Source organism: Notamacropus eugenii, chromosome 7 (genome assembly GCF_028372415.1).
Source record: "Notamacropus eugenii isolate mMacEug1 chromosome 7, mMacEug1.pri_v2, whole genome shotgun sequence".
In the NCBI taxonomy this organism is placed as follows: domain Eukaryota; kingdom Metazoa; phylum Chordata; class Mammalia; order Diprotodontia; family Macropodidae; genus Notamacropus; species Notamacropus eugenii.
The window spans coordinates 168,428,406-168,550,301 of record NC_092878.1 but is presented as its reverse complement, the minus strand read 5'-3'; the positions used below and the strand labels follow the sequence as shown (position 1 = coordinate 168,550,301).

Here is a 121,896-nt window from a genome sequence, read left to right as displayed (position 1 = left end):
CGACAACCCTTCTGCCCCAGGAAGCTTTCCTGCCACTGCTGCTCATCTTCTGGACCTCCTCCTTTCCCAGGCATTGATGCCCTGACCTCATCTTGGTCATGGCGGGTGACAGCAGGGATCAGCCCGCTCACACAACACACACTCCGCATCTCTCCATTGCCACTGGGTCTGTGGGAACCATGGCACTCTATCGTTGTTGCTCCGGGAAGGAGGGATGGTTTGGTTTCTATTTTGGTATCACGGTGCCCACACATAGTAAGTGCCTCCTCTCTGTCCCCAGCACCTGGCACAGTTCTGGTCCCATGAATAATCTGTAGCCCTAATCATCTGAAGCATGTAACAATGGTGTGGAATCCCAGGAAACCTCACTACAGAATTGGGGAGCTAGAGATTTAATTAGAAACCTAGGATGCCCAAACACCTTTGAAACCTGAGATGGAAGGGAATATGGCATCATTGGAATTCGTGCTGGTCCTCAGGCAAACTCTAGAACTGGGTTCCTGGACCCCTTGGCGCAGGCTGATGAAGAACACCAGGCACTCCTTTGCAGAATCAGACCATTAAATGCATAGAAAAAAATGCCCAGGATTGCAAAGGAAACCCATTATATTGGAATAGAGTTGTCAATATGGTTTTTCGAAACAAGTTCGCAGACCGTAGGTTAAAAACCTCAGTCTGAAAGATGGGACCTGTGGGAAATAACCACGACTTAACTTATTAAACCAGGGCCAAGCAAAGAAATATGTGCTTGAATGCAGAATGTGCCACACCACACCTCCCCAGCACTCTTCATACTTGGACCACCTGTCCTCCAGTTACCTTGTATTTGCTCATCTCCCGCCTGTCGTTTGGGGCCCAGTAGAATATAAGCTTCTTAGTGAAAGGGACCGTTTGACTTTGTATGCCTGGTGTCTAACCTAGTAAGCAGGCACTTTATTTGCTTGTTTTTTGAATTGAATTAAGTTGCTTCTGTGCCATAGGTAGGCCAGCTTGGGTAAATTCTTCCTCTCCAGATCTGAGCATGGTTTGTGACATTTCAAAGGGGAAAAGGTGCTAAGCCAGGAGTCAACCCTGCATTGGGTTCTGGTCTTTGTCTACCCCTCTGTGTCCTGAGCTCTTAACCAGGGGGGACCACGTTATCTCTCAGGGCCTTTCTACCTCTAAATCCAGTCTGTGGTGGGAAAAAGACAAGGCCAGTTTTGCAAACCAGGACAAAGCTGAGGGTCTCTGGGCCCATCTTGGAAGCTTCATAGGTCATTCACCAAGAGGTGAAGGATAGGTACTGGGAAAGAAAGCATAGGCCAGGAGCCCATGCCAATCTGCTCAGTCCTGGGCATCCCCAACCTCTGCTCCAAAGTCTGCCCGGGGCAGGTGTCTCCCCAACACTGGGCCTTGTGGACTTGGTTGGTCAGAAGAAGGGAGAGGCCCTTGACAGAAAGAGAGAGATTCAGAGAAGTGTGGGTTTGGGGAAACAGAGAGTTCTGTTTTTGACATGTTGAGTGTGAGATACTCTTGGGATATCCAGGTGGAAATGCCCAACAGGAAGGTAGAACTGGGGCTCAGGAGAGAGGTAAGGGCTGGCTGTGTAGATCTGGAATCATCTGCACAGAGGTGGTAGCTGAAATCATAGGAGAGCAGACCAGGAAGAAAGACTGTCTTAACAGGAAAGGGCCAAGTGGAACTTTGGACAGCTCCCATGCTCCAGGGAGTCCCTGAATTCTGTGGTCAGGATCAAATGAGATCGATCATCTTTGCAAAAGTGCTTTGTGAACCTTAAACACTTTAGAAATGCATGCCCTTACTATCATTGTTATCACAACTGTTGTGGACACTTTGCAAACCGTGATGCGCCCAAGAAATTAAGATTAAAGAACCGGAGCCCTCTTGGCCTCATCTTCACTCCCCTCACACCCTGGTTACTGAATGCGTCCATTCACCCTCCTGCTTCTGCATAACTTTCCTCGAAGGTGGCTCTGGAGGTGAGCATGGCACTGTGGCTGCGGTCTGGCAGGGCCCAAGGCAGAGGGATGGTCACCGCCCTGCTCCTTAGCCCCGGGGCTCTTGGCGCTGCTCAGGATTGCCTTCCCAGAGGCAGAGGGGGCATCTTCACTGTTACCTAGCTCTTGCACAAGGACCCAACTTTTCTTGGGTTACTGTTGGGTTGTGTCATGGACTTGACTGTCATCTCCCTGAAGGCAGGCCCCCACACTGCTTCCTACCTTTTTCTGTTTGATCACCGCTGTTTATTCACTTAGTTTCTCATTACATTTTCTTCACTGAAAGTGTGCTAAATGATAAATGGTGTCCATCCCTTGCCGGTAGCGTCACCCCATCAATGTTAAGTTTTTACAAGGAAGGATGGGGGAAGGGGGGCTCAGGATACATATTTAAATGATATTTGGCACAAAGTCACTGGGCCTGATCTTCATGACCACGGATTTCAAAGAATACCACCATCCATGCCAGGTGTACCAAACAATGCCATCGTCCGTGTTGCTGGTGTACGCCCCTCTGTAGTACAGACCGTTGAGGTTTGCAGAGTGACACCTGACCGGGAAAAGAAAAACACGTCATCGACAGAAGGGGTCCTTAAGGAAACTACCTCATGCGATGAAGAAAGCCTTCCTCGGCCCCTTCTGTGAATGGCACAGCGTGCCAGAACTTGGGACAGGAGTACAAGGTCCCTGCTTCTCCAGGGGAGGCCGTGAGTGTCTAGCTAGCTGATCCCATCAGGATAAGGAATGCCCAGAGAGGAAATTCTCTCCACAGTTCAAAAACTCAACTGTTCTGTAACTTGGGGCTCCTCAAGGGTGACTCCTCAAGCTCACATATTCACTATGTCAGAGGAGGATTTGAATCCAGCTCTGCCTGACGCCCCCTCAGCATCCCTCTCCTTTGGACCAGATTTACAAGTCTCAGGCATAGGTTTGGAATGGCCCTCATTAGGTGAACTCCCTTCGCTCTTCTATTCTATACTTTCAGCCCAAAGTCCTCTGTACCTTCTGAAGGCAGATAGGGCCTGGAGCCAAGAAGACCTGAGTTCAAATCTGGCCTCAGACACTGAATAGCCTTGTGACATTGGTCAGGTCACTTAACCTCCCTTTGCCTCAATTTCCTCATCTATAAAGTGGGGATAATAACGGCACCTCCCTCCCAGAGTTGTTATGAGGATCGAGGGAGCTAATATTAGCAAAGCCCTCAGCACACTGTTTGGCAGATAGTAGGTGCCATGTAAATGCTAGCTCTGCTATTATATTCATTTTATTATATTATTTATTATTGTTTTGGCCCTTGTGTGGAGGACTGACTAGAGAAGGGGCCTGGAAGCTACCACACCAGCCTAAATCAGCAGCATGGTTGCCTGGTTAAAGCCTGCTCTCCCTGCTCCCCAGATGGCTCAGGCCCCGCCTCTGGCTCCTTCACTCAAGGAAGCTCAGATTCCACCTCTGCACTTTTCCCTGTTCCAGAGGAGGAGGTAGAGGACAGTGCACCAGAGGCTTGGGAGTGACCCGAGGCTGTGCCTAGGACAGGCCTTGGAGCCTCCAATCCAGGTTTCCTGACTCCTGGTCTTGTCTGCTGCTGACCAGGTCCCTGTTGCTCTTAGGGCTGGGGCAGACTTGGCCTGAAATCCCAGCTTGGCTGGGTTATCCTAATTAGATTCAGCTTCCTGGCAGACTTTAGCCCCCTCCCAACCTCTCCTCCGATAAGAAATTGTTTGCAAAAGCCTCAGTAAGAGCCAGGGCAGGCCCTCAAATTCTCTTCTCCACTCTGGGCCTCCCCAGCCTAGCCAAAGCCCCACCTTCTACCAGAAACCTTCCCAGCTCCTTCTCCTGCTGACCTGGTTTGTTGGGGCCTACATGTTTGAAGGGTGCTTCCCCTGCTGAACCTGGAGCTCCGAGAGGACAGGAAGACTGCCTTCTATCTCCCTAAGCGTCCCCAGTGCATCCCCCAGGGCCTGCACACAGTAGGTGTTTAATCAATGCTTCCTGACCTGTTGTACCACCAGCCCCCTCTGTCCTCCTTGGCACAGTTCCCCGAATAATTGTCGTTATCTCTGTCCCGAGTGCTGAACTTCATCCGCAGGTGACTAGCCCACCACTGGACCTCAGGATGGAAGCTCCCAGCCAGGGAGTCTCCTGCCGTCCCAGAGTATTCCCCGAAGCTCAGCTGGTAGGCACTCTGAGGGGATAGAATTGGTGTCCTTAGGGTCTGCCTGAGCCCAGAGGAAAGAAGATGGTGTGCACGCCTCCCGACATCCCAGCTGGCTCCCACTGCCCCTTTCCCACCTTCTCATCGGCCACTCGAAAGTTTTCATATTGGGCAAAACGGTGTTCTCCTTCAAAGTCGGCCAGATCTATCTTCAGAGTGTAGTCTCCTAGACAAACAACAAGCTGATGCCCCAGCCCACTCCATGGCTGCCTGACCCTTCCTGTCTGTGTCCCATGCAGACGCCCCATCCTTGGCCGGCTCTGGTCTGATCCCAGAGCCCAAGACCAGGCCGACCTTGGCTCTCGGATCCTCAAGCCTGCATCCCAAGCAAACCTTCCCTTTCTGGAGAGCCAGAGGCCACCACGTGGGCTCCTCTCCCCGCTGCTGCTGCTCCAGCTACATCAGTAGGAGTTACAACAAGGCCTGGCTTCTGGGACTGCCCACCTGCGCCAGAAATCACAACCCACAGAAGCAGTGGAGTCGGAATGGGCCGTGTTCTTCATCTTATAAGTATGAAGAACACAAGGATCCAGGAAATACCTAAAGTACATAGAAGGAAAGAGCTCCCTCCCCAGCCCAAGAGCTAGCCTTGGAAGAAGGCCCTAAGGTTTGCAGAACACCTTGCCTGTGTCAATTCATTTGATCCTCAGAAACACCTTGGGAGGGAGGAGCTATTAATATCCCCACTTTACAGGTGAGGAAACTGAGGCTCAGAGTTTAAGTGACTTGACCAAGGTCATACTGCTCGTGTATCCAGCAGGATTTTAATTCAGGTCTTCCCAAAAGGAAGTCCAGCCCTCTGCTACACCCCACTTCTCCAGAGCACAGAACCTGACCAGAAATGCATGACCACAAAGGCAGCAGGACCCTGGGGTGGTCCACAAGAGATAAAGGAGGCTATTCCTGGGTGTCTGTGGGTAGGGACAAGGGAGTCAGTTGCAGGAACCGGGAAGCCAGGAGACCCTGGAGGATCAGAGCTGAAGGGCTGTCCCAGAGGGTGGAGCCAGGACCAGTGGAGCAGAAGGGGTCCTGCAGGTCAGCTGAGGCTGGATGTCAGGGAAAGCTTCCGAACCAGGAAAGCGGGATTCACACTCTTGGAACACCATGGACTTCCTTGAGAGCTGGTGCCCTGGAGATCTCCAAGCACTTATTGAATACCCTAAAATGGGATCCAGAAGCCCTGGGTTCAAGTCCTGCCTCAGACACTTCACAGCTGTGTGATGCTGAATCACTTTTCTCAGGCTCAGTTTTCTCATCTGTAAAATGGAGACAGCACCTGCAGTTGCTTTCTCCCTAGGGGGTTATGAGGCTCAAATAGATGCAGAGGGCTTTGTAAAGTTTGAAACACTAGAGAAATGGGAGCCCATAAAGCAGAGAAACTGCGTGTCAGGAACCAGCTGAGGAGAGGCTACGGCAGCACCTCACACCCCGCTTCCCAGGGCCAGGCCTCTGCTGCTCACATCCCAGGTCCCAGGGAGCATTCCGTTTCTACTGAGGGGTTCGTTTTGGCACAAATGTCTATGCAACATTTGTTTTACAGAAACTGGCCACAGCCAGTGCACTGATACATTAACACTGGCCTTCCTCTGTCTCTGTCTCTGTCTCCCCTCCCTCCCCTTTCTTTTTCACTTGTTTTGGATCTTTTCAACTAGCCATTCAGAAAGGTTTTCTTTCTAAAGTCAGATGTTTTGGAGTCAGTCCCCTTCCTTCAGAAATGCTTTCACGTCCAAAGAAACAAAAGAGTTGAGCCCAAGCAGAGAGGCTGAGGCCCTGCTGGGCTGGTTTCCAGGGGCCTCATTTCATGAGGAAGCCAGTAAATGGAAACATGGGCTGGAGAGAGAACCGTGAGGCTCAAAGGAGGGGCAGCCGGAGAGGACCAGAAGCAGAGGGAAAAAAATCAGGGGGAGGAGGGAAGGCAGGGCTGCTCTAGGCCTGGGACTCTGGCCTGCCTGCTCAGAGAAGAAGAAGGCTCAGCCCTTGGCAGGCTTTCAGGGCACCAGGGCTGGCCACCAGTCAGTGGTCAGCCACTTGTCTCAGGCATGGCCCTGGGCTTGGAAGCTATTGGACTTGGGCTAAGTCCAAGGTCAGTGCTTTGCTCTTTGCAGAAAGGCCTAATTTGGGTAAAGAAGCAGCATTAGGCCTCTCAGGGCCCCAGTGACCCCTTGGGTGGTTGCTGCCTGCCATTCTCCAAGAGGACCCAAATGACATGACTGCACTGGAGTCCAGTGTGTCCTGTCCCACTGGCTGAGCAGGGAGGACGGCCAGGCACCCAGACCAGTGGCCAGGGGAAGTCTGAAGGCGAATTCCCAGCCCGCCACATGTGGTCTCTGGGTGCCAACCTTAGAGAGGTCCTGCTCCCACATCAGCTGCCCCTGTGGCCTTCACCCCATGGAGAATCCGAGAAAACACGGACTTCTCCTGCCTACAGATGGAGGATCCACAGGGGACAAGAAGGGCTCCAGCGGAAGGGCCCTCCCTTCGCCTCCCCCCTCCCTCCCTTCGCCTCCCCCCTCCCTCCACCTCCCCCTTCCTCCCTCTCCCTCGGCCTCTCCCTCCCTCCCTCTTTCCCTCCTGCCTCCCTTCACTCCTGTTCTGTCTCTCCCCATTGCTCTGTCTAGTCAGCTCGGTCCCTCTGTTTTAGAATCTGAACTCTCCCTCTCTGCTCCTCTGTCTCTCTCTTTGACTCTCTCCTGTCTCCCTGCCCTGTCTGTGTCTCTCTCCTCCCCTTCTTTCTGCTAACACCCTCATCTCTACAGGGAGCAGAGCCGGGCATCCTCCAACACCTTAAAAGTTTCAGGAATTTTACTATTGAACAAGACAAGGTTTCCCCAGGTCCCTCTTACGTTGGGTGGTCAGGAAGTGAAGGTTCTTATTCCCCAGCCAGTATTCGCCATTTTTTTGGACAAAATTTCCAAAACCATTTTCGTAGTGCTCCCAGTCCCTGAAAATCCAAGGAAAAGTCAGACATGGCTGTCACCGGCCTCCTCAGCCAGCCCTCCCTCACCTTCTTTCCCCTTGCAGCTTATGCTTGCCATCCCAAAGTGCTTTCAAACACCCAGGAATGTTGTTACTTCCATTTCACAGATGAGAAGGCACTGACTGGCCCACCATCACTGAACCCCTCAGTGACAGGGGCAGGACGAGAACCCCATTGTCTGTGTCCCTAAACCGGACCCAGTCCATTCTCCTAGCTCACCAGGGCCCACCTCTGCCCTCTTGGTCATTTAAAAGAACAGGTAGCAGATCCTCAGGATTCGACTGAAACCAGAAGGAAAGGAGAAGCTTCGAAGCCATCCCTTGCCAAGAGAAGTCCAGTCCAATCACTGTGCTGAGCACCAAGCGCTGAGCTGAGCAGTGCCTACCTCTCTGTACCAGACCTTCTAGCCTCGGTACCTGTCAAAGTTCTCAGAGCCATCAGAGCGCCTCTGCACCACCGTCCAGCCTCCTCCATCTGTCATGTCACAGTAAGCAGAGAACTCTTCTGGGCTTTGTAGGGGCTTGATTTTGTAGAAACCACTTAGTTTGTGCCCATCATTGAACACTTCCGAACAGTCTGTCGACAAAACACCTGTCAGGAGACTCCTAGCCCCTCCCCTTTTAAACACAAGTTCCCAGACAGGTCCCAGGTTGCACAGCTAGAAAGTGTCCAAAGTGGGACTAGAATCCAAGTCTGCCAGACTCCATTGCCTGCCCCAGACTATCTCTTACCAACAGGTCTGCAAGCTGGGCATTTTTCTTGAGGGCTACCTCAGAGAGAGCATGGAATGGGACCTCGCTGGGGTGGGAGAAACAGATCAGGGATGGAGAACATGCTTCCTGGTGGGTTATTGTCTGAGCTGGGAAGGAAGGTTCTGCTGGGAGAGCATGTCAAGGATGGAACCCTCTGGTCAGGACCTCTCCCCGCTCCCCGCCACCAAGGTAGGCCAAGGAAAGGCTGCCGGCTCAGACTGACCTGCATACTGCCTCCGTCCCACAAGGTGGGGGAGGCCCTTTTCGTCTCCCCGGTCAAGCAGCTGAAGCTCTTTCTCCTTCAGGAGCTGCTCAATCCTCAGCTGCTGCTGCTTGACCTGGGCCTCCAGAACTCTCAGCTGGTCCCTGAGTCTCTGCTGCTCCTGGAGGCAACTCTCGAGAGCCTGGAGCGGAAGAATCAAGTTCTCCACCGGCCTCACCTGGAGGTCCAGCTCTGACCTCTTTCCTAGGCTGCTGAGCACTTTCAGTGAGACAGTGTCCTGCCCAGAGGGAGCCTGGGATGACTCCAACCAGTGTCAGGGCTGCCTACCTGTGCCCAGGAGCGTCCAGGCACCTGCCATCCCTCCAGTCCCCCATGTCCATGAACTCTGGGTCATCCTTGACCCCTGATGCTCCCTGACTCCTTGTCTCCAATGCATGGCTGAACCTCACCAAGGCATCTCATATTCAAACCAATCTGACCATGTAACTCCTCTACACTATAACCCACATGGGTTTATATCTGAGACCAAATCATAGGATCAATCTCAGAGCTAGAATGGTGTGACCTTAGAGGTCTTTAGTCCAACCCATAAATGAATAAGAATTCCCTCTCCAATCTACAAAAGGAGGTCATCCCACCTTGGCTTGAAAATTCCCACGAGGGGATACCTGGGACAGTCATCCCTCTGTGGGAAGGATTTGCTGACATTAAGCTTCAGTTTGCCTTTTTCTAACATTCTCCATCATGCTGGTCCTGCCCTCCGAGGCCAGCCCGCAGATTGAGCCTCATCTGTTCTTCACAGGACAACCTTTCCAGTAGTGGAAGACATTGACCACTCTTTTTGAATTTCCTTTCCCATATTCTACAGGAAGCCTCTCCCTATCTCTCTTGAGGCTGGTGCCTTCCCTCTGCTTATCTGGAATATAATTTGTCTACACCTAGTTGTTTGCATGCTATCTCCACAAAAAGAATGTAAGGTTCCTGAGGGCAGGAATCCTGTTTTTTGCCTCTCTTTACCTCCAGCACTTAGCATGATGCCTGGCACGCAGTAGGGACTTATTAATGCTTGTGGACAGCACACTTGGGCAGAGGAGCACCAGAACTCTTCTCTCCTTCCTCTGCCCCTTACAGGCTGCTGTCATGTGATCAGTTCTGTGGCTCTACTCTATCATCCTTTGGACAGCCAGCAGCTGCTTCCTCCTCTGTGGGAAGAGTCTCCAAGTTGGCTTTGGGGGTTGTTTAGGTCTGAGTGCTTGCTCATCCTTTTCCTTCCTCTTCTCTTTATGAGGACTTGTTTCTGTCCTTGGATCACCTTCTCTTCTGCCCTTTCCAACCCTGTTTTGTCCCATGGAAGTCACATTTTGGTTCCTTGGGGGAATGCTTTGTTGTCTCAGTAACCTCGAGTGTGAAGATTTATCCAGAGTGCCTTCACCTTCTCCAGGAGGGAGGGAGACCTGTCTACACTTGACAGTCTCTTGTGTATGATCCAAGAAAGGCAAATGTCACTGAGTGGATGTAAGACAGTGCACAAGCCCTCCCTGCTGACTGAGCTCTCAGCTTTGTTTCTGAAGTGCTTAAGACAGGGTGTGCAAGAGCTGGCTCATGCAGGTGGGAAAGCTGTTTGTTAAATATTCAGCGTGAGCACGGAAACCTCAGGAATGAGTGAATCCCACTAACTGGGGCTTGACTGGGGACATGTTAATGATGAGGAAGAAATTTTAAAGCGGTGCAGTGCCACTGTTTGGTTTTGTTTGAAAGCCTCTTAAACATTTCCCAGCACACTCTTGGCTTCAGGTTATTTGAACGTTACTTCCTAAGACTTGCTTAAGTCTTCTGTAGTCTTTGAGCCCTTCTGGGCACTCTGGGTCTGGAGCCAAGAGGGCCTGAGTTCAATTCCAATATCAGACACTTACTGGCTGTGTGACCCTGGGCAAGTCACTTCACCTGTTTGCCTCAGTTTCCTCAGCTGTAAAATGAGCTGGAGAAGGAAATGACAAACCACTCAAGCATCTCGCCAAGAAAACCCCAAAAGGGGTGACAGGAAATCAGAAATGACTAAATTACAATATCGAGGCCACACTCAGCTTTGTTTAACATTCTAATTGTTCTGCTGCCTTACCTCACCTTGCCAAAGACCTTTCCCTTTTCCTTCTCTTTGAATACCTTGTGGGGGGAGGTTGTTCAGTTGTTTCAACCTTGTCCTGCTTCCATTTGGGGTTTTCTTGGCAAAGACACTGGAGTGGTGTACAATTTCCTTCTCCAGCTCACTTTACAAACAGGGAGAAGTGACTTGCCCAAGGTCACACAGCTAGTCGGTGTCTGAGGCTGGATTTGAACTCAGGAGGATGAGTCTTCCTGACTCCAGGTCTGGCGCTTTGTGTACTGGGTCAAGGCTGCCCCCTCTCTCCAGGTCCCTTTAGTCGTGTTCCTTCTCTTTCAACCTTCTTTCACCTGAAGCCATAAAGGAAGTCTAGATCTGCCGGGAGAATGTTTTCCTCCCCATTTTCCTCAGTTTCTCTCAATTTCACCCTCTGTTCTTGTCACAAATCCAAATTCCTCTGCGTCACATTGGCACTTTCCTGCCCCTTCTTGTCCTGCTCAAGCAATCCCTCTTCTCCCACCCCTTCACTAGGGTCACCTCTGACAGTGAGCACCTCGTCTGAACCAAAGGAAGCCTTTGCAAAAATGAATGAGAAGAGCACCCATACACACCAAGGGCTCCCAAAATGCTTTGCTGAATTCAGCTAAATGGTCACAAAACACACGGCACCCTAATTTCACCTGACTCTCAGAGCCACTCTGAGGGGAATTGCTCAATAAAAAAGCACCCACTCAGCCCCTAAGACTCTACAGGCACTGAGCTAAGCAAAGGGGATCCAAACCCAAGCAAACGGGAGAGCTTACCTTCTAAAAGGGGAACAAAAGACAGACAGAGGAGAGAGAGTCAGAGGTAGGGGCAGAGAGGAGGAGGAGCTAGAACACCTGGCTTGGACATTCCCTGGAAATGGCCTGGTGCCCTTAGCAGTCAACCAAAGAGGCCAGAGTCCTAGAGGAAGCTGGTTTGGAGACTGCTGGGGAGGAAATGCCTAGAACAAAAGCCCTGTCAGTCCACTCTAGAAAGGAGGAAGCCCAGCTTGGAGTCACACTGTCAGGAAGTTCTAAGACAGACCAGGACTCATCTCCTGATGCTTCTCTATACTGGCCACAACGCTTCTGGAAGGGTGATGAGGAAACTCGGGCTTTTGGTTGTGCCCCCTGAGCCCAGAGACTCACGGTGCCTCATAGGAACTCTGCATCTCTCCCAGCACAAGCAGGAGGACTTGCTAAGGGGGAAAGGAAGGAAGGAAGGAAGGAAGGAAGGAAGGAAGGAAGGAAGGAAGGAAGGAAGGAAGGAAGGAAGGAGGAAGGAAGGAAGGAAGTTGTAAATAAATGAATGAATGATGTCAGAGACAGCAGCATTACACATTCACCCCCTAGACATGCCCAGTAGAAACCTCACCCAGCTTCTCCAGTCCATCAGGAAAGTCACCACAAGGATGGCACTAAACCACTTCACCATCTTCCTGCTGGAAAAAGAAATGCCACTGAAAGAAAGCGAATCCAAGATGCCCTTTTCTGAGCCCAGTGATAGGTCTATACTCAGCTGGGAGGAGGAAGTCCAGTCCAGTCTCGGGCCTCTCTTGGACCCATTGTGGCCGGCCTCCAGCTGGAAGAAGGGGTAGGGGACAAAAGAGAAAAAGTCAATCCTACCTAGGAGGTTATGGTGGCCTGCTGTTGGGAAATACTGTTTCCTTCTAATGTGTGTGTGTTTTCTTCACCATCAGCTTGTGGCAACAAATCACAGAGCCTTTAACGGTGACTTGCCATCATTCTATATGTTTGGGGGGTTGAGATTGAGGCAGAGGTGATTCCAAGAGAATGGGGGCTCGAGCTGAGTGAAGAGGGAGTCATTTCTGAACCTAATCCAGAATATATGACCCTAGACTATCAGTGAACCTGGAGTAAGAAGGAATGTGGAAACAAGCCAGAGGTGTGGGTATGCAGTGCCGCATGCAGCTTACTGACCCATCTCACGTATACACACTCTGTCTACAGGGCTTCAACTGTGGCAGTTTGGTAAGAGGGTATACCCTAGGAAGGGAAGATCCTTGAAGGAGGGAGAGCAGGGTAAAGTGGTGCTGCTGATCCTGAGACCCTGTCCCAGGGTGATGGCAGAGCTAGCGAGCTTAGATGAGTTATCTGTAAAATAAAACCCCAAAAATCCATCGGTGGTATTCTCACATGCACAAAACCCCCAGGAAAGAGACAAATGGTAAGACTTGCCTGGGGAGGTTCTCCAAGAGTCAGTAGAAGGGCTGAGACTTCAGGCAGGCCTCCTTCCTCCTGGGTCAGGGCTCCTACCCCAGGGTCTCCAGCCACTAGCCACACTATTAGACACAGATCCAGCGAGCAAAGGAGGTGCCTGAAGCCCTGCCCCGGAAGCAGGGAAGCTGAGGCCAAGGGCTGCCATCCAGGAGTCCTTTGGGTCCAAATCCCAGCATTCTGATGTCCACGTGCGAGACCTTTGTTTAGACTTTATAACAACGTGAACTTTGGTTATCTTTAAATCTTTTGTTGTTGCCATCGTTTTCAGGAATGCCTGGGATCACTTTTGATGACCGGACGTGGACATGAAAAGAATCGAAGCAACTGCCAACCCAGCTTCCCCTCCTCGTCTTTACAGATGAGGCCACTGAGTATTCTGGCCCTGGGGGAGGCTGGGTTGGAAGAGAGAAGCCTGAAGAACTGTGAAAGTGCCTTCCTGGGGTATAGATGTGGTCTGCCCATTGGACTGGGGGCTCCCTGAGGACAGGGGGGCTGCTTTTGTCCCTCTTTGAATCCCCAGGGCCACACACAGTGCCTGGTGTTAGCAGGAGCTTAAGCAGCACTTGGTGGCTGATTCTCCAGGTCGATGCTACAACTTAAATCACCGGCCCCAAAGGAAAGCCCTTCTCTCTGATGGCACTGGAATGCAGAAACCGTCCCCTGACATCCAGAGGGGTGCTGAGTTCAAGGATCACTTCATAACTCCTGCAGTCTTACCAGGGGGCTCCTGGTTCACAACAGTGAGACATGGGGGTTTAATGGTCTGGCCTAGCTAATCCATCAGCTTCCTGAATCATCTATTGAGACACCTCAATCCATCACAAAGTCCAGGTCGGTCATGTTTTCCTTTCTGACGCCTTTCCCACTATCTGCAGTTTGTTCTGGGACTGTCAGACATTGACTCCAATTCCGGGAAGGTTGGCAGGCTCTGTTTGCTTTTGAGTTCTCCTTTCCCAATTTCTGGAATTCAGCTGTCCCCATGTTTGTCTCCACTGTAGGCACACATTGTCCAACGGCTTCAGCACTCAGGGGTCAGGAGGCAGCTCCTGGAAAAGGTACACCTGGCCTTCCTCAAGTGGTTGGAGGAGTCAGTAGGACCCTACTGTAGACAACTGAAAATGGAGGGTGGGGGCAAACATGGGAGAATTCTGGCCCTGAATCAGGCTGGAGGGAGAAGCTGCCTAGTTCTGTCTTTTTATAACACTTCTTATAACAGCTCCCCACTGCCGCAGCTGAAGCCCCAGCTGGATTTCTTAGCTTAGCGAGCTAGATTTCACATGCTGGGAAGCCAGTTCCTATTGAATAAGAGAGAAAGGCTTGATGTGAGTTTGTGAGAGGACATGCCCTTGGGCCACACAGGATGAAAGGGAGTGGATGGGCTGTAATCTCTACCACTGGAGGGAGAATCCAACCCCATCCAGGAGGAGTCCTGGGCTACAGCATCTTCTGGTTGCAAGTCATCTAGCCTTTGACACTGGAAGCCCTTGTAACAAGAAATGAGGAATTCTGGTCAAAGCTTCAGATCAGCTCAATAAAGTTATTAAATGCCTACTGTGGGACTAGAGACTGGAAAGAGAGAGAAAAATCCAGAAGAGCTTGCATTTTCATGGAGGGAGTACACAGTGTACCCAGACAAGTAAAAGAGGAGTCTGGGAGGGCGCAAGCACGGTTGGGGGACCAGGAATGATGCTTCTGGAAGGCCTCACAATGCTTACATAATCATGACCAGTAGCATTTATGCAGCTTTTACAAAATATTTTACACGATTAACCCATCTGATCCTTAACAATAACCACGGGGGGTAGGGGCCGTTATTATCCCCACTTTATAGACATGGAAACTGAGGCTGAAAAATCACTTGTCCAAGGTCATGCAGCTAGTGTGTGTTTGCAGCAGGATTTGAACTCAGGTCTTCCTGACTCCAAGTACTGGAGCCACCTGACTACTTCCCATGCTACTGAACAGAGAACAAACAAGTCACCTGACCTTACTAACTGGGCCTACTGCAATTCAGGCTAGCCAGTCTCCGTGGGCCCTTGCTGGAGCACACCAGCCCTTCAGTCACTCCACACAAGAATGATCCAAAGCTCTTCTCTTGAGCCCTCCCCATCGCTCTATTCCGTCTCTCCCTGAGAAAACTTTGCCTCTTACTCTTTCTTCCCCCTTCTTTTCATTTTGAAATCCTTTGACATTCCCTCCCATTCCTCTTCTCCCACTCTCTGCCAACTACGCTGCATTTCTCTCCTTTCCGTGTGTCCATGATCTCAGCCCTTTCCAGGCTTTCCTCACCTTCATCTGGACAATTGCATAGCTCCCCAACCTCTCCCCAGCACCTTGCACCCACACTCCACCCAGTGGCCAAGGACACCTTCCCTAAAAGTGGGTCTGATCATGTCGCTCCCCCTCTCAACACACTAAGGTGGCTCTCCACGGCTGCTGGGAGCAGACACAAATCTCTCTGTCTGGCTTTTAAAGACCTTCACAAACCCACCTTTCCAGCCTCGTTGTATGTTGGTGCCTAGTGAGGTCCCCAGCATATAGTAGGTGCTTACTAAAGACTTGACTGATTGAATAATTAAGATATAATCATAGCTAACACTTATGCAGTGCCTCCTAGGTACCAGACCCTGCACTACACGCACTGTACTTGTCAACTCCCTCTATTCCTTTGAATTTTTGGCTGCCAGATCCGTTTTGCACCTGGCCAGCCTTTGTGCACGGGTGTGTGCGATGGTTTCTAGACCATGCTTTCTCCGAGGGGATCAGTAGCAAGGCTTCTCACCTGGATACCTCGGTCACCTGAAGGCTCTCTAGAAGACTGTTCTCGTGAAGTCACATCAGATAGTTCCATGTTCCCTGAAACATCCTTCTGTGGCTGATCTCAAGGCTAGGATGACAACCCCAACCCTTTTTGGGTCTCTGAGCAGCAACTGAGGAGTTTCTGCAAAGTTCCACATGAACGAGAGCGAGGGATAGAATCTTTATTTCTGAAGTTATAAAACCTCATAGAAGTGAGCCAAGCCTTGGGGACACCCTGGTCATTTATGCACTTTATGTTTATGGAATGTACATATATATATATATATATATATATATATATATATATATATATATATATTCTATCTATATACGTACATATATATTTGTATACTTACTCCATCGTATCCACCTTTAGAAGGTAAACCTTGTTCTTTGCATGCATATCTTTATTTCCACTAATTTCTGTCAGTCAATTCATTAAAATGCATTTATTAAGCACCTAGTAGACCAGCTAAGTGGTGCAGTGGATACAGTGCAGAAATACTCCTTTTCCTGAATTCAAATCTGGCTTCGGACACTTACTAGCTGTGACCCTAGGCAAGACCCTAGGCAAACCCTGTTTGCCTCAGTTTCCTCATCCATACAATAAGCTGTACAAGAGAATGGCAAACTACTCCAATATCTTTACCAAGAAAATTGGACATAGGAGAATGTATACACCAGAAAATACAGAGTGAAGGGGCTTTCCCATTGGTAACTCAGGACAATAGAGAAGGAGAGGGAGGGAGAGAGAGAGAGAGAGAGAGAGAGAGAGAGAGAGAGAGAGAGAGAGAGAGAAGACACAGACAGAGAAGGGGACAGGGAGGAGGAGAGGAGAAGGGGGAGAAGGGAGAGGAGAGGAGAGGAGAGTCCCAGATTTCCTCCAAGGGGGAGTTCCCCAAAGTAAAGCAAGCTAGAGACAGAGACTGCCGGGTTTCTCCCTGTCCCTCCATAACATGCAGTGAGGGTGGCATCATCCATCCTCTGGAAACCAGAAGCCCCCACAGTGATGGCAGCAAGTGAAGAGGCTGGAGCTCTCCTCTCTTCCCAACTCCACCCCCAGGGGTTCAGACTACTGAAGAGTGAAGACATAGACCATTTTCTGACAAAGAGCTGATCTTCCTAAGTGGCCTCTTGTCTGCTTTCTTTTTTACGCATCTCTCCTATGTCATTTAAAAAAAAAGAAAATGCAGGAATGTTGACATTTAGGTGTGACGAAGGTTCCCAGAGACGTCCTCTTTTGAAAACTCATCTCCTGGTCATTTAGAGGTAGCACAGAACAGGGAAGGAGAGAAAAGGGAAGGAGGGGAGGGAAGAAGAAGGGGGAAAAAAGGATGATAAGGGAGGGAAGAAAGGACAAGGGCAGGGGAGAGGAGAGAAGGAAAGAGAAAAAAGGAGGGGGAGGATGAGGAGGAGAGAGGAGGAGTCATTCTCAGACACTATCTGAAGCCCTCTTCTGCCCCAGGCATGATGGCAGGGACGCAAAGGAGTAAAAGATGTAGCACCTCTGCTTGACCTCCGGGCTAGCTGGGGAACCACAGGGAAGTCCACCTGGAAATGGGAAAACGCTGCAGACCCAGGCTGGACCGACGGTCTGGCTGACCGACCGTCTGGCTGACCGACCGTCTGGCTGACCGACCACCCAGACTTTCGGACCGAGTGCGCTCCAGCCTTAGCCCCCGAGCAGCGCAGCCCCGTGCCAGGGCTCCGTGTGCCGGGCAGCGATGAGGCCCCTTTGCGCTGGCTCCCTGCAGGGGCTCTGTTCGCAGGGAGGTGCAGGGGCACCGGGGAACCTCCGCCCGCCTCGGGGGCTTCCGTGTGTGCACCCACCTCGGTCACTCTTCTGGTTCGGTTCTGCCTCTTACTTGCCCCATTCTACGAGAACGAGAAAGGTTGGAGCGCGGCAGGAGCCGGCCGGGGGCTTCAGGGCGGGGGGCTACGTGCTGAGGGCATGATCTGTGCCCCCTCCCCAGGGCTCAGTGCTACCGAGAGCACCGTGCCCGTGCCCCTTGCAGAAGCCAATGAACCCTGGAGAGGTGCTGGGGACCAGTCCGGCCAGGGCCGCCCCCCAAACTAGGAGGGGCACCCCAGGATGGGCTGCGTGAGGGGCAATGACGGAGCGTGGCACACAGGGCACACAAGCGGGCACAGGCGGCGGGGCAGAAAGCAGAAAGGGGGGGCGCCCTCGGGTGTCAGCACGCAGGAGGAAACGGGGGGCTCCTAAAGCGGGGGAGACGCTGCAGCCCCGGGGGCCCCGGGCGCCCATCCAGGAGGGCCAGGAGCCCGCCAGGCAGGGCCGGGCGCTGGGAGCGGAGCCGGGGCAACTGCGGGGGCGCGTGCCAGGGTGGGGCTGGCAAACACGGGCAAGTCACGGGGCCAAGAGCGGGGCTCTCGGGCCGCCCCCTCTGGGCATCGCAGCCCCCGGGGGCGAGGGGAAAAGGGGGGGCAGGGGGGAAAGGGAGAGGGGCAGAGGAGGGGGGGGGGGAGGGGAGGAGAAGAGGGGGAGGGGAGGGAGGACAGGTGCGGCCCGGCCCGCCGGCAGCACCCCCCCCCCCCAGCGCCCCCAGGCGGTGAGTCAGGGCGCAGGCTCGACTCGGGCTAAGGGCCCGCAGCTGCCCCGGGCGGGGGCAGGGAGGCAGGTACCCAGGATGGGGGGGGGGGTGCCCACCCACTGTGAGGGGTTGAGGGGAGGCGGACGGGGTGGGTTCAGGGAGTCCGGCAGCAGAGCCGGGGGTCGGGGCGCAGGGGCTAGGGTCACCGTGGGGGGGAGGGGCCCCGGGACGGGCTGCGCCGTAGCTCGGTCCCTCCTCGGGGTCCCCCCCCCCCGGGTGCTCAGACGGTGGAACCCTAGTTGTGGGAGCCGCGTCGGCAGCCGGCCTCCCGCGGGCGGCCCACCGCGCGCTCTGCCTTCTGGGACTTGTAGTTCTCCCCCACGTGGCGGGCTCGGAGGCTCGTCTTGCGTCACGTCGCCTCACGTCGCCTCATGTGATCTCTCCCCTGCGTCGGCGGCGGGGCGTGCGCGCGTGCGTAGTGCGTGGGTTGCCGAGGCGACGGCGCATGCCTGGGCGCGCGCCCCCTCCCCTCCTCCCCGCCTCCCCCCTTTCCCACCACCATGAGCTCCTAAGATGGCGGTTGGGCCGCAGGCGCCGAGGTAGAGGAGGAGGCCGGGGGTCGGGGTGGGGCTCTGGGGCGCGGTGGAGATGCGGGGGGGGCCCGCGCGCTGGGGAGGGGACCCCGCGAGACCCGGAGAGGGGACGGGTGGGGGGCGGTGGCCGCGGCCCGAGCGAGCGAGGCGCTCCGGGCCTCAGTTTACCCCGCCGTCGTCGTCCGAGGGGGTGCCAGGGGCGCGTCCTGACTGGCTGTGCGGGAGCCCGCGGGGGGATCCCCGCTCTCCCGCCCCCCTTGGGGCGCCCCCATCCCGGCCCTGGGGCGGGGGCGCGGGGACGTGGGGGAGTGTGCGTGACCCCGCGGGGACCAGGACCGCCAGAGTGCCCCCCTGCTGTGGGGCCGCCCCCCTGCTGTGGGGCCGCCCCCCTGCTGTGGGGCCGCCCCCCTGCTGTGGGGCCGCCCCCCGGGAGGGACCGGCCCAGGCGTGTGCCCAGAGCGGGCGGCCGGAGGCCCGGGTCCGAGGCCTGCCGGGGAGCGCCTCGCGGTGTGCGGGGGAGGGGCGCTGCCTCGGGCCGCTCGGCAGTGCCCAGGCTGCGGAGGGCCCTGCGTGCCAGGCTCCGGTGCCCGTAGAAGGTCAGAGCCGGGGATGGGCGAGGGCGGGCAGTGCCCGGGGGCAGGGCGAGGCTGCGCGCTTGGGGTCTGTCCTGGGTCTGTCCCAGCTGCCCTTCGCTCTGCAGGTGAGTCTCGGCTCATGGGGCAGCATGGCCACGGGAGGACGTCCTTTTGAGGAAGGCAGGAATGGCCAGGACGTGCCAGGCTGGAGCAGTGAGAGTGCGGACGACCGGCTGAACAACATGGTACGGCCAGCGCGGGAGTCGCGCACGCTGGGCACATCGCTGCTCCCCGTGCCCCCGCAGCGTGCCCGCTCTGCCAGGAGAGCCGTGCCCTCAGGGCCGTGAGCGCCCCCCCGGGCTGCTGTGTCTCGCCCGAGGCTTGACGCCGGGTTCTGCACTTTGGGTTGAATGCAGCCTCCGGGGTCATGCTGGCAGGCAAGGGCTGGAGCCTGGGTCGGGGGGACCCTGGGCAGAAGCACGGGTACGCAGTGCGGGTGAGCAGCGTTTTAGGCTTCGAAACTGCTGAATTGCCCCAAAACTGGTCAAACAAATTCTGTTTCCTAAATAAAATACGCGCTTTCGCTGACAGACTGACTCTGACCTCGCTGCCTTTTTCCTCCCTCCTGTTGAAGGGTTGGGGCGGCCAACAAAAGAAAGCAAACAGATCAGCAGAGAAAAACAAGAAGTTTGGTGTGGAGAGCGGAAAGAGGGTGATGAATGACATTTCCCCGGAGTCATCCCCAGGAGGGGGCCGCAGGAGGACCAGGACGCCTCGCAGCTTCCCTCACAGCAGATACGGGACGCAGATGTCCGCTCCCGAGCAGGCAGAGCTGGAGAGGCTGAAGCAGCGGATCAACTTCAGCGACCTGGATCAGGTGTGTGCAGTACTTGGGGGGCTGGGCTTGAATCCCGGGGTGGCAGGGCTGCCTCCTCTGGCTTCAGCAGGTAGGCCGTGACAGCGCGGGCTGGCCTCCACGCTTGTAGCCAGGCACACGGGGGCACTGGTTCACAAGCTGGATCCAAGCCTCCTTTTAGGTGGGCTGTTGTACTTAATGCCGGATTCGGGGACGCCCCTGGAAGAGGCCGAGCTTTGTAGAAGCAGACTTCCCAGCACCAGGCCGCTCCCATTCACGTTGCTCCTGAGTGAGGTTTGCACTCTGGCCGATCCAAGCCCAGGGTGACCGCATCGTTCAGTGTGTGAGCTGGCTTTTCTAAGCCACTCTCTTACGCTGACATGCAGTGGGCTGTTGGTTCTTAAGCCCACAGCCTCCCAGAAATCCTGGGGGCGAGTAACTGGGAGAGGTCAGCTTTGTTGTCTGTGACCCAGCACAGGAAGAGCCTGCTGGGAGCCGGGTCTGACGAGGTTGCCAGTTGGCCGTCGAGGTTGCCAATTGGCCGTCGAGGCCGCGTGTGAGCCGCTGGTCAGCGCTTGAAGGGACAGGTAGCTCGGAGCGATGGGAAGTGATTCCGGATGTGTCTGAGCTTGTTCATGTTGGCGGGCTGGGTTTCTTTTCACTCTAGAGGAGCATTGGGAGTGATTCTCAAGGCAGAGCAACGGCTGCTAACAACAAACGCCAGCTCGGGGGAAACAGAAAGCCGTACAACTTTTTGTCGATGCAGATTAACACAAACAAAAGCAAGGATGTTGGTGCAAGCCTTCAAACAAGGGAGACCAGTGGGGCATCTCAGTGTAAGGAGTTATTTGCATCTGCTTTAAGTAAAGATCTTTTACAAAACTGTCAAGTCTCTGAAGAAGATGGGAGAGGAGAGCCTGCAATAGACAGCAGCCAGGTAAGGCTCTTATCCCCTGCATGTTCCTTCTGGATTTTGCCCATGTTTTCCCCTCCCCAAATGAGAGAGCCTTTAAAAAGAAATCCAACTTGCTTGGGGGTTGTACACATGGCTAGTTTTGTTAGGTTAAGTAGAAACGGATTGTTATTTGTTTTCTCCACTTGACAAAAGAAATCCCCAATGTGTTCAAAATATATGAAGGTCTGCAAGGTTCTGGATTGTTGTGGCTAAGAACCACTGAACACACAGGCCCTCTAGAAACCAGAATAGAGTAAAAGATCCCAGAGTGTCTAGTCTGAGCTGATTGTCATTCCCATCAGAAGAGCTCTGAGGCCCTTGCAGTCACCCTGGGGACTCAGTCCCTGGTCCTCCCTGAACCTCGGTTCCCTCATCTCAAGAAGGGCCTTTCTAGGCCAGTAAAGAGGCTTAGGTGAGGACATTGGGGCGAAAAGCATTTTGTAGATTTTAAAACAGGACGGTGGAAATATCAGCTAACCTTTGGGGAACATCCCCAGTGCCCTTGCCTAGCTTACTGCCTGGCTCGTAGGTGTCACCTCATCCAAGCTGGTAGACAGATAAACGGAAAGACACAGAGGCCTAAGGTGCATCAGTGACCAACATGCCAGAATCTGCAGCTTGTTAGAATTTTAGGGTCATTTAGATTCTTTTGGGACTTTAGTGTCTGATTGGAAGCAACCGTCTTCTCCCTCAGCCTATGCTGTACTCTTGGGTTAACTTAAAAAACCAAAACAAATTTATGAGCCTAAATACGTTTAATATTGATTGCTTCTTCAAATGAATGATGTTATCAGTGTGAACTTTGTGGTATCAGTACTTCCGATCCTGCTTCATCTCTTGCGTGAGTATGAGGCCTGCAGCGGGGCGGACACCTCCAGGGTCAGTGACGCGCGAGTGCTCAGGTCTTACAGAAGTTCCTCTGTGATGCGAGCCTTAACTGATGGAATGTCCTCTCTGCAGATTGTGAGCAGGCTGGTTCAAATTCGCGACTATATTGCCAAGGCTAGTTCCATGCGGGATGATCTGGTAGAGAAAAATGAGAGATCTGCTAATGTTGAGCGCCTCGCACACTTTATAGATCATCTTAAAGAACAAGAAAAGTCCTACCTGAAATTTCTGCAAAAGATGCTTGTGAGTTTGAGACCTTTTGAACATTGATCCAGTTTCAGTCCTGTGCGAGCAGGAGTCATTACCTGATGTGTATTCTGATGGTGTCGTGGGAGCGGTGTGTTATTTTCAACACAAAGTGCCATCCATTGTCATTGTCTGTTGTCCCTTTTTACTAGTTGTATGATTTATACCACTACAATATTTCAGGCTAGAGAAAATGAGGAGGAGGATGTTCGGACTGTAGATTCCGCTGTGGGATCTGGTTCTGTAGCTGAGAGCACATCGCTAATCATAGATGTGCAGTCTGGGGCTTCCGACACCACGGTAAGCTGCCTTTGAGTCCTTACGGTTCTGGGAATGAGCGTTTGTGCCACAGTGTCCATAGAGTTGTGGGATCTGGGTCGGAACAACCCAAGCAAGCCCGGAGCGTGGGAGCTGGGGCATGGAGGTTGTGCCGTGCGTGGTTCTCGGCGCCTCAGTACGGAAGGAGAGTTGGTTTTCAGGACGTGAGCATTTTTAAGAGTGATTGGGCTTCAGTTTCATGAGCAAAACCTGTTCCAGTACAATCTCCTCATGAAAAGAAGACATTGTGGGAAGAAGTCGCTGCCCTCTTTTGCTGTTGCGGGAGATGCCAGTTTCCCTGGAGGCTTTGAGCCGGACAGCTCTTGGTCAGGGTGGCCACGGCCCAAAGCTTCATGCTTTTGGCACCTTTCCGTAGGTGTCCTCTCATCCGGGCTAGCTCAGGCACTCGCAGAACCTAGCAAGCCCCAAACCCCGAAGAAAGAAGTTCTCAGTTCAAGCTGCTTTACCCAGTGTTGGGGGAACTTGCTTGGGCAGAATTATCTAAAATGTTCCAGAAAAATGGGGCTACCAAACACGACTTTTCTTTGGAAAGAGGAGGGATTTCAGAGCTTTGGGCAGTAAGCTGTAGAGAGTAGACTGACTGGTTAGACTCAGAAAAAGGTACAGTACCAGTCCCAGCCTCAGTAATGGCCCTTCTGTCCTGTGATGGCCGTGGTGATCCAGTGAATTGATAGTGGCACCCCTCAACTCTGGGTCTGGCGCACAGTAGGCACTATAGAAGTGTTCTCCATTGTTGTTACCCAGGAGCTCCTGCTTATGTTTATCAGTGAAATGGCCCTGGTGAAAGGAGGGAGTTAACAGACAGACGGCCTCTGGGGTTTCTGGGGGGCACCAGGGGAGGGGAGGAGGATAATGCACAACATTCCTTTTGGGTAGTCAGTCCAGTGGGTTATTTTCAGCCCCACTTCTTTTCCTCCCTTCGTTGAAGAAGCCTCTAACACATTATCCCATCTTTCTGTTATTTCCACAGCAGCTGTGGTAGAACTGGCTGCTTAAACAGGTTGAGCAGATCAGCTAGAAGGAGGCTTCAGCAGAGGGGGATTTCATTCTTCCAGCTAGCACAGATTTGCCCCCAAATAAGCCTTCCCACTTTGTTTATTCTGCCAGTTGTGATCAGGGGTAGGAGCGAGCAGTGCAGAAGCTGGCATGGAGAGGCGTTAGCTCCTGTCAAAGGCCAGAGAAGGAAAGCTGTGAGGATGGTGCCTTCGCACTGGTCACTTGGCTGGAGTTTCAGGGACTGCCCCAGTAGACAGACAGGCCCTCTGGGACTTGGGGAGCACTCTGCCTCCTGGGGGGCAAGGCTCAGGCTGGGTACGGGCAGGGCATGGTGGGCCGGTAAGTGGGTGGGCCTTGTTTATGAGGCTGCCTTTATATGTGTGTTAAGAAAATTAATACGCTACACTATTTAATAAAGGAGGCGTCTTGTAGTCTGAGAATTCGGCCGTGCATTGAGGACAAGCTAGGGGATTCAGCTTCCCAAGAACAGGTTTCAGACACTGCCGTCCCCACAAGTCCGAAAGGGAAAGGTGACAGAGCTGCTCAGAATGACAGGGAAATATGGCCCCGTAGGAAGTGTAGCCCAGGACGTGGATTATCCTCCAAGGTACAGATGCTGCGCCCCTGCCGGAGAGTTTGGGCGGGAGGTGGGGCGTGGGGCGGGGCTCTCTGGACTTTCTGTGGTGGTCTGGTCACTGCTACGAACCTCCCGGGTTTTTAAGGGCCTTTCACGTTGCCTGAGCCTAAAGATACAGCACTGGAGCCAGTCCCCTCTCCCCATGGGGAGGGCTTAGACAGAGTCACCTCTGGGGTGTGTTTGGCGGTGCTCACCGGGGGGCCCGCCCTTTGCTGGCACGGCAGCTGTCTCACAGAGCTAGCAGAATCTGGAATCCCGCAGATCATTTTGTCCCTCGCCTTTTGTTGGAAGGAAATATTTTTAATGTTTATTTTTGCCTATTTGTGTGTTACTTGAAAATTCTTTCAGCTCCTTATTCCATGGATGGGGTGTTGGGGTCGTTTCCCCCAGCGTTTCTCAGGAACGGTTACTGTTTGAATTTGCCATGTTTTGCCCTTAGAGCACATGGGGTTCTAAGATAACCACTCATCAGAGTTAGCCCCATGGAAAGTCATTTGATGCGAAGGTAGTATGTGTTTAAATTTGACAAGAAGTGTTGTTTTGTAAGACTTTGTGTCTTGGGGTAAGCATTCTTTTGTTTGCTGATAAATTTTTCCCTTATATTTATATGGCATAAGGATTAGGCCTAGGGTTTCATTTTTATCGAAAAATTCCCTCATAAGGGATTGCTTTCTCCCAAGGCAAGTGGGTATTCCAGGCCAGCTCACTTAGGGTCTTCAGGATTCACCTGGAGCCCTGAGAGAAAAGGGATGTGCTCATGGCCAGCATATGTCAGGGCTTGAACCCGGATCCAGGCTGGCTCTCTCAGCACAAGACTGTGCTTGCTGCCTCTCTTTTATTCGTGTGGTTACTTTAAAATGAAGACAACACAAGCATTGTGTGGGTGACTTGGCTGGGTTCCTGTAGGAATTTGGAGTTGTTGATGAGAGGACAGCTGGGGACGGTGCAGGAGGCTCTTTTGTTCCTTAGCCCTGGAGAAGAAGGAGGGCCACAAGACCTGGGAAGGGGATGCTGGAGAGTGGAGCGTGGGTGCCTGAGGGCCACATGGGATAGACTTGTCAGATAGGAAGGAAATGCAGCTTGACTTGGCACTACATTCTAAGCAAAATTTAGCATTTCCTTCAGTTATTCAAAAATATTCTGAGAAAGGCTCTAGGTTTTATCAGACTGACTGCCAGAGAGTTCTCTGTCTCTCTGTGTCTCTCTCTCACTCCGTCTCTCCTTTCTCTCTGCCTTTCTCTCTATCTCCTCTCTCATGTACACATACACACGGTTAAAGATTCCTGGTAGAGAAGTAGCTTATTACTCACTAGTTCATTTCCCTAGCTCACGCTCCTAGGAGGTGGTGCAGAAGCTGCTGTCCGCTGCAGTCACAAATTCTAGTCCGTAGGCAGTGTGTTTAGTTTAATTTACTGTTTTTATTTGATGCCTTGCCAGACGCTGCTTTGGCTGAAGTATAGGCTGAAGAGAAAGCTCAGTTTGTATTTAGGTCAGATGATCAGTTGTTTTCTGTTTGCTCTTCTGTTATCCTAGTTAAGTATAATTTTTCAAAATAATCTCCTTCTGAGATGCAATATGACAGAGCAGCTTCAGAGAGCAGGCCTTCTTGGCCGGAAGACCCAGGTTCGAGGCCTGCCCCTGACACATCCCCCTCTCAAGGCTCCTGGGCAAAAGCCTGTTTAAATTCGAGCGTGTTCTGGTCCCATTAGTCAAGGATGTTGTCCTCTGGTCCCCGTGCCAGTAAATCCCAGAGCGCTCTCTTCCTCTCACCACCTATCCCCGGTACATGAATTAAGAAAATAAATTCTGTACTTGGGGTTTGGCTTCAGCTTCGTTCCAGTTTCAGCATTCCTAATGAATAATGCCCACTCTGCTTTATTATGTCAGTCCCACATTAGTCAAAAGGCTTTCTAATCCTTAAAAGAATGATGTCCGTAATGTAAGACCCACTTCCGCAACCTCGCTCTGCCAGACGTCTCTCATGTGTCTTTCCTCCCAGGGGCCCCTTTTCACATGTTGTAGCATTCTGGTATTAAAAAGGGCAAAGAAAAAAATCAAGATTCTATCCAAAAGCCTCAGGTTTAATTCTCTGAAGCATAGCGACTATGGAATGTTGGTTTAGCACCTGAAAGACCTGGGTTCAAGTCTCACTTTAATATTGCTGGCCACGTGCCCTGAGCTGGAAGTAGCAGGGAAAGTGCTGACATGCAGGCTATTTTTCCCAAGTCTCCCCTGGATTCTAACCTATGGGTTTTAAGTGGGGCTTAAACCATGAGTTATCAGTTCTCTGTTATTGGAGAACATTTATCCCCATCTCTCAGATCAGCTTTTTAGTTTGGCCGTATCAGTTCAGAGTTCTGCATTCCTTCAGTTACAGGCAGTCGCCTCAAAGTCTTTTAGTCCCCCTGAAGACTGAAGAAAAAGAAAAACGTTTGGGGGAGTGGATGCTTTGCAGACTGGTGAAGTGGCCTAACCCTTAGAGGTTCACCGACAGGTTTAGGATAGTTGGGCTGAGAAGTCACTGCAGTCGGAGGATTACCTTTCTCTCTTTGTATTACCTTGGCTACAACAAGAATTTTTTCTTTATAGCAAAAGTTCGTAGCTTTTTTTTTTTGAAGTCATTCTTTGCACGGTTATTCCAGTTTGAAGAAGCCTGTGCAACATTCTAGAATGAGCAGGGACAGCCCTCCACCTGTCAGGTCCCTCTGGAAGTCTTGGCTTCGTTTGTCAGTTCTTGGTATTGCCTTTAACTTCTGACCACGCTGGTGTACTTTGCTGTGACTCATCCTGGTTCATTGTGGGCTTGAATGATCCTTCAATATCTCTAACAGTCACTGAAGTGTGCTCTTTGTGAACTACACATTTTACATAAAAAGCACAGAAGTAAAAACCCCAAAGAAGAGAGCAGTGAATCCATATCTGAACAGCGTGAAATCTGGCCCTCCACTGGCCAAACTGACCAACGGGCATTAGGGGGAACCAGCTCAGTTTGGTTTCATTTGGGCCAGGTTGGCCTGGTATCAGTCGAAGCACACACGTGGCCATTGCTTCCATCCCATAAAAGCTGTGTCAGCATTGTCATTCGCACACCACTCTCTGCAGAAGCTAATTAACTAACGATGTTCTGAATCTAAGGCCCTTTTTTAAGACAGATATTCTCCCTGCCACCCCATGAGTCACTGTGCTTCCTCCTCTATCTCAAGTGTCACCTTCTTGAAAGTTTGCCTAATTACTTCAGCCCCCACTGCTTTTTCTTTCCTCCGAATTCCTGGAGCACTTAGAATCTGTGCCATACAATTTAGCCCTGAATTCTCTCGTCTGGTTTTATTTGTTCATTGTTCCGATAGACTCATGTTGGCTCTCCAGTGAGATTGTATGTTCTGGGGGAGTGTGGAATTCCACAGGGACTACTTTGGGCACAAGGGGTGCATGCTAAGGATTTGGTCATGTGGTAGGTTCTTGGGCAGTAGGGCTTTGGAAGTGGATTACCAGCCCAGAGGGTAGACCCAGGACCTAGCACTTCTTCCTGTCCTTCATCCTCAGCCATGAATAAGGGCTGTGATTTGGGGGGGGGGCAGTAAGTCAGTCAAGTCTAGTCTCTCTTGGCCTTTCATGTTTCTTCCTCTTTAAAATAAACTACTGTATGTTCTGGCTCCCTGCTAGTCTCTGCCTCCTGGAATCTCTGGATAAGCCCAGCCTTACTCCAACATGGGAAGGATGCCCATAAGGGCTCAGCTTTCCATAGCTGAAAATTGCTTCTGAGCTTTTTATGAAGGTGGAGCACTTTTCTCCTAGTCTTACTTTCATCTTGCAGGTACATTGTGCGCGTATATATATTCACGTTGGACTTCTTACTAGGGCCCTGAGATCCTGCTGATCTGGTCTGGGTTTAGTGCTTACATTTTGGCTGTGTCTGCTGAAAAGGACCCTTAAGTTGTAGTAGGAGTGGGTAGGGCCTCATGGCCTCCTCCAGGGACATTGGGGTGTTAGGGAACAATCTGACCTAACCTGCTGCGAAAAAGCTGCTCACCAGTCACACACGGCACAGGGTCTCCCTCCAGTGCACCAGGTGCACATCCCCACTTGCTCGTTCTGGGTGGTCCCTTGAGTGGTGGAGGTTGTGTCCTGTCCGTGGCTGCAGAACCTTGCCTTGGTTCACCACAGCAATTCCAGAGCTGGCCCTAGGCTGCCCACCTGGACCCCTTAGCCTTGACCAGGCTGACCAGCCTGTCTTTTGCTTTATAATTAATTTGTTTGTTTTCAGTTTTCAACAGTCGCTTCCATATGTTTTGAATTTTCTCCTCTTCCCTCCCCAAGAAGGCATGCCATCAAGGCTCTACACATATATTCCTATTAAACACGTTTTCACCTTAGTCGTGTTGCATAAAAGAATTGAAGCAAATGGGAGAAACCATGAGAAAAACCAGACCAGAACATAAGAGAAAATAGTCACTTCATTCTGCATTCTGACTCCAGAGTTCTTTCTCTGGATGTGGAGGGCATTCTGCATCATGAATCCTTTGGGAATGTTTTAGGTCCTTGGATTGCTGCGAAGGGCTAAGTCTATCAGATACAGTCCTCACACACGGTCAGCCCCTCTTTTTGGATCCTAGGTTACCTTGGTGGTTCTGCCAAGCTGCCCACCTCCCCCATGTTCCCCACCTTTCCATTGGCCTCTGTGTGATCCTTCAGTTCCTAGAATCCCAACCCTGGGGCTGGATGGGACCAGCAAGGCCTCCAAGTCCAGCTTCCCCTTTTCTAGATGAGGAAAGTGAGGCTAGGCGGGGCCACACAGCAGGTGTTAGAGATAAGATCAGACCCCTCCGAGTCCCAGCCCATGCGGCCTCCTCTCTCTCCACTGGGTGGCACTTGTAGGATGCTGGTCATCATCAGAGCCCTGCTGTTTCCTGAAGGTGGCCTTCCTGCGCGCTCCTCCACCCTCCAGAGGGCCTAGCTGGACTCTTGAATGGCTGCAGAGCTCTCCCGTGAGGCTCTGTAGTGTCCGTGGCATTGATGCCTCCCACACAGTGTTGGGGGTGAGCCAGGGCACACAGAGGACCTTGCTGTGCACTGAGAGCTCTGTATCTTGGTGAGTGTTGGTCTGCCATCTGGGGGGGATTGTGGGGGCTGATGAGCACCATGTCAGACCAAAGCCTGGAGGTCGGTCTTCCTTCACTAAATCGGTTATCAGTGTCGTCGTCTTCTTTTTAGATAATCAGCAAACAGGCACAGAGGAATCTTGCGTTTCCTACCTCTTCCATCCTGCCTCAGTTTGCTCAGCCGTCTAATGGGGATCATAATAGCACTTTCCTGGTAGGGTGGTTGTGAGGACCTAGTGAGGTCATCTTTGTCAGTGGTTAGCCTGGGGCCTGGCACCCCTGTGGTGGATCTTCTCTGAATGCTAAGGCCCCTTCCCTTCCGCCTTCCCCTGTGGGTGATGGTAGAGGGTAGCCCAGTACAGTGTATGGCTTGGGAGAGCCTGCCAGTATCCTCGCTAGGAGGCCTTTGCTATAGTGGCAAGTTGATGCTTTCTGCTGGGAAGTAGGTAGGGAGGTTGTTCTGTCTCCCTTTTCTTCCTGCGTTAACAAGGCCCAAGATTTTCTCCCACCCCTTGGTTTGTCTCCCTCTTTCTCCTAGCCTTTGGATCACTTCCTTAATCCTCACAATTGTGGCCAGCTTGGTCTGGCCCGGCTGCTGTTCCTGTAGTGGGGGTCTTGTTTGCCCCTTCTGACTCCTCTCTATGTGCCAGAGTCACAGACTCACAGAGCTTTCTTATTTTACAAATGAGCAACTGAGGCAAGCAGGGTCCCCAGAGTAGGGGGTCATGGAGCTTAGGCTTCCAGCCCAGGCCCTCTAACCCCAAAGACCCTAGAGCTTTCTCCATTGTACCACCCCTCCTCCACATCCAAGGTGATGGGATCCACAGGCATGATAGTGGAGAAGTTTGTCTCTCCGTCTTTATGCTGTGGACTTCTTCTGTTTTCATCCTTACACGCTGCTGTCGTCATCATCCCACATTTATGAAGCCCTTCCTGTGTTCCAGGCACCAGGCTACATGCTGGGGCTGCAAAGAAAGGCACAGATAGGGTCTGTCCCCTCCTGGGGGAGCCGAGGTGGGAATCATGATGTAAATTCAAGTTCCTGCAGAGTAAGTGACAGGTGGTCCTTGAGGGAGGGAAGCAAAGGCAGGAGCTTGGCCTCTCTTGTCTCTTCCCAGGCTTTCTTTAAGCTGACTTGTCCTCTGCCTCTTTGTCCTTGGCAGTAGAGGGCATTAGTGTCCGCTGCTTTGCTTTCAAGATGAACTTTTTGCAAGCCCACGAAATGTGGCTTCTTGTACAATCAGCTTGGCCTGTCCCTCTCTTGGCATCCCATACTTCCATTTCACAGCAGCAACTTCACAACTTCTTTAGTTCTCAGCAGTGACTAGACCTCCAGGACTGACACACTTCATTTTCTCCTCCAGTAGTGTGTCCATCCACCTGTGTGTAGACCCTTACACAAGGACCCCACAGTGGATGTGCCAAGGGCCAAGTTCAGGTTTTTAGGCTGCTCAGCCCCCTCTGCCCTCTTCTTTTCCATTCTACCATTTTATTTTAGGGAGACTTAATCTCCCAGTTGTGGGCCAGACTTCAGCTAGTGGTGAGTCTCTGAATGCAACCTCGAAAGCAGACTCCTGGTTCTGAGCCTTCCTGGCCTGTGTCCAGCATTATCCCCACTATGAGTGATCAGAGGAAGATGGGGCCTCAGGGACACTTTTCCAAGTGGCCTTACCAAGGGGAGAGACTTGGCAGCCTGCGAGCATTGGCCTCAGAAAGCTCTGGTGAGCCAGACTCCAAGCAGAGCCTTCTTGACTGCCTGATTCTCAGTGGGGGGGACATGTAAGGTGTCCAACAGCCTCATCTAGTTATGCTTCTGGGCTGTGGAAGGCTAAAATGCCCATCGCTCCCTAGAAAGGGGATCAAATGGTCCTTTGTAGAGGATTTCCCTGAGTCACTTGCCTAGTCCTCTGTAGCGACCAAAAAGGCTGATACAACGCTGGGTACCTTTCGGTAAAACAGGATCTGTGTAGAATCACGGTACATTGTAACCTTGAGTCCCACCTCAGGTCTTACCAGCCTTTTGTGGGGTTTCCCTTCCCTTCTGTTGTCTCTCTCATCCCTATATCTTACTCCTGTTTTCTGTAGTTCTTACTAGAAACTGAGTGTGAACCAGACATGTAGGAGAGGGTGGCAGCCCCTTCCTTCAGCCTTCAGTACAGAGGCTGTGTCCAGCTAACAGAGCTTCTTTCCCTGTGCTGAGATGACCCTGGATGCATGTGGGGTGCCCACATGGCTGATGAGGAGAAATGGGGTTTTGAGTGGGGAACACCAGCCAGTATGTGTGGTCAGGTTCTGCAGGACAGGCAAGGTTGGACTGTGGAACCCCCCCCATCGCTTGGGGTGTCACTTGTCTCTTCCCTCTTCCTTTGACTTGCCCTTAATTGCATCGCCAGAACATCCCGTCCCCGATCTCTGCTGACAAGGCAGGTTCAGAGCTGACCACATTTATCGCCAGCTGCCTGCAGGTCCCGTACACACATAGAGAAGACGGTGTAGCTTTCCACAATATGACATGGGTGGGATTAGCTATTTCATATGCTCCTTTTCTTCAAATATTGGTTGACTCCTTTTCATTGGGAGTCCTAGTACAGAAAGGAAGGATCTCTGTGGCAGAGGGGCCTGCAGAGACCTCTTACGGGCCAGGAGCTAATGAGGGGCCTGTGTTCTAGAAGGCTGTAAATCGTGGTTACTCTCACTCAGGATGTTATTTCTTCATATCCTGACCAGTACGTAAGTGTTTGTGAATGGGAACTGGTAGAGACAGTCACACAGAAGTGACTTTCTTTTCTTCTCTCTGGTTTCTCCAGAGAGCTAAAACATATCTGTAAAACAGTTCAGTGCAAAGAGAAAGTATAAACCAGTGAACAGCTTAGATTCTCTTTTGCAGACTCTTTGGAGATCATTATCCATTTAACCCTATAAGACTTTTTTGGGGGTGGTACTTTAAAGTTGACTAAGTGTAAATTCAAATTTAGGGGAAAGTTTCTAATAAAAATGCGAGGTATAAGGCATCTTATATTCTATTTAAGATAGCTCACTAGAAAATATATCAGAAAGTCGGTGGTAAAAGAAATCTGTTAAAATTTGTGCCACCATTTTCTGACTTGCACATTAAGCTATTGTATCTTTTGAGGGGCCTCATGCATAGATGTGCAGCTTTAATAAGTCATGTTTTTCCTCTGGCCTTTATTTAACTAGAGTTTTCAGAATGAAATTTAAAATATTCTCATTAGTTTTAAGTAGGATAGGGCAGGACTACACCAAGGTTAACCCTGTTGGTGTTAGTGAGCAACTGGATTCTCTGATGTGCAGCATCAGGGCCGGTAATGGCATCCTCATTTTGAGAGAAAAAACTAGAAGGCCAGTGACTTTCCCCTGCAATGGAACATTGCGTATTTCCAAGCTATTTCCATCATGTGAGGCTATCCACTGTATATTAATAAGATAAAGTTAACTCCTAAAGTTTCATGTAGTTGAGTTAAAACTTTAGCGTCTAGAAGTATCCAACAATGCTTTTGCTTCCGTCCTGGGTTAGGAGTGCTGGGGGTGTTTCTGAAGGGATTGGGAAGGTTTTGTTTTTGGTTCCAGCTAGAGGAAGTGGCTTGTCTAAAGGAGAGGGCGCTCGGGCACTGCTCCCTTCTGCACTTTTCTGCTCCTTCTATAGGCCTCTGCTCATGTGTGCCCTCTCTCTCCTTTTATCTTCCCCCCAATGTGTCTGCTCTCTCTTCCTTGGTCCCTCCCTGTGTCTCCTTCTTTGTGCCTCACCCTCTGTGGCCATTCAGATCTCAGAGGGGCTTATCTCTTTAATAGTATTTGAAGATTTGGTTGTGTGTCGGGGTGTAGTCGAACAATTGGACAGCTTGAAATTAAGCATGGTTTGATTTATTCTCCAGGCCCGAGATCCTCAGCAGCAACAGCCAAGGGAAGAGCTGGAAAACTTGAAGAAACAGCATGATTTGTTAAAGAGAATGTTACAACAGCAGGAGGAGCTGAGAGCTTTGCAAGGAAGGCAAGCCGCCCTCCTGGCTCTGCAGCACAAAGCTGAGCAAGCCATCTCGGTGATGGATGATTCCGGTAAGTGTTGGAGGATAACCCCCCCACCCCACCCCCATTGGGCCCCTAAGTCAGAGACTGAGGCCCAGCCCACTGTGTCTTCTGTTTAGCACCTCCTGGGCAGTGAGGTGCAGGATTTGTGCACCCTGTTGTAGGGACAGGATCCTTAGGACTCCCATTCCCACCACTTGTCCACATGTGTACTCACCGCTTGTCCATGGCTGAGCCAAATAAAAAATCATTTGGGACTGAACAAAGTGGCTGTAGTCTCTGATGCCATGGATGTGTTCTCGTTGATGAGTTAAGTCCTGATACCAAGCAATTCAATAAAAAGATCCAGTTCTTCTCATTTTCATAGTAACTGCCATGTTAAATGTGAAATTAAGAATGGTTATGTGTTTCTGACTCCATTTTCTTTGACAGAGGGCTTGCACCTGGGTGGTGACAGTATCAGAGGAGAAAAGGGGGTATGTTCTACCAAGAGGAAAATGACATGATTTAGCAACCAGATTTAAGAGAAGAGAGAAAAAATGGGGAATTGTGGTTGATATCCAAGTTGTGAACCTGAGGAGTTGGGAGGATTGGTGGTATCTTCTACAGCAGTGGAGAAGGGGGTGGAGGGGGAATGAATTCCGTTTTGAGTCTGTTGAGGGCAAGGTGTCTACCGGACATCCAGTTTGAGATGTCTAATGGGTAGTCGGACATGAGAGACCAGAGATATCTGAAAGGCTAGATCCGTATAAGTATGTTTGAGAATCATGAGCATAGACATGATAATTGAACCCTTGGGAGCTGAGGAGATCACCAAGTGAAGCTGTCTAGAGGGAGAAGAGAAGAGGGCTCAGGACAGAGCCCTGAGGGATTCCTACGGTGAGAGGCTATGACCTGGAGGAGGATCCAGCAAAGGAGACAGAGGAGGGGCTGTCAGAGAGGGAGGAGGAGAGCCAGGAGACAGAGGGGGTGTCCTGAGGGATCTCCAAAGAGCAAGAGGACCAAGAAGAGGCCACTGGCTTTGGTAACCAAGAGATCAGTGGTCACTTTGGTGAGAGTAGATTCAATGGAATGAGGAGGTGGGATGCAGAGAGTATGAGGAGAGGAAATAGAGGGACCCGTTGTAAACTTCTGGAGAGAGAGAGAGAGAGAGACAGCAGAGATGGAAGGCTCAAGAGAGGATTTTGGAGAACAGAGGAGCCATGGGCATGGTTGGAGGTGGTCAAGAAGGAACCAGTGAATAGGGAGAGTTCTCTTGGACAAGCCATTGAACCTCAGTTGACTTTGGTGGGACCAAGTCATCTCTAGGGTCCTTTTCATTTCCTGATCTCATCATTCTATATTCCAGAGAGTAGAAAATAAATTTAAAGAAGCTTGTCTCTGATTTTAAAAGTAAAGTAAAGCCATAAAATGTGCATTGTGTATTTTATTGTGGGTTTTTCAGTATCATAAAGAATTGTGGCATAGATTTAAAATCAAATTCTCCATATATCTCAGAAATGTCTTGGAGGCAGAAATATCTTATGTGAATACAAAACATAAATTATATGTTACTATTTTTAATACGGTTTAGAAAACATTTTCCATGCATCCTCAGAGCTCTGCATTCCTCATTGCAGATCCCCCCCAGGTAGGGGGCTCCCCCTTTCTAGACCTTCCACAGAGGCTCAGCCCTTCCTGTTGGCATGGCTGTCCCTATGCCACTGCAGCCCAAGGCCACCACTGTGCCACTCACTGCTTTGACTCCAGGGCAGACCTAGCTCCTCTGCTGATCAGACATTTCCTCAGAACTAGTAGCCTTCAGCCCTTAGAACCCCAGTGGAAGAAGGCTGCAGCCTATCCAACTTGCTGTAAGTGGCTTGGTTTTTTGTTTTGTTTTGTTTTGTTTTTGCCTCTGGGTCATCTGCAGCTGGATTCTGCAGAGATTAAGGTTGTGATGCATGAAATGTCCTTGGAAGCCCTGTGTTGAAATGCTGGGTTTGGGAGAATGGGGCTGTGTGCCTGAGCTGAGAGCAGCATCTTGGTCTCCCCAGAGGCAGCCTGGCCTGCTGACTGCCCTCATGGCCTGACTGTGCCTTCTGCTTCTCCTCTGTTCTTCTTCAAGGCATGGGCAGGCTGATGTATTTTGAGTCATCACAGTTTGAGGAGGTGCTGTTTTGTTCCACTGTTTAATGCAGTCAGCTCCTCTCAGGAGTGTCTGGAGTGTCTGACTGGGTCCTCAGTCCCAAGAAACCCATTTGGACCTTGACCAAGACAACGTCAGACTCTTAACAGACAACGGGCCCTTGAGGCTGCATATTGACTTACAGAGACACATTATGTCTATGTTCTCTTGTATTTTTATTTATTAAACAATTGTCAGTTACTTTTTACCTCTTTTTGGTGCTCAAGAGCCTTTCATCTGGGGCCGTAAATTTGACCAGTGAATGGAAAACACTGAGCAAGACTGGATCTCCCAGTTTGAGCCTTCATTTACCATCAGTGCCCAGCGGGTTGTTGAACAGAATTCTTTGATCATCTGGCTATTAAGGAATCTCAAGTAGCCTTAACACTGCCCTAGAGTCTCCTTTAAGAGAAGACCTGCCTGGTCTGAGGTGCCCTCAGGGCTTGGCCCAGAGAAACAGTAAATATGGTGCTCCACCCCTTTCAGCCAGTCTTTTGATTATAGAGATTTGGACCTTTGTCCTCATTGTGCAGTTGATTAAGAGCCTCTTATGTGTGGGGTACTGGGCTGGTTGATTGTTGTCCTTCCTTTTTGAAGAGGACCAAAATGACATCACTATGATAAAGTGAAGTTTCAGTGTGTCCGACTGTGGCTGACCAGACCAATGCGAGCTCAGAATGCTCTACCACAGGTTGGGCACAGATAGTCCATGTGAACATTTGGGGTGGATACGCCAAATTTGCGCATCCTGCATTTACTTTATGCTGTCTCAATTCTGCTTTGCTCATAGAGCACAGCACCCTTTCTCATGTGGGCATACCATGCTGAGTGGTCCTGTGCCAGTGTCATCCATGTTGGCACAGTCAAATTCAAAGTTCTTGAGAGTGTCCTTGTATCACTTGTTCTGACCATCGTGTGATTGCCTGCCCCATGTGAGTTCTCCATAAAATAGTCTTTTTGTCAAGCATACATTTTGCATTCGAACAACGTGAATAGCCCATCGGAGTTGCGCTCTCTGAACCATAGTTTGAATGCTTGGTAGTTCAGCTAGAGCAAGGACTTCAGTCTGGTACCTTATCATGCCAGATGGTGCTCAGAATCTTCCTAAGACAGTTCAAATGGAAGTGATTCAGTTTCCTGGCATGGTGCTTGTGGACTGTCCATGTTTCACAGGCATATAACAATGAGGTCAGCACAATGGCTCTGTAGACCTTCAGTTTGATAGTCAGTGTAATATCTCTTCTCTCTCAAACTTTTCTTTGGAGCCCCCCAGATACTGAGCTAGCTCTGGCAATGCCTGCATCAACCTCATTGTCAATGTGTGCATCCCTGGAAAGTACTCTACCAAAGTAAGTGACCTTATCCACAGCATTCAGAATTTCTCCATTTGTTGTAACCAATGGTTCTACGCATGGATTGTGTGGTGGTGGCTGATGGAGCACCTGTGTTTTCTTGGTGTTAATTATCAGACCAGAATTAGCACAGGCAGCAGAGAAGTGATCCATACTTTGTTGCATCTCAGCTTCAGAGGCTGCACTGAGTACACAGTCATCTGCAAACAGAAAATCATGCACCAATACTCCCTGAACTTTGGTCTTGGCTTGTAGCCTTTTCAAATTGAAGAACCTACCCTCAGTACGGTAGTTGACCTTGATGTCGTGTTCATCCTCACTGAAAGCATTTGACAGCATGTCTGAAAACATCATGCTAAAAAGCATAGGAGCAAGCACACAGCCCTGTTTCACTCCATTGGTGACTGGGAAGGTATGAGAGCATTGTCCATTATTCAGAACCCGGACAAGCACGTCATCATGAAACTGATGTACAATACTGATGAACTTCTCTGGGCAACCAAATTTTGACATAATTTTCCATAAGCCCTCACGACTAACAGTGTCAAAGGCCTTGGTCACATCCACAAATGTTGTGTACAGACCTCTGTTCTGCTCCTGGCATTTCTCCTGAAGTTGTCAGACAGCAAACACCATATTGACTGTTCCTTGGCCCTTTTTGAAGCCACACTGGCTCTCAGGTATACGACCATCTTCATCTGCCAAGTGAAGGATCAGCCTATTAAGGAGGACTCTGGCAAGAATTTTGCCAGCAATGACTAAGAGAGAGACCCCACTGTGATTGTTGCAGGACAATATATTCCCTTTACCTTTAAAGAGATGGACAATGGAGGCATCCTTGAACTCCTGGAAGATAACTTCCTCTTGCCATATAACCTAGAAAATTTCAATCAGTTTTTGTATGAGCAAATGGTCCCCCTACCTTGTAAATCTCAGCTGGAATAGAATCAGCACCTGGTGCTTTGCCACATGAAAGGAGCCTAAGGGCCCTCAAAACCTCTTCTTCAGTTGGAGGTTCAGCTAAGGAGAGATTGACTTCAACCTGAGGTAAATGGTCAATGGCCTCAGCATTGATTGATGATGGTCTGTTGAGAACACTATGGAAGTGTTCAGCCCATCTCTCTAGGATCATGTCCTTATCACTAATCAATGTGACTCCATCAGCACTGAGTAGTTGTGATGCACAATAAGTTTTTGGTCCATAAACAGCTTTCAGGGAATCGTAAAAGTGCTTTGGATTGTTACTATCAACATAAAACTGCATTTCATCTGCCTTCTTACTGAACCAGGAATCCTACATCTCTCTAAGCTTTGCTTTTGATGGAATTAAACGCTGCCTTCTTAGAGGTGGATGAACTATCCTGCTGGTAAATCCTGTGGAGTTCTCGTTTTTCATTTAGCAGCTTCTGAATTTCCCCATCATCTTCATCAAACTAGTCTTGGTGTTTGTGAGTACCTTTGGGGTACTGGGCACCCAATGAAAGAAGAAAGAATGGACTCTGCCTCAAGGAACTTGTGGTACTTGGGGATGTAGTCTATAAAAAGAGGACTGGATGCAGACTGCCTTAGGGAGGGTGAGCGCAGTAATGGGCAGCAGGATCAGAAAAGCTTCTACTATGAGCCATGCCTTCAAGGAAGAGGTGGATGTGAGAAGGATGTGAGTTGTAGACATTGGAGACAGATGGCGGAGGTTTGAGGAAGTGGCTTCGAGTCAGTTTGGCAGGACTTTGGCGAGTAATGTGGATTCAACAAAGGAGAACTGATACTGTGACAGCACTGTCTCCTGGGGAAGCATGTATGGTTATTCTCAGAGGCACTAGGGACCCTCAAGATACCTGAGCAGCACAGTGCCTTGGGGAGACCTTTCCTCAGGCAAGACTGTTTTTTGTGGGTGTGGAAAAGGAAATGGGGGCTCCAATCAGGCTGTGGCATGAAAGTCCCTCTAGGAGGTGAGGCCGGGAACTAAGGTGGGAGCCAGGTGACATTATGGTGTGGGCGTGGAAGCTATATGACCTGGGGTGGAGGGGGAGGGAAGATTTGGTTGGGCATGGCTCCAGGGTTGGAAACCTGAGAGACTGGAAGGAGGGCAACCCCACTAACAGAGTGGGGGGGGGGAGGGCCTTCATTTTGGAGATGCAGTGGAATGTCTGGGAAGAAATCCCAGCAGGCACTTGATGGCTGCCTCCTAATTGGGCCTCTGCCCCAAGTCTCTCCCCTACTTTGATCCATCTCCTATCTAGCTGCCATGGTGATTTTCCTCTAGGACATGTTTAGCTATGCCATCCCCCTATTTAGTAAGCACCAGTGACTTCCTGTTGCCTGGCGAGAGCTTTCAAAGTCCTGGGCAGCCTGGTGCCAGCCTGCCTCTGCAACCTCCCATCCACCTCCCCTGACCTTCTTGGTACTTCACATGGATCATGGCGTCCCCATATGTGGACCATGTTACAGGCCAAGCCTAGGTTCAAAAATGGGGAACGAGGGAGAAAAAGCCACTCACAGTCCCCAACCTCACATAGTGCTCAGCAAAAGACCCTGCGCATGCATTTAAGAGAGGTTTGGGCCAGCCACTTGTACAGGGGGAGAGCCTCGTCTGGACATTGAAAGGATTGCTTTGCCATAGTGAGTGCCCAGTTTGTAGTAGACTGCCTCCCTCCCATTTCCATTTGTCCTTCAGGAAGCATTGACTTAATATCACTGTGCCCGGCACCATGCTAAGTGCAAGGGTTACAAAGCCAAGAGAGAAAGGCATCCCTCACAATCCAGTGGGGGAAGACAACATCCAGAAGGAAGCTCAGACAGGGCTGGGGGGCATGGGAGAGAAGTTGGAGGACTGTAGCCTGCTGGGCCAGGCCTGCTTCTTGGGGGGCTGTGGAGCTTCTGAGAGGCAGAGAGCACCAGGGCTAAGTGGATCATGCAGGATGATAGGCCTCCTTATCCACCCAGCTGCACTCCTCCACTTTGTATCTCTCCCAGCCCCAGCACTGTGCTCCAGGGTGTTGGACCAACGGTTGGTCTGATGTCTTAAGGGCAGCGCTTCTGGCTTGAAGATGCCATCATGATGAGCAAGAGCAGGGATCCCATCTAGGAAGCTGCTCTGTGCGTTCATTAAGCTTCTGCTGTGTCCCTGGCACTGTGCTAGGGGCTGGGCATCCATCTCAGTAGAAAGAGGGCTGAGTGTTAATCTCAGTCACTACCACACTCCATTATCTGTAAATTGGGAATAGTTACCGTTGTGCCCTCTGTTTCTCAGTTGTAGTTCAAGTGAGATCCCCCAAATTAGTGCACTGTGTACACACCAGCTGCTGCTAGTGTTGGTGTTTTTCATGTTGTGAGTCTTCTGCGCCATTAGGAAAACCAAGAGCCTTTGAGCCAGGAGGTGCTATCCTTGGGGGTACGGAAGGAGGGAGGGGCTCTCTGGTGAGCTGTTCTTTCTCCCAAGGTCGATGGGAATGAAATGAGTTGTGTTGTTTGCTTTCCAGTTGTAACGGAAACTACAGGCAGCATATCTGGTATTAGTATAACATCGGAGCTCAACGAGGAACTGAATGACTTGATTCAGCGTTTTCATAATCAGCTACATGATTCTCAGGTACCTTTCATCTTAAATAGCACAGAATTAGGCAGTAATCTACCTTCCTTAAAAAGAGAGCCCTTTGACTTCCTGGGATGCACATGTGTGTTGGAGGGTTTGTCTTGGTGGGTTGTTTTCGTCTTTATTTCTTTTAAATGACCATGACTTGTTTCTGAATATCCCCATGTGCCATTTAGGGAGAACTGTAAGTCAGACTTCATAAAGATCTTTATGGGAAAATGTGTATAATTTGAGCTTTTTTAGAGGAAAGTAGTGAAGGTGATTATTGGCCGGTAGGAAAAGATGGGGTGCCATGGTGCTGGAGTGATGGTGGAGGAGGAGGAGGAGGAGGATGGGTGCTTGAGATTACTCTGGTAGAGCTTGCTAGAAAGGATGTCAAATTACCAGCCCCTCCTCTGGATGCCCAGGGCTAGGCATAGCCAACCCATGAAACAGGGAGGGTTCAATAGTGCCTGGGGAGTAGTGGCAGGTCATTTAGCTTAGTAGTAGCCTTTGGTTCCCTCACAGAGGTTCGCTTGACAGAGGCAACTAATCCCCTCTGGGGCCTATTTATAGTGTAAAACACCAAGCAAGCCAGAAAATAAACTTACTTTATTCAAGGTAATTTAATACTTATAACACATAAGCATATATATATTGTTTTTCTTTTTAAGGCTCCAGCTGTTCCAGATAATAGGAGACAAGCAGAAAGCCTTTCATTAGCCAGGGAAGTTTCCCAAAGCAGGAATTCATCTGTCTCAGAACAGCTGTCCGATGAGAAAGTTCAACTTTTTAGCAAAATGCGAGTGTTGCAGGAAAAGAAACAGAAAATGGACAAATTGCTTGGGGAACTTCACACACTTCGTGATCAGCACCTAAATAACTCTGCTTGTAAGTATATCTAGGTCAGCCCCAGGGAGCCACAGAGCAGGGAGGCTGCTAGGTAGTGGGGAGGGACAGGACATCCTCCCAGACCAAAGTGTAGCTGTGTAGAAAAGTCTACTCAGTCAGCAGACACACGTTTGTTCATTCATTCGTTTGTTGGTTTATTTGGGGATTTTCTTTGATGTTGAGTTCCAAATTCTCCCTGCCACACCCTGCTGAGAAGACAAGAAATATGAAGTCCGTTATACAGATGAAGTCATACAGATTTCTCCATGCAGTTAGCCATGTTTCTTCCTCTCCGCTCCACAAAAAAAAGTAAGAAAAAGAGAGAAAACAAACGTTATTTCATTCTGCTCCCTGAGTTTATCGTTTCTCTTTCTGGAGATGGACCGTCCTTTGGGATTGTCTCGGACCATTGTTTGGCTCAGAGCAGCCGAGTCGTTCGTGGTTAATTTTGTGCAGCATTGTTACCGTCTGCAGTGGTTTCCTGGTTCTGCTCATTTCACTTTGCGTCAGTTCATACACATCTTCCCAGGTTTTTCTGAAACCATCCTCATATTTTTTTAAATTTATTTTTAACTTAAATATTAAAACTTAAGTACACAATAAGAAAAGGAAAAAAGTGTTGCCATGTGTGCAGCAGAACGTGAGAGGATTCAAAATGCACTGCAATCAATTTTTGTTTCCAGAAAGCCTGTGTAATAGATGTTATCCATTGTGTTCTGCTCTCCCCCTTTGCTTCCTTGTTAGTTTTCTTTCCTTCTCTCCTGTGCCCTCCCCCAGGAAGGCTACAGTTAAGCGTACATGTATATGCACATAATATAAACATGTATACATACGCATTACATACACTTACGTATACATGCCTGTACTTAGATGTCTGTAAGTGTGCTCATATGTAGACATATGCATTCACAGACATCTACGTAAGACTCTTCTAGTCCGTCCTCTGTTTCTCTGAGGGTGGATGACATCTTCCTTCCTAAGGTCAGTTGTTTCCATATTTTTCTAAGTTCACCAACTCGTCATTTCCTACAACACGTGTGCTGCCTGGTTATTTTGGATAATCTAAAACAATATTGATTAATGTGGCTGACGTATAGTGTAGTTTCCTCATTTTTTTCTGCTGATTAAGTCTGTTTTAGACTTCACTTGGTCGGAGATCATGGTTACTGCTTTTCTTTCCTAATAAATTCTACTCCTGATCTTTATTTTATGTTTGTGTGTATCTCTCCTGACTCTTATTCTCCTGACTTTGCTTCTACCCACTACCTTGCCCTCCTCTCACTTAACCTACCCCTCTCTGAAGATCCCTCCATTAATCTAAACACCCTCCTGTCCTCTCCCCCATCCTATTTCCTCATCCTTTTATTGCTTTGTAAAGTTAGACTTATTCCCTTCTAAATGTATTTCTTATTGTTCTCTCTTTAACTCAGATCTGATGTGAATAGGCTTCCCTCTAAGATCCCTCCCTTATCCTCTCCTCCCTCCCTGTCCCCTTGGCCTTTCATTCCTTCCTGGATTTAGAAGACTTTTATACCCTTCTAGATGTAGATGTATGGTGCCCGAGGAGAGCAGGGTCCCAGAATGACCAGCCGCCTCCCTCGGACAATGCCTCTGGGTCGTTCTTCTTCTCACATTTCATTAGCCTAATTACTCTTTTTACCTTTTTAGCTGGTTGCTTTTTAGAATCACATCATACTCATTTCCACCCTAATCCTTCTTTTGAACTACCCAGTTACTGACAGTAATCGTAGACGTATGTTTTATAAATTTCCTCATGTAGAAAGTAAAAGTCCTTCCTTACTGAGTCCCTTGTCATTAGTCTTTGATGTGGACCTTATACTTCTCTTGGCTCTTGTAGATCAGATTTTCTGTTGAGTTCCTGAAAGTCTGCCAGTTTATCGAATGTCTTTTCCTTTCTCCATTCAGGATTATGCTTCACTTGCTGGGTGTGCAGCCCAGTTCTTCTGCTCTTTGATGTGGTCTTGTCATGTCACAGCTGCTAGGTCTTGTGTGATGCTAACTGTGGCTCCCCCATATGGGAGGCGTTTCAGAATTGGATGATGATCTTCTGTAGGTTTTCATCATAGAGTCTCTTTCAGGTGATGATTGATGGATTCTTTTCTGTTTCTACTTCACCATCTTGTTGTAACACTTGAGGACAGTTTGGTTAATTATTCCCCGTGTTATTGTGTCAAGATTCTTTTTATGACTGTAGCTTTCAGGTAGTTTGGTTTCTCTTAGGCTTTCTCTCCTTCATCTGATCTCCAGATCAGTTGTTTTTTTAATGAGATGGTTCACATTCTCTTCTATTTTTTCATTCTTTACGTTTTGTTTTATTATTTCTTTGTCTCTTAGAACTTCACTGGCTTGCCTTTGACCAATTCCTTTTTAAGGAGTCATAGATTCTGACTCTCCTTTTCCAGTCGGTTGACTTTCTTTTCATAATCGTGTTTTTCTTGGATTGTTCCTTTTTTTTTCAGTTTTTTCCTCAGTCTCTTTCATTTGATTTTTAAAGTCTTTTTTAAGTTCTTCTATGAATTCTTTTGGGGCTGGTGACCATTTGGCATTACTCTTTGGAGGAGGAGAGGCTTTTTTTTGCTTCAGTATCCTCTGAAGGTGAACCATGGTCTTCTCTATTCTCATAGTAACTTTTTGTGTTTGGGTTCTTTCTCTTTTGCCTGCTCATTTAGGGCTATTTTATATCTATTTTAAATATATTTAAATATTTAAGATATATTTTAAAAAATATATTTATAGCAGTTTGTTATTATAATTACCTCTAGTCCTAGGGCATAGGGGATGTTGTCTCTGACCTCAAATCCTCCTTCGGTTCTCTCCTCTGGTCTGGAACTGAAACCAAGAATTCCATCCTCCTGTGAGTGCCCACAGCCAGCAGTGTCCGTGCCCCACTGCTTCTGCACTTACCAGGTGTGTGCTACTTCCTTGTTGCCCAGGACCTGGTACCCCTTATCAGTAGAAGTCTTCAATCTTCTCTCAGTCTTCCCCTACTCAGACACGCAACTCCCCACTCTATCTGGGAGGGGAACTTCTGGACCTGCGGCTGAGGCAGCCTCCCAACCCAGCTAGCCCCAGCAGAGCTAGCCTGCATGGGTTTATACTTCACAGGTACCAAACCTTGGTCCTTGGGTTGGATTTTTCTTGTGATCTTCTCTGGTTGTGCCAGAATGACCACTATTCTGCCTCAGCTCTTGTTTATTTTTACAGCTCTGTGTTTGCTCTGAGGCGCTATTTGCTCTTGTTTGGGGGGCAATCTGGAGAGCTTGGAATTTTCTGACCTACTCCACCATCTTCCCAGGATCCTCCCCCCTCATCATTTCTTACAGTGCAACAGTATTCTGCCACAATCATACACCACAACTTGTTCAGCCATTTCCCATTGATGGACATCCTCTCCATTTCCAGTTCTTGGCCACCACAAAAAGAGCTACTATAAATACTTTGTACAAATCCATCCTTTCTCTTTTTCTTTTTTGATCTCTGTATGATACAGGGATAGTGCTGGTTCAGAGGGTATGCACAGTTTTATAGCCCTTTGGGCATAGTTCCACGTTCCTCTCTAGAGTGGTTGGATCATTCCCAATTATACACACAGTGCAGTAGACATGTATTAAGCCCCTCCTCTGTACCAGGTGATAATAGCATCATACATTCCTTTTGTCACCCCCCCAAAGGGGAGGGAGAGTGACGGTGACTGGCACAACGCAGACCCCTTGGCGAGCCTCATTGTGCCAGGCTAGGTCTCAGAGGATCACAGACATAGAGTTGAAGGGCCACCTAGTTCAGCCCCGCCATTTTGTAGATGGAAACTGAGGTTCAAAGATTTAGTGACTCACTCAGGGTCATATAGGTAGACCCCATCGAGCCAGGGTTTGCGTCCAGGTCCTCTGATTTTAGGTTTAGTGCTCTTTGTTCCTTTTACGTTAGAGACACAGAAAGGAAAATAAAATGGGGGTGAAGTAAGAAGTTAGGTTACATACAGAAGTTTGGAATTTGGAAAAACAGGGAAGAGGAAGGTTAACGATAGTTTAACTGTTTACCTGAAGAGGTAGTAAGATGATTCAGTGGGTAGAGTTGGGCTTGGAGACAAGAAGACCTGAGTTCAAATCCTTTCTTGGGTATTTAGTCTCAGCCTCAGTTTCCCCATCTATACAATGAAGGCATTGAACCCTGTGACCGCTAGGGTCCTTTCTAGCTCTAATCTCTGAGGTCTGATGCTATGATTCTGTGAGGTCAGGTGATTTCCGAGAGAGTTAGAGAAGAGATCTCCTCTCTGCCCCACCCAGCCACCTTCCCTGGGCCCACCTAGGGTACCTTGACTGCACTGTTTGGGAATGAGGATATGCCACCTCCACCCACATTTTATAGCAGCCTTGGCTCTTGCTTGTTGTTTTTGCCATTGGTGAGAAGTGAAGCTGAATGTGGTTGCTGTGGGAAGACTGAGGTGACAGGGAGTATGGAAGGGGGCCTTGGAACGGGATAGGAGCCCATGGAGTCTTGGTAAAGGGCCAGACTTCGCATGGATGCCTGAGCCAACTAAGGACTGTAGAGTAATTGGGTGGAGAGGTAGATGGATGAGTAGATGGGTCACTGGGTAGATGGATGGGTGGATGGGTCGGGGGTAAATAGATGGATGGATATGTGGGTGGGTCAGTGGGTAGACGGATGAGTGGAGGGATGGATGGATGGATGGATGGATGGATGGATGGATGGATGGCTTGGCATCACTGTACATGGTCATATTTTGGGTTCCAATGAATGCTGTTTTTCCAATTCCTAGTTTTACCCTCACCTTCCCCTCAGAGGAGTGTCGATCAAAGGAGCACTGGTTCAGCAGCCTCTGCCCCGGTGGGCTTGGTCCCAGCCGCCAATGGAGAGTCCTCCAGTCATGCCCCATCCGCTGTTTATCCCCCTGATGCAATGACTTCTCAGAACGAGAGTGAGAATGAAGAACATCTCAACCCTACAGAAAAGCTACAGTAAGGATGTGATGATCCCCAAGGCAGGGGACCCTGTGCAAGAAGGGCAGGACATTTAGAGGGTTATTTTTTTACCACCATTATAAGAAAGATTTTTGATAACTAGGTTGTGCAGCTCTTAAAGGTTCCTGCCTGTTGTCGTGGAGGGGAACAGCTGTTTATGCTTCAAGTCCTTCCAGAGAGATACAGGCCATGAAATGAAAGACAGTGTGGTCACCAGTAGGCTTGTTGCCCTGAGTTACCTAATCTTACATCTAGGGATCAGGATTCCATTGTCATTCCTTTGAATCGGGATTTTATGTGGAGTTATTCTGGCAATGCTGGCTCTGTGGGGGGATTTCTGTAGATTGTAGGCTACAGGCAGCTCTTATAAATGAAGAGCCAAGAAAAGCCTCTGTTCTGTTCATTGCAACCATCGCCTCTGCCTTTTTCTGTCTACCCAAGGAGACGGGTTCTCTGTGCTACGTGGGGACACTGGGTTCGGTTCCAGCTCTGCCCCCTTAATTGGAATCTCTAGTTCCAGCAGGGGCTGCCCCACGTTGACTCAGTTCAGGGTGTATTCAATCTTGACCCATGCTAAGCACTCTGCGGGTGGAATGTTGGACAGAAGTGGCTTGTGGTCATCTGTGGGGATTCTGCTGAGATACTAGATGGGGGGAAGCCAGGTGGAGCGGTGGGGAGAGTGCAGGAGGCCAGAAGACCTGAGTTCAGATCCAGCCTCATACAGTTCCTAACTGTGGGACCCTCTGAAAGCCACTTAACTTGCCTGCCTCGGTTTCCTCATCTGTAAGATGAGGGTTGTTGTAGCTCCTCCCTCAGGATTCCCGTGAGACTTATTGCAGTGAGATAACGTGTTTCAATCATTCATTGAATCTTAAGGCGTTCTCTCAGTGCTGGCTGTTTTTGTGGTTACATGGAGCGTGATGATCTCTGTCCTGTAGAAAACTGAATGAAGTTCGAAAGAGGCTGAATGAGTTAAGGGAGTTGGTTCATTATTACGAGCAGACATCTGACATGATGACCGATGCAGTGAATGAGAACACCAGGGACGGAGAAGAGACAGAGGAGTCTGAGTACGACTCAGACCATGAGAACCCGGGCCCCATCACCAACATCCGGTAAGAAGCTGATTTCTGGTTCTTCCCTCCCTGCCCCCCTCGGACTTACCGAGGCACAGGGCCTTGGGGTAGAGGAGGACGTGTTGAAGCTGGGGCTTTGAGAAGGACCTGGGCACCCCGACGCCCTGACTGAGGCCTCTCCTGGGCTTCAGACAGCCCCCCCAGGGTGGGGGAGTGTGAGCAGCTGAGAATCAATAAAGGTTCTAGGTGCTGGGCCCTGTTCCCAGTGTACTGGGGCTGGATCCAGGGAAAGCACCTAGAATGGGTGGGGCTGAAGCCTGGGGTATGGGGTTTAGGTCCTCACTGCACTGAGGCAGAGGGAGGGATGCTCCCAGACATAATGGATCAGAGGCTCATCCCAACACGGGAGTTCTTGACTTGAGTGAACAGGTCTCTGGTTCCCTTTAGAAACCCCCACGGTGCTATGGGCTGGGCTGAAGTGAACAGTAACACGAATGTGCAGTGCGTCACCAACAACAGGGACGGGAGGACCCTCAACACAAGCTGTGAGATCAACAACAGATCTGCTGCAAACTTACGCACTCTGAACATGGCCTCCTCTCTCGGTGAGCTGGCCCTGGGCCCTCCTTCCTCTATACCATGGCTTCTGGGATCAGGTGCAAAACGCTGGCTTTGGCCTTCCCAGGCCTTCAGCCTGACCCCCTTCACCTGTCCAGTCTTCCACCTCACTCCCTCACAAGTCCTCTCTGACCCTCCTGGAAGGCCCAACTGCAATCTCACCCTCCCCAAGCCATTCCAGACCTTCTCTCTCTTTATCCTGTAGGGAACTGATCTGTGTCCATTCCATTGGATTGTTTGTGTCCCTCAAGCCTGAACTACAGTAAGTGCCTAATAAATGCTTCTTCTGTACTGAGGAATTGATTTTCCATGCAGAATGCCGGTATAATAGAGAGGGAGAACAAGAACTGGATGGAGGACAAGGTGAAGATGAGGAGGAGGAAGAGGAGGCGGAGGAGGAGGACAGAGAGAGTGAAGCATCGCTGTCCAGTCACCGGAGCAGCTTGGGGGATGACGCTCCTGAAGACACTGACTTTGAACAGAAGGTCAGCAGGCTGATGGCTGCCAAGCAGAAGCTGAGACAGCTCCAGGATCTGGTGACTCTGGTGCAGGTGAGGCTGGGGCTTCAGTCTCCTGTGCAGTGTAATCGTGCCTTGTCGTTTCCGGGAAGGGTAAGATGTGGTCTGCTAGAAAGACCCATTCAAACGAATGTGGCAGATGGCAGAGGGCTGAGCGCGGCTTCAGAGCTTTGGGGACGTGGTGCCTTGTTTATGCATCATTCCTCCTGACCCCGTTCTTTGGAGGCCTGTTCATCTGCTCTCACTGAAGTCCATGAGGACGTCATTAGAGCAGCTGTCAGCTGTCAAGTTTTCTTTATCTGGTTTATGACAAAACTATGTTGTAAAATGCACATACCATACTCAACCCCCTGCAGGCCAGGTTTTTGGCCAACCTCTGCATTAGGTGAGGGTGGTGTGGGCACCCTGCAGTTGGAGGATGCTGGCCTTCTCTCTTGACTGAGATCTTAGATGGTTCAGTGTCCATTCCCAAGTCATTTTCATCTTCATGTTCTTGTTAGAATTGTCTCTTCATTGCTGACTTAGCTCTATGGGTGTTCTAAGAATGATACACAAAGGCTGTTGAGGGGTTGGTGTGATTGACCTCTGAGGATGTCAGGATCCCATTAATGGAGCTGGTGGCTCTGGGGTCACTTGTGACGCAGGAGGATGGTGGCGAGCCTGGCACCATCTCGGCCAGCACATCCAACTTGGGGGACTTCTTTCCGGCGGAGGAGGCAGAGACCCAGCAGCGCTCCAACAACTCAAGAGCCAACAGTGGTAAAACACAGGAGGCTGGACTCAGCGACAAGGCGAGGTATGTTCGGTCAGCCCTGGGGCCTCCCGTTTTTGGCCGTGGCCATTGCTAGTTCCCCCTCACGAGCAAATATGTTACCTCCTCTTACTGCAGAGAGAAGTTCTATGAAGCCAAGTTACAGCAGCAGCAGAGAGAGCTCAGACAGCTGCAGGAAGAAAGGAAAAGGCTGATTGAGATTCAGGAAAAAATCCAGGCCCTCCAGAAGGCATGTCCTGACCTCCAGGTAGCTTGGGCATGGTGGTAGCGGCTAGCCTTGGACAGGTGTCCTGGATGCTGATGGAGGGGGTGAGGGCTCAGAGAAACAGCCCTGGTGTGAAGGGAGGGGCCTCCTCAGTATCCTGATGCTGAGGCCCTGGGTAATTTCTTGTTCCTCAGCTCCCATTGGGGTGGGGGGATGGGGATTGCAGAACCCTGGCTCGTGTGACACCCCTGTGAAGCTGGGAGCCTGTTGCCTTTTCAGCTTTCTCCTGCCGGTGCGAGTAACTGCTCCTCTAAGAAGTATTCGCAGGCACTGACCTCGACGCCAGCTGTGAATGAACCTGAGACCAGCCCCATCAACAAAGCGGGCTTTGTGGCAGAGGAACCCGCTGGGGTTCCAGTGGCAGATAACGAGGTAGGCGGGGACAGAGAGGTGTGCATGGCACGTCTGCCAGACAGCTGTCGCACCCACCCTTCCAACGCAAGGTAGACTTTTAGGTTTTGAAAAAAGAGAGAACTCTTAGAAATGGGGGAGATCTTAGTTTCTCAGATCTAACTGAGTCTAAAAATAATTATAAACGTGTATCCAAGGCGCAGTTGGTTCCATTCAGTAGGGACTTGAAGAGAGTTGTGATTCCTTCTATAAGACGGTATATACCAAGGAGGGACGTTTTCCAGGGCAAGATTGTCCTAGGTTTTGCTTCCTTGGATGAATTTTTTTCTAGAGAGCATCCAGTCTTTTAGAGAAGGATGTAAGAAATACTCGTCTTGTATTTCTTTTCATCAGCCTGAATGAATGTCTGCAGTACTTCTCTTATCTCTGAAACGTCATCCTGACCTTCATTGCATCCTTTTATTTCCACGTCCACAGCACACATTAAGTGTCTACTGTATGCCTATGAGCCAAGCTACATGGACAGAAGGGAGTTTTGATTTGCAGTTGACATTTTATCCAGTACTTCCAGCCCTTGAGATAACTTTTTAAAGAGTGAATCAAGAAATCATTATTGCCAGCATGTGTTTGCCCCCAGGTGCTGACTCTGATTTCCTTTGTTTTTAATAGTTGTGGTCAGAAATGCGAAGACATGAGATTTTAAGAGAAGAACTGCGGCAAAGAAGGAAGCAGCTGGAAGCCCTCATGGCCGAGCACCAGCGGCGGCGGGATCTAACGGAGACCGCACCCATGACCGCCGTGTCGGTCAGGAGCGACGGCTCAGAGAACCTGTGCACGCCGCAGCGGAGCAGAGCAGAGAAGTAAGGCCCTGGCTCTACCCTTCCTGACTGTGGGGTCGGGCTCCCTCTTGCTTTTTCTGGGTTTTTTTCCCCTCTCTCCCCCTCCCTCCTTTTTGTGTTCTTCCCTCTCTCTCTGTTTCTCTGTGTCTCTCTGTATCTCTCTCTCCCTGTCCTTCTCTCTCTTTTTCTCTCTGTCTCCCTTTGTCTCTCACTGTCTCTCTTGTTTCTCTCTCTGTATCTTTCTCTCCCTGTCCTCTCTCTTTTTTCTCTCTCTCTGTCTCTGCTTCTCTTTCTGTTCTCTCTCTCTGTCTCTCCCTGTCCTTGTCTCTCTGTTTCTTTTTCTGTTCTCTCTCTCCCCCACTCTCCCTCTCTGTCCATCCTCTGCTGTGGCCTGCTAGGTCTCTCTCACCCAACTCCCAGAGTCCCCTTTCTTGGACAACCCCTGGTCTGGCAGCCCTGGTCCTGGATCAAGTGCCTCCTTTGGCAGTTCAGCGACCATGGCTGAGGTGTTTGCATCTTGGTTTCCTTCCCTGCTGAAGTGCTGAGGCCTCTGGAGGAGAGTCCCTGCTGGCCTCGTGGTGGGTGCTGAAGGGCTCTCCTGGGGGCCATCGCCACCCAGGTTTTGTCCTTTGAAGGCCCCAGTGTTCTCTAGTCCTCACTGCTGTCTTTTAGTCCAGTCAAACCTTACATAAGTTGCTTGTTCCTGAGTGTGTTCTCTTTGGCCCCAGACACTGTGTCTGCCCAGGCCTAGTGTGCCCCTGGTGCCATTCTCTCCAGCTTGGGCCGCGCCTCGTGTTTGTGTTCATCCCAAGCCATCCTCGGGCAGCTGTAGTGTGCAGAGAAGCTGGGCTGCACTTCCATTTAGCCTCAGACACTTCCAGGGCAAGTCACTTCACCTGCTGTGTCCTCAGACATTAAAGAGGGATAGGAAAAGCACCAGGCTCCAGGGGTGGGGGTACAGTTAGCTGGCTGGTCATTGTCTGAATGCATGCTAGCAGTAGTGGTGTTAGCCTTCTGCCTAGATGCCAGTTACCGTCATCATCGTCTTTCCCTGGCTCCGTGTCTTCTGTATGGTTTGGAAATATCCCCATCTGACTCCTTGGAGGTCTCTTCTCTGTGGCTTCAGAATGGGGTGAGCTAGGGAGAGCTTGCCACTGCTCTAACTTGGGGGTCCTCAGTAGAATTGGGGGTGACAATCTGCCCCTGTTTCAGATCTTCTCTGCAGGGGTTGAGGGGTGGACTGGGAAAGCAGCAATTGATTGTTAGCTCTAGGCCGCATCAACACCAACTGCTGTCTCTCCCACGTGAAGGCCTTCCTGCTTTCCAGCCCTGAGCTCTGCTCCAGTGATGCCCCTTACTCCCTCCTCCTCCTGGGGCTCAGTCTATGAGGCCCATGGGCCCTCCTGGAGGCTGCTCCACCATCTGTAAATCCTCATGGGATGTTGTATCCTCTTAGCCATTGGTGCCATGCATTTGTATGGAGAGGTCACGGTGCGCAGTGCCAAGAGCACTGGGCTTACCTCCTGGAGTGGTTGTGAGATACCTGCAGAGCACCTAGCACAATGCCTGGTACCCAGTAGGAGCTTAACAAGTGCTGGTACTCTTCCCCTTCCTGACCTAGGGAGGTATAAGTGCTATTATGATCTCCATTTTACAGCTGAGGAAACTGAGGCAGGCAGCGCTGAAGAGACACTGGAGCTCTTGCTAGCGCTGAGCATGTGAGAATCAGTGTCTCCTTTGGGCCCTATTTCCACCCAGAGAGGAAGTGCTATTTTAGTTGGGCAGAGGTGATGTGACTAGCCCAGGGTCACACTGCTAGTGAGTGTCAGAGGCTGGATTTAAACTCTGTTCTCCCCAACTGTAGGCCAGCGCTCTGCTGCCTTGGTGACTTGGACTTTACCTGCCCGTTTTGGATGTTCTCCATGATGGTCTTACTTGAGGGATTTACATCCTCCTCTGTTCAAAGCCATTTGGAGAGCGTTCTTAGATTACTGGCAGATAGGTTTTCTTTCACCAGCCTTTTTCAGAGGCCTCTCTTCCCTGACCACAAGCCCATCTTCACTGCCCATTCACTCCCCAGACACACCCCCTTCCTCTCCTGATGTGCTTGCCATGATGACAGCACCATCGGAACTCCAGTGCCCTTTGGCTCTATTCCTGTGAGGAGGACTGTCCTAGTCCCCGAGGTGGGGTGCCCTGGCTGGAGCCAGGGAATCCAGGTGGACCCAGGGTGCTGCCCTTGGGTTTGAGAGCCAGCTCCAGGGAGCTAGGACCGAAGCCCCAGAACTGACCTGGGGGGCAGGGAGCAGCCCCCCTCCAGTTGTGACCATGTTTGCTGTCACGCATTTGTAACAGGAGTTATCACTGAAGATGTTTGGCATGTGTGCAAAATTGACTGTGTTTTATGTTGTCATCATTAGAACAGTGGCAACATGGGGCAGTTCTACCCAGTGTGCTCTGGAGGAAGAAGAAGGCGATGAGGATGGCTACCTTTCTGAGGGAGCTGTTGGAGCAGAAGAGGAAGAAGAAGAGGATGAGGATGCCAGCTCCCATGATCACTTTGCCATGTATCCTCCTAACGGCATGACTCACAATCCCGGAGCTGCCCAGGACAACAAGGCTAGGTTAGTTTGGGGCCTGTTCTGTGGAGGGGCAGGGTAGAGAGGAAAGACCAGGGAATATGCAGTCCGGAAGGCCGCCTTTCCCTTCTGGGCCTTCCCAGGGCCCTTGTTTGTCAGAAATCTGGCAAGAAGGAATTTAGATGGCATGGTCTGTAAGGTCCTGGTCATGAGATCAAGGAGACCCAAGGAAACCACCAAACAAGCCAGAAGGGGCGTGCTTGCAGGAACTCATCTCCATCCTGGCCCTCTGCTGTCTTTTACAGGAGCCAACTTTGGAGAGGCCCAGAGAAACAGGTGGATATAGGTTTGGGGTGGGGTACATGGCTCTGGTTCTTCATTTTCTGTGTGACCCTTGTTTTAAGGAGTTCCGTTCACATGTGTTAGAAACAAGTTATTGTGAAGCTGTGACGTGGAATGTTGTTAGGGTCTCTTCTCTAGAAGAGGGAGTGTGTTTTCCAGTCATTTATTTAAAAACAAAAACTTGGACTTGTTACTTTCTTTTCAGCTTTCAGTCAGCAATGCCATCTCTTAATTTTGCAAAAACACTATAAGATGTTGTCAGGTATTTCCAGCTGCAGAGGAGCCTCAGGCAGCTTCCGGTATCAAGATAGTCGTCAGAACCAAAGGGCCTGACTTACTCAGACAGACAGTTGTGCTTCAGGATGGACTGGGTTGTTAGTGGTCATTTCTTGCTGTTTTCTTGGGCCCTGATGAGGGCAGCATGTCCTTCCCCATCCCTGAGTGCAGTGCACTCAACCTGTCCCTGCCATTGTTTGCTGTCCTCATTTTAGAGGCTACAGTAGCTTCTTCATTCCCTATTTTGGAAAAACTTCTTATCCAAAGTTAAAACCATTATTGTAATTGACTGAGGGTTCCAGAGGCCAGACTCCCCAGTTCCATACTTGTGTTCCCAAAGCGCCCTTTTTTCTGAATCAATTGTATAAAACACTGAGTGCATTTTCCCATAGACTAGGAAGGGGGACTGGAGCTGTGGTTCCAGGGCCACCACAAAATCCTAGTGAAAAATTCCCTCTGTCCCAGCCTGGCATCTTGTGGAGTCCAGCTCAGAAAGATGGAGGGTGTGGCCATAAACTTAGAGCACCACCCATTAATATTATCTCTCTGATGTGTCTTCGTTCCACTCTCATCTGGCTGTGGTACATTGGCCCATCGTATTTGATCCCCATGGCTCAAAGCATTGAGTGTTTAAAGTGCCTTCCCAGCTTCACTTCTCACTTTCTATCCATTAGGCCACAGAGCTTCCTTTCTCAGAGAAAGGATGTCAGTGGCTTTTCCCACACATCTTGCTTTCCAGAACACTTGTCTCCCCTGGGTGACGGTGAAAACTAAGATTGATGCCAAGGCTGTCTCCCCTAGCCCAGCAGCTAGTTAAAGAAGGAATGAGGCATCTCAGGGTTTCCTCTCAGGAATTTTCAAGTTGGGTTTTTAGCATCCTAGTGTACAGGTCAAAGTGGGGAGGAAACACCCCTCATTCAAGTCTTTATCCTTTGGGAGGAAAGAAGATAGATGCCATATTCCCCAGGGTTCCATTTGGCTCTGGTTAGAGACTTTTCTCTCCATTGAGATCCCTTTGGTCCTTGGCTGACCCTCACAGTCAGTATGAGGTGACGTGCTACGAGAATTCTCCTGACTTTCTGGCTTTTGGCTTTGTGTCCTGTGAAGGATCTCAGTAGTTCCAAGCACTCCTTTACATTTTGTTCGGTCAGGGTTCACTTTTCCTTCAGTCCCTGAAGAGCCAGTGGACTGCAGCCCATAGTTCAGAAAGAGTGAGCTGCCTGTTAAACTGTGGCATGTGCCTCAATCAGGTGAGCTGCCATAGTGACTGAGCCTGCCTGGGTCCTGCGGGGATGTCTGAGTCCCACATGGGTTCTCAGAGTCTGCTGGGGGTAGGACTGGGGGCTGATATCTTTACCAGGGCCAGCCCCTGAGCACCCTGAGTTCTGAAAGTCTTGGGTCCCACTCAGTTTTAGCCTCCTCTCCCCTCCAGGGCGTGCTTTGTTCAGTCTGTGCCCAATTGAAATGCTGTGAGAAAGAGGACGGCGCCAGCCTGTACGCCCCTGCAGCCCCACCCTGTGAGGTGGCAGTCAGTGGCACATGTTGTCCGTTACCCCGCAGGTGGAAGGCCAGCCGTCCTCTCTCTGCAGATGGAAATTACCGTCCCCTCGCCAAGACGAGGCAGCAGAACATCAGCATGAGACGGCAAGAGAACCTTCGCTGGGTGTCGGAGCTTTCCTACATTGAGGAAAAGGAGCAGTGGCAGGGACAGATCAACCAGCTCAAGAAGCAGCTGGACTTTAACGTCAACATCTGCCAGACTCTGATGCAGGATCAGCAGGTGGGCCAGTGGGCTCGGGCCTGTGGAATGCTGGGAGCGGCATGGGGCACGGCACGGCCTGGCGTACCAGTGACACCCCCGTCTTCTCTTCACAGACCCTCTCGTGCTTGCTGCAGACTCTACTCACGGGACCATACAGCGTCATGCCCAGTAACGTGGCATCCCCCCAAGTCCATCTCATCATGCACCAATTGAACCAGTGCTACACTCAGCTAACATGGCAGCAGAGTAATGTTCAGAGGTAGGAACTGGCTCTTCTTCCCATTGAGATGGAGTCATCGGGGCAGTGAGGACAGGGCTCTTCTGCCCCATGGCTCTGTGCTCCCGGTCAGGGGTAGCTGACTCTGCCGGGCCCATAAGGGGCCACAGAGCAAATGTGTCCTTCTGTTGCACTTCCCTGTACTCATGAAGGGACAGATCCAGGGAAAGAACTGCGAGCTCTCTCCAGTGCCTTGGGAATCTTGACAGCTAAGGTTAACTTCTGCCACTATTGAGTGATGTGACTCTGGGCTCATGATTCCCAGTCTACTGACCTGTGTGGCAGAGATACCCTGAAAATGTCATGGTGAGGGGTGCTGGGTATTGTTTCAAGTGACTGGTGGCATTTTGGATCTGGGGAAGCCCGCTTCCCTGCCTTCGGTTTTCAAATTGTTACTTGAGAAAAGAAAGGGGGTGTTTCCCCCCACCTCAGTGAAGTCATGGGAGAGAGAGAAGCTTGGAGGTGGGCGTGTGTCCGGGGCTGCCTTTCCAGTACAGTTCAGCCCCCTGGGATGGGTGCACATGCCTGGCACTACACTGCCCAGGAACACATCCCGTCTTTCTTTATGGGGCAGTCGCAGGAGCCCATTTTGAAGACACTCACAGTTGTTTTCTTTCCAGGCTGAGACAGATGCTGAGTGAGCTGATGTGCCAGCGTGAACACCAGGCCGAGAAGGCGGGCAGGAAGGAGCGCGGCAGCAGCGCGCCGCCACCACCCTCTCCAACTTTATTCTGTCCCTTCAGCTTCCCTGCCCAGCCTATGAGTCTCTTTAATCTCCCCGGATTTTCCCATTTCTCTTCATTTCCATCAGGTATATTTTGCGAGTATAAAGGAGTGCTCATAAATGGCAGGCTCTTGGAATTATGTGTCTTTACCAGCCTGGGAGTTTTTTTAAAAGGTCGTTGTTAAACAGTTTTCAGAGACTGCTGCTAGTGTTTCCGTGCTCTACAAAGTAAGGACTCCAACTCTGGTTCTGTTTCCTAGGCTTGCCTGAGAGCTTAACTTAATTGGGAAGTGCATTTTGTAGGCACTGCTTTTTCTCCTTTGAGGGGCCCTGAAATGTGTGCTTTCATGATGGCATCTCCATGCTGCTGTTTTCTCTCTACCCAAGACTTTGTCTCTTCTTCCCAGCAAGGCCTCTTGAAGCCCATCTCTGGTGTCTCCTTGTGGCAGGGATTTGGTTGGCAGAGGGCTTGCTCTCTGGCAAGGGCCTACTTGGTACTGGAGAATGAAACTCAGCAGCTTTGAATTGGCACCAGTCAGAGTCCCAGGGCTTCACTTTCAGCTCCAGCTCTGCCCCTTAGAAGCAGCAATCGACTTAAGCCCTCCCAGGTCTCTGTGACCTCTTCTGTCTGGAGGCAGCACAGTGGTGAACCCAGCCTGTCTTGGACACCAGCTCTTGAAAAGCTGAAGACCCAGGATGAGCTCCTGGAAGGCCTTGTTTCCCATGAGGCAGCCTGAGCACAAGCCTTGACCACTTCTCTTTGCCAGCAACATTCCTCTTGCTACATTGAGAATGGCTGTGGGGCATACTTCTGGGGGAAGGGGCAGGTATCGATAACAACAGTGAGCAGCACCTACCCCACCAGGCCAGCAAGTAGGGAAGAGCACAGCCATGGTTTGAATTGATATCCCTCACCCCCTTCCATTGTATAGTACCAACACTCTTCCTAGGATCACCTGGGAGCAGGAACTTCCTTTTGTCTTTCTCTGTACGCCTAGCACTATTCCTGGCACATAGGGGCTGTTTCATCTGTGCTAGCTGATTGACTGTCTGACAGCACAGGTCTGCTTGTGTCTCCTTGTGGCTGTGGGAGGCCTGGAGTCCAGTCCTGGAAATAGCACATGTATGCTCTCAGAACCTGGCACCCCAACCCCCCACCCTGCCCTGGTAGGGCTTTTGTCCTAGCAACTCCAGAGATGGCTGCCTTCATCTTCTGCAGGGCCTGTGGGCAGAGCGTGTCAACAGATGCAGTTTGAAGACTCTATGAAGCTCATTTTTAACATTAGAGTTCTACCCAGGAGAGCCTTGTGTAGGGACCAGTATCAACAGACTGTAGACTCATTGGAGCAAAATGCAGATGTTCAAATAGAAGCAAATGTGGTGTGGAGAAGCCATCGAGGAACATTCATCAGTCTTGATGAACTGTTTTCTGTGCCAACTTAATGGACGTAAAGTACTACTGGAAGGAGGATCCCAGCAAAGCCTGGACATCACTCTTCCAGCTGGGCAGCACTCAATGTCTTTGCCAAGCAGGGGAGGAAGTCAGCAGCCGTGGAAAAAGTTGATGAGCAGTTTTCAGAACACAATTGCTTCTGTTTGAAAAGTTCCACAGAGGGGATGGTGGAAACTTCTGAGTAGTTTTCCTTGTCAAATAGTAGCAGAAGTGAGACCTGAATAGGCACATCCATAGCAAGGGAATGCATGGATGAGACTGGAGGTAGAGCACCTGCTCCCAGTCCTTCCCGGGACCTAAGATGTCACCAGTGCTGCTGTTTCCTTTCATGAGGCAGAAGCCATCAGAGGTAACTGACCACTGTTAATGCTGCTGAAAAAAGGGAGGCCAGTCACAAGGTCCCATCGATTTCCTGTTGCATTGGGATATAAAATAAGACCAGCTCCACCAATTCCACCAATTCTGGGATAGGAAAATAGACTTACTATTGTGTGAAGTGCCAAGAATCTGCTGTAGTGAATTGTTCCCTCCTTGCCCTTGTAATGGCATTGCCTCTAGCCTCGGTCATCTCTGTGAATACCTGTGGATTCATTTATCTGGATGCTGCTTCTCTTCCACTAGGGACTGTGCAGTCAAGAGTCCAGGAATGGGGGCCCTGCTGCCCTTGAGAGAGAAGTTTTATTACAAGAGTCCTTGCAGATCTTTTCCTGTTTTGTTTTATCATTGAATGCTTAGGGATGACCTGTCTCGTTAGATCTCTTCTCAGGCCTCCTCTCAGCTTGTGTTTGCCTTTCTCCCTGTGTTTTATGAGTCAGGGTGGCTCATGGTCTTCCATCGTCGTTCTCCAAAGTTGGTATACCCCTTGGGGACCTTCTGTTTGTCTTTGGCAGACAGGTGAGGGCTTTGCTGTATCGATGTCCTGTTCATCTGCAGGAACTGGTACAAACAGCTCAGGAGAGAACTGCTGCTTAGGTCTTGAGGTGTCTTTTCTCCACTTTTATTCCATTTCTGTGCAGACAGTGCCATTGAGGAATGACTTCCACACTACAAAGAAGCTCCTTCCTGTCTGTTTCAGACAACTTCTGTGGTCTTCTTTGGTGCTTCGTGCGTTTGACGCCTTCCCATTCTTTTCTCAAAGAAGTGATTTCTGATCTCCAGATGTTTAGTCCACAAGTGCCATTCCTTATTCTTGATCTGATTTCTCGCCACTTTCACTCTTCCCTCCTTTGTATTGAGGACATCGATGATGATAATGCATAGGGATTTCCCTTGGAGGGGCTTAGCAGGTTCTCTGGAGAAGAACCGCTCCCTTCTCTACAACAGATGTCAGAGCTCAAGCTGCAGTTTTGTGTGGTGGTCTTTTGTGCAGATCCTTGTTATACAAGCTAAGTGGCCTGTATCTCATGAGTTTCCTCTTGCCTTGGGATGTAAAATGAGACCAGCTCCACCCATTCCTTTATGCATTTTCCCAAAGAGAATCTTTGATCCTTCCTTCTTTTTAGCGATAGCCCATTCCTATCTTCTGGCTTCTTTTAGGGAAAGAATGGTGCTAAGATTGCTAGCAATCAGGACCTCCTGGCATACGTCCACTTGTCAGCCATCGGGGCCTTGATCCTACACTTAAGTTGCCAGGTATGAAGTTAACAGGCCTCTGTGTATCGCCTTTTTGTCGGTCTGCCCCATCCTTGCACAGTCAGAAGGGAGCCAGGGAGGGGTCGAGGCCATTGTGAGTTTTTGTTGACTAGGCCCATGGCCCTCGAGGTCCCCTAGTCCAAGTAACCAAATTAGAGGCCCTTGGGCACCAGTTCCTGACATGTAGCAGGTGCTGGGGGTCAGGGGAGCTTCTGTTCTGAGGGGCTGAGTCACCAGGGAGGCTTTTCCTTAGCTCTGCTGGTCCTCAGGTGGACACAGCTTGGGAGAGGCAGTGCGGTGGTACTCATGGAGCAAGAGCCTTATTGGGGTCACACTTATTCATCCAGGCGACAAGTACCAATTACATGCTTCGCACCCCAGAAGCTATCTGGTCTTCTCTGGGCCTCAGTGACCTGCTTGTAAAATGAGGGTCATTTCTGGCTCTGAATCTGGGGTCCTATGGGTCCTTTCTGAGCTAGCCTTGAAGAAGCCCTAAAGAATAACAAGTGAGAGGAAAGTCAGTTCTCAGCCAGCACTTTTAGAGGGCTCTCTCATCATTTGTGGCATAGTTCCTGGGACACAGAACCGGAATTGCAAGGAGATTCGAAATGGCTTTTAAAGCTGTAAGGCTATGCCCAGCTGTGGTCATCAGATCTCCCCACAATCCCCCCCATAGAAGAAATACCTCTGCTGGAGCCATCATGGTTTTGAGAGCCTCAAAGGGTCAATTTTCAGTACATCTGAAAGAGAGGACTATACTTGAGTGGAAAAAGTAACATGCTAGTAGTGAAAGATGGTGTCACAGACAGCCTCAGGAGCTGCCAACCCACCAGCCTGTTTTCTCAGTTATGTGCAGTCTTACCCAGGAAAATCGGTCACCAAACTGGATTTGAGCACCTTCTCCATCCACAGTATGGAGCTAGTCAGGCTCTGCCAACATGCCTCCCGTGTCTGCCCTGTCATGTGCATGGTCCCTCTGGACTGCTCCTGCTGGTGGGGGGTCAGGCCTCTCTGAAGACTGCAGATCTCCTCCATGAGGCCTGTGATCCACAAGAAGAGATCAGCCTTGCCACAAACAGACAAAACCAAATGAACAAAGGACCACCCTGCAGCTGATTGGTCCCATGCGCCAAAGTAGGTGGCTTCTGGCCTGAAACTGGTGGGGGCCAGTAAGGGAGGGTATCCTCCCTTCCTGGGACCAGGTGGGCGAGAATGACCACAGCGTACACCAGTGAGACTCTAGGCTGCAAAGAGGTTTCATGAAGGGGACATGAATGTAAAAAGTCATGCAGCTTCTGAAGGAAATGAGGCATTGAAGAGTTTTATTTGTTGCGGGATTGGGATGACCTTATTTTTTTAAATTGCATTCATTAGTATTCAGGGTAAAAGCTTCCTAATGTGTTGTCACATCTGTGACTTTCCTGTGACAGGTATGAATTTCAATCCTTTATTTCCATCTAATTTTGGAGATTTTGCACAGAATATTCCTCCACCCAGTGACCAACAACAGCCAGCAGATCAAAATATTCCAGGAAAAACTGAATCCGTGGCATTTCCAAAACCCTTCGAAAGCAGTTCCTCTATTGGAGCCGAAAAGCAAAGGTATTTGATTCATAAAGAACTTTTGTTACATGTACATGCATGTGTGTGTGTGTGTGTGTGTGTGTGTGTGTGTGTGTGTATGTATGCATGTGTACCCTTTGATACATCAGGATATGCTTATAAAGTATAATTGTGAAGGATATTCCCTGGATAGCAGAGAAGGGACACTAGGACCTTGAGTGGCTTAGGCTATTTTATGACCTGCTCTTAGCCACAGGGACTGCCCTGAGGGCCTTTGATAAGCTGGTTGAAGGGGGACCCTTAGACCCACATCAGACCCTAACTGGTCTCCTGGCTTCGGATTCCCCTGGGACACAGCTGGCTGTGACCCATCAGTGTGCCACCCCCCCTTGCTTTTTTATTTCAACTCCATGAGAGCATCCTCCCCTACCCCTGAGTCCCACACAGGCCCAGGGGCTGGGACTGCAGAGTGAAAGGGGTCCGTCCTGTGATGGCATTACAACAGGAGTCCACCCAAGATTTGGCTTGTGGGGATGTTCCTTCTCCAGGGTAGCTGGACAATGCTGGCGCTCAAGAACCAGTATTGTAGGGCAAGGACGAGGACCCTAGTACCCACTTCAGATAGCTCTGCTTGGTTCCCCATTTCTGAGTCCCCAGACAAGGCAGTTCTACCTAACGTTCTAGCCTAGATGTTTGGGGATCCAGGTGTAGGGGCTGTAGGGGGACAGGGTGTGAACCAGGCCAGAGGAGTGAGACATCCTGTTGGACAGAACAAGTCTGTGCCACAGAATGACAAATAAACCCCAACAGTTTTTTTCTGGACTAACCCAGTGAGTCTTCCATCTGTCTTTCATGCACATAGACAGAGAAGTAAGACTGGCCTTCTTTTCATTCATCTTCCTCTCTAGCAGGTCCCCTTTGTCCTCAGCCTTGACCTAGAATCAGCCAGCTGGGGTTGCAGGGTGGTTCTCAGGCTTTGGCCGTTGGTGGGCTGACACATTCTAGGATCTCCTTCCAGCCACCTCTGACTCCAGAGCTGTACCAGGAAGGAGTGACTTTTCTTGGGGCAGACTTAATGTCGAGTTTGGCGTCTGTAGGTAGCAGTGGGCCCTGGTTTCCTTGGGGCTCAGCACAGGCCCAGGATAACTGCCTGGGTGGGGTATGGCTCTGGCTGAGCAGGGCAGCCCTGATGGACCTTGGTCCCTCTCCCCCTTCTCCACCTCCAGCCTGTGTTTTCTGGACATACTTGCACTCCTGTATGTTCTCTACTGCAGTCTCATGCCAAAGAAAGCTTTTGTGCTTTGGGGGCCCAGGCCCAGCCTGGTTTGCAGCTCCATGTAGGCAGCATTCATTCACCTAGGTTATAGTGCAGAATTCTGTGGAGCCATCCTTGTGACTGGCCCCCAGGGAATTCTCTACCCTCTGGGTCCACCTCTTGGTGTGAAATATGAGGACTTGTCTCTGGGAATGGAGAGAGGGGAGAGATCTATCAACATAAAAATTCTTTTGCTTTCCTGTAAGAAATCCAAAGCAGCCTGAAGAGGAGGCTGAGAGCAGTCGGCCAGAGTGGCTGTTTGAGCAGGAGGGCAGTCTGGAAAAGCCGTTCATCCAGACTGGATTTGCAGTGTCTATGCAGAAGACTGCCCATAACAATCACCTGCATCAGCTTGACGCCAGTCGGAGAAGACGCCAGTTTGATGAGGAGTCCTTGGAGAGCTTCAGCAGCATGCCCGACCCTGTGGACCCAACCACTGTCACCAAAACGTTCAAAACTCGAAAGGCATCTGCGCAGGCCAGCCTGGCCTCCAAAGACAAGACCCCTAAGTCAAAGACCAAGAAGAAGGCTTGTGTGCAGCTGAAAGCGAGATCCAAGAGCACTGGTAAGTGCTGGGAACTGGGACCCTGTGTTCATCAGCTATAGACAGAGCAGGAGCAGCGGCCAGCCTAGCCCACACAGTCTGGCCATCCTGGGAGGCACCCGCCCTGAGCACCAAGTTTACCAAGCAGGGAGCTGAGGCTCTGGGAGAGTCATACCTAGGCCTCCACATCGCTCTTGCTAGTGCTCAAGTACTTGGTAGAATGAAATTTTTTTGACAATTCAGTAGATCAGATTTAGTAAGGTGACACTTAAAGCCACTAACATTGCAGTTCACATTCTTCTGTGAAATCTGTAACAGATCAGCTTGGCAAGTCTTGTAACCAGACATGCAAAAGCCATCCCCTGTCCACCGGGGGCTTGCTGTCCCAGGTTCCCCATCTTACGGCCAGACCAGATAACCATTCTGCCTTCTGCAAAATGTGTGTCCTCCTCATCTCTCCTCCTTATGCCTGGGCCCCTCCAGCCCAATCGTGCCTCTTTCTCCTTGATGTTTCTCTCAAAGGAAGGGCAGAGTGAGAGGCTATGGCCTTTCTTGCATCCAGACTTTTAGCACACAGCCTCTGGTCTCTGCCCCCCAGCGCCCGCCACTCTTCTCTGGTCTCTGCCCCCAGCGCCCGCCACTCTTCAGCACCCGCCACTCTTCTCTGGTCTCTGCCCCCAGCGCCCGCCACTCTTCAGCACCCACCACTCTTCTCTGATCTCTGCCCCCAGTGCCCACCACTCTTCTCTGGTCTCTGCCCCCAGCACCCACCACTCTTCAGTGCCCGCCACTCTTCTCTGGTCTCTGCCCCCAGTGCCCACCTCTCTTCTGTCTTCCCCTCTCCCAGGCTTCCTCTCCTTATTAATTTGATGCTCTGCAGCTCCAGTGCTTGACCTGCTGCCGCCCACGTTCTCTTGTTTTTCTGCCAGTGACAGGTATCCCTAGTGCAAAAAGCTAGGGAGGCCAGCAGACTTGGTCCGTTGGGAATTCATGGCCCCCTTCTTCGCAGGGCCTTGGCGCAACCCTTTTCTCTCACCCAGAGCTTGTTGAGTTCCTCCCATCCCCCTGCCAGAGGTGCCCTGGTGCCCAGCTCGGACGCCTTCCCCATTCCTCTGCTGTACTTGGTGTAGAACATTCCATGTTGCTGCTCCCTATGTTTGGGTCTTATTCCCTTGCGAGCTCTGGGAGGTGACAGTGTCTTCTGTAAGTGATTCCATTTGCAAGTGAGCAGCAGTCCTTCATTATTGTTTTAATATTAAATTGATGTCATGCATATTCCCTAGTGCACAGTGCAGTTCTTTGCATGTACAAAATGCTGAATGAATAAGAATAATCTAATTAGCTCTAATTGTATCCATATTTATTAAGCACCAGTTATGCTTAAGACAGTGCTAGATGCTAGGCATGCCAAGAGCATAAATGATGCTAGAGATTATATAATCGAATGGAGACTTTATGTCATGTAAACAAGGCAGAAAGGGACACGCACCCCTCCCCAGAGCCATCATTTTCCAGAAGGTGTGCCTTGAGGGGAGATGGGGATGGTCAGCCTGGGGAAAGAGGTGGCCTGGGTGAAGAGCCAGCAGCGTTGCCTGACTGCACTGGGGCATTGATGGATATCAGTACTATGGAATAACGTTAGAAAGGGAGGTTGGAAGGGCTTTCAGTGCCAGTCAAAGGCCTTTGAGTCTGTAGGCAGAAGGGAAATGAGGCTTTTGAGCAGAGGAGTGACATGCTCAGGTGTAGGCCTTAGGAAGCTGATTTTGACATCTATGGGAAAGAGGGCCTGGGAAGGGAAAGAGACTCGAGGTGTTGAAACCAGGGAAGAGACAGAATAATCCAGATGCAAGGCAGAAAGGCCCTGAAAGGCAGACCCGTGGATCTGTGTTGGGGGAGTAGGAGGATGGTGAACACGACAGCCAGGACCCCAGCTATCCAAGTTGAAGGTCTCAAAGGAACACTGAAAACAACTCTTGTTTTGGCCGGTTTTCTTTAACTATAGTCAGTAAGTAGTTTTCATTCATTTGGTTTGCATTTTATTACTGACAAACTTAGCATCATGGACTAAAACTTCCCCCTAAATGTAAGTCAGGAGTACAGTTAATGTATACATGCTGTCGCTCCATCCTTAGTGGGGTATCTGAGGGGCTCCAAAGAAGCTTAATGAGTCTCCTCTCCACCTTTTTCTGTGACTGTTTCCAAGGATCCTCATGAGATCCCTTTCCCATCCACACCCCTCACCTGTAAGCTCCTGCCAGGCAGACACAGGGAAGATGAGAGCAAATTCCCTGGGTGTCAGTGTTGCTTCCTCACCGTTCATCTGCCTAAGCACTGGGGCCCCAGTTCTCCTCTGCTAAGAAGGTATTGCCTCTCAGAATGACTGTGAACATGAGTTAGGATTTCAGGGAGCTGGTCACCCCGATGACAACACTTGTCCCTTTTTTCACTTAAGGGTATGAAAGTGCCAGTTTGTCTAGTGCGTGTGGGCCTTGCAAGAGTAGGAACAGGCACGCAGCCCAGCCCGAGGAGCCTGCTCCAGCAAAAGTATTCAGCAGAAAGAATCATGAGCAGCTGGAAAAAATTATAAAGTATAGTCGCTCAACAGAGATGTCGTCAGGTAAGGGGGCGGGAAGAGGCACCTGCCGTGCCAGGCTGGCACAGGTGGGTCCAGTGGAGGTCACACCTGTGTTTGTGTGTGCTTGCCCTTGGTTTTCAAAAGCATCTTGTACTTTCTTCTAACTTTATAGCTGGAATCCAGGAAAGAAAGAGCCAGAAAGTCCTGCTTTTCTGGCAGGCAAGAAATCCTCAATAGAATGTGTGGAAATGAACCATGTGCTCAGCAAGCTGAGTTCATCTCTCAGCTCTTTGAGCTAGCTGATCATGAGAAGCTCCATGTAAAGTCCCAGATCTCAGCCTTCCCTCTGGTGCCTTCAGCTGATCCCCAGAGCAGTTCTCCTTTGTTCTGCCCTCCCTGGAAGGTGTTCCCTGAGACCAAGTCTGAAAGGGCTGTGGAGATGCTGCTTTGTATCTGTGTGGTCATAGAGGACTTGAATCATCTAGTTCCAGCCCTTCATTGTGCTGATAAGAAAATCGAGGCCCACAGGGTGAAGTGACCTGTTTGAGGACACACGTGTGTGTAGTAAATCTAGGCTATGAACTGCAAACCTCTGGCTGCAGATTCAGCAATCACAGTGTCCCATAGTCTTCGAATTGAGCAGCCATCCTGCCAAAAAAGCATTCCCCACTATGCTGTGCCCAGTAAACTGTCACCTGTTGTTTGTCCATGACTTCAGGAAGGTGAGCCATGATCATGATTGGATTTAAGTGAGGCGGGGCTGTGCAGAGTCACCAGCCTCACTTTCTCTTCTGGAGCTCTCTGGGGCCAGTGGCAAGATAAAGATCAGGACGACTGGAGATGGCCCAGGATGCAGGGGGAGACCTTGGCCTTTTGAAGCTAAGGTCTCTCCCAGGTCTCAGTCTGACTGAGGCAACAACTCAGTGATTAAAGCTAGGTACAAAATCATGTGAAGAATGACCTCTTTTACCTGGTTAAAAAAACACAGAATCAATCTGGGAGGGGAAGGTTCTCAGGGTTTCTGTCCAAAACAAACAATTGATGAGCCACCTGAACCCAGACAATGACCAAGTGAGGTTTGGGCCAGGACCCATGAGAGCCCAAGGCATGGTCCTTAAAAAAGAAATCTGGCCTGTAAACCTCAAGATGGCTTGCATAGTTTAAGGGATCAAAATTTACATTCCTTTGGTAAGGGTGTGATTCCCTGTATGGACAGTTATCATCTTGGAAGCTTCTAGTGAAGAGGAACTCCTCTTTGGGCAGCCAACAGTTGCCTCTTTTGGATAGTTCTAATGGTTCGGAAGTGGAAATTTGCAACAGAATAAGTCCCTTGCACGTGACGGTCCTCAGATATTGGAAAACAGTTCCCTTTATGGCCACCCAAACCCCAGGTCTTCTCTTCTTCAGGCTGGCATCTCTGGCTCCTTTGCTTTATCCTTGAATACCATGGCCCCAGGGCTCTTCACTTTCCTGGCTGCCCACCTCTAGACCCTCTCTCATTTCCTCCCATCATGGTCTGGCCAAAGAGGCACTCACCTCCTTATTCCTAAGCATCCTGAGACCCCAGTCACTTTTTTGTTGCTGACAGCTGTTGAACTTGCAGCCCCCATCCCCAAGCCCTGAGTCCTGAGCTCCATGTCAAGCAAATACACGCCACCTCCATCTTCCACTTGTGGAAGTCACCTTTTCCTCCATGTTATCCCTACTGAATGTAATCTTGTGAGGTGCAGCACAGAACTGTGGCCTGTCAAGATCTGTTTGGGTCCTGGCTTGCTTTTGATCTGGGCTATTCTGATCCAGGGATGCCTCTCTGCTTTGTGACGTCGCACCTTGGTTGGCTGAGCTGTTACCTTTGCCTTGAACCAGCCTTCTTCCAGCCTGTCTTAACGACATTCTCACCCAGTCCTTGGCTGTCTCTCTGTCTCTTCTCCAAGATGAGTGCAGGACTTTCTTGGCTGCCTTGCTACAGTACAGATTTCAATAGAGATTTCCCCTACTGAGCAGTTTAGTGACCTGTCAAAAAAGAAAATGAAGTAGGGTCTGGTACGTGCAATTGTTAACGAAGCCCCGCTGACTGGGTGACCGCTGCTTTCTCTTCTGAACTTACACTAACCAAACTCTCAAGTGATGTATTTGAAAATACTCTCAAGACCCCAAGCCGAACACATTAGCCAGGCTGGGTTCGTTCTCAGAGGCGGACAACGTCCTGGGCTTGGAGTCAGGAAGACCAGAGTTCAGGTTTGATTGCTGATATTCACTGGCTCTGGGACCCCAGGCAAGTCAGTTCACCTTTCTGAGCCTCAGTTTCCTCAAATGCGAAATGGGAAGCATCATAGTACATCCCTGCTAGGGTCATTAGAAGGATCAAACAAGGTCCTGTTTGTGAAGTGCTTAGCAAATCTGAAAGCGCTTTAGAAAGCTGGTTAATTCTATTAGTTGTCACTGGAGGAGATGAAAGGAAGAATGTACAGTCAGAGTTGGAAGGGATCTTAAAGACCGGCTAACTTAGACTGCACCTGAACACACATCCTACTAACAGGGCTTTACTTGGAGCCCTTTGAAGACAGGGAGCTCACCCCACACAGCCCCTTCTCCTTCAGGGCAGTTCAGGCTTCAGTCGGCCCCTCGGTTCGGCCTCCTGGGACAGCAAAACAGATGTCATCCTTTCGGGTGATGGCACCTCAGATACTTGAAGATGGTTCTCCTGTCTCCTCCACAAGGCTCCTTTTTTCCCGGCTAACCATTCTCTGTTGTTTCATCTGGTTGTCTCCTGGATATCCTCTAGCCTGGCAGTACCCTTTGTAAAATGTGGCTTCAGGATAGCCCAGGACTGCTCACCTCCCAAGGCAAGGACACTTCTTGTACCTCAAGCCAAAAATCAGACTCACAGGTTAGCTTAGCCGCCCTGGCACACCGTGGGCTCATGCTGAGCCCCGAGGTCTTCTTCATATGAATTGCTTTCTAGCCATTCCTTCAGCCTCTTGTATTTCTGACATCAAGAATTTGAACCGAGGTTTCACACTTTACATTCATCTGTATTAGATTTAGACTGCCTCCCTCCAAAGAGAACGTAAACTCCTTGTAGGCAGTTATTCTTTGATATTGTCTTTGGGACTCAGCACCCAGCACATAACAGGTGCTTAGTGATGGATGAATGGGAGTGGGAGAAGTTGTTGGTCTGAAACTTTTTTCTGCCAGGCTGCTTTCTGGTTTCCTTTCATTGCTTCTCAGACTCAGCATCTTCACAGGATTTTGTTTTCTTAGATTTATTGAATGCTGGGCTAATCTGTCCTAGTCCTCCTAGGTCTTGATATTCTAGTCTGTTCTCCTGATATACTCTTATTTTTTTTTATTTGGATCAACTTGTTTTGATGCATGTTGTATCACACGATTTGGTTTTAGCTCTGGTAATGGTAGGTCTCCCTAATGCTGGGCTCCCTTCATTCCTGCCTTTTTCATCCCTTCCATTTTCCTCCTCAAGATTCTAGATGTTCTTGTTTTCTTCCAGATGAATTTTTAAATGTATTTGTTTAGTTCTACAAAGTAGCCTTTGGCAATTTGGAATAGCACGTGATTAGCATGGGTGGGAATGAATGAATGAAACCTTGACTGAGCGCTTGTGGTTGGTGTGCTGGCACGGCCCACAGAAGAGCAACGAATGTCTAGCTCGTGGGCTTTCTGTAGCTCTATAGACAGTGTCTTACAGTGAAGCCCTGAGCTTGTCATGGCAGAGTAACTCCAAAATGTTTTCTGGGTTTTGCAGTGATTTGGAATACAGTGTTTGTCTAGAAATGCTGCTCATTTTGGTGAGGGGGAGCGTTATTTTATATCCTGCTACTTCACTGAAGTTATTCCTTCTTTTTATTAGTTTCTTCCCTGATTCTCTGGGGTTTTCTAAGTAAACCATCAGGTTATCTGCAGTCAGGATTTTGTCTTTCCTTTGCCACTGTTTGTACCTTGAGCTTCTCTCCACTTTTATTTCTGTAGCTAGCATTTTTAATATTGTGTCAAATAAGAGTGGGGAGACTGCACCCCTGCACTTCTTGGCAAAAGCGTTCAAGTTGTCCACTCAGCAGGCATTTCTTAAGTGCCTACTAAGTGCTGAGCCCCAAAGTTAGAAAGAGAAGCCACAGGCCCTTCTCTCCAAAAAGAGAAGGCCAGCTTACATAGCGCTAGTTCCTACCGTTGATGGTTACCTTGGATCACCCCCATGATCCCTGACAACAGCAGCTCAGCTCAGCATCACCTGCTCGCTCTTTTCTTGCCTGCAGCTTGCTTTACCTGTTCCTGGTGACTAGGACTCGTGCAGGTCAGCCAGCAGCTCTTTTTTCATGTCCTTGTCTCCAGCTGCTTTGGTCTTGTCCTTTCCAGAGGAGAAGAGTTGCTTCCAAATTTGTCAGCCTCTCCTGTCTTAGATTCTTCTCTTCCCCTCCTCAGGGGAGGAAAGTCCCTTTTCCAGAGCAGGTTAGCCCCTTCTTTGTACCTTCTGGCCTTGGAGAGTTGCTTCAGGCCTCCAGTGTGGTATATGTGACTTGCTTAGGGTCACATAGCCATGCCTGGGTCAGAGGCAAGATCCTCCTCTCTTTAAATTGTCTCATCTCTGCTTTCCTGACACTCAGGAAATGTTAAGTCCCTGTGTGTGAGCCCATGTCTAGCTTTCCAGTGCTAGCACAGAGCAGTCCCTTTCTCCCAAGGTCGCCATCAGTTCCACCCCAGAGAATCGAGTCCAGAATGCAGGGAGAGGCTCCTCATTTGTTCCTCTGCCTTTGGAAGGGTGAAATTATTGGTAGTCAAGAAGTGATGCGCTATTGTACCCCATACAACTGTCTTGCTAGAGGAGGCCTCCATCACTAGGAGAGCTCCTTGCAGGCCAGGCTGATAATAATACTTCCCAAACTCCTTATCTATTTCCTTTTTTGGTCTCAGTGGTCCATAATATAGTCCTCTTACCACCAACCTCCATCCCTCCATTAAACTGTTTTAAATATGTTTTTATTGGTATTTTTTGTTTCTTACATCACCATAGTATTCCACTTATCCCTTCGCTTCCCCATCTCAGAGAGCCCTCCCATAGGACAAGTAGTGGGTTTTAGAGAGCATTAAAAAAAAAAAGTCAACTCAACTGATCAGTTCTTGAAGAAGTCCGAAACCATGTCAGTATGTGGCACCTGTGGGCCTTCCCACCTCCACAAAAGGTCAGGCTCGTCAATTACATTGTATTTATTGGGGCTCCCTGCCTAGAGGGTTATAAACTTGTGAGTATGGCCCACATTTGATGTATGAAGTAGAGAACTGACATGAAGTACAAGGTGGCTGGAACATCATTGATCTGTGGACGTGGGGATGCCGTGAGCTTCCCAGGCATCCCTGGGGCATGTGTCCATCAGGGAAGCCAATGCAGGCTTATGCTGAGTTGGGTGAGGCATGGAACTCAGGACTAAGGAGTGGGGTGGGCCTCCTGTCCTCTGCAGAACCGTCCACACCCCGACACGGAGGACTGTGTTCAGTACAGAGTGACATTGGTGAAAAGCCTCAAGATCACCCCCTGTGGAGCGTGGCTAAATCAGGGGGGCTTAACGGGAAGAAAAGGAGCGTTGTGAGTACATGAAAGCCATCTTCAAGGGTTGGAAGAGTTTTCCAGCCTAAGTGCGAGTAGTTGGTTCTGCTTGGCTAGAGTCAAGACTAAAGGGGGTGGTGTGTAAAAAGTTCAGACTCTTCCAAACCATTAGAACTGTCTGGAGTGGGAGTGAGCTCCCCAAGACAAGTGGTGGCTTCCCTCTCCTGAGAAGGCTTCAGGCAGAGCCTGGTAACTCTCTCCTGTGCAGCAGGGGCTTAAACCAGTGACCCTCAGGAGTCCTTTCCAGTTCCCAGATTCCATGGTTCTCCTCTTTGAATGGACCTGGGCCTGAAGTATCCTTCCATTTTCAGGAATCTAGCAGGACGTGATGGCCAGGGACCTCCAGGGGCAGTTGGGGCAAGTCTTGCCTCTTTGAGGCCAACCAAAGCAGAGGGTTTCAAGTGAACAGGGATAATAGGCTAGTCTTCCTTTGGCCTAGGAAAGAGGATGATGCCTCATGCGCTCACCCCAATACGGGAGGTAGAGTTACACTTATTGGTGCTTGGTTAGAATGGGGCGATTGCCTTTACATGGTGACCATTTAAAATGAATAAAACTCTATAAAATCATTCTCCCTTGGTCTCAAAAATGACTGTAAAGAGAGTTTGGATTTTTTTCAATTCCCGTGATTCATAGATAAACCCTGTGTTTACTGCTCATCCACATTTTGTGTTCATCGTTGTATCTACCTTCCCCCTTTCCCTACAGCACATGCTAGGAGAATACTTCAGCAGTCTAACAGAAATGCATGCGGTGAAGTACCAGGTAATGCACCAACTTTTGAAGAAAAATCTGTTTTAAATTCTCATCTCAGACACAGTGCTATAAATTCACTTTCTGTTTTGTACCATTTAATGGATCTGTGGGATAATATTTGACTAAAAAATTTCTTTAACAAAAATAACTCAACAGTGTTTCAGGAATCTGATAGTTTTCTAATTTCATTTACTATTCATTTGTCAACTTTTACTTGGTAGAAGGACAGTGTATAAGTGTACACACGTGCATGTGCTTACACGTGTGCATTGTGCATGCATGCAGGGGTGTGAGTTTCAGCTTGACATTTTGAGCAGGTAGTATTGGGCCTTTTGAGGTATTTAGCTTGTACTTAGGAAATGCTGAAAGCACCATTTTCCAGAAACTAGAATTTCAAGTTATTCCTAATTCCTTGTATGTGCTTTGCTGCTGTTCCTAGGCTTTGCTGCACTTTGAATTAGTAACGTCTTCCATGGAAGTTCCAAATGATGCATACTTTCAGAGAGGTTTCTGGAGTGTCGTTCTGGTATTTAAACGAGAGACTTGCTCTCTTCTAATACCTTGTAGTTCTCTAGCAATAATCAGCAAGGAAAAAGCAGGAGGATTGTTTTCAGGATTTAAGAGAGTAGGGAAGGACAAACAAACAGAGCCTGTGGAAGCTGGACACTTGGAAGGAAAGAGCATCTGCAGCCCTCAGAAGGTGCAGCAGGCTGCATCCCTCACCCTAAGTGATCTGCAGAGTTCTATGTCTAAGAGGTCTGAGCTACATGGGCCCTAACACACACACGCACACACCCTACACCCTTCTCACCCCCAACTGGACATGCACATTAGTATAAAAAGTAATTACTTAATGAGATAAAAAAGTAAAGATGTCACAAATAGATAAGAAGATATGAGCCATTAATTTTTTGTTTTGTGTGAGTGTGTGTGTATGTGTGTGTGTGCGTATAGAGAAACAGAGAATGTACAATATAGAACCTTAACATTTTGCTTACTGAATTTTCCAAAGTGTATATTTCAGAGGAGCTCATTGTGGGACCTTGATCAAGTCACTTATTTCCCACCAATATAAAAAGAGCTGGTCCAGCTCAAAATTTCTGCGATTCTAGGCATGACCTTGTTTCGTGCCCAGGAAGAGCTGGTGTGTAGGTAGTTCCATCACCATTACAAAAATAAATGCTTTCTGTTGGGATGATCTCTCTGGGCAGACCTGCAGAAAACCAGCATATTTGCATGTGGCCTCTTTGATCTCATTGATGTACTGAGTAAAGTTTCCATTGGATTTTGTAAGAAAATACAGAAAGCTGTGTGGAAGAGTGAGTTTGTGAGGCTGCATTGCAGGTTTGAAGCACCGTGTTGAAGAAGACACACTCTAGACGTTCATTTGTGCTTTCAGCGCTCTCTTTATCCTGAACACTTCCCACCCTCGCTCCCATAACCTCGCTGTGCTGTGAAGGACGTGAAAGCCAATGCTGTCACTGGTCACTAGTGAGAAACGTCAAACAGTTCGTCCATTTTGATTGTCTGATCTTTTCTGTCTTCCAGAAACTGGAAGTGATTTTTCTATGTTTGAAGCTTTGAAAGATACTATTTATTCTGAAGTAGCAACGTTGATTTCTCAAAACGAATCCCGTCCTCATTTTCTCATTGAGCTTTTCCATGAACTCCAGCTACTTAACACAGACTATTTGAGACAGAGGGCACTGTATGCGCTGCAGGTAAAGAAGGGCCTCTGACTGCACTTGGCCTGGGCCCTTATTTCTCCCTGTGTCTGCCCCAAGGCATCCCTGTGGACCAGGGCTCTTCTCTTTCTTTTCTCTGTACTCTGTGGCCCCTTTACTGCTTCTGTAGACTTTGTGTAGTGTATACTTTGGGTAGCGTGCTGTAGCTGACCATCGTGGCCCTTAGCGTAAATTCTCTTCTGAAAAGGGAACTTCATACCTGATAATGTCTCGATTGTCTCCGTTTTAAAAGGGCTAGTACATTTTTAAATGTGACCTACCGAAACATTATTTATTATTGTTAGAATTGTTTATTAATAATAGCTTTTTAATTATTATATAAGAAATTAACTGCCTTATTTCTTTGTCTAGGACATAGTCAACAAGCATGTTTCTGAGACTAATGAAAAAGGAGGTGAAAATGCCAAATCAGTGAATTCTGCCACTTGGATAGCCTCGAACTCAGAACTTACTCCCAGTGAAAGCCTTGCCACTACCGATGATGTAAGCTATTAATGTTGAATAAGATGTAGGTGTGTTTTCATTCTGTAGCAAATTGGCACCTACCGATTTTACTTCTTTTTGTGAGTACGCTCAAATGCATGTTGTTTTATGTTGACTGTGGAAGTAAGTCCATTTCCCCTTTTAGGCTCAGTTTGGGGTTCCTTGTTGATTTGCAGTCATTCACTTGTCAGCAGTTAAGAACTGAATTTCCTTTTGGAGGTTATGTCCATTGACTCGATAGAGTTAGTGCTACAGATGTGCACAAGTGGCATCCCCCAACCAGAATGAGCCTACATGGACTGGCCCTTGAGCAGTTTTTCAGAGCTGGGGGCTGTTGTCAAAAGCACTAGTCTAAACCCCTTGTGTTACCTGAGCAGGGCAGTCACCGGGCTGGCTTGCCAGTGAATTCTTACTGCTAGCCAGACCAGTGATCTTGAGCCAGCACCACGCTGTACACATCAGTGTGGAAGCAGGAAAAGTCAACCAGAAGCATAGGGAAAAGCCCAAAAGCCATCTCACACAGACTTTTCTCCAGTGGTATGCCCAAGGTGGGTCATGTGGAGTATTTAGAAGCGAGCCATCAGCAAGTGTGATAAAACATAGCAGCCTCTAGGGATAGAAAGGTGCCTGCCCTTGGGTCATTTCTGTCCTAATGGGGAGACCACACGTGTCTCCATGGGAATACAGAAAAGGGATCATATAGAAGGGGATGCCTGAGAGGCAGGGGTGGAAAAGTTTGGAGACAGGAGCTGGGTCCTTGTGGCAGGGACAACAAGGAGGCCAGTGGGACTAACTTCTTTTTCCAAACAATCATTATTTCCAAGATTTCAACTAAAAGCTTTGGTTGAACATTGTCATTCACACAGTATATATCTACTCTCCTTTCCTTCTCTCCCCTCATCCTCCTGGCAGACTCAGTTTGCTTATACACAGATCTGTTGATATCCCATCCATGGCTCTCTTGTCCACTGAGTTAAAACGAATTTCCTTTGTTGGTATTTGGGGTCTGTTGCCAGCTGTGCTTTCCTTCCATCTTTATCCTTTTCTACTCTCTGTGGATTCCTCATTCTGGCCAGTTTGGGCAGCTGCCTGCCCCAGAACACTTACTATACTCCTGTGTCCCACACTTTCATCCCTGCTTTTTTCCTTATCCCTGTTAAATTTTTAAATGCCATGTTCTCCAGGAAGCCTGCCCTGGTTCCCCTCCCCTTCCTACCAAGGGAATATATTGGGGATTATCTTATTCCCCCACCTCTGCTTTATTTCACCTTACAAATTCAACCAGAGCTCATCATTGAGACCATTCATTCAGCCTCCAGAGAAGTCTCCTTTCTCTGGGCTCTTCTACGTACTGCCTACCCTGCATACTTAGAAACTGTCTTAAATAGCCTCCTCACACAACCTAGGGAAAGAATCCAGGGATACCCAAGAAACCCCTGCCCAGGCCTACAGAGTCTGACAACATAACTCACATTGTCAGGGAAACATGTCTGTGTGAGTTTCTCCTTGCCTGGCACTAAGATGCCATGCTTCCTTCTTCTAACTCCTACAGCGCCAAGCTTGGCCCAAGTTCTTGGTTTAGTCTAGAAGTTCCTTTGCAGGTCGGGAACGCCTCCATTGCTCTATGGCTGCCAGTGAGCATTTCTAGATTTCCCAGCCTGGGCTCAGCAATGCCAAACCAGCTCTGCCTCCCTCCTTGGGCCATGACATTCCCTGCAAAGGGTTCCTTGGTTCCATCTCTCCAGGCAAACAAGTCTGTGTCTGTCTGGCCTCTCTTAAAAGCTAAGTCCAAAGGCATTGTTTCAAGTTAGGGACTTTGACAGCTTCTGAGGGAAAAGGAGTTCTTTCCTAACTTCTCCCAGATTTTACTTCGTCTAGGAGATGTCATCTCTCACTACTCTGCTGTCTACCCTGTGCAAGCAGGAACTGTGTACTCTGGATCTCCCTCAGGGCTTAGCACAATACTCTACGCACAGCTTTGTAATAAATGCTTATTCAACTGAATGTCTAGTATTTACTCTTGTAAACTAGTTTGTCATGTCATTTTTTATAACACCTAACCATGCAACCTGATAATAAGACATAAATGGTAAAGAGGAACCTCAGTGCGCATAATTAGTAGACTTGAATCAGGGAGACCAGTGAGGAGGAGACGAGGGTGATCATCCAGGGGAGAATCGCAAGAGGCTGGAACCAAGTTAAGCCAAGCTTTGGGAAAGGCAGAAGAGAGATGAGCTTGAGAGAATCCATTAGACTTGGCAATTAATTGGATATAGTAGATGTGTGGAGAGTGACTCTGAGATTGCAAATGTGGATGCCTAGGATAGAAATAATGAGGGAACAGAGGAGGGGAAATAGAATGAGGTGCTAATGCTAAGGAGTTCTGGTTTGGAGTAGCTACTTAGAGCTACCCCATAGGCAGTAGGACTGTGAGAGTGATGTTTAAGGGAGAGACCTGGGAGTCATCTGCAAAAGAGGATATGTGCACACCAAAGAATGGGATGCAGCTGAGGCCTCAGAGGAGTGAGAAGAAAGATGGCCACTAGGAGGTCAGCAGCGTCCTTTGTCACAAAACAATCAGGAAAGGGGGTATGGAAAAGATCATGAGGCTTGGCAAATAAGGGAGAACTGATTGTTGGAAGGGGCAGTCCCAGCTGAGAGATGATCCTGTAAGCCAGCTTGCTTCTAAGAATTGAAGAAGGAGTGGGAGATGAGAAAGTGAGAACAAGTGTAAGTAGCCTTTTTTTCCCATGGAAGTTTGACTGTGAAAGGAAGGTGAGTTTAGGGATGCTGTCTTGGCAAGATCAAAAGAAGGGCTTTTTTTAAGGGGAGAAGCCATGCAAGGATAGCACCTTAAGACCATTGCAGGTTCTATGATGGCACGTGTTGCAGAAGATGAAGCGACTGAGGAAATAATGAGAATTGTAGCCAGATTTTCCACACAAAAGCACCACAGACGTTTGAGACTCGGTGCCTTCTGACAAAGGGGAGAACTAGAGAAGATACAGTTCAGAACCCATCCAATCTATTGCTGACAAGACCAACATTTTCATCGTGCCCCCCATTTCCTGGTAATGTTTAATAACTGTAAAGCCATCAACAGGAGGGAGCCCCAGACCAACATTTGATCTCCTTGTCCAGCTTGGAAACCATTTTGGAGAGTAGGATGGCAGAGGACAAGCCCAGTACCATCACCTCAGAAAGCAGTGAAAGGTGGTAGAAGTAAAAACAGACTCTCTGAAGGCTTGGCACAAGACCTATATGAGTCAAAGCATTCATGCCAAGAGAAGAGCCCTCCACGCTGGCAGCACACGCATGAGCAGTGGGACACACTGGACACTGATCCTCTAAACAATTTGTGTTCATCATCAGTGACAGAACCCCCACATTTGCACCCCAAAATCTTAGTCTGAGCTATGCAAAGAGCAACTGGAAGTAAAGTAGATACTCTTTGGTTGGGGAATAAATGTGGGTTGTGGGATATTAGCAGGAACAGGACAGGGAGGCATGGGAAGGTTCATAGAATCTGATACGGCAGCTGGGTAGAGCAGTGGGTAAAATCCCAGACATGGAGTCGAGAAGATTCGAGTTCAAATCCTGCCTCAGATACTTGTTACCATCTATAGGACCCTTAGCAGGTCGTTTGTTCTCTCTGTGCCTCATGTGCCTTCCATGTAGAATGAGAGGATTGAACTTCCTCACTCCTAAGGCCCCTTCCAGCACTGATACCAGCTTAACTGCAGAACCAAGAAAACCTTGTATACCCAGTGCCCTCAGACCCCAGAGAGGAGGGAGAAGATGTGCTGTTTCTCTCATGCAAAGATGGGTGGGGACCTTGGGTGGAATGTAGACTGTACAGAATGTTACTTTGAAATAAATACCTTGTCTGGTTTTACATGTAGCTGACTCGGTGGGTTGGTTAGTTTAGCTAAGTTGGTGTTACAAGGAGTGACTGAGTGAAGGGAGGTTTGGAAATGAAGGGGTTAATTTATAGAGCGAGCTGGGAAAGAGTACCGTTTCCTGGACCCTTTGGGCAGTCTGGTGAAACCTGTGAAACCCTCCTCTGAGTAAGGGATTTGGTTTTTATTTGTGTTTTAAACTCACAATTGAAGGAAATACCAAGCTTCAGTTAGAGGCTGGTGGAAGTCCGTGTTCTACTGCCCATGTTCACCATCTGCTACCATGAATCCCAGTGTAAACACCCATTTTATGGGATTTCTTAGGGAAGAGGAAGATTCCAAAAGTCTGGAAGAAAACCTCACTGTTAGTATGCAAAACAGGCACTCATGAGAATATTAAAAACAACATTCCCCCATGCTTACTTCCTAGTGTTTACAGAGTCTGCCTAAAAACAGCCCCAGTTAAAAGCTGGGTGGGCAGAGGTCTGCAGTGATCTTCCTCCTTTTGTGGAACCACAGTTTCTCAAAGGTGCGGTAAATACAAGGTCCCACTCAGTAATAATTTGGATTCCAAAAACAACAAACCAACTTTGACTCAGGAATGCAGTTTTACAGTCGTTCCCTAGGGGCAGTGACTGGCCAGAAACAACAGACTCTGGTATGGAGGCGGTATTCACAGGACCTAGTAGCTGCAGCCCCCTCATTTAGCTTTGCTGAAATGCAGTACCTTCCATTGCAAAGACAAGGAGAGTAGCCATAAGGATTTGCCTTCAACAGAGGTCTCACATGCCATCTGTTAAAACCATCAAAGGTCCTTTAATAAAGACAATCTCCAGGAGAACTCTCTTCAGTGACCTTGATCATCAACATTAAGTAAGGCTCACCAAAGGCACTTGTGCGCTCTCCAAGTGGAAGGAGGACTGCCAGTCGGTGGCAAGGTCCTCTAAACATTCCCAACTGTGGCCACCGTTGTGCTGAGCTTGTTAAGCCCGAGGACACAAGAGAGCCTTCAGAGGAGACCAATCAGCCAAGGAAGAAGCATTTGTTAAGTGCCTGCTGTGTGCCAGGTACCAGGCAAGGCAGCACATCCTGTGCTTAGAAGGAGCATCCTTTCCAAGGTGGGAGACAGCAAGGAAGTGTCAGCACCAGCAGTAGGAACAAGCCCAGATAATTACATCACACTTGAGTGTGGGAGGGTACAATCCTTGAGGGAGAAACAGGCATAGATAGCAGAAGATGGTGCTTGTTCTACACCCTCAAGGAAATGCCAGACTCCATGAGGTAAGAAGTGCATGCATTCAAGGCCTGTCCAGGGGGCGGCTAGTGCAAAAACATGGAGAGGAGATCGAGTGTCCAACTTGTGGAGGAGCAAGGAAGAGGCAGTTTGACTGGATCTCTTAGTGCAGGGAGACCAATGGCCATCACATGGTCTCCAAAAGTATGCCATTGGTAAGGTGGCCCTGAAGCCTGGGGGAGAGGCTCAGCCAGGGGAGCTAATAAGTGACTGAGAGAGATCATAGAGAGATCTGTGGTATCCTTTTTAAAAATCACCGTAGCCATCCATCAAAGAAAAGCTAAGTACCTAGAGTTCAACCTCAGATGTAGCTGTAGACCTGTCCACTGAGGAAGTGCATCTGTCCGTGTCCCTGGGATAAACCCTGACAGACCAGTGGACCCCAGAGACCAAAAAAAGGAAGAGAACGTTCTGGACAACACTTGGAGAAGTTACGCTGGGTGATTTGGGGCCCCCTGTGAAATGGAGAAGCAAGTGAGCTGCCAAGAATTCTCAGTGATGCCCGATGTACAAGGAGTGCCTACCTCATTGAACTCACAGACCCAGGCTGAGTGTTCTTTTTTTGGGGGGGGCCCAGGCCTGTGAATTCATCAGCTTGAGTAACTCCAGACAGGATATTCTGGGACTTCATGAGATCAGCACAGAGCAGGGGCAGAAAGCCACCCAGCAACTTGCCCGCGGAGCTGTATAGCGAGGGCTAACAAGGGTTAAAGCAGATCCTGCACCCCAGTGTTGTTGACTTCAAGCCCAGCTGTGTCCACAACAGTAACACTAATTAGTGTTATTCCTAAGATTACCTTTCCGTGTTGAAGGGCAGCTGTCCTAGGTGACGAGCTCCCCAGCAGCTTGACCACCATATTGAACAGAGAAAAATACTAGGAGCTTAGAACATGAGTCTTGGGGCAGAGAAATGGGACGCATCGTTGTCTAGGAGGAGAATTGATCTAGTCGTCCCGTTTGATCAGCTCTCATCATCTGTCATTTTACCTACCCCCTTGCCTCACCTTTCTTTTTTTTTTATTTTTTTTTTATTTTTTTAATGTTTAACAATCACTGCCATACAATTGCGATTTTATCCCTCCCCACCCACCCCCCACTACCTCCCTCCCTCCCCACGACTGCATACAATTCTGTATAGATTCTACATATACTTTCCTATTGAGTATATTTTCACTATAGTCATGCTATGTAGTCAGACTAAGATAAATGAAAGAAATCGTATAACAAATCAGAACATGATACACAAACAGATACACACACACAAACATGATCTGCTACATTATGTGAGTGACTTCCATATTTCTCTCTCTGAGTGTGGAAGGCATTTTGCCTTGAGGTCCACCATTGGGATTTTTTTTTTTTCAGAAGTTCTTGTGTTACTACAAAAATCTAAGTCTACCAGAAAAAACTCTCACACACTGTGGTTGTTGCTGTGCATAAAGTTCTCCTGGTTCTGCTCCTTTCACTCAGCATCAGGTCATATAAGTCCTTCCAGGCCTCTCTGAAGTCTTCTTGTTCATCATTTCTTATGGCACAATAGTACTCCATTACATTCATATACCATAATTTATTCAGCCATTCCCCAATTGATGGACATCCCCTTGACTTCCAGTTTTTGGCAACTACATAGATTGCCTCACCTTTCTTAAACCCTTGCTGCAGTGCCCAGTGCCTCCATCCCACAGTACTTTGTTGGCATTTTAATCTGCTTCGGCAGCACTCTGGAGGATGGGGGAGGGGGTGGCAGGTGCTTGATGCCTGTCTGAGGAGTGTTGTTAACTTGTGTTGTTACTGTTTGGCTGTTTTCAGTCATGTCTGACTCTTCCTGACCCCACTTAGGGAGCAGTTTACCATTTCCTTCTCTAGCTCATTTGACAGATGAGGAAACTGAGGCAAACAAGGTTAAATGACCTCTGCAGGATCACACAGAAGTGTCTGAGGCTAGTTTAAAACTCCTGTCTTGCTGACTTCACGCCCAGCCCTCTGTACAGCTGCAAGAAGCTGTAGCCTGCATGGTGACCACACCCTGGTAAGCCATCTTGGCAGAGGGGCTAAACCAGGTGAAGGTTAACTGATGGAACTCAGACTTGTCTGTGAGTTAGGGGGTATCTATCCCAAACATGTGAAGACTTCCTGCAGTGGAGTGTGTGGATAGGCACAGTTCATTCTGCAGCTATGAAGGTGGCCCAGGATTTGATCAGACTCAGAAGATGCTAAGGTCATCCCCTGCACCCTGGATCGTCACTGCTCATCCTGACTTGACCATGCCCCGTGACTTACCCCCTTGACTTCTGTTCCTCCTCAGAGGAGGTAACATGGAGAGGGCTCTTCAGATCTGGGATAGCGGTAGCAGTGATACTGCCAGCCCTAGAACCCCAGCCCTGGATTCCTCCCTCCCTTCTTCCTTCATGCCTATTCATTCTCACTCCTCTCTGTCTCCTGAAACGTCCCAAGGCACTCCCATCCTTACCAAGCCTTCCCTAGACCTTCCCCTCCCCTCGGCTGGTCCTTGGCCTTTATGCCTCCTCCACTCAGCCATCTGTGGGCTGGCTTCTAGCCTCTGTCCATTGTAAACTGCACCTCCCAAATCACCCATGACTTCCTTCTTAACAGTAGATTTCATTTTCACATTTCTGAGATCTCCCCCTGTATCTAAATGGTGGCTGCAGGGCTCCCTTTCCTCTTTTCTCCTCCTTGACCCTGGCTCCATTTCACACCCTCCACCCCTCCTGAAGATTCTCCTTTTTCTCAGTTATCATGACGTTGCTCTGAGTTTGGCTGCCAGCTCATCTGTTCCACACTCTCCTGCGGATGTTTCCCAAGGCTGTCCCCAGCCTTTTGCTCCCTCTGTCCTCTCTGTCAGTCCCCAAGATGTTTGCTCCTCCATCCTCCCAGCGATTGTCCTGGACTCCTGTCAATAGCCAGTCATCATTCCTCCAGCCACTCTGAGGCCCTCCTCAGCTGCCACCCAGGGAACCATGACAGCCTCCCCTTGGCCTCCCTGCCTCAGCTTCTGCCAAAGGAACTTTGCTTAAGAACTGATTGGTGTGGCCCAACCACAGATGCAGCCAACACCAGGGCTTTCTGTTTCCTCTGGGGTCTGAATGCGTGCAGCATTCAGTACAGTCAGTTCCTTTGTACTGTATGCATTCTGAGAGCGGATCCCTGCCCTTCTCCACATGGCCAGAGGGTCTGCAGAGCAGAGGGGATGTTTGCATCCAGGCCAGCCCCGGCCCACTTCATGGCACCTTCTTGCACCAAGTCACCCGGCCACCCTGGCTTTCTTTGACCTCACGCTTCTGCAATGCAGTATCTCCTCAACTCGTTTACCTTGCATCTTCCCTGCAGCTTACACAACTGTCCTCCTTCCTCCATCCTCAAAAAACCCCCTGAGAAGGCGTTGGCACCTTGACTTCCTTTCCTCCCACTCCCTCCAGAGTTACCAGGGGTCTCGAGGGTGTCAAGGCCTCACTTTCCTTGACTCACTCCCTCTGTAGCCTTGGATGCTCAGTTGCCCTCTCCTGCTTCTCTCTGACCACTTCTTGGCTGGATCCCCTCCAGGCCCCTCCTGCCAATCACAAGTATCCCACAGGCCTCTGTCCTAGGCCTGGTCTCCCTCCACACTGCTTCACTTGGGGGCCGATGTGTTTGTCCAGCCCTTACCTCTCTCCTCCAGGCACCTTCATTTCCAGCTGATGGCTCATAGACTGGCTTTATTGCCTCACCCTCTCCCCTCCCAACTTCCCTGTTTTTGTAGGGGCACTGGCATTCTTCCAGTGTCTTGAGCTCATGGCCCAGCTCTCCTCAGCTGTTCCCCTCAGCCGTCTCCGTCCACATTCTGCCCGCTTTCCTCTGTCCCTGCTGCGGCCCAGCCTGCCACATGCCCACACCACCAGGCACCACAAGTCTCTGCGCTATGGGCCAGCCGCAGTCGCTGTCCTGATTCAGTAAACACCCATGGTTTCCTGTTACCTCCTGACCCCTCCTCCTCTCTCTCCAGCCTCCATTCTCATTTCTATCTCCCAGCTTCCATAGGAAGCCTGCCCCACCCCCGTTCCCTCTCTAATTTGTCCCGTTTCCCCCATGAGAGCAGGGACTCTGTTTTTGCCTCTCTGTATCCCCTATGCTTAGCACCCACCATGCCCGGCACACAGTGGGTGCTTTTTGACTTGATTTGAATATTCATTCTAGCTTCAGGTCCCTTAAAAATACTTCTGCATGTTTTCTTTTGAGGCTGTTCTGAGGTAGTGTATGATTTCTGGGGTGAGGCAAAAACTCCCTGATCTCCCCAAACATCTTGTAGCCCTGAAATCTTTTTTGCAGAAAATAGTCCTTCCGTCCCGAGTCCATGAGAGAGTTAATACGTTGGTATGAATGAGCTTCTATTGGAGACAATTCAGGTGGTTTTTTTAGTTTCACGCATCCCAGTGCAATGGAAAGCTGCAGTACTTACTGCACTGAGTTACTGGGTCATTACAGGGTTAAAGCTGGAAGACTCTTTCTCAACTCTGAGTCCATGAAGGCTCTGTTTCTGAACTGAATACTTAACATTAACTGTTACATTCCTCTGGAACTTTGTTTTGTGTCTTAGGAAACTTTTGAGAAGAATTTTGAAAGAGAGGCCTGTAAAATCAATGAGCCCAACGATGCTGACAACGCCAGTACCTTGTCCACATCTTCTAATTTTGAGCCCTTTGCCACCGATGATCTTGGTAAGTGAGCTCATCAATAGTTCCTGGGCTTGGGCCAGCTTGTGTTCCCCCTACTTTCATTCAGTTCTGTTTGCTTCTTTTGAGGGATATCCTTTTTTATTTCAGTCAGCTCAGGTGTCATTTTTATCCATGCATTTTAAAAAGTCAGGTACAGAAGAAAGCAGCCCTTTAAATGTGTGTCTGTTCCCAATGCAGGCAACACCGTGATCCACTTGGACCAAGCATTGGCTAGAATGAGAGAGTATGAGCGAATGAAGATTGAGGCTGAAAGTAATCTGAGTGCAGAGAGTGCTGGGGCCGCCGCCGCCGCCGCCGCCACCGCCGCTGCTACCACCACTTCCACCTTAGAAGGTCAGGCCTTGGGTGAGCTGGGCACAAACCACAGCACCTACCTGACCATGGAAGCAGAAAAGGAACCAGAGATGAGCCTCCGAAAGAGGCTCTGGGCACCAGGGCGAGCATGAGAAGGAAAGGGAGGCAGGGAGCTGTTAGCGGAGGACAGGGGAGAGGCCTTGTTTGCCTGGGCCGTGCTGGTGCATTTACACGGATGCCCAGGCCCCAAGGCAGTCTGACAGTCAGCCAGGAAAAATGCCTGACTGACCACATGCTGTGGAAGGACTTTAGCAAGGCTGTTTAGACGGGCTATTGACCGAAACTCAGTCTCAGTCACGGTCACAGTCAAGACAAAAACTGACCCTGAAGTGCAGGACATGTACAGGAACATGAGCATGAAATGATGTTCACATGAAGTAGGCAAGGCAAGCCAATGAAACAAAAGCATCCTTCACCGAAAAATGACTTCATAAATTCAGTGCCACACTCATGTTCTGGGATCCCACAATGTGTAACTCTTTCCAGCAATACAGATTGCAGCCCATCCCACTCACTCGACCAAACATCCCCTCACCTTCCTGGGCCTACATCATGGCCACACTCTTAGAGAAAACTATCCACCTTCTAGGGCCTCCTTTTCATCTTGTCCCTTCCACCCTCATCACTCAGAGCTATTGGCAAAGCCACTTGTAAGTCTAGGACTGAGAAGGAACCACACCAGACAAGAGAGAGTAAACGAAGGAATGAGAAACATGCTGGTTGTGCCAGCCGCTGGGGAGCCCCATGCAAGCGGGCAAGGCAGCTCCTGGCCTGCAGGGGCACACATTCTCAAGATAACCCAGAGAAGGCAGCTGGAAAGAAAGGGAGGGAGAAAGGAGGGGAGGCGACCATAAATCCAGTCCTGAGGGGCGTTGATCCTCAGAGCAGCCTTTGGAGATAGGAGCTCATCGTAAGCCTATAGACCTTGTTGAAAAGGAACAGAAAAGACCTTTTGATAGGAGTATATGCATAGCTTCTGATTGTTAGTAGTGCAAAAACCACCTAGAATTACCATCCACCTCCAGTCAGTCAGTTCAGCCACAAACGTTTATTAAGCACTTGTTGTCTACAAGGCAGCATGTGCTAGTGTGCTGAAGATAGGAACAGGGAATGATAGGAGAAAAGAGTGACAAATAGGAGAATTAGAAAAGACTCAACACAGCCTTGAAGGGGGCTAAAGCTTTAAGACATGGAAAGAAGGAAGGGCACACAGGCACCAGTCTGTGAGAAGTCCTGGAGACGAGAGCTGGAACACCAAGTGGGTGATGGAGCAGAAGAAAGGGAAGCATGTTCAGGGAAGGCAGCTGGAGACAGAGTGGGAGGGCTCCAGAAGGCCAAACTGGCTGAGGAGGGGTCCTTCAAAGGTGATGTGACATGGCCTTAGCACTGGAGGTAGGGAGACCACGGCCTGCACTGGGCTTGGGGCATTTTGGCTAGAAGAGATGTTGTGGGGGTCAGATCAAAATGTGTGCATGTAAAATGGCAGTCACAGTGTGGCCCCATCATCCTACTAACCCAGCCATCTTTGTTCTGTCTTTTGGCAACTAGAATCTACAAAGCTGGAGAATCGCAGTGTGCCACAAACCCTCGGAGAGGCAGCTGCCATCCCTTGTCCTCGAATTGACACTCAGCAGCTGGACCGGCAAATCAAAGCGATTATGAAGGAGGTCATTCCTTTTCTGAAAGTAAGGAGAGCAGGGCTGCTTGGGAAAGCCCCAGACTTCCAAAATCTGGACTCTGGATGGTACACTGCAAAGTTTCATATGGGGAACAGTAGTCATCTGTGTGAGAATCACCCTCTAGAAATTGAGTTCATTATCATGTTTCTTACAGCTTACTGTCAGACACGTTTGTTACTTCAATAGGTATTGGAAAAGGCAAGCCTTTTCTTCATGTGCCCTCACCTAGTGAAGTGTTTGAGAGAGGCTAGGTATGAAAGGGGAAAAGTAGAGAAGAGATGAGAGAGAGAAACTGTGTGTGTGTGTGTGTGTGTGTGTGTGTGTGTGTGTGTGTGTGTGTGTGTGTGTGTGTGTGTGTGTGTGTGTGTGTGTGTGTCTGTGTCTGTGTCTGTGTCTGTGTGTGTCTGTGTCTGTGTCTGTGTGTGTGCCTGTGTCTGTGTCTTCTTTTGTATATAGCTCCTGGATTTCCAGACGCATGCAAGAGCTCTGGAGGGGTACAGGTGACTGGACCAGACTAGGGAGCCCACCTCAAAAGCACCAGCAGCTGGTGTTTATAGGCTATGAGTCTTTGCATCTGCACAAAAAACCATAGGGCTTACAGAACAGAGGCTCAAATCCAAAGATTGTGCGTAGGCAGGATGGAAAAGAGGCTGGGGTTTGGTTTGGGTTGTCTTGGTGATCCACTGATCACTGTTGAAACAAGACTTTACTCTGTGAGTTGTCAGTGACATGTGGGACATCAAGTATAAAGGAGATTTCTTCTTGGTGATGACTCTTCCATCTCTACAAGCTTGGTCTGAAGGAATCTGGAGAAGGGGGAAGAGCTACAGCTTCTTGTTCTGGGCTTTTGAACTTTGTGAAAATAGGAAGGGTTTGTGAGTTGGGGGTTTTAATCCCCCCAAAATCTCTATCTTATAAACAAACCATGCTCCTCCCTTGCCGATAAGTGTATTGATTTAGAGCTGGAAAGGATTTCAGAGTTGCGTTGTCCCGTCCTGGAGTCGGTGACAGCGCATGGTTAGCAGCCTGGCCCAGCTGTGGTTATCACCCAGAATACCCAGGCCCAGTGCTCCAAGAGAGAGGCTCATGAGAGAGGCCCAGGAAACAAGCCCTTCGCAGAGCAGGGCTGGTTGGGAGTGACCAGAGATAAGACAGCTGGTGATTGATGAAGACCAGGGCCTGGCCCCTGCTGTCTGTCCACTGAGTCTGAATTTGCTGTCATGAGTAGGGAATTCAAGAGTGAATGAGCCCAGCGGGCAGCGGTCCCTTGAGGTCTTTTGGGTTCCAGCCCCCTGGGAGAGTGGGTCTAACCTACCTAATAGGCTGGAGGAGGTTGGCCAGGCCAATCGTGGCCTGGGAAGTCCATGGGCATGTAAGGAGAAAGTACTCTGGCTTCAGACCCTGGGCTCTTTCCTTAACCCTGTGCTTGCCTCTTGCTGCATTTCCAGACAACTTTTTTGGTACTGAGGATGGGTTTTCCCATTTTAAAGACAGGGAGAATTTGTTATCGCCAGACCAGTCTACAAAGAAAGTGAATGAATTGCTGTACGTTTGTAATGAAAAGCATTTTTAATTCAGCATGCTGATGATGGAGCTAGCCCAAAAAAGAACATTGAACCAGAAATAGGTTTCTCCCCATTAATTTGGTGACTGTTGAGCCCCTCATGTAAAGGCATAACACAGATCTCATCGGAGGGAGGGGCTGATGGGAACGTGGCTCCTGAGCACTTCTCAATGCTTTTAGAAGCCAGGGCAGCTGTCAAAACTAGCTTTTCCTAGTCCCATCCCAGGTGCGCCCCAAGCAAAGTGAGTCCCACCTTGGGGTTCTCAGAGTAAAAGAGTGAAGTGCTTTAGGGAACAAGATTCTCCAGAAACAAGTGTCAGGAGAGAAGCCATACAGGGCTTTAAGAGAATGTCTTTTGTTAACTGAGAAAAAGATCGCCCCCTGCTGCAGTTCTGTAGTGTGCTGTGGGCCTTGTCTTGAATGAATTCAGTCAGACCACTTCCAACCCAAGTGCAGGCATTTATTGAGTGTCAGTGCCCCTCGGAAGCAGGCCCAACAGCTCAGTAAGGTAGCACAAGCAAATTGATAGTGTGATGATGCCAACTGTGCAACAGAAATTAGGAATTTGAAAAAGGCAGGAGGGGCCCCTTCATGGCCTGGTGGTCAAACACTGCAGCTGTGGGCCCGTCTTGGACTAAATGGGTGATGTGATTGTGGGTGGGTATGAGAACACATCTGTTCAGATGTGTGGATTGGGTCTGGGGGCAGCTTAGCTTGGGTTTGTAGGCCTGAGGGGGCGGCTCTGTAGGCAGGAGCATTTATGTGAGCGCAGCGTGAATTGTGGGGGATCTCATGGCCCGTCTTGGCCTTTCCTAGGAGCACATGGACGAGGTGTGTTCTTCGCAGCTGCTGACCTCAGTGAGACGGATGGTTCTGACCCTCACACAGCAGAATGATGAGAGTAAAGAGTTTGTGAACTTCTTTCACAAGCAGCTGGGAAGCATACTGCAGGTGAGAGCCCCCACTTTGTGCCCCAGGGCAGTGTCCTCCTACTATGCCTCTGCTGCCCCTGCCCTACCAGGGCCCAGCCTTTGGTCACTCCTGCCATCCTCAGCCAAAAGAGACATGATGGTAGGTGACGGGCCTGCGTCTCCTCCAGACCCCACAGCTCCTCCTCGACCCCCGCCACGCTCTCGGCTGAAATCCCAGAACACTGCTTTCTCCTGTCTCCCTCCTTGTCTTGGGTACCTTTCACCCTGCCTCACGTGGAGAGATAGCCCTTGTCCGAGGCGAGCTCCTCTGCCACCCCCCCAACTCCCATCCCTCCTTCGTCTTCAGTCTCTCCCTGTGGCCTCAAAACATCCCTCAGTCTCCCACTTTCTCACCAGCGCTCCCCCGATCCTCTTCCCTTCTGGAGAAGGCATTCTGCAGTCACTGCTTCCGTTTCTGTTCCTTTCACTCTCTTCTTAACCCTCGACACTCTGGCTGCCGACCTCATTGTGGCACAAAAGCTGCTCTTACCTGCAGGACTCACCAGTTATCTCTCAAGGCCAGATCCATCAGCCTGTGTCACTCCTTGGCCCCTCCCTCTCTCTGTCCCTGTGCTTGGTCCCTCTCCAGACTGCCTCTGACTGTGGGCGACCCTCAGGCTCTGTCCTGGACCCTCTTCTCTCAACTTCCCTTGGGGATCTCCGCAGCTCCCAGGGATGCAGCCGCCATCCTTAAGTCGAGGATTCTCAGCTTTGACGGTCCAGCTCGTGCCTCCCTCCTGACCCCCACCCGTCTCCTCCCCGAGGTTTTGCCGCTCCCAGACTTGGCTGTTGGGGGGGGAGGGGCGGGTGGCCACCATGCCTGTGCGACTAGGCTTGCAGACCACAATTATGCTGGCACTTCCCCTTTCTCTCTTCCCTGGCTCGTTGCATCCCCTCTCGTTTGCCAGAGGGTCTGTCAGAGACACTCACCACACCCTTGTACCTTGGCAAGGCACCTCTCGGTGTCAGCTGTTCAGCACAGGGGCTTTCTCTTGTTTCTGCTGTTGTTGGGGAGCTTGGCTGCTGTGGAGCTAGCACAGAGACTGGCTCATCGTGAGCCGTGGCCTCTGAAGGTACACCAAGGACGAGAACAAGGCAGGCAGGGCCTGGCCTGCACAAGTAATGGTGGCTGGCCAGCCCTTGTACCAGAGCGAGTTCCAGGAGTAGCCATGGCCGCTTTGCCTTGGCACTCTAGGAGACGGCTGCAGCCCTGCCCCTCGGTGACGATCTGCACGTGCACCGCCTCACAGCCCTCCTAACTTGGCTGCTCCTTCTCGTTTCACAGGATTCACTGGCAAAATTTGCTGGTAGGAAGCTGAAGGACTGCGGCGAGGACCTTCTGGTGGAGATCTCCGAAGTTCTCTTCAATGAGCTGGCTTTCTTCAAGCTCATGCAGGACCTGGACAGTAATAGTGTCTCTGCAAAGCAGAGATGCAAGAGGAGAATGGATGCTGCTGGAGTGGCGCAGTCTTGTGCCAAAGAGGTACAGAAGCTTGATCCTGCTTTTGTGAAAAGCTTTAAGAACATAGAAGTGTCTTCCAATCCCCTCATCTGGAACAGCCTTCCTCAGTACTTCACATAGTGCCACAGTGCCCACATGAGGCAGAGAAGGAAATCACTGAGATAGCAGGATGGAGAGTGAGGCCTCGGGGCAGCCCCTTGTCACTCCCTGTCCAGAATCCTTGTGACCAGAACAGCTTTGCCCAAGGCCCAGCTCCACAGCTGGATGGATTAAAGGGGTGGGGGGGTGGGACCACCAACCTTGGCTGATGTGCAAGTAGCTCTGCTGTCCTCTGTGAGGCTCCAGAGAGACTGTGAAGCACTTGGCAGACCTTTGGCTGGTCTTGGAAGCTCAGGCAGAGCTCTTGGGAAGGCGGGTAGACAGAGATCGATTGGTGTGGGATGAGCACTTGGACAGGATCTCTGGCGCTCAACAGCGTCTGGGTCTGGAGGACCCCTGACCACTCTGAATGTCGTCAGGAACTGCAGCCAAGCACACTCAGGAAACGCAGGGCTAGGGGGAGCAGGCCCGAGAGCTCCACTGCCCAGGCAAGCTCTGGACCAAGGGCCAGTTAGCACATGTGGGCCCTGCTTCAAAAGCCAGGCCAGGCCGTGTTCCTGGAAGCATTGGCTTTTGTGACTGATGGCAGCTTGTTTTGTCAATTACTTGCCAGTCTTGGCATTTATAAAACTCTTCCTCTGTGACCAGGCTCTGGGAAGATAGAAGGAGGCAGTCTTTTCCCTTCCTGGTGCCCTTTGCCAACAAGGCCCCTGACTTTAGTCCCCAGGTCCAAGGGTGGTTGTGCTATGCAACGCTGCCTCTCAGACATCTTCTGCCCTCATGGAGTCGGGGAGACCTGGGTTCAAGTGTCCATCCAAGGGTGCCCCCTGCTGCAGGGTGGCGCTGCTCTGGGACTCCCGGGCCACTCTGGCTTGGCTGCTGGTGCTCCTGCGTGGGAGGGAGGCAGAGCGCGCTGTCTGACCATTAGATGTTCCTGTCTGGGGCACTCGAGGCTCCTGGCAGGTGAAGAAGTGAGCTACCTAGCAGCAAGATTCAAGGCAGGATTTGAGACCCAGACCTTCCCGCCTCCAGGCCCCTCCCAGGCTGTGCCCTCTGCAGCCTGCTTGTGAAATGACAGGGCGTTGCTGCCCCTGCCTCACGCTCCTCCTGCAGCCTCTGTACCCCTCAGCAGGGAGGGGAAACGACAGCGCGTTGGATCAGCATTTGAACTCAGGTCTCCTGACCGCTGAGCCGTTTCTTTCCCATCACCCACATTTAGCCGGCTTAATGCTAAGTAGCTGCTTCTCCATTCTTTCCTTGCCATGTTGTACAGAGAGAACTGAAAGCATTAATTGGTTTTCTTTTAGGCAAAAAGAATTCTTGAGGGAGATCTTAGCTCGCCTGCAAGAGAGATGGACGATGAGGACAAAGTATGTTGTAAACTTTCCTTGATTTGGGCAGTAAAGCCCTGCCCGCTGCTGCTCAGGCAGCAGCCCCGCGCTCATGTGCCTCGTTTTCAGGTGGCTTCTCAGCTGACGCCCCTTCCCTTCTCTCAGTCAGAAATGATTTTGAGCGCTGAGCAGAGCACGCTCCCTTGTAACTGCTCTGATCCTCCACTTCCCCCTCCTCTTTTCGGCCCCTTTCTCTCTGTTGCCAGAGGAGTGCAGGTGCTAATCCTCCCCCTTGTGCTTGTGCCAGGATAAGGACGAAACGGAGATGGTGAAGCAGCCAGCGCCACTACCACCACCCGAGGTGTATGGTGGCAGCGAGGCTCCTAAGAACACGAGGTTTGACCTGTCTGATCAGGAGGAAGATGAAGAGAGTGAAGGATGCCCCGTGTCCATTAGTAAGTGGAGCCAGAGCCCAGAGGAAGGCTGGGGGGAACGGGGTAGATGGGGACCACATAGCGCCCAGCAGCATTCTCTCCTCCCTCCCACCTGGACCAGAGATAGAGAACACAGCTGGTGACGCCCTAGGCAGCAGCCTGCACGTGCAGGAGGTTGACTCGGCTTCTCAGCTGCGTTCTGGGACACAGGATGGTAAAGGAGAGCCAGTGAACATCCAGGGAAGGGAGAGTGCCATGTGGCTTCATCAGGGAAAGAGAGGGCTTTGTGAAATAGCCTGAGTCCTTGCCAGCAGGGTTACCAGAGACCACCTGATGGGGAAGATGCTGCCAAGAACCTTCAGCCCATCTCACATTGCCCTAGCAGATTGGGTGGAGGTGTGGGCCAGGAGATGGTGTGGGTGGATGTGGCTAGTGGGCAGTCCTGGGCTCTTGTCTGCTCAGCTTTTGTATCGGGAAAGCAGACGTATCAGGCTCCCTGATTTTGGGGGGACCCAAAGTTGGGAGGGCTGGCTGACCCAGGATCACCAAACTGGGGGACAGAAGGTCTCAGGCGGCTACAGTGTTTGGCTCCCTGGACACGACCAGGTAAGTGGCAGGTCTGGCACCAGGATCCCAGAAAGCCCAATCCTGAGGGAGGGGTCGGGATGGCTATGCTCCAGCAGCTTCCCAGGCAGACCAGGCAGGCGAGGGGATGGGGAAGGACCTGCGTGCCTCCCTGCGAGGATGGTAGGATGGCCAGAGAAGCTGAAGGAGTGTGCCTTCTCTGTAAGAGAGCTGGGTTCAAATCTCACCCCATCCCATGGCCCCCCTCCATAGGCCTCTACTTCCTCCTCTGTAAAGTGGGCCATTGAATTTTGGGGGAAGGCCTTGCAGGCTTTTCCAGGTACAGGACCGTACAGTTCTACAAAGAGCAAGAGAGGGCCTTCCCCTGGGGGCACAAACTGGGAGGGGCCTTAGTTCAGGGCCTTAGTGGTCCCGGCGACAGACCCCATCCTGGGACCCCTCAGCCCAGGGCAACCCTGAGGCAGCAGTGCTGAAGTGATGCCTCTCTCAATCCAGATTTGTCCAAAGCGGAAACACAGGCGCTAACCAATTATGGGAGTGGAGAAGACGAGAATGAGGACGAGGAGATGGAGGAGTTTGAAGAGGGCCCCGTGGATGTCCAGACGTCCCTCCAGGCCAACAAGGAAGTGCCCGAGGAGAATGAACAAGACCAGGTATTGGAGCAGAGAGGAGGGGAGGGGTGGGGGCTCAGCACATTGAGCTGCATCCAGGACCCCTCTTTACCCCAGAGCTCAGCGGGGGTGCTCCTACCACAGCCAGCTGGGGCTCAGCTCCATCGCCCTGGGGTTAGAGGTCCAGCTGCTGGTCTTGGGGGCATCCCATCTAGGATAGTCCTGTAAGGCCTGTGAGAGGGCCCCTGTACTACCCACAGGGGAGAAAGCCAGAAAACCCACAGAGCCTGCGGCCCCCTTCCCACTCCAGCATTTCTGCTGCACTCTCCTGGACCCAGCGGAGGGAAGGGACCACAGGCTTGTCCCGAGGGGGCACAAGGCACATGGGCAGGCAGAGGAGAGATCCCTACCTCCTTCAGTGGTCGCAGAGGTCGGGGATGGGTCAGGCTGCTGTTGGAAGCCCACGAACCTGGACTCTGGTCTTGTGGGGAGGGTCTCAGCAGCTAGAACCTTCTCAAGAAAGCTCTCCGAAGCTAGCAGGTGTAGACGGAAACGTCTGACTTTTGGCCCCTTGTGGAGGTCCCTGGGCACCGGTCATCAGGCAGCTGATGCAGTTAACCTACGCAGGAGTTGGCCTGACTTTGGGGGCTCCAGAGCCTTCCTTGCCCTCCCCTCTTCTCCGGGCATCTGCTGCCAAGGTAGTGTGGTAGAAATCTAGGGGCAGCTGCAAGTCAGCTTCCCCAGCTGGCACAGGCCACTTTTGTGAATGCAGTGGCTGTCTCTTCTCCCTTGTAGGTTCTACAAAGTGAATTTGAGAAGCCCGGGGAAAATGAGGGTCTCCCACGTGAGCGGGAGTCTCCAAATGGCCAAAGCAGCCAGAAGGGTGAGTCTCCATCCCAGTGAGCACAGCTCCTCCCACAGGCCCAGCCTGGAGAGAGAAAGAGGCTCCGGGGTGCCCTCTCTCCCTGGGCACGCTCCTGAAGGTGCAGGGCCTTGAGGGCCCAAATGAACCACTTCTATTTGCGATTAAGGTAAATTCTGCGTGATCTTTCCCCTGATTTGGGTTGTCATTGATCTTTGCTTAGAAAATCTTTTGTGGCAAATGGAAGCGGAGGTTAGTCTGTGTGACAGTCCTGGAGAAAGACAAGATGGCTTTTTACATGTTTAACCTTACAGAAAAAAAAGCCTGTTAAGAGAGAAGTATTTGGCCCTGTGACTGGCACGTGCCTGTAGTCCCCACCGCATCAGGGTGAGGGTAGTGTCAGGGTATCCCACTGCCCATGGGTGTTGGCCCTCATGGGCTGAGCCCCCCGACCTGAGCTGCCTAAGGAAGGCACGACCAACTGGGTCAGAGCAAGAGAACCAGCAGTGACTCCCAGGCTTTGGCCCAGATGAGAGAGGCTTTGTCACCCCCAAGTCCCATTCAGTGACTTCCAGGTATGGAGCCTTTGACATGCGCAACCTAGAACTGCCTTTTCTCTTGGAAATCCCACAGACATTCATCCAGACTGTCTTACTAGACAAGCTGAGGATAGGGTTAGGGTGGTGACAGTATGTTGATTATTGGCTACAGGTGACCATGATGACTCTCCTGTGATGCCTTGCTACCTTAATATCTTGGACAATGAGCGGTCCCTGAGTGGCCCACCCCACCTGGAGTCCACTGTGACTGGCGGGGGCCCCCCTGAAGAGCCCATCGACAAGGGGGAGGCCTCCCTGTCCAGAAGCACCCAAGTCAAATCTGCTTCCGAAACTCCCGAGAGCTCAGTGGCCGGAAGTCCTGACACTGAGTCGCCGGTGCTGGTGAACGAATATGTATGTGTTACCCATACCGCCTGTGGTCCTGGGCCTGCCTCTTTCCGCTCTCTCTCTCTCCCAAATAAATGGGGCCATGCCACATGGAATCCAGACCACAAACGTCATGGAAGGGTTGTCAGAATAGCCCTGGCATTGATGAGTGCTGCCTGAGGGCACAGAGGCGGGCATCGATAAGGGCCTGCTTTGCCTCACACTGCCTGTCATTCCTCCTAAGTTATTTCTGTAGCTTGCACTGTCAGTAATCAATGCACATTTCCCTGGTCATTGCATTCAAGGCCCTGGGATAGACCTGGGAGGTTACGGAGAGGTGGGGGAGACGAGCCTGCGGGGGGCCAGAGGGGCTTCTGGGAGGAAGAAGGCAGAGAGCCGAGCCGCCCAGGCAGGGGGCATGGCTGGGGTTAAGGCCTGTGCTTCTCCTAAGCAGGAAGCAGGATCTGGGCATTTAAGTCAGAAGTCTGACGAAGATGACTTTGTCAAAGTGGAGGACTTGCCCCTGAAGCTGGCCATTTATTCCGAGGTATCGAGTTTTCTGCTTGCCTCTGTCCTGGGCCAGGTCACGCTTTCCCGGGAGAGGGGAGGCTGTGGGGAGAATGGATGGGGCTACTGACCTGTCTGCTCGCCCCTTGTGCTTCCATCCCTGGGGGGGCTCTCACCTTCTTCTACCTCCAAAGGCAGATCTCATGAAGAAAATGGCAGCAGAGGATCAGAGTAACGATTTGTCTGCGGAAACCTTAGCCGAGACTCACATTGAAGAGTTGGCCGGGGACCCTCAGACTCTGAAAGAGCCCGGTGAGGGAGGGAGCCTTTAGCGTGTCTGCACTCCCTCCGTGAGCCCTCCCACCAGTCTCGGGCACCACGCACGGTGAAAGCCGGGGTGGGCCTTAGCTTGGCTGAGGGCGGACTGGCCGCTAACCCTGCCTCCTGGCTGCTTCCGGGGGGCGGGGGGATGCCAGCTGCCTCTGAGGGCCACTATGGGAGCCTCCCACCGCTTGCATGTCCCAGGACGCCTGACCCTTCCCCTTTCTGTTTTTCAGAAGTTAGTGCAGCCCGAAGCCTATGAGGGATCTCCAGCCACCTGCCTCCCCTGCCCCTCCACCAATGCTCATCTTCCACGGCACGAAATAAACTGGTTTCCATCTGTATAAAAATGTAAAGTAGTTTTGACCCACTGCCTTTAGGGTAGGTAACCTCACTTGTGCTCGGGCAGGTCGCACGTCGAAGGCGGGTCCTCCCTAGGTTTGGGGCTTGCTGCGCTGTTTCTTTTTTATTTTTCCATTGTGATTTGTTTAGTAACTTTAAACTTCAGATGTAGTTTTAAATAAAGTTTGGACTTGTCTGTAACGGGTCTTTTCTTCTCTGAGTGTTGTGCCACGCCCTAACAGCACGCTGCTCCTGGATTGCGGAGGGTGGTCACAAGCACTGGCTCTGTACCTCTGCGGTGGGCATGGCCTGGGGGCACATCAGGAAGGGTAGACTGAGGGCCTTCGTGCATCTAGCAGTGCTCAATTTCAGCCAGGCTGTCGACCCTAAGGGCCCTTTGAGAAGAGAAGGATGCTGAGCATCAGAGGTGAGACTTGAATCCAGGGCTTTCGAACTCCAGAGCCTGCCTTGTGAGCAGCCAAAACCAGGGTTCCCTCGGCCAGCCAGTCAGCTGTTTGCCTCCTCCCAGGTCTAGAGGAGAGAGGCGCTCCTCTCTCTGGGCCTTCCACTGCCCCCGTGAGGCCGAGCCATCCATCCCTGTGGGCCAGCTGAGAGAAGGGCTGGCTTGGTCCAGGCCGCCTGGCCACAACCACAAGGCAACGCCACCAAGCTGATGGAGACCGAAGGAGCCCTTTGATTTGTTTCCCAGGGCTTTGTCTCTGATTCCCAAGGCTGGTTTCTGGATAGTTTATCCCCAAAACATAGTGTTTCATCCAGCCTCTCATTTTAGAGGAGGTAAACTGAGGTCCAGAAAAAGAAGATGTCGTCTGAATGGCAGAGCCAGCCTTTGAACCCAGGACCCAAAACCAAATCCACAGCTTTCCACATCACCTTGCCTTTCCAAGTTTATTTTCATGTCTCCTGTTTCCATTTCAGAAACAGTCCATCACTAGGCATGAGAGGTGAATGGCCCCTCATTGTAAGAGCACCCTGGCCCACAAGTCGCACACCCCATGTTTTCCTCAGTGTGTTAGCGTGGGCCTTTCCAGCATCTCAAATAGACCCGTGTAGTCGGGGATCATCTGACCATCCCTTCCTCCACATCTCCCTAGGATCCCTCAGAGTCAAGAGAAAGGGGCCAGTGAAAGGGCACTCATCTCACTTGGCTTGAGAGGGTTCTCCCTGAATGTTGTGCTCAGCTGTCCATAGAGGGCGCTCTGGCCATCTCGGATTGTTGCGTTCTGTCTGCCGACCTCTGTCATCAGGATAGCTCCAAAGGGTCACCTGGAGATGAATGCCCAGTAGCCTCTTTTCCCGAGGGGACTCTGATGAGAGCCAAGGACCTTTCCGGATCGCCTCCCCACGCTTCAGGCATCAGGCCCCAGTAGACCTTCCTCTGTATTGGTCGGCACCTTGTTTTAGATTTTGGGGTTGCACTTGTCCCCTCCCCGTCACGCACCCACCTGTGATGCTGGGTCCCTCTCCTGCTTGATGTCTCAGGCTCTCCTCCTGCATCTCCCTGGCCGGATTCTCCTCCCAGTCACAGCCTCTCACCATACTCAGGTCTCTGTCCTGGGCCCCCTTCTCTTCCCCCTCTAGACAGCTTCACTTGGTGATCTCCTCAGTTCCCTGGATTAAGTTCCAACGTTTGTGCTCATGTCTCTCCAGTCTGCTTGCCCACCCTAACCTCTCCCAATAATCTCCACTCTTACATCTCCTACTGGATGGCCAGTACGCATCTGAAAGTCACCATGTCCAAAGCAAAACTCTGGGTTCTCCTCTCCAAGCCTCCTCGCTCTTCTGGATGTCCCCTGTGAGCGTCAAACACCCAGCCATCATCCCAGTTGCGTGTGACCCTCGCCAAAGCTTGAGATGCAGCCTACTGTGGGGGGCGCCCAGGACATGCAGGGAGCCGAGCCAGCTGCATGGCCTGGCGTTCCAACCTGCTTCTGTAGCTTCCTGGTGAGTGCCCAGGACCAGAGACACTCAGCTGACCCTCCAGATGAGCATCTGACTGCATATCCATAAGAGTTTGCTTTTTAACTTACTGCTTACATCCCTGAAGCCCCTTTCGGGTCAAGGCTTGGGGATCCTGGAAGGGCATGTTCTCATCTTTGAGGATGTTAGAAACACGCTTGACACTAATTCGGTATCAAGGAAAATTGATTGCTGCAGAGTTCAGAAGAAGAGGACCCTGGCCAAACTGGGCCCCCACCGTCTTTTCAGGAGGGAGCGCTGAATACAGAAGCAAGATTAGTTCAAAACAGATCCTCCCACCAAGAGATGGATTGGTCTATCCTCCATCAGGTCACCGTCTTCCTTACGCAACCCCCCTTACCGTGATCCCCCCTCCCAAATATGCTTGAACAGGGGACCCCTGCCCAGAAAATGGAGGGTTATTTTATGTGGGGTGTGTCTGCTTACATGCATGTGGTTCACTAAGCAAGCACAGCAAAGAAAAACCTTCTCCAGGTAACTCCAGGTCATTTTTCTTGGCTAGTTCCAGCTAACTATAAATTCGGTTCCTTTACCAAAAACTTGGTCATTTTCTGAAGGCCACTGTCCACCTTCTACTATCTAACTTACTCTCAATGACTTCCTCAACTAACAATAACTTACTGTGGAAACTTAACTTTTGCCGTCTCTCACAAGGAGAAGGTGGAGGGGGAGATGGGTGATACATGAAGAGAAACAAGCATCAAAGGCTGGAACCCCCAGATAGGCACGAAAGGATTGGAGGTAACTGGCCACAGATGATGGGGACCTCATGTGGGCATTGGCATTGGTCAGACTGGAGAAGTTGGGCCCTACCTCCTTCCCTGGCAAGCTGCATCATCCCAGATATTGCCTGTGACTTTCTGTCCTCCCACCAGAGCCCTCCAAAGAGGCCTGTGCCCCCAAAGTTGCGGTCCCTTAGGCAGGCAGCTGCCCTTTCCCCAAAGGAGCTCTAGACTAAGAAAGGGCCAAAGGCAGAGAAATCACCACCCCTTACTTCAAACCCAGACGCCTCAGAAGTACATGCCACATGACACCCAGCTTCCCTTCCAACCTGGCCAGCAGCTGGGGGTGTCTGTGGAGACTCAGGCAGCTCCCACGGGAAAAAAGAAGTCCTCAGTCTTTAAGAGAAGTGTGAAGGGTCCCCTCTGCTCCCTGACTCTCGCCATGAGGAAGTGGGCATCCTGATTGGGAATGGCAGAGAGGTCCTCCACCTCAGCAGCACAAAATGTGCCCTAAAGTGTGCCGGGAAACCCCTCTCCGGCATGTCAGCAAGCTACAACACCCCCAAAACAAATGGAACCCAGGAAGCGCATAGTGCTTCGAACACTGCCAAGTCACAAATTACAGGGATAAATGTGCTGATCTTAAATCTGTAAAAGGAAAAAGTCTGACACGCAAAACTACTCAGCGTGATAATTTAATTAGCAGTGTTGAGTATCGTCAGTAATCCCTCAGTGATGAGAGAAAATTCACGGGTTTAGAGGGCTTATTTTTGTAATAGTAAAAGAAGAGGATAAGAATATATTCATAACAGAATTTACAGTAATAGGGAAGTATTAACAGAACAGGCAAATATGTAGATTTGCAATATTCAGCTGCTGGGCATGTTGGGATGTGTAGGGGAGTTTCCAGGGTGGGGTACCTGCTAGATTTAATATTAGATTGGATTAGGACTCATTTCTATCCTACAGTGAAGTGTTTTGGGAAGTACTGCTTAGCATTCTTTCAATGGCTCGCTGAAAAGAGGAACTGATGGTCAGTGGACTAGGAGGCAGCCCCCCAACCCCCGGTTGTCAGAAAAGGGAACTTGGCCTTTAGCTCAGAGTCCTAGAATGTGTAACTTCTTCGGGTGGTTATTTATTCCTCCAGGATCAATTTCCCATTCTACTTCTCTGCTGTCAAATTTTATTCATCTGTCTACTCACCACGTCTTGAGGGAATACGGGTGCCAGCTAGATGCCAGCTAGAGTTAGGGAGACAATCCTAGAATCAAACTCAAATGAATCCAAGTCATCTATACTGGCTTAGAGGTGGCCATTTCAGACACAAACACGATGACCCAAACCACCTCCCAAGTCCCTCCCTCTTCCTGTCTATTCAGGTATCAGAGCGCCACTTCACCAAGGACTGGGCACCCCATCCTTTCCCCTTCCCCATAACTTCTCTGGCCTGAGTGATTGGCCAAGGTCAACCAGCACACCCTCTAGCCATTCCATCAGTGCTCTTCCACCCGCCTGGGTCCTTCCCCGCGGTCAGTCAGTGGGCACACCTATGCACCTAGGTGCTGGGCACTCTCAGAGATCACACATGAATATAGACGTATCTTCAAACTGAAGGCCAGCAGCTGATCGCTGCAGCATTCATAAAAGGCTTCATGGGTAAGGTTACACTTGAACTATCTTGAAAGAAAACAGATTTTACACAGTAGAAGTGAGGAAGGAGAGCATAACGGGTGTAGGGGACAGCCTGGCAATGGCTTGGAAGATAGACATGGTGTGTCATGTACGAAGACTAGTAAGAGAGCTAGACTGAAGTGGAGCGCTCAGCGCAGGGCCTGGCATGTTGCAGGCACTTAAATGTTCTTTGAGCCTGAAGCAGAAACAGTTACAGCTACAGCACCAAGGAGCTTGGCCATGTGGGGTGGAGCGGATGGCCATTCTCCACATAGACAGAGATGACAAACCATGGTGACTGAAGAGAGGGTCCTGGGGGTAGAGCTTTGGGGGATGCACAGAATTAGAGGCTGTCCTGTGGATGGGGAGACTGACGATCAGGGTCTGGCAGGGAGGAAGAGAGTCCCCAGATCCCAAGGGAAGAAGGCAGTCATGGTGCCCAAGGCTGCAGGGAGGTCAAGAAGGAGCATGGAGGGAAGCCCTTGGAGTTGGCCCTGAAGACCCCATGGTGACTTGGGAGAGAGAAGTTTCAGCCAAATGATGCCAGAGTGCCAACAAGCGAGAGATGAGGACAGGAAATAGGAACGCTGGGAGCAGAGTCTTTTTCTAGGTGTTAAGCTCTGAAGGAAGGGGCAATGTAGGTGGCAGCTGGTAAGGATTGAAGGATCCAGTGAGGGACTGTAAGTATGGGGAGGGGCGGATGACAGTGTCATATCTGTGGGCAGCAGAGAAGGAGCCTGTGAGACAAAGATGAGGATTAAAGAAAGAGGGAGTGATGTCACAGAGAGCACATTTAGGGTTAGGGTTAGAAATGAACCCAGATGAATCATCAGAACTTCTGCACGTTGCCAACAAAACCTGGCAGGAAGAGCTGGAAAGAGAAATTCCAAGTACCCTAACCCTAACCTGCCAAGACCCACACAGGAATTACATCAACGCAATTGCAAAACGCTCCCCACAAATAAAGGTATAACTGGAAAATAATAAAGAAATACTGAGTGCTCTGAATAGTTCAAGTTGGCAATATTACTCTAAACTAATTTACTTATTCACAGCCGTTTCAATCAAACTACCAAAGAATCACCTTACAGAGCAAGAAAAAATAACAAAATTCATCCAAAGAACAAAAAGGCCAGAATCTCAAGGGAACCAATGGAAAAAAAAAACAGGAAAGGAGATGGAGCCCAGAGGGCAGGGCAGAGGGAGCAGGATGCTGAGCTCCCACTGACAAAGCCTTTCCACCAGACAATCTAGCAAACGCACCAGATGGATCCTGACCAAGTCCAAAAACAGGCAGGAGTCCTTTGTCACAGGGAGACATAGAGATCTGCAGACAGCCCTGTGGGGACAGGGACAGGGCAGGAGCATGGGGTCAGCACACACTCCCACTAACCAGTCCTGCATCCCAGATCCAGGGAGGACCCAGAAAGGGACCTGTCTGTGCAGGGGAGCTGCATTTCCAGGAGGGAGCCTGGGACAGTGTGTGGACAAAGAAGGTCAGAACTCACCACCAGCAGCATCCATGTGGTTCAAACCTCAGGCCTAGGACAGGGTCTCGCTTCCAACACCTAGACAAACCCTCAGAGGAACAATGAGGGTGGGGGCCAAAGGGGAGCCCACAGTTCTGCCCCTCTGAACCAGCAGGATTTCCCAGCTGGCTGATGGGGACAGAGTGCAGCAGCTTCTGCTCTTGGTCAGACCCAAACCCAGAGCTCAGGCCAGAGGGCAACAACCAGACTCTGCCCTGGATCAGCACCAAAAGCTTGGTGGTCCCCAGGCTGTCCCTGAGAACTTGGAATAACACAACACAACACCCCAAGGAAGGAGCAACAGGCTCAGCCTTCCCTCCAGAAGGGCCACAAAGCCCAGCCCTCCCATCAGGTTCTGGGAGAATGGGCAAAGCACCATGCTGAGACGTGGGGGTGGTGGGAGGGACTCCAAGACACACATGGAAGAGAATGACTCCAAAGCTACAAGCCAACCTCAGAGAAAAGCACAGCAGAGATTCTCAACACGAATTCTTGGGAAAGATGAAGCAAGAGTTCAAAGGTTTTTATGAGTAGAATGAGCGTTTGAGGAAAAATTGGAAAAGAAATGAGAACTATGGAAGAAAGAAAGGGAATCAGCAGCTTAACACAGGAGGGACCAGACCTGCCCAAGCAAGATTAGATGAGGGGGGGAGGGGGCCGAAGGAAAGAGACAGAAAGAGAGAGAGACAGAGAGAATGAGACAGACACAGAGGGACAGAGAAGGACAGAGAGACAGAGAGAGAAAGAGGAGCTGCCTGGGTGTGTGTTAGGGCGAGGCTCAGGGTGTGAGAGGAGAAAGTCATGCGTTATCAAGCTAGAAGTAGATGACTCCAAGTACCAAACAAAATGATTTGAATTTTACCCTAAAGGCAAAGCGGGGTGGGTGGGGTCATGGGACCGGCAAGGAGGATCTTAGCTGGGTGGTGGAGGGATTGGAGGCCAGGAGGTCAAGCAGGGCACTCCATGGTGATCTTGCTGATGGGATGAGGGCCTGGGTCAGTGTGGCAGCTGGGCGAATGGAGAGATGAGGAGGGGGTCTCGTGATGCTATGATCCATCCTGTCTGCGGCAGAGGCAGAGGGTGAGGAGGCTGATGGAAAGGGAGGCAGGGTAGGAAGGGGCATCTACTCAGCTGTAATATTCAGCTAGGTCAGAAGCTGGAGTAGATGTAAGACCCAGACTCAAGGCGGGAGAAGAAGAGAGAGTAATTGTTTGGGGGATGAGGTCCTAGGTCTTCCCTTAGAGAGCAGCCACCAACATAAGTTCCACAGAGGACCTGGGACATGTGTGATCTCCGTGCTGCGTCCTCCTCTACATGGCTGAGGGCCATGTCCTAGGACCTCCCCCAAGTCTCCCCTTCTTCCCCAGGTCACCCCCACTCTTGCTCCTTCCCTGAGCACAAGGCATTGGCCCCTCCTCACTACCGCTAACCTTTAACTCTTCCTTTGTGACCTTGTTCCATCACATCGCTCTCTGCCCAGACCAAAGATCTCTGCCCTGATCATCTCCCACCTCCCCCCACCCCCACCCCCTCCCCAGTCTCTTCCACCCAGCCATGCCAGTCCCATCCCTGGGAGAGCCCGAGTGTGCACTACCTCCCCTCCCATTGTGCCCTCATTAACAAAGCTCCCCCACATTAGTCCTCTTCTTGGGCATCCTCCCAATTCCTCCAAATGACAGAAATCTGGCTCTCCAGAAAGTACCCCATCCCAGCCGCCATCTCCAGCCCTGGACATCCCTTTATCCATGGCCTTCTGCCCACAGGGCCAGCAACATGAGGAGGCTGGCTTCTTGCTTCCCATGGTCACCCCTAGACCCTCCCTGCCATCATCACTCAGTAACCTCACATCACCCTGCCCAGAGGCACTGGAGGGCACTGGCCAGACATGCTGGAGGGCATTCCTCATCGCCCAGTCTTCGCCTCCTGCCATAGCACAGTGATTTAGGTGGCTGCTATCTACCCTCCCCTTGAGCCCTATTTTCCTTCCTTTCTCAAGGAGTGCCTGCCTTACAGTTTCCCCAAACTGCACCCCAAACCACACACTTAGACTTGGGGACTCGAATGTCTCTTGTTTCATCAAATAACCCTTGTGTCCTTGGTTCACCATTCCCTTGATCTCCTCTCCACCTCTACCATCCACGCAGGAATGACCACAACTGAACCTGGCCACCATCTCCATGACCCATCACCCCGCAATTCCTCTACGTGATGATTCCCTCCAGTGCTTCTGGCTCTCCCTGCCCTCCCTCTCCTAAAGCCCCATTCTTACTCCCACCTCCAGCCCTCCACTGTATCCTTGGTCTTCCAGGATTTGGGTTCCCTCTCCTTCAAGACTCCAACCTTTAGTTAACTGTTCAGTGTCTCCCTCCCTTATCCTATGGCACAGCCCATCTCTGGTCCAGACCCAGCAAGGGATTATTCCCAGCATGGAACCACCTACCCCCTCTCCTATCAGCTCCTCAGTTGAGAGCCTTGCCTCTGTCACTGGAAACAGAGTCCTACACTCCTGAGCTTGCTTTTCTATCCAGCTCCAAACTTCAAATTCCTCCCATAATCCCCCAACCTCTCTTACTCTGGTCTAGTCTTAGAAGAGGCCAAAGTCAAGCCCTCCACCATGCCTGAGGTCCCTTTGCCCCTCCCATCATCCCTCCTCTCTCTGCCTAATTTTCAATCTCTCCCTTTGGTGGCCCCTTCCCTTCAGAAGGTCCAGACCACTCCCTTTCTTGAGTAGCCTTCCTCTGACCCTGCCATGCCCTCCAGCCAGCATCCTCTACCTGAAATCCCTTCCACAGCCACACCTAGAAAAAGCCATCCATCCGGACCTCCCACTCATTTCTCAGCCCTCTGTAATCTGCCCTCCAGTCCTTAATCATCTCTTTATGCTGAACCCAATGGCCTCCTTGACCTTTCTGCTGCACTGGACACTGCTGGGCCATGAAGGGGTGGGTTCTCCAGCCTGTTTTCACCACCTGGGCTTTTGTGGGGCTGCTCCTGCCCTCCTCCTTCTCTTGCCCACTCATCATCCCTGTCCTCCCTGTAGCTCCAGGGCTCAGTCCTGGGCCTGTGTGTATGTGAGTGTCTGTATCTCTCTCTCTGCTTCTCTGTCTATCCATCTGTGGTCCCTATGTCTGTCTACCACTACCACCACTACCACCACCACTGCCACTACCACCACCACTGCCATGACCACCATTGCTTCCATGGCTGCCACCATCACAACTGCCACCACCACCACAGCTGCCACCACCACCACCACCATGGGTGCCACCACTATCACCACCTCCACCTGCCATCAACTGCCAGAGTCCAGACCCATATCTACACAGATTACTCCCCTACCCATTAATCCACCTCCACATCTCTCTTGAGCTCTTCAAGCCTCAGACACCTCAAACCCAACATGTCCAATAAACAACTTAAACTTAATATGTCCAAAATGGAATTCATTCTCCTTCCCCTGAGACCCTCCCTGCTTCCCCACTACTGTTGGGGACAGCTCACCCTTAGGAGTCATCCTGGATTCTCAGTGTCCCCTTGGAAATTTCTGCATTTGCAGCATCTCCTCTCCTCTGACCCTGTCCCCAGCTGGGACAGGGCCTCATCACCCCACATCTGCACCTTGACAATGACTGGTTGATCATCAGCCTGCCTCAAGTGTCTCCCACTCCTCCATCCTCCATTGGAGGACCAAATTCAAAGGCTCTGCTTGGCGTTTGAAGCCCTTCTCCACCAGCCTCTCCTCCCTGTCCAGTCTCCTCATACCTCCCTGCCCCTCTTCTTTAATCCAGTGCCCCTCTGTCCCCCCACCTCCTGGCTGACCCTTGAACAAGGCCCTCCATCTCCAGGCTCCAGCCATTCTCTCTGACTGCCCCAGCCTTGGGATGTTCTCCCTCCCCTCTCTGACCATGGAGTTCCTTGGCTCCCTCTAAGTCCCAGCTAAAATCCCACCTCCTTCAGGAAGCCTTCCCTCTTCCTTCTAGAAGGCATCTCCTCTCTCCTCAGTATTTCCTATGTGTCCTGCACAGAGGAAGTTTCATATTCAGTTGTCTGATTTTTGTCTGTCTGGTTAGATGGGAAGCTGCCTGAGGGCAAGGACTCCTTTCTTTTTGTATTTTTGGCTCTTAGCACAGTGCTTGGCACATAGTAGGTACTTAATGAACACTTATGGGTGGATGGATGGATGGATGGATGGATGGGTGAGTGGGTGGATGGATGGATGAATGGATGGATGGATGGATGGATAGATGGATGGGTGGGTGGGTGGATGGATGGGTGGGTGGGTGGGTGGGTGGGTGGATGGATGGGTGGGTGGGTGGATGGGTGGATGGGTGGATGGATGGGTGGGTGGGTGGATGGGTGGGTGGGTGGATGGATGGGTGGGTGGATGGATGGGTGGGTGGGTGGATGGATGAATGGATGGGTGGATGGATGGGTGGGTGGGTGGATGGATGAATGGATGGATGAATGTATAGGTATAGAATGTATAGATGGATAGATGTCCATAACTGTGGGGGAACAAGACCGTCAAGCTCATCTGACCTTTAGTGACCTGCCATCTGAGCCAGCGGACTGGGGCTCAGATCCCAGCCTCTCCATTATCTGCCTGGGTGACCCTGGGCAAGTCTCTTGCTCTTGCTGGGCTTTGGTTTCCTCCCCACACAATGAGGTTGGAAGGATGCTCTCCACAGTCTCCCTTGGCTCCAAATCCCTGATTCTATGATCCTAGGTGATGGTCTAAGCTCCCCAAATCCATGACATCTGTGTTCCCTTCTCCTATCCCTCCTGCTGTCCTCAGGGTCAGAGGTGCTTGATTTGGAAGCAGAGCTGTACCAAGGCACAAGCTGCCTGCCTGCCCCTTCTAAGCACTCAGTGGGGGCTGCCAAGGCTGGCATGTCCCTGGGCTGCCCTCCTGGATGTGACCCTGAGGTGCTAATGACTGTGAGTTTGGGATCTGGCACAGACCAAGTACCATTGTTCTAAGGGAGCACATGGGTTCTTCCTGGTTCTTGATTTCATTTGCTGCCTAATGTCTATGGAGCCATTGGTTCCAAGGATCAAAAACAACCAAGCCCTGCTGCCAGCTCTATGGGCCTCCCACTGCCAGCCCCATGGGCCTCCCAGCTGCCAGATGTGCCGCCTTCTGCAGATGCTCATCAGCATTGGCAGCAGAAGCCGGTGTGGGTCGGCCCTGAGACACAGCCCAGCCTTGCCCTCTTTCCTCCCACACAGTAGATTCCTTGACCCATCTTTCTGGGGTTGTAAAGGATTCTTGGCACAGGAGGAAGCTCAACCTGTGGAAAAGGCTTTTGCAGTGAGGTAGGCCCAGGAGGGCTCATCTGTGCTCCTGGCAAGCTCCTCCCAGTGACCTGTCCTGGAGGCCATGGGATCACCTAATGTCAGGTCCCTGAGGGCCCCCTTGCCCTTGCTCGCTGCCTCCTAGTCTAGACTCACTACCACCCGAAGTGTTGGGCCATTGTCCAGAGCTGTCACAGAGGGTAGAATGATCATGTCGGTATAACGGGCAGCCCAGCTTGGGGTCTTCAGGGGAATTTTCTAATTCTGATGCAGGCAAATGCTCTGACATTTTAACATCAAGATGGCTGGAAAACCCAGAGAGGTTGAAGAGACTTCAACAGCCATTTCTTCCTACCCATTCATGAAAGGAGTCCTTACTATAACACCTCCAACAATTAGACGTGCAGCCTGCGCCTGAAGATCTTCAAAGGGGAGGTCCCCCACCTTCTGAGGCTACCCACACCACTGTGGGGCAACACTCATGGTTAGGAAGGCGTTCCTGACATAACTGGCCTCTTAGGGACAGTCCCCAGTGCTCCTGGCAGGCTGAGGCTGATTCCTTTCCACCTGTCGGCCCTTCAGATGCTCCCAGATATCTACCTGGTGCCTTCCACTAATCCTCTGATAACATGGGATTATAGACGCCCAATCCCTTCCACTAATCCTGTCATGGTGACATGGACCAATCGCAGCTGCCCTCCTCTAACCAGCCTTCCACTCATCTATGTCCTTCTTAAGCAGCAGGGCCCAGAACTGAGCCCAGTCCTCCAGTGTCCCCCAAGGCACAGCACTGCAGGCTCCTGCCTCATCAGCCTTGGAGCCCTTAGGGATTACTCCTTGAAGGCAGTCCTCCAACCAGTCCTGAGTCTCTAAGTATATTGTCACCCAATCCATCTTCTCCATAATAACAGGTGGAACAGTGAGAATACCTGGCATTTACCTAACACCTTAAGGCTTGCATTTCATAAATATCGGCTCATCTGATCATCACAAAATTTCTGAGAGGTGGATGTCATTATCATCGTCTTTTTACAGTTGAGGAAATTTAGATAAACAGAGGATGAGTGACTTGCCCAAGGTCCATGTCGAAGGCTGGATTTGAACTCCTGGCTCCAGGCCCAGGGTTCCACTCCCGTTCTACCTGGCTGCCTTCGTAAGGACAGTAGGAGATATTTTACAAAAGCCTTATTAAAGCCTAGGTAACCCTTGTTTACAACATTCACCTCTCTACTAGTTTAGCAATCCTGCCAAAAAGAAAAGAAAGGTGAGTCTGGCATGACCTGGACTTGCTGTCATCAGGCCGGCTCTCGGTAATTATTGCTTCCTGTTCTAGATGTTCTTTAACCACCACTTTATTGGCCTTTTCCAGAATTCCCCCACCAATCACAGGCAAACTCACTGGCCTGTGGTTTATAGACACCATTCTCTTCCTGTGGTGAAAACTGAGGCATTGGGCCACCTTCCCTCAACTACCCATCCTGAGCCCATCCTACACAAGGGAGAAGAGAGAAGAAACCAGTGTATAAGCAGGTCTCTCCCTTGTTCTAGCACCGCTTTAGCCAACCTTCCTTAGGCAGAGATCACCACCCACATGGAACTGAGGAGAGATGATGAATGAAAAGCCCCTGCCACTCTTCCTCCCTTTAGCAGCTCCCAGACACTTAGTATAAAGCAATGCTGTAAAAAAGGCCAGCTTTCCGGTGCCAGGGGAAGCTACCCACTGCCCATGCAGCAAACAGTGGCACTCACACCCAGGACTCTGTTTTCTTGCAAAGTTCAGGTTTGGGTTTAAGCACCTGGGTCTGGGGGAGGAAAGCTCAGGAATCCACCATGACAGCAGTTCACAGGTGACTCCTGCGGGCTTGTCTTTACATCTGGGTAGTCTTATAATCCTAGGCCAGGGGAGGCTAGAGGACAACAGAGATAAAAAGAGGGTGGAGAGGAAGTAGATAAAAGCCATTCCTTGGCAAAAACAGAGGACCATTCCAATGAGAGCCAACCAGGACCTTGGAGATGCCGTGGGCCCTCAGCCCATTGGAAGGATGAGGAAACACAAATCCTCTGACTCCAATGCTTTTTCCATTCCCCCACTCCCTGATTGTGTGCATAGCAATGTGTCTCCCCTTCCAAAGATGGAAAAGAAAAAACAGAGGAGGAGGAGAGAGGCTGGGATCCAACGGCCGCCATATTGCAGGGTTTTGCTTAGTTGTTTGTCACTAGAGGTGGCGGGAGGACACAGAGAAGCAAGGAAAAGCTGACCCCCCCCAGATATCTGGACAACAGATGGATGCTCCCATTTGGTGCCAGGCTTTGTGAGCGATTCCCCAAGCTCACTGGCTTCTCATTTGTCTTGCACAGTGGTGTCAAAGCAGGGCCATGACCTGACCCCAATGGCCACATGATCCACCACCTGCAGTCTAGTGGTCCCTCCCTCTCTCCCTCACTGGACACCCTCCAGTCCCTGGCTGCCTGTGTGGCTTGAGAGGAGCCCCTTGGCACAGTTAGAACCCAACCCAGCTCAGAAAAATGCAGCAATCGTACAGGAGAAGTGCCCTGCCCCTCACCCCACACCCACCCCACCCATGGCACCCACTTTTCATCTTTTGGTGGAAAAGAGCAAATGAAGAGCAGGAAACATGAAGTTATGGGTAGGCTATAACAATGCTACGTTTGCTATCAAATCCTCCCCGCTCCTACCTTCCCTGTGACTGTGGAGGGCAGCGCTACCCCCCCCCAGATGCTCAGGCTCACACCTATGTGTTATCTATCACCTCTCACTCCCCCAGATCTCATCTGTAGCTGAGCCCTGTTGTCTCTACCTTTGCAAACTCTCTCTACAGGCCCCCTCTTCTCTCCTTGACGCTTCCACCACCCTGGTGCAGGTCCTCATCCCCTCACACTTGGACTACTGCAATAGCCTGGTGGTGGGTCTGCCTGCCTCAAGCCACTCCCTGCCCCAGCCTACCCCCACTCAACTGTCAAAACAATACTCTTGGAGGCAGAATCAAGATGGCAAAGTTGGCATTTCTACCCAACTCTCCCAACACATGCCCTCCACAGCAGCCCAGAAAACACACCACACCAAATTCTGATAGGGAAAGCTAAGAAAGAATCACAGAGAAGCTTAGGAAGATAAGACAGGCCTATGGACACTGGGGAAGAGTGGGGAGCATTCTAGCTTCCAGGGACTGAACACCAGGGCAGAAGGAGATCCCAGGGGACTCCTGAGCCACACCTGGGAGTGGGAATGGGTGTCCTTGGGCAGCTTTCAGTCCTTACACAGTTCCCAGTCACAGATTCAGGACAGAAACAAGTAGTCCAGGCCTGGTAGCTGTGTCCCCCATTATCCAGTCCCAGGTCACTGTTCCAGGGTGGGGCAGAGGTTACAGTCACAAGTGAGAGGCCCTAGCAATGCATGGAGCAAGGAACAAGGCCCAGAACCACAGCTGTGAGACTCAGGGCCCAAGGGCACAGCAGAAACTTAGTCCTGCTCATGTTTGCAGAGGAAGAACCAGGGCAGGAGACTAACACTGCTGGGAGCTGGCAGTTCTGTCACTCTGACTCTAGAGAACCTTCCAGTAGGCTCAGAGTAACGGAGTCCAGATACAGTCTCAACAGCACACAAGCCAATGGACCCAAACCAGAGCAGGAACTTACAGAGCACAGACCAGGAGGGCAGGCCCTCAACAGAACTGTGAAAGCAGAAGTTCAAGCCAGACATGCTGCACAAACACCAGCAGCCCCCAGCACTAACAAAGTCCAAAGTCAGTGAGTGGGTTGGAAGAATGAGCAAACAGAAAATGAATCAACCACAAAGAGCAACTCTGGGGACAAAGACATCCAAGATACAAACCCAGAAGAAGACAATGACCTGAAAACATCTACAAGAAAAGTCACAAAGAAAAATGCAAATTGGACACTAGCCAACAAAAATTCTTGGAAGAGATTTTTAAAAAATATCTATATCTACGGAACCAAATAAAAATATAGGAAAAGAAATGGAAGCTATAGAGGAAAATTATGAAAAGCAGATTAAGAGCTTTGTAAAAGAGGCACAAAAAAATATGAAAGAAAATAATTCCTTCATAATAAGAATTGGCCAAATAGAAGATACTGATTCCTTGAAAATCAAGAAATAATAAAGTCAAAAGACCGAAAAAAATAGAATAAAATGTGAAATATCTCACAGGAAAAAGAATTGACACAAAAAAGAAACCAACAAAAAAAGAAAAACAACTGACCTGGAAAACAGATTGAGGAGGGATCATTCAAAAATCACTGAACTTCCTTAAAACAATCATCAGAAAAAGTTCCTAGACATCATATTTCAAGAAATTAAAAAGGAAAATTTCCCTGACATCTTAGAACCAGAGATCAAGGTAGAAATCAAAAGAACCCATCAGTCATCTTCGGAAAGAAATTCCAAAATGGAAATTCACAGGAATATTGTAGTCATGATCCAGAAGTCTCAAGTCGAAGAGGAAATGGTGCAAACATTCAGAAAGAAAGAGTTCAAGGACTATTGAACCACAGTTGGAATTATACAAGACTTAGTAGCCACCACTATGAAGAAGCAGAGGGTTTGGAATATGATGTTCTAGAAGGCAAAGAAAATAGGACAACTATGAATAACCTACCCAGCAAAACTTCCTTCAGAGGAGAAAGTGGACATTTAATGAAACAGAGAACTTTCCTTATAAAAAGATCAGAACTGAATAGAAAATTTGACATTCAAACACAGCACTCAAGAGGAGCATTAAAATGGTAAATATGAAAGAGAAATCATAAGAGACTTAATAAAGTTAAACTGTTTTTATACCTAAATATGGGAAGAGGATACATGTTATGCCTTAGAAATGTGTGATCACTAGGGCTCTTTGAGGGGGTCTAATAAGAGGACCTAGATGAGATTTCATTACATTGGGATGATCTCAAAAGAACAATGGAAGGTGAGAAAGAGAAATGACTGAAAGAGAGAAGAATGAGAGGAAGAGAGGAGAATTACCTCACATAAATAGGACGTGCAAGGAAGAATTTATTTTAATTTTTTATTGTATTTATTTATTTTTAGATTTTTGACATTCATTTCCACAAAATTTTGAGTTCCAATTTTTCTCCCCATCTCTCCCCTCCCCCACCCCCAATGCCTTGCATTCTGATTACCCCTTCCCTCAATGTACCCTCCCTTTTATCACACTGTACCCTTCCCTTATCCACATCTTCTCTCTTTTCTTGTAGGACAAGATAAATTTCTATACCCCATTACCTATGTTTCTTATTTCCTGCTTATATGCAATAATACTTCTCAACATTCGTTTCTAATACTTTGAATTCCAACTTCTCATCCTCTCTCTCTCCCTACCCATCTCCACTGAGAAGGCAAGCAATTCAATACAGGCTATATATGTGTCATTTTGCAAAAGACTTCCATAATAATCATGTTGTGTAATATTAACTATATTTCCCTCCATCCTACCCTGTCCCCCCTTTTTTATTCTCTCATTTGACATCGTCCCTTCCAAAAGTGTTTAGTTCTCGTTACTCCCTTTTTCCATTTTCCCTCCCTTCTATCATCCCCCTCACTCCACTTGTGCCCTCCTCCCCTGCTTTCCTGTAATGTAAGATAGATTTTCATACCAAATTTGGTATGTTATTCCCTCCTTAAGCCATATGTGAAGAGGGCAAGTTTCACTTTTCCCCTCTCACCTTCTCCCTTTTCTCCTCCATTGAATAAGATTTTTCTTATCTCTTTTATGAGTTAGAGCCTGTCCTACTCCATGTCTCCCTTTCTCCTCTCAGTATTTTCCTCTCTTGCCCCTTAATTTTTATTTTTTTTTTTATGGACATCATCTCTTCTGATTCAACTCAACCTGTACTCTCTGTCTATAGTGTGTGTGTGTGTGTGTGTGTGTGTGTGTGTGTGTGTGTGTGTGTGTGTGTGAATAATTCCTCCAACTACCCAAATACTGAGAAAAGTTTCAAAAGTTACAAATATTATCTTTCCATGTAGGAATGTAAACAGTTCAACTTTAGTAAGTCCCTTATGACTTCTCTTTCCTGTTTACCTTTTCATGCTTCTCTTGATTCTTGTGTTTGAAAGTAAAATTTTTTATTCAGTTTTGGTCTTTTCATCATGAATGCTTGAAAGTCCTCTATATCATTGAATGACCATTTATTCCCTTGAAGTATTTATGTTCAGTTTTGCTGGGAAGGTGATTCTTGATGGGTAGGTGGTTTTAATCCCAGTTCCTTTGACTTCTGGAATATCCTATTCCAAGCACTTTGATTCCTTAATGTAGAAGCTGCTAGATCTTGTGTTATCCTGATTGTATTTCCACAATACTTGAATTGTTTCTTTCTAGCTGCTTGCAATATTTTCTCCTTGACCTGGGAACTCTGAAATTTGGCCACAATATTCCTAGGAGTTTCTCTGTTCAGGTCTCTTTCAGGAGGTGATCAGTGAATTCTTTCAATATTTATTTTGCCCTCTGATTCTAGAACATCAGGGCAGTTTTCCTTGATAATTTCATGGAAGATGATGTCTAGGCTCTTTTTTTGATCATGGCTTTCAGATAGTCCCATAATTTTTAAACTGTCTCTCCTGGATCTATTTTCCAGGTCAGTTGTTTTTCCAAGGAGATGTTTCACATTAGCTTCTATTTTTTCAAACTTTTGGTTTTGCTTTCTAACTTCTTGGTTTATCTCATAGTCATTAGCTTCCCTGAACTCAATTCTGTCTTTCAAAGAACTATTTTGTTCAGTGAGCTTTTGAACCTTCTCTTCCATTTGGCTAATTCTGCTTTTTAAAGTCTCTGTCTCTTCACTGGCTTTTTGGACCTCTTTTTCCAATTGAGTTAACCTCTTTTTAAAAGTGTTATTTTCCACAGCATTTTTTTGGTTCTCCTTTAGCAGGCTGCTGACATGCTTTTCAAGCTCTTCTATGGCCTGAGCCCATTTCATATGCATTTTAGAGGTACTGGAGGCAGAGGCCTTGACTTCCTCTGACAGTATGCCTTGTTCTTCCTCATCTGAAAGGATGGAAGGAGACACCTGTTCACCAAGAAAGTAATCTTCTATGGTCTTATTTTTTTCCCTTTTTTGGGCATTTTCCATGGCCAGTTACTTGACTTTTGAATCCTTTGTCAAGAGGAGGGTCCTAGCTCCTCCTCTCTCCAGTACCATGCTCAAGGATGAGGTTCAGATCAGCTGCTCAATTCTGCCAGAGGCTTTAAACTGAGCTGCCTGGACAATGGACCCAGGTTGCTTTCGCGTAACCACCTGCCACCCGCTGTTGCTGCTGCCACCGCCTGGGGCCAGTGCTGTGGGAACCCCATTCCCCTCTTGCCCAACTGGGAAAGCCCTCCCACACTGACCTTTGGAGCTTTCTTTGACACTTGTGGGTTGAGGGATCTGGATCCCTCCCTGCTGGCGATTCTGCCCTAGAGGTCTGTTCAGGTCCTGTTCCTCCCAGTGCTTCACGGCCAGGGTTGCACTCCACTTTACTCAGTGTTCCGTGAGATATACCTTTCCTGTCAGCCTTCCAGGTTACCTTTGCCTGAAAACCTCTTTCACTCTGTTGTTCTGTGGCTTCTGCTGCTCTAGAATTTGTTGAGAGTCATTTTTTACAGGTATTTTGTGGGCTGTGGGGGAAGTGCTAGAGTATGTGCATCTTTCTACTCCACCATCTTGGCTCCGCCCCCAAGGAAGAATTTATATAATGGAGGGCACAGTGTGTGTGAGGAGGAATAATGGACAACATTTGAACTTCATTCCCATATGAATTGGTTCAATCAGGGAAAAAATACACCCATCATTGGATTCAGAAATTCATCTTATCAAGCAGAGAAGTAGGAGGGAAAGAGGTTAAGAGAAATTGGGAGAATGGGAAGAGAAGAGGGAAGGTGGATTAAAGTTGACAATGGTCACAAGCAATACAGATTCTTGAGGAAGGGACAGAAAAAGAGAAGGATAAGTATAAGAAAATAGGATGTAGGGAATACACGGTTGACAATTATAATTGTGAATGTGAATGGAATGAACTCACTCATAAAAAGGAAGAGGACAGCAAAATGGATTAGAAGCCAGAGTTTATCAATATGTTGTTTACCAGACACACGTTTGAAATTAAAAGAGATAAATCAAATGCTGGAGCAGAATCTGTTCTGCTTCAGCTAAAACAGAAAAAGGCAGGGATGGCGATCGTGATCTCAGACAAAGCAAAGGCAAAAATAGATCTGATTAAAAGAGAAGCAGAAACCATTTGTTAAAAGATAACACAGAGGATGAATTAAAATCAGTACTGAACATATATGCTCCAAATGGCGTAGGATCCATTTAAAAGTTAAATGACTAATGGTGGGGGGGGGGGGGGGGGCGGAGAGAGGATTCAGTTTATCCCCCCTTAGGCCTAGATAAATCTAACCATATAATAAACTAGAGGAAAGTTGAGATCAATAGAATTTTAGAAAAAGTTAGATATGATAGGTGTCTGGAGAATATTGACTAGGAAAAGAAAGAAGAAGACCTGTTTTTATTAATAGCCAGATCCTAGGGTCTTTTTCCCATCTTCCTCCTTCTTGACCTCTCTGCAGTCTTTGACAAGTCTTTCTTCTTGATAGTCTTTTCTCTCTACATTTTCATGAGACTCACCTCTCTTGGTTCTCCTCCTAGCTGTCTGACCACTCCTTTTCTGTCTCCATTACTAGATCTTCATGTCATACCCACTAACTGTGGTGACCCCTAGACTCTGTCCCAGACCCTTTTCTCTCTATATGCTTGGTGACTTCATCAACTCCTATTGCTAGAATGATTAACTCTATGCAGATGACTCTCAGATAACTATCTATTTTTGTTGTCATTTCAGTTGTATCCAACTCTTCATCATCCCATTTGGGTTTTCTTGGCAAAGATACAAGAGTGCTCTGCCATTTTCTTTTCCAGATCATTTTATAGATGAAGACACTGAAGGCAAACAGGGTTAAGTGATTTGCCCAGGGTCACACAGCTAATAGGTGTCTGAGGCTAGATTTGAACTTCCTGACTCCAGGTCCTGACTGGACCATCAGCTGCCCTATCTATGGATAAATCTGGTTTTGTTTTGTAATTTCTTGGTTTCTCATGAAGTCATTAGCTTCCATCTGCTCCATTCTCATTTTTAAAGAACTATTTCCTTCAGTGAGCTTGAGAACCACCTTTTCCATTTGACTAATTCTGCTTTTTAAAACATTCTTCTCCTCATTGGCTTTTTGGACTTCTTTTGCCATTTGGGTTAGCCTATTTTTAAAGATGTTATTTTCTTCAGCATTTTTTGGGGTCTCCTTTAGCAAGCTGTTGACTCACTTTTCATGATTTTCTTGCATCTCTCTCATTCTCTTCCCAATTTTTCCACCACCTCTCTTACTTGATTTTCAAAGTCCTTTCTGAGCTCTTCCATGGCCTGAGACCACTGCATATTTATTTGGGAGGTTTTGGATGCAGAAGCCTTGATTTTTATGTCTTCCTCTGATGCTATGCATTGTTCTTCCTCATCCGAAAGGATGGAAGAAAATACTTGTTCACCCAGGAAGTAACCTTCTATAGTCTTATTTTTTTTTCCTTTTTGGGGCATTTCCCAGCCAGTTACTTGACTTTTGAGTCCTTTGTCAAGAGGAGGGGATACTCTGGGGACCTGTAAGTTCTCAGTTCCTCCAAGGTGGCACAATCAAGGGAGACAGTTTACTTCTCTCCTGGCCTGCACTCTGGTCTGGGAATTACAGCAAGCTTTTCTGCCCAGGATCTTCTCCAAAGCCTCCATCAGCTCCACCACACCAGTGCTCCTCCTCACCCCAGGACCTCCACTTAGGACTGAGATTCAGATCAGTGGCTCAATTCCTCCAGGGTCTTTAGGCTGAGAGCTCCAAAAATGGATGCTGTTGCTGCCACCACTGCCTGGAGCCAGTGCTAGGGGAGGACCCTGCTCCCTTCTCACCCAGGTGAAAGAGCTTTCTCACTGACCTTTGAAGCTGTCTCTGGCATTTGTGGGTTGAGGAATCTGGGAACCACAGCTGCTGCCCAGAATTCCATGCCCCAGCCTGCTTCAGTCCTGTCCCTGCCACACCACACAACCAAGGTCAGGCTGCGCTCCACTCCAAGCCTAGTGCAATAGACCTTTCCTGTTGACCTTCCAGGCTGCCTTGGGCTGGAAACCTCATTCACTCTGTTGTTCTGTGGCTTCTGCTGCTCTAGAATTTGTTTAGAGTCATTTTTTTACAGGTATTTGATGGGCTGTGGGGGGAGATCTCCTACATTTTCTCTATGGATATATCTGTATCTCCATTCCTAATTTCTCTCCTGAGCTCCAGTCCAATATCACCAACTGGCTATTAGAAATCACAACATGTACAAAACTTACCTTCCTCCTCACTCCACCCCTCTTTCTAAGCTTCCTTATTTCCACTAAAGATACCCTCACTGATGTGCAGACACCTTCCCAATCCCTTCAGTCACCTCTGGGCACAGACACAACACTACCCTTGACTCTCCTCCATCCCCCATGTCCATTTCCCTTCTGCATCTTCCATGGATCCTTTTCTCTTTACTCATGCAGTTGCCTCCCTCCTTCTGACACTCATCACGTCTTGCCTGGAATATTAATATTGTCTCATAATTTGTCTCCCTGCTTTAAATTTCTCCCCTCTCCAGTCCATCCTTCACATAATCCCCAAGATCTTCTCCATCAAGTCTAACTGTATGACTCCCACTGACCTCCCAGATAAAATGTGTCTGCCAGTTAAAGCTCATCACAACTTGTCCCCTTTCCAGTTCTCTTACACCTCACCCCCACCAAGAGAGTTGTCCAGGGATAGGGTCCAGACTCAGCCCTGCCTAATGACTTACTCCTCTCACCAGGGTCCTGCACAGAACAGGAGTCAGGCAGCCCCAAGAGGAGGCCATCCAGGGGCAGCCTACTGTCATTCCCAGGACCCAAGGACATAGTCAAAGCACTGCCCATCCATCCATAACTTCCAGCTCCCTTACCTGCTGTTTACCTGTCAGTAGCTCTATGGGGATTGTTTCTCAGGGAAGCCTTCACCCTCCAAGCTGCTGCAGCTTCTGAAGAAAATGAAGGAAAGACCCTCTTTCTCGCAGAACAGTTCTGGATGCCCTCAGAGACCACAGCCCTCTTTGGGTTCTCTGGCTGCTCTGGGCTCCAGGCCTGCTGGGCTGGGCAGAGTGACCACATGCTTCCTCCTGTCCCTGATGTACAGGCAGCCCAGCAGCTGGGGAAGCTGGGGGAAGGCAGACCATGCAGGAAGGGCCACAGGTGAATCTCTCAGAGAAGGGATGAAGGAGCCCTTTCATAGCTGGGACCGATAAGACTCTTGAGGGTCCTCTGGTCCAACTGCCTTTCTCAGCTACTGCCTTCCTCTCAATAAGCTGGGAACACAGGAAAGTCCTCTACAGTATTGATCCTCGTTTGGCAGAGGGGAAAACTGAGACACAGCTTCTCTCAAAGCCACTTCAGATCAGGAGCAGAGCCAGGCTAAGGAGGCTGGCCTTCTTCCCCTTCCTGGCACCATGATTTCTCACTCCATCCTCTCTTAGGCTTCCTGGTGGGAGAGGGAGGGTCCAAAGAGGGAATTGGACTGAGGGGAAGCAGTTTGAAATTCTTGAAAGGGAGAGCTAATAGCTCATGTCTCCATGGAGATGGGGGGACTGACCAAGAAAATACTTTCTGTACAGTCCTAGGAGGAAGGCATTGTAATGCCTTGTTTACAGAGTAGAAAACTGAGGCTCAAAAATGTAAAGCTGCCTAATGAGGGGCAGAAGTAGGGCTTGGGTCCAGGTGTTTGGGCTCCAAATTCAGTGTTCTGGATTGTGCCAATGACTCAGTCACACAGCAAGCACTTTTTAAGTGCCTCCTGTGTGCCAGGCACTGGGCTAGGTGCTGGGACTGCAGAGACAAGAGGGCACTCATAGATTAGCCAGGAAGACAAATGCCATGGAAGAGACAGAAGTTTGGTACTTTGAGGGGAGAGTAGGAAAGGCCTGCTGGACAAAATCGTCCTTGAGCTGAGCTTTGAGAACACCAGGCACTCAGAGAGGTCTTGGTGAGGAGGAAGGCAGAAAGGGAATGATCCCAAGGGTTGTTCAAAGGTGGGGAATTACAAAGAGAGAAAGAGCAAGAGAACAAGGGAGGTCTGGACTTGTTGAAGGGAGCTCAGGTCACAAGCTGATGACATTGACTAGACCCTTTCTCTTTCTCCATTCTCTTCTTTGTAAAGAGAAGCAGAAACCCGGCTCTTTCCTAGGGTCAGTAAAGACCAAATTCAAATCTGGCCTCAGACGCTGGCAAGCTGGGTGACCCTGGCCAAGTTACTTAGCACTGCTTGCCTCAGTTTCTTCATTTATAAAATAGGGGTAATAGCATTTACCTCATAGCATTGTTGTGAGGATCAAATGAGATGAGAATTGTAAAGTCTAAAAAAAAGATAAAAACTGAGAATCCTGAATAGGATTTTTAGAAAGCTAGATATATGATAAATCTCTGACAATTACTGAACAGGAATAGAAAAGAACATACATATTCTCAGCTACACACAGCACTTTTACAAAAACTGACAACATACTAAGGCATAAAAACCTCATAAAGAAGTGCAGAAAAGTGGAAATACTAACATACCCTTTGCTGACCATCACACAATAAAATTATAATTAATAAAGGACATTTGAAGAAAGGATTCAAACTTAAAGATGAAATAGATGAGTATGAAAAAATGCGCAGGTCAAAAAAAAGCCACAGAAGTCTGGTCTTGGGCTGGAAGCTGACAACAGCTTTGGAACCAAACCCTGTCCCCAGCTTCAGACTGTCTTCTGAGGTTTGGCCAAGGTGTACTGGCCTGATCCATTTCCTTATGACATCACTCACTGATGCAGCCCCATGGGAGATGATCCCCTAGGGTGCCCCTAGATCCTTGGACTCACTGATCTTGGCCTGCTTTCTTCGCCTTGACCTCCCCTCTATTTCGTGCCATGCCTTATGTTAAATAGATAGCCATATGTTGACTTAGAAAACCACAAATTAACATTATCCACACTGTACTGTATTTTTATTTCTTTATTTTGTTAGACATTTTCTAGTTACATTTTAATCTAGTATCTACCACTGGGCAGTTCTGAGGGCCTCATTTGCCAGTGGACAATGGATTTGATACTCTGCCTTATGTGACAGAGCTCAGTGGGGTTTATACATTGGTTCTGTTTTTAGAGGCAGCTAGGGATAAAGGGCCTGAGCTGGAGTTAGGACCAGCCCCAGATGCTGGCAAACTGTGTGACCCTGGGCAAGTCACTTCACCTGTCAGTCTCAGTTTCCTCATCTGAAAAATGGGGAAAATAAACCTGTCTCCTAGGATTGTTGTCAAAATAAAATGAGAAAACTTTTGTAGCCTGCTTTGCCAGCCTTAGGATGATATTCTGTCATTTTTTGGGACAGTCTTCCTCAGGGGAGCTAGGCTGACTACAACCTTTCAGGTCACCATCTTAACCAGAAATTAATGTTTTCCAATAGGCCTAGGACTCTCAATCAATCAGTCAATCGATACTTATGAAGAACCTATTGTGTGCCAGGAAGTGTGCTGAGTGCTAGGGAAAGAAAAAGATCCTTCAAGGAGGGATCCAAGGCTGAAGCATGGCAGGGAGCAATCAGTGAAATGAGGAGCCCAGAGAATCTAGGAGGACAGTGTAGAGTAGGATTCGTTCACCAAGGAGTCAAGATGGGAAAAAGAGGAGAGAGTGGCTGGAGCAGGAGAGACATCCTGGGAGAGAGTTGAGGAGTCAAGGCCCTGGAGATCATGGTGAGGATGACGAGTGGGGTCACGTGAGTGCAGGCAGAGGTGGAGGTAAAAGCTAAGAGATTATGGCTGGAGAAGGGAATTTCAGAGTTCTGGAACATGAAAGTGGGGCACTTGGGGGTTATGGCAAGGTCAAGGGGATGACCATCTTTGGGTGTGGCTCTTTTGTGGGAGGTAAGTAGAAACTGAGGGATTAAAGTGTTTGATTGAAGTCCCCCAGTCTGAGGGCCAGAGTTGGGAGGATTGTGAGCCAAGTACTGAGCTCATTGAGAAAGGAAGGGGAGGGATTTGGGGGGTCTGCAGATAGCAGCGAGAAGGATTCTGATTGGGTGGTAGAGATGATTAGCATGAGTCTCCAAGGGCTTACAGAGTGACAGAGGAAGGGGGAGAGGCTGGATGTGGTGATGGGGAGCCAGGAGCATCCCAACTCCCTGACCTCGACTAGCGAGTGGGGGAGAGGGAGTGAAGGGGCAGCCAGTGTGGGGAAGGGTAGGAAGAAGGCTATCCAAGGATCATCCATGTGGAGCAGTGAGGCCACCCCTAGCCCCCACTGACAGAGGATGAGTCCCAGAGAAGTGACTCCAGCTCCAGGTATCTAGACACTGCACCACTCTGCCTCACCTGTGTGTGTTTGTACTTTTCTCTCCTTGGGTGAGTGAAAGTCAGACACTGGGCCTGGATTCGGGTGGTTCACCATCTGTTTCATATACTCTCTG

General features: G+C 49.8%; 2 protein-coding genes across 29 annotated transcripts; one reads left to right on the top strand and one right to left on the bottom strand.

Annotated features, from left to right (window-relative positions):
* Nucleotides 1-2,220: 2,220 nt before the first annotated feature.
* On the bottom strand, nt 2,221-12,623 carry FGL1 (fibrinogen like 1). Of its 2 annotated transcripts, none has more exons than XM_072625642.1 (8): nt 12,485-12,623; nt 11,661-11,727; nt 8,162-8,342; nt 7,603-7,762; nt 7,053-7,150; nt 4,287-4,375; nt 3,992-4,179; nt 2,221-2,547 (listed from the first exon to the last, which is right to left on the bottom strand). In XM_072625642.1, the coding sequence occupies exons 2-8, from the start codon at nt 11,718-11,720 to the stop codon at nt 2,388-2,390; spliced, it is 936 nt and encodes a 311-aa protein (XP_072481743.1). In that variant the 5' UTR covers nt 11,721-11,727; nt 12,485-12,623; the 3' UTR covers nt 2,221-2,387. The 2 variants fall into 2 exon arrangements, with proteins under 2 accessions (XP_072481743.1, XP_072481744.1); XM_072625643.1 differs by having other exon boundaries at nt 11,661-11,720; nt 12,481-12,583.
* A 4,093-nt stretch (nt 12,624-16,716) lies between these two features.
* PCM1 (pericentriolar material 1) lies at nt 16,717-96,337 on the top strand. 27 transcript variants are annotated; one of them, XM_072625618.1, is made up of 42 exons: nt 18,345-18,476; nt 19,171-19,290; nt 19,680-19,922; nt 20,668-20,838; nt 21,817-21,987; nt 22,174-22,290; nt 23,744-23,932; nt 32,955-33,135; nt 34,725-34,955; nt 40,101-40,210; nt 40,867-41,083; nt 45,882-46,080; nt 47,022-47,198; nt 47,607-47,764; nt 48,093-48,328; nt 48,940-49,091; nt 49,185-49,314; nt 49,552-49,704; nt 50,353-50,543; nt 52,943-53,146; nt 55,280-55,499; nt 55,595-55,740; nt 56,379-56,569; nt 60,998-61,169; nt 62,652-63,010; nt 65,442-65,606; nt 71,890-71,946; nt 73,486-73,658; nt 74,034-74,165; nt 83,950-84,070; nt 84,266-84,421; nt 85,991-86,127; nt 88,502-88,636; nt 89,942-90,139; nt 91,525-91,587; nt 91,856-92,003; nt 93,063-93,220; nt 93,974-94,061; nt 94,752-94,993; nt 95,421-95,513; nt 95,668-95,785; nt 96,031-96,337. In XM_072625618.1, the coding sequence occupies exons 2-42, from the start codon at nt 19,195-19,197 to the stop codon at nt 96,054-96,056; spliced, it is 6,624 nt and encodes a 2,207-aa protein (XP_072481719.1). In that variant the 5' UTR covers nt 18,345-18,476; nt 19,171-19,194; the 3' UTR covers nt 96,057-96,337. The 27 variants fall into 27 exon arrangements, with proteins under 27 accessions (XP_072481737.1, XP_072481719.1, XP_072481715.1 ...); XM_072625614.1 differs by having other exon boundaries at nt 20,569-20,838; XM_072625615.1 differs by lacking the exon at nt 18,345-18,476 and adding an exon at nt 19,047-19,066 and having other exon boundaries at nt 20,569-20,838.
* Nucleotides 96,338-121,896: the final 25,559 nt, after the last annotated feature.

Excerpts from the sequence above, each read along its gene's own strand:
- FGL1 (XM_072625642.1), bottom strand. The coding sequence starts at position 11,720 with ATGGTGAAGTGGTTTAGTGCCATCCTTGTGGTGACTTTCCTGATGGAC. Across the intron at positions 8,343-11,660 it reads TGATGGACTGGAGAAGCTGG|GCTCTCGAGAGTTGCCTCCA; the intron begins GTGAGGTTTCTA and ends CTTCCGCTCCAG. Across the intron at positions 7,763-8,161 it reads GGGACGGAGGCAGTATGCAG|ACTGTTCGGAAGTGTTCAAT; the intron begins GTCAGTCTGAGC and ends TTTTGTCGACAG.
- PCM1 (XM_072625614.1), top strand. The coding sequence starts at position 19,195 with ATGGCCACGGGAGGACGTCCTTTTGAGGAAGGCAGGAATGGCCAGGAC. Across the intron at positions 19,291-19,679 it reads ACGACCGGCTGAACAACATG|GGTTGGGGCGGCCAACAAAA; the intron begins GTACGGCCAGCG and ends CTCCTGTTGAAG. Across the intron at positions 61,170-62,651 it reads ATTGGAGCCGAAAAGCAAAG|AAATCCAAAGCAGCCTGAAG; the intron begins GTATTTGATTCA and ends CTTTCCTGTAAG.